At 35.9% G+C, this 144179-nt stretch overlaps 5 long non-coding RNA genes across 5 annotated transcripts in view; 1 reads left to right on the top strand and 4 right to left on the bottom strand.

The window, feature by feature from the left end:
• The window catches only part of LOC147840038 (uncharacterized), a 10966-nt gene extending 3223 nt beyond the window's left edge, over window positions 1–7743 (top strand). Inside the window, exons 2-4 of the long non-coding RNA XR_015513737.1 lie at window positions 3613–4917; window positions 6402–6776; window positions 7146–7743. This is a non-coding gene — a long non-coding RNA (uncharacterized LOC147840038). The remainder of the gene's footprint in view (window positions 1–3612; window positions 4918–6401; window positions 6777–7145) is intronic.
• A 60141-nt stretch (window positions 7744–67884) lies between these two features.
• On the bottom strand, window positions 67885–73669 carry LOC147833170 (uncharacterized). Its single transcript, XR_015945099.1, has 5 exons — window positions 72901–73669; window positions 71868–72342; window positions 70113–70564; window positions 69556–69926; window positions 67885–68812 (listed from the first exon to the last, which is right to left on the bottom strand). It is a non-coding gene; the product is annotated as an uncharacterized LOC147833170 (long non-coding RNA).
• Window positions 73670–74307: 638 nt separating this feature from the next.
• LOC148679568 (uncharacterized) lies at window positions 74308–77536 on the bottom strand. The gene is made up of 3 exons (XR_015945102.1): window positions 77112–77536; window positions 75768–76552; window positions 74308–75395 (listed from the first exon to the last, which is right to left on the bottom strand). It is a non-coding gene; the product is annotated as an uncharacterized LOC148679568 (long non-coding RNA).
• An 18709-nt stretch (window positions 77537–96245) lies between these two features.
• Window positions 96246–105699, bottom strand: LOC147833168 (uncharacterized). Its single transcript, XR_015945097.1, has 6 exons — window positions 104773–105699; window positions 104030–104400; window positions 101192–101613; window positions 99752–100260; window positions 97826–98078; window positions 96246–96898 (listed from the first exon to the last, which is right to left on the bottom strand). It is a non-coding gene; the product is annotated as an uncharacterized LOC147833168 (long non-coding RNA).
• A 25389-nt stretch (window positions 105700–131088) lies between these two features.
• LOC148679567 (uncharacterized) lies at window positions 131089–135889 on the bottom strand. Its single transcript, XR_015945103.1, has 4 exons — window positions 135072–135889; window positions 133026–133396; window positions 132221–132467; window positions 131089–132034 (listed from the first exon to the last, which is right to left on the bottom strand). It is a non-coding gene; the product is annotated as an uncharacterized LOC148679567 (long non-coding RNA).
• Between the last annotated feature and the right edge of the window lie 8290 nt (window positions 135890–144179).

Raw genomic sequence — 144179 nt, 5'->3', positions numbered from 1 at the left:
TGACTGAGTTTGCATTACTGTGATTTGACCTCTCTGCTGGCTGAGATAAGCTCATTTTCAACGTCCAATTCAGAATGTAATAAAACCAGATCCAGCCATAAAATGCATCATTCTTTTTTGTTTTAGACAACATTTCATGCACTGTTAAACATGTTAAAGCAAGTTGCAAGTGAAAATCTATGTCTCTGACTGAGTTTGCATTACTGTGATTTGACCTCTCTGCTGGCTGAGATAAGCTCATTTTCAACGTCCAATTCAGAATGTAATAAAACCAGATCCAGCCATAAAATGCATCATTCTTTTTTGTTTTAGACAACATTTCATGCACTGTTAAACATGTTAAAGCAAGTTGCAAGTGAAAATCTATGTCTCTGACTGAGTTTGCTTTACTTTGATTTGACCTCTCTGCTGGCTGAGATAAGCTCATTTTCAACGTCCAATTCAGAAAGTGATAAAAACAGATCCAGCCATAAAATGCATCATTCTTTTTTGTTTTAGACAACAATTCATGCACTGTTAAACATGTTAAAGCAAGTTGCAAGTGAAAATCTATGTCTCTGACTGAGTTTGCATTCCTGTGATTTGACCTCTCTGCTGGCTGAGATAAGCTCATTTTCAACGTCCAATTCAGAAAGTGATAAAAACAGATCCAGCCATAAAATGCATCATTCTTTTTTGTTTTAGACAACAATTCATGCACTGTTAAACATGTTAAAGCAAGTTGCAAGTGAAAATCTAAGTCGCTGACTGAGTTCATTACTGCTTATTTTGACCTCTGCTGGCTCTGAAAAGCTCATTTTCAACGTTCAATTCAGAATGTGATAAAACCAGATCCAGCCACTAAAATGCATCATTCTTTTTGTTTTAGACACCATTTCATGCACTGTTAAACATGTTAAAGCAAGTTGCAAGTGAAAATCTATGTCTCTGACTGAGTTTGCATTACTGCTTATATTGACCTCTGCTGGCTCTGAAAAGCTCATTTTCAACGTTCAATTCAGAATGTGATAAAACCAGATCCAGCTACTAAAATGCATCATTCTTTTTTGTTTTAGACAACATTTCATGCACTGTTAAACATGTTAAAGCAAGTTGCAAGTGAAAATCTATGTCTCTGACTGAGTTTGCATTACTGTGATTTGACCTCTCTGCTGGCTGAGATAAGCTCATTTTCAACGTCCAATTCAGAATGTAATAAAACCAGATCCAGCCATAAAATGCATCATTCTTTTTTGTTTTAGACAACATTTCATGCACTGTTAAACATGTTAAAGCAAGTTGCAAGTGAAAATCTATGTCTCTGACTGAGTTTGCATTACTGTGATTTGACCTCTCTGCTGGCTGAGATAAGCTCATTTTCAACGTCCAATTCAGAATGTAATAAAACCAGATCCAGCCATAAAATGCATCATTCTTTTTTTGTTTTAGACAACATTTCATGCACTGTTAAACATGTTAAAGCAAGTTGCAAGTGAAAATCTATGTCTCTGACTGAGTTTGCATTACTGTGATTTGACCTCTCTGCTGGCTGAGATAAGCTCATTTTCAACGTCCATTTCAGAAAGTGATAAAAACAGATCCAGCCATAAAATGCATCATTCTTTTTTGTTTTAGACAACATTTCATGCACTGTTAAACATGTTAAAGCAAGTTGCAAGTGAAAATCTATGTCTCTGACTGAGTTTGCATTACTGAGATTTGACCTCTCTGCTGGCTGAGATAAGCTCATTTTCAACGTCCAATTCAGAATGTAATAAAACCTGATCCAGCTATAAAATGCATCATTCTTTTTTGTTTTAGACAACATTTCATGCACTGTTAAACATGTTAAAGCAAGTTGCAAGTGAAAATCTATGTCTCTGACTGAGTTTGCATTACTGTGATTTGACCTCTCTGCTGGCTGAGATAAGCTCATTTTCAACGTCCAATTCAGAATGTAATTAAACCAGATCCAGCCATAAAATGCATCATTCTTTTTTGTTTTAGACAACATTTCATGCACTGTTAAACATGTTAAAGCAAGTTGCAAGTGAAAATCTATGTCTCTGACTGAGTTTGCATTACTGTGATTTGACCTCTCTGCTGGCTGAGATAAGCTCATTTTCAACGTCCAATTCAGAATGTAATAAAACCTGATCCAGCTATAAAATGCATCATTCTTTTTTGTTTTAGACAACATTTCATGCACTGTTAAACATGTTAAAGCAAGTTGCAAGTGAAAATCTATGTCTCTGACTGAGTTTGCATTACTGTGATTTGACCTCTCTGCTGGCTGAGATAAGCTCATTTTCAACGTCCAATTCGGAATGTAATAAAACCAGATCCAGCTATAAAATGCATCATTCTTTTTTGTTTTAGACAACATTTCATGCACTGTTAAACATGTTAAAGCAAGTTGCAAGTGAAAATCTATGTCTCTGACTGAGTTTGCATTACTGTGATTTGACCTCTCTGCTGGCTGAGATAAGCTCATTTTCAACGTCCAATTCAGAATGTAATAAAACCTGATCCAGCTATAAAATGCATCATTCTTTTTTGTTTTAGATAACATTTCATGCACTGTTAAACATGTTAAAGCAAGTTGCAAGTGAAAATCTATGTCTCTGACTGAGTTTGCATTACTGTGATTTGACCTCTCTGCTGGCTGAGATAAGCTCATTTTCAACGTCCAATTCAGAATGTAATAAAACCTGATCCAGCCATAAAATGCATCATTTTTTTTTGTTTTAGACAACATTTCATGCACTGTTAAACATGTTAAAGCAAGTTGCAAGTGAAAATCTATGTCTCTGACTGAGTTTGCATTACTGTGATTTGACCTCTCTGCTGGCTGAGATAAGCTCATTTTCAACGTCCAATTCAGAATGGGTCCCACTTTATATTAAGTGTCCTTGACTACTATGTACTTACATCAAAAAATAAATACAATGTACTTAATGTGTTTATAATGTATTTGAGAACACTTGTGATGATTTTGAGTTGGGATAGAGGTTGGGTTATAAACAGGTTTAGTGGTATGGGTAGGTTTAAGGATGGGTTAAGGTGTAAGGGATGGTCAACAGTGTATTTACAAATGTATTTACAAAAGTTAATTACAGATTTAATTACATACATGTATTTAATCAAGCATAAGTACTCAGTAAATACATGTATTTACACAATAAGTAAATTGTAACAAACTATTAACTCCTGTGTAAGTACATATTAGTTAAGGCCACTTAATATAAAGTGGGACCTCAGAATGTAATAAAACCTGATCCAGCCATAAAATGCATCATTCTTTTTTGTTTTAGACAACATTTCATGCACTGTTAAACATGTTAAAGCAAGTTGCAAGTGAAAATCTATGTCTCTGACTGAGTTTGCATTACTGTGATTTGACCTCTCTGCTGGCTGAGATAAGCTCATTTTCAACGTCCAATTCAGAATGTAATAAAACCTGATCCAGCTATAAAATGCATCATTCTTTTTTGTTTTAGACAACATTTCATGCACTGTTAAACATGTTAAAGCAAGTTGCAAGTGAAAATCTATGTCTCTGACTGAGTTTGCATTACTGTGATTTGACCTCTCTGCTGGCTGAGATAAGCTCATTTTCAACGTCCAATTCAGAAAGTGATAAAAACAGATCCAGCCATAAAATGGATCATTCTTTTTCGTTTTCGACAACATTTCATGCACTGTTAAACATGTTAAAGCAAGTTGCAAGTGAAAATCTATGTCTCTGACTGAGTTTGCATTACTGTGATTTGACCTCTCTGCTGGCTGAGATAAGCTCATTTTCAACGTCCAATTCAGAATGTAATAAAACCAGATCCAGCCATAAAATGCATCATTTTTTTTTGTTTTAGACAACATTTCATGCACTGTTAAACATGTTAAAGCAAGTTGCAAGTGAAAATCTATGTCTCTGACTGAGTTTGCATTGCTGTGATTTGACCTATCTGCTGGCTGAGATAAGCTCATTTTCAACGTCCAATTCAGAAAGTGATAAAAACAGATCCAGCCATAAAATGCATCATTCTTTTTAGTTTTAGACAAAATTTCATGCACTGTTAAACATGTTAAAGCAAGTTGCAAGTGAAAGTCTATGTCTCTGACTGAGTTTGCATTACTGTGATTTGACCTCTCTGCTGGCTGAGATAAGCTCATTTTCAACGTCCAATTCAGAATGTAATAAAACCAGATCCAGCTATAAAATACATCATTCTTTTTTGTTTTAGACAACATTTCATGCACTGTTAAACATGTTAAAGCAAGTTGCAAGTGAAAATCTATGTCTCTGATTGAGTTTGCATTACTGTGATTTGACCTCTCTGCTGGCTGAGATAAGCTCATTTTCAACGTCCAATTCAGAATGTAATAAAACCAGATCCAGCCATAAAATGGATCATTCTTTTTTGTTTTAGACAACATTTCATGCACTGTTAAACATGTTAAAGCAAGTTGCAAGTGAAAATCTATGTCTCTGACTGAGTTTGCATTACTGTGATTTGACCTCTCTGCTGGCTGAAATAAGCTCATTTTCAACGTCCAATTCAGAATGTAATAAAACCAGATCCAGCTATAAAATGCATCATTCTTTTTTGTTTTAGACAACATTTCATGCACTGTTAAACATGTTAAAGCAAGTTGCAAGTGAAAATCTATGTCTCTGACTGAGTTTGAATTACTGTGATTTGACCTCTCTGCTGGCTGAGATAAGCTCATTTTCAACGTCCAATTCAGAAAGTGATAAAAATAGATCCAGACATAAAATGCATCATTCTTTTTTGTTTTAGACAACATTTCATGCACTGTTAAACATGTTAAAGCAAGTTGCAAGAGAAAATCTATGTCCCTGACTGAGTTTGCATTACTGTGATTTGACCTCTCTGCTGGCTGAGATAAGCTCATTTTCAACGTCCAATTCAGAAAGTGATAAAAACAGATCCAGCCATAAAATGCATCATTCTTTTTTTTTAGACAACATTTCATGCACTGTTAAACATGTTAAAGCAAGTTGCAAGTGAAAATCTATGTCTCTGACTGAGTTTGCATTACTGTGGTTTGACCTCTCTGCTGGCTGAGATAAGCTCATTTTCAACGTCCAATTCAGAATGTAATAAAACCAGATCCAGCCATAAAATGCATCATTCTTTTTTGTTTTAGACAACATTTCATGCACTGTTAAACATGTTAAAGCAAGTTGCAAGTGAAAATCTATGTCTCTGACTGAGTTTGCATTACTGTGATTTGACCTCTCTGCTGGCTGAGATAAGCTCATTTTCAACGTCCATTTCAGAAAGTGATAAAAACAGATCCAGCCATAAAATGCATCATTCTTTTTTGTTTTAGACAACATTTCATGCACTGTTAAACATGTTAAAGCAAGTTGCAAGTGAAAATCTATGTCTCTGACTGAGTTTGCATTACTGTGATTTGACCTCTCTGCTGGCTGAGATAAGCTCATTTTCAACGTCCAATTCAGAATGTAATAAAACCAGATCCAGCCATAAAATGCATCATTCTTTTTTGTTTTAGACAACATTTCATGCACTGTTAAACATGTTAAAGCAAGTTGCAAGTGAAAATCTATGTCTCTGACTGAGTTTGCATTACTGTGATTTGACCTCTCTGCTGGCTGAGATAAGCTCTTTTTCAACGTCCAATTCAGAATGTAATAAAACCAGATCCAGCCATAAAATTGCATCATTCTTTTTTGTTTTAGACAACATTTCATGCACTGTTAAACATGTTAAAGCAAGTTGCAAGTGAAAATCTATGTCTCTGACTGAGTTTGCATTACTGTGATTTGACCTCTCTGCTGGCTGAGATAAGCTCATTTTCAACGTCCAATTCAGAATGTAATAAAACCAGATCCAGCCATAAAATGCATCATTCTTTTTTGTTTTAGACAACATTTCATGCACTGTTAAACATGTTAAAGCAAGTTGCAAGTGAAAATCTATGTATCTGACTGAGTTTGCATTACTGTGATTTGACCTCTCTGCTGGCTGAGATAAGCTCATTTTCAACGTCCAATTCAGAAAGTGATAAAAACAGATCCAGCCATAAAATGCATCATTCTTTTTTGTTTTAGACAACATTTCATGCACTGTTAAACATGTTAAAGCAAGTTGCAAGTGAAAATCTATGTCTCTGACTGAGTTTGCATTACTGTGATTTGACCTCTCTGCTGGCTGAGATAAGCTCATTTTCAACGTCCAATTCAGAATGTAATAAAAACTGATCCAGCTATAAAATGCATCATTCTTTTTTGTTTTAGACAACATTTCATGCACTGTTAAACATGTTAAAGCAAGTTGCAAGTGAAAATCTATGTCTCTGACTGATTTTGCATTACTGTGATTTGACCTCTCTGCTGGCTGAGATAAGCTCATTTTCAACGTCCGATTCAGAAAGTGATAAAAACAGATCCAGCCATAAAATGCATCATTCTTTTTTGTTTTAGACAACATTTCACGCACTGTTAAACATGTTAAAGCAAGTTGCAAGTGAAAATCTATGTCTCTGACTGAGTTTGAATTACTGTGATTTGACCTCTTTGCTGGCTGAGATAAGCTCATTTTCAACGTCCAATTCAGAAAGTGATAAAAACAGATCCAGCCATAAAATGCATCATTCTTTTTTGTTTTAGACAACATTTCATGCACTGTTAAACATGTTAAAGCAAGTTGCAAGTGAAAATCTATGTCTCTGACTGAGTTTGCATTACTGTGATTTGACCTCTCTGCTGGCTGAGATAAGCTCATTTTCAACGTCCAATTCAGAATGTAATAAAACCTGATCCAGCTATAAAATGCATCATTCTTTTTTGTTTTAGACAACATTTCATGCACTGTTAAACATGTTAAAGCAAGTTGCAAGTGAAAATCTATGTCTCTGACTGAGTTTGCATTACAGTGATTTGACCTCTCTGCTGGCTGAGATAAGCTCATTTTCAACGTCCAATTCAGAAAGTGATAAAAACAGATCCAGCCATAAAATGCATCATTCTTTTTTGTTTTAGACAACATTTCATGCACTGTTAAACATGTTAAAGCAAGTTGCAAGTGAAAATCTATGTCTCTGACTGAGTTTGCAATACTGTGATTTGACCTCTCTGCTGGCTGAGATAAGCTCATTTTCAACGTCCAATTCAGAATGTAATAAAACCAGATCCAGCTATAAAATGCATCATTCTTTTTTGTTTTAGACAACATTTCATGCACTGTTAAACATGTTAAAGCAAGTTGCAAGTAAAAATCTATGTCTCTGACTGAGTTTGCATTACTGTGATTTGACCTCTCTGCTGGCTGAGATAAGCTCATTTTCAACGTCCAATTCAGAATGTAATAAAACCTGATCTAGCTATAAAATGCATCATTCTTTTTTGTTTTAGACAACATTTCATGCACTGTTAAACATGTTAAAGCAAGTTGCAAGTGAAAATCTATGTCTCTGACTGAGTTTGCATTACTGTGATTTGACCTCTCTGCTGGCTGAGATAAGCTCATTTTCAACGTCCAATTCAGAATGTAATAAAACCAGATCCAGCCATAAAATGCATCATTCTTTTTTGTTTTAGACAACATTTCATGCACTGTTAAACATGTTAAAGCAAGTTGCAAGTGAAAATCTATGTCTCTGACTGAGTTTGCATTACTGTGATTTGACCTCTCTGCTGGCTGAGATAAGCTCTTTTTCAACGTCCAATTCAGAATGTAATAAAACCAGATCCAGCCATAAAATTGCATCATTCTTTTTTGTTTTAGACAACATTTCATGCACTGTTAAACATGTTAAAGCAAGTTGCAAGTGAAAATCTATGTCTCTGACTGAGTTTGCATTACTGTGATTTGACCTCTCTGCTGGCTGAGATAAGCTCATTTTCAACGTCCAATTCAGAATGTAATAAAACCTGATCCAGCTATAAAATGCATCATTCTTTTTTGTTTTAGACAACATTTCATGCACTGTTAAACATGTTAAAGCAAGTTGCAAGTGAAAATCTATGTCTCTGACTGAGTTTGCATTACTGTGATTTGACCTCTCTGCTGGCTGAGATAAGCTCATTTTCAACGTCCAATTCAGAATGTAATAAAACCAGATCCAGCCATAAAATGCATCATTCTTTTTTGTTTTAGACAACATTTCATGCACTGTTAAACATGTTAAAGCAAGTTGCAAGTGAAAATCTATGTCTCTGACTGAGTTTGCATTACTGTGATTTGACCTCTCTGCTGGCTGAGATAAGCTCATTTTCAACGTCCAATTCAGAAAGTGATAAAAACAGATCCAGCCATAAAATGCATCATTCTTTTTTGTTTTAGACAACATTTCATGCACTGTTAAACATGTTAAAGCAAGTTGCAAGTGAAAATCTATGTCTCTGACTGAGTTTGCATTACTGTGATTTGACCTCTCTGCTGGCTGAGATAAGCTCATTTTCAACGTCCAATTCGGAATGTAATAAAACCTGATCCAGCTATAAAATGCATCATTCTTTTTTGTTTTAGACAACATTTCATGCACTGTTAAACATGTTAAAGCAAGTTGCAAGTGAAAATCTATGTCTCTGACTGAGTTTGCATTACTGTGATTTGACCTCTCTGCTGGCTGAGATAAGCTCATTTTCAACGTCCAATTCAGAATGTAATAAAACCAGATCCAGCCATAAAATGCATCATTCTTTTTTGTTTTAGACAACATTTCATGCACTGTTAAACATGTTAAAGCAAGTTGCAAGTGAAAATCTATGTCTCTGACTGAGTTTGCATTACTGTGATTTGACCTCTCTGCTGGCTGAGATAAGCTCATTTTCAATGTCCGATTCAGAAAGTGATAAAAACAGATCCAGCCATAAAATGCATCATTCTTTTTTGTTTTAGACAACATTTCACGCACTGTTAAACATGTTAAAGCAAGTTGCAAGTGAAAATCTATGTCTCTGACTGAGTTTGCATTACTGTGATTTGACCTCTCTGCTGGCTGAGATAAGCTCATTTTCAACGTCCAATTCGGAATGTAATCAAATCTGATCCAGCTATAAAATGCATCATTCTTTTTTGTTTTAGACAACATTTCATGCACTGTTAAACATGTTAAAGCAAGTTGCAAGTGAAAATCTATGTCTCTGACTGAGTTTGCATTACTGTGATTTGACCTCTCTGCTGGCTGAGATAAGCTCATTTTCAACGTCCAATTCAGAATGTAATAAAACCAGATCCAGCCATAAAATGCATCATTCTTTTTTGTTTTAGACAACATTTCATGCACTGTTAAACATGTTAAAGCAAGTTGCAAGTGAAAATCTATGTCTCTGACTGAGTTTGCATTACTGTGATTTGACCTCTCTGCTGGCTGAGATAAGCTCATTTTCAACGTCCAATTCAGAATGTAATAAAACCTGATCCAGCTATAAAATGCATCATTCTTTTTTGTTTTAGACAACATTTCATGCACTGTTAAACATGTTAAAGCAAGTTGCAAGTGAAAATCTATGTCTCTGACTGAGTTTGCATTACTGTGATTTGACCTCTCTGCTGGCTGAGATAAGCTCATTTTCAACGTCCAATTCAGAATGTAATAAAACCTGATCCAGCTATAAAATGCATCATTCTTTTTTGTTTTAGACAACATTTTATGCACTGTTAAACATGTTAAAGCAAGTTGCAAGTGAAAATCTATGTCTCTGACTGAGTTTGCATTACTGTGATTTGACCTCTCTGCTGGCTGAGATAAGCTCATTTTCAACGTCCAATTCAGAATGTAATAAAACCTGATCCAGCTATAAAATGCATCATTCTTTTTTGTTTTAGACAACATTTCATGCACTGTTAAACATGTTAAAGCAAGTTGCAAGTGAAAATCTATGTCTCTGACTGAGTTTGCATTACTGTGATTTGACCTCTCTGCTGGCTGAGATAAGCTCATTTTCAACGTCCAATTCAGAATGTAATAAAACCTGATCCAGCCATAAAATGCATCATTCTTTTTTGTTTTAGACAACATTTCATGCACTGTTAAACATGTTAAAGCAAGTTGCAAGTGAAAATCTATGTCTCTGACTGAGTTTGCATTACTGTGATTTGACCTCTCTGCTGGCTGAGATAAGCTCATTTTCAACGTCCAATTCAGAATGTAATAAAACCTGATCCAGCTATAAAATGCATCATTCTTTTTTGTTTTAGATAACATTTCATGCACTGTTAAACATGTTAAAGCAAGTTGCAAGTGAAAATCTATGTCTCTGACTGAGTTTGCATTACTGTGATTTGACCTCTCTGCTGGCTGAGATAAGCTCATTTTCAACGTCCAATTCAGAATGTAATAAAACCTGATCCAGCCATAAAATGCATCATTTTTTGTTTTAGACAACATTTCATGCACTGTTAAACATGTTAAAGCAAGTTGCAAGTGAAAATCTATGTCTCTGACTGAGTTTGCATTACTGTGATTTGACCTCTCTGCTGGCTGAGATAAGCTCATTTTCAACGTCCAATTCAGAATGTAATAAAACCAGATCCAGCCATAAAATGCATCATTCTTTTTTGTTTTAGACAACATTTCATGCACTGTTAAACATGTTAAAGCAAGTTGCAAGTGAAAATCTATGTCTCTGACTGAGTTTGCATTACTGTGATTTGACCTCTCTGCTGGCTGAGATAAGCTCATTTTCAACGTCCAATTCAGAATGTAATAAAACCTGATCCAGCCATAAAATGCATCATTCTTTTTTGTTTTAGACAACATTTAATGCACTGTTAAACATGTTAAAGCAAGTTGGAAGTGAAAATCTATGTCTCTGACTGAGTTTGCATTACTGTGATTTGACCTCTCTGCTGGCTGAGATAAGCTCACTTTCAACGTCCAATTCAGAATGTAATAAAACCAGATCCAGCCATAAAATGCATCATTCTTTTTTGTTTTAGACAACATTTCATGCACTATTAAACATGTTAAAGCAAGTTGCAAGTGAAAATCTATGTCTCTGACTGAGTTTGCATTACTGTGATTTGACCTCTCTGCTGGCTGAGATAAGCTCATTTTCAACGTCCAATTCAGAATGTAATAAAACCTGATCCAGCTATAAAATGCATCATTCTTTTTTGTTTTAGACAACATTTCATGCACTGTTAAACATGTTAAAGCAAGTTGCAGGTGAAAATCTATGTCTCTGACTGAGTTTGCATTACTGTGATTTGACCTCTCTGCTGGCTGAGATAAGCTCATTTTCAACGTCCAATTCAGAAAGTGATAAAAACAGATCCAGCCATAAAATGCATCATTCTTTTTTGTTTTAGACAACATTTCATGCACTGTTAAACATGTTAAAGCAAGTTGCAAGTGAAAATCTATGTCTCTGACTGAGTTTGCAATACTGTGATTTGACCTCTCTGCTGGCTGAGATAAGCTCATTTTCAACGTCCAATTCAGAATGTAATAAAACTAGATCCAGCTATAAAATGCATCATTCTTTTTTGTTTTAGACAACATTTCATGCACTGTTAAACATGTTAAAGCAAGTTGCAAGTAAAAATCTATGTCTCTGACTGAGTTTGTATTACTGTGATTTGACCTCTCTGCTGGCTGAGATAAGCTCATTTTCAACGTCCAATTCAGAATGTAATAAAACCTGATCTAGCTATAAAATGCATCATTCTTTTTTGTTTTAGACAACAATTCATGCACTGTTAAACATGTTAAAGCAAGTTGCAAGTGAAAATCTATGTCTCTGACTGAGTTTGCATTCCTGTGATTTGACCTCTCTGCTGGCTGAGATAAGCTCATTTTCAACGTCCAATTCAGAAAGTGATAAAAACAGATCCAGCCATAAAATGCATCATTCTTTTTTGTTTTAGACAACAATTCATGCACTGTTAAACATGTTAAAGCAAGTTGCAAGTGAAAATCTAAGTCGCTGACTGAGTTCATTACTGCTTATTTTGACCTCTGCTGGCTCTGAAAAGCTCATTTTTAACGTTCAATTCAGAATGTGATAAAACCAGATCCAGCCACTAAAATGCATCATTCTTTTTGTTTTAGACACCATTTCATGCACTGTTAAACATGTTAAAGCAAGTTGCAAGTGAAAATCTATGTCTCTGACTGAGTTTGCATTACTGCTTATATTGACCTCTGCTGGCTCTGAAAAGCTCATTTTCAACGTTCAATTCAGAATGTGATAAAACCAGATCCAGCTACTAAAATGCATCATTCTTTTTTGTTTTAGACAACATTTCATGCACTGTTAAACATGTTAAAGCAAGTTGCAAGTGAAAATCTATGTCTCTGACTGAGTTTGCATTACTGTGATTTGACCTCTCTGCTGGCTGAGATAAGCTCATTTTCAACGTCCAAATCAGAAAGTGATAAAAATAGATCCAGCCATAAAATGCATCATTCTTTTTTGTTTTAGACAACATTTCATGCACTGTTAAACATGTTAAAGCAAGTTGCAAGTGAAAATCTATGTCTCTGACTAAGTTTGCATTACTGTGATTTGACCTCTCTGCTGGCTGAGATAAGCTCATTTTCAACGTCCAATTCAGAATGTAATAAAACCTGATCCAGCTAAAAAATGCATCATTCTTTTTTGTTTTAGATAACATTTCATGCACTGTTAAACATGTTAAAGCAAGTTGCAAGTGAAAATCTATGTCTCTGACTGAGTTTGCATTACTGTGATTTGACCTCTCTGCTGGCTGAGATAAGCTCATTTTCAACGTCCAATTCAGAATGTAATAAAACCTGATCCAGCCATAAAATGCATCATTCTTTTTTGTTTTAGACAACATTTCATGCACTGTTAAACATGTTAAAGCAAGTTGCAAGTGAAAATCTATGTCTCTGACTGAGTTTGCATTACTGTGATTTGACCTCTCTGCTGGCTGAGATAAGCTCATTTTCAACGTCCAATTCAGAATGTAATAAAACCTGATCCAGCCATAAAATGCATCATTCTTTTTTGTTTTAGACAACATTTCATGCACTGTTAAACATGTTAAAGCAAGTTGCAAGTGAAAATCTATGTCTCTGACTGAGTTTGCATTACTGTGATTTGACCTCTCTGCTGGCTGAGATAAGCTCATTTTCAACGTCCAATTCAGAATGTAATAAAACCTGATCCAGCTATAAAATGCATCATTCTTTTTTGTTTTAGACAACATTTCATGCACTGTTAAACATGTTAAAGCAAGTTGCAAGTGAAAATCTATGTCTCTGACTGAGTTTGCATTACTGTGATTTGACCTCTCTGCTGGCTGAGATAAGCTCATTTTCAACGTCCAATTCAGAAAGTGATAAAAACAGATCCAGCCATAAAATGGATCATTCTTTTTCGTTTTCGACAACATTTCATGCACTGTTAAACATGTTAAAGCAAGTTGCAAGTGAAAATCTATGTCTCTGACTGAGTTTGCATTACTGTGATTTGACCTCTCTGCTGGCTGAGATAAGCTCATTTTCAACGTCCAATTCAGAATATAATAAAACCAGATCCAGCCATAAAATGCATCATTTTTTTTTGTTTTAGACAACATTTCATGCACTGTTAAACATGTTAAAGCAAGTTGCAAGTGATAATCTATGTCTCTGACTGAGTTTGCATTGCTGTGATTTGACCTCTCTGCTGGCTGAGATAAGCTCATTTTCAACGTCCAATTCAGAAAGTGATAAAAACAGATCCAGCCATAAAATGCATCATTCTTTTTTGTTTTAGACAAAATTTCATGCACTGTTAAACATGTTAAAGCAAGTTGCAAGTGAAAGTCTATGTCTCTGACTGAGTTTGCATTACTGTGATTTGACCTCTCTGCTGGCTGAGATAAGCTCATTTTCAACGTCCAATTCAGAATGTAATAAAACCAGATCCAGCTATAAAATACATCATTCTTTTTTGTTTTAGACAACATTTCATGCACTGTTAAACATGTTAAAGCAAGTTGCAAGTGAAAATCTATGTCTCTGACTGAGTTTGCATTACTGTGATTTGACCTCTCTGCTGGCTGAGATAAGCTCATTTTCAACGTCCAACTCAGAATGTAATAAAACCAGATCCAGCCATAAAATGGATCATTCTTTTTTGTTTTAGACAACATTTCATGCACTGTTAAACATGTTAAAGCAAGTTGCAAGTGAAAATCTATGTCTCTGACTGAGTTTGCATTACTGTGATTTGACCTCTCTGCTGGCTGAAATGAGCTCATTTTCAACGTCCAATTCAGAATGTAATAAAACCAGATCCAGCTATAAAATGCATCATTCTTTTTTGTTTTAGACAACATTTCATGCACTGTTAAACATGTTAAAGCAAGTTGCAAGTGAAAATCTATGTCTCTGACTGAGTTTGCATTACTGTGGTTTGACCTCTCTGCTGGCTGAGATAAGCTCATTTTCAACGTCCAATTCAGAATGTAATAAAACCAGATCCAGCCATAAAATGCATCATTCTTTTTTGTTTTAGACAACATTTCATGCACTGTTAAACATGTTAAAGCAAGTTGCAAGAGAAAATCTATGTCCCTGACTGAGTTTGCATTACTGTGATTTGACCTCTCTGCTGGCTGAGATAAGCTCATTTTCAACGTCCAATTCAGAAAGTGATAAAAACAGATCCAGCCATAAAATGCATCATTCTTTTTTTTTTTAGACAACATTTCATGCACTGTTAAACATGTTAAAGCAAGTTGCAAGTGAAAATCTATGTCTCTGACTGAGTTTGCATTACTGTGATTTGACCTCTCTGCTGGCTGAGATAAGCTCATTTTCAACGTCCAATTCAGAAAGTGATAAAAACAGATCCAGCCATAAAATGCATCATTCTTTTTTGTTTTAGACAACATTTCATGCACTGTTAAACATGTTAAAGCAAGTTGCAAGTGAAAATCTATGTCTCTGACTGAGTTTGCATTACTGTGATTTGACCTCTCTGCTGGCTGAGATAAGCTCATTTTCAACGTCCAATTCGGAATGTAATAAAACCAGATCCAGCTATAAAATGCATCATTCTTTTTTGTTTTAGACAACATTTCATGCACTGTTAAACATGTTAAAGCAAGTTGCAAGTGAAAATCTATGTCTCTGACTGAGTTTGCATTACTGTGATTTGACCTCTCTGCTGGCTGAGATAAGCTCATTTTCAACGTCCAAATCAGAAAGTGATAAAAATAGATCCAGCCATAAAATGCATCATTCTTTTTTGTTTTAGACAACATTTCATGCACTGTTAAACATGTTAAAGCAAGTTGCAAGTGAAAATCTATGTCTCTGACTGAGTTTGCATTACTGTGATTTGACCTCTCTGCTGGCTGAGATAAGCTCATTTTCAACGTCCAAATCAGAAAGTGATAAAAATAGATCCAGCCATAAAATGCATCATTCTTTTTTGTTTTAGACAACATTTCATGCACTGTTAAACATGTTAAAGCAAGTTGCAAGTGAAAATCTATGTCTCTGACTAAGTTTGCATTACTGTGATTTGACCTCTCTGCTGGCTGAGATAAGCTCATTTTCAACGTCCAATTCAGAATGTAATAAAACCTGATCCAGCTAAAAAATGCATCATTCTTTTTTGTTTTAGATAACATTTCATGCACTGTTAAACATGTTAAAGCAAGTTGCAAGTGAAAATCTATGTCTCTGACTGAGTTTGCATTACTGTGATTTGACCTCTCTGCTGGCTGAGATAAGCTCATTTTCAACGTCCAATTCAGAATGTAATAAAACCTGATCCAGCTATAAAATGCATCATTCTTTTTTGTTTTAGACAACATTTCATGCACTGTTAAACATGTTAAAGCAAGTTGCAAGTGAAAATCTATGTCTCTGACTGAGTTTGCATTACTGTGATTTGACCTCTCTGCTGGCTGAGATAAGCTCATTTTCAACGTCCAATTCAGAAAGTGATAAAAACAGATCCAGCCATAAAATGGATCATTCTTTTTCGTTTTCGACAACATTTCATGCACTGTTAAACATGTTAAAGCAAGTTGCAAGTGAAAATCTATGTCTCTGACTGAGTTTGCATTACTGTGATTTGACCTCTCTGCTGGCTGAGATAAGCTCATTTTCAACGTCCAATTCAGAATGTAATAAAACCAGATCCAGCCATAAAATGCATCATTTTTTTTTGTTTTAGACAACATTTCATGCACTGTTAAACATGTTAAAGCAAGTTGCAAGTGAAAATCTATGTCTCTGACTGAGTTTGCATTGCTGTGATTTGACCTATCTGCTGGCTGAGATAAGCTCATTTTCAACGTCCAATTCAGAAAGTGATAAAAACAGATCCAGCCATAAAATGCATCATTCTTTTTTGTTTTAGACAAAATTTCATGCACTGTTAAACATGTTAAAGCAAGTTGCAACTGAAAGTCTATGTCTCTGACTGAGTTTGCATTACTGTGATTTGACCTCTCTGCTGGCTGAGATAAGCTCATTTTCAACGTCCAATTCAGAATGTAATAAAACCAGATCCAGCTATAAAATACATCATTCTTTTTTGTTTTAGACAACATTTCATGCACTGTTAAACATGTTAAAGCAAGTTGCAAGTGAAAATCTATGTCTCTGACTGAGTTTGCATTACTGTGATTTGACCTCTCTGCTGGCTGAGATAAGCTCATTTTCAACGTCCAACTCAGAATGTAATAAAACCAGATCCAGCCATAAAATGGATCATTCTTTTTTGTTTTAGACAACATTTCATGCACTGTTAAACATGTTAAAGCAAGTTGCAAGTGAAAATCTATGTCTCTGACTGAGTTTGCATTACTGTGGTTTGACCTCTCTGCTGGCTGAGATAAGCTCATTTTCAACGTCCAATTCAGATTGTAATAAAACCAGATCCAGCTATAAAATGCATCATTCTTTTTTGTTTTAGACAACATTTCATGCACTGTTAAACATGTTAAAGCAAGTTGCAAGTGAAAATCTATGTCTCTGACTGAGTTTGCATTACTGTGGTTTGACCTCTCTGCTGGCTGAGATAAGCTCATTTTCAACGTCCAATTCAGAATGTAATAAAACCAGATCCAGCCATAAAATGCATCATTCTTTTTTGTTTTAGACAACATTTCATGCACTGTTAAACATGTTAAAGCAAGTTGCAAGAGAAAATCTATGTCCCTGACTGAGTTTGCATTACTGTGATTTGACCTCTCTGCTGGCTGAGATAAGCTCATTTTCAACGTCCAATTCAGAAAGTGATAAAAACAGATCCAGCCATAAAATGCATCATTCTTTTTTTTTTAGACAACATTTCATGCACTGTTAAACATGTTAAAGCAAGTTGCAAGTGAAAATCTATGTCTCTGACTGAGTTTGCATTACTGTGATTTGACCTCTCTGCTGGCTGAGATAAGCTCATTTTCAACGTCCAATTCAGAAAGTGATAAAAACAGATCCAGCCATAAAATGCATCATTCTTTTTTGTTTTAGACAACATTTCATGCACTGTTAAACATGTTAAAGCAAGTTGCAAGTGAAAATCTATGTCTCTGACTGAGTTTGCATTACTGTGATTTGACCTCTCTGCTGGCTGAGATAAGCTCATTTTCAACGTCCAATTCGGAATGTAATAAAACCAGATCCAGCTATAAAATGCATCATTCTTTTTTGTTTTAGACAACATTTCATGCACTGTTAAACATGTTAAAGCAAGTTGCAAGTGAAAATCTATGTCTCTGACTGAGTTTGCATTACTGTGATTTGACCTCTCTGCTGGCTGAGATAAGCTCATTTTCAACGTCCAAATCAGAAAGTGATAAAAATAGATCCAGCCATAAAATGCATCATTCTTTTTTGTTTTAGACAACATTTCATGCACTGTTAAACATGTTAAAGCAAGTTGCAAGTGAAAATCTATGTCTCTGACTAAGTTTGCATTACTGTGATTTGACCTCTCTGCTGGCTGAGATAAGCTCATTTTCAACGTCCAATTCAGAATGTAATAAAACCTGATCCAGCTAAAAAATGCATCATTCTTTTTTGTTTTAGATAACATTTCATGCACTGTTAAACATGTTAAAGCAAGTTGCAAGTGAAAATCTATGTCTCTGACTGAGTTTGCATTACTGTGATTTGACCTCTCTGCTGGCTGAGATAAGCTCATTTTCAACGTCCAATTCAGAAAGTGATAAAAACAGATCCAGCCATAAAATGCATCATTCTTTTTTGTTTTAGACAAAATTTCATGCACTGTTAAACATGTTAAAGCAAGTTGCAAGTGAAAGTCTATGTCTCTGACTGAGTTTGCATTACTGTGATTTGACCTCTCTGCTGGCTGAGATAAGCTCATTTTCAACGTCCAATTCAGAATGTAATAAAACCAGATCCAGCTATAAAATACATCATTCTTTTTTGTTTTAGACAACATTTCATGCACTGTTAAACATGTTAAAGCAAGTTGCAAGTGAAAATCTATGTCTCTGACTGAGTTTGCATTACTGTGATTTGACCTCTCTGCTGGCTGAGATAAGCTCATTTTCAACGTCCAACTCAGAATGTAATAAAACCAGATCCAGCCATAAAATGGATCATTCTTTTTTGTTTTAGACAACATTTCATGCACTGTTAAACATGTTAAAGCAAGTTGCAAGTGAAAATCTATGTCTCTGACTGAGTTTGCATTTCTGTGATTTGACCTCTCTGCTGGCTGAAATGAGCTCATTTTCAACGTCCAATTCAGAATGTAATAAAACCAGATCCAGCTATAAAATGCATCATTCTTTTTTGTTTTAGACAACATTTCATGCACTGTTAAACATGTTAAAGCAAGTTGCAAGTGAAAATCTATGTCTCTGACTGAGTTTGCATTACTGTGGTTTGACCTCTCTGCTGGCTGAGATAAGCTCATTTTCAACGTCCAATTCAGAATGTAATAAAACCAGATCCAGCCATAAAATGCATCATTCTTTTTTGTTTTAGACAACATTTCATGCACTGTTAAACATGTTAAAGCAAGTTGCAAGAGAAAATCTATGTCCCTGACTGAGTTTGCATTACTGTGATTTGACCTCTCTGCTGGCTGAGATAAGCTCATTTTCAACGTCCAATTCAGAAAGTGATAAAAACAGATCCAGCCATAAAATGCATCATTCTTTTTTTTTTAGACAACATTTCATGCACTGTTAAACATGTTAAAGCAAGTTGCAAGTGAAAATCTATGTCTCTGACTGAGTTTGCATTACTGTGGTTTGACCTCTCTGCTGGCTGAGATAAGCTCATTTTCAACGTCCAATTCAGAATGTAATAAAACCAGATCCAGCCATAAAATGCATCATTCTTTTTTGTTTTAGACAACATTTCATGCACTGTTAAACATGTTAAAGCAAGTTGCAAGTGAAAATCTATGTCTCTGACTGAGTTTGCATTACTGAGATTTGACCTCTCTGCTGGCTGAGATAAGCTCATTTTCAACGTCCAATTCAGAATGTAATAAAACCTGATCCAGCTATAAAATGCATCATTCTTTTTTGTTTAAGACAACATTTCATGCACTATTAAACATGTTAAAGCAAGTTGCAAGTGAAAATCTATGTCTCTGACTGAGTTTGCATTACTGTGATTTGACCTCTCTGCTGGCTGAGATAAGCTCATTTTTAACGTCCAATTCAGAAAGTGATAAAAACAGATCCAGCCATAAAATGGATCATTCTTTTTTGTTTTAGACAACATTTCATGCACTGTTAAACATGTTAAAGCAAGTTGCAAGTGAAAATCTATGTCTCTGACTGAGTTTGCATTACTGTGATTTGACCTTTCTGCTGGCTGAGATAAGCTCATTTTCAACGTCCAATTTAGAATGTAATAAAACCAGATCCAGCTATAAAATACATCATTCTTTTTTGTTTTAGACAACATTTCATGCACTGTTAAACTTGTTAAAGCAAGTTGCAAGTGAAAATCTATGTCTCTGACTGAGTTTGCATTACTGTGATTTGACCTCTCTGCTGGCTGAGATAAGCTCATTTTCAACGTCCATTTCAGAAAGTGACAAAAACAGATCCAGCCATAAAATGCATCATTCTTTTTTAATTTAGACAACATTTCATGCACTGTTAAACATGTTAAAAGCAAGTTGCAAGTGAAAATCTATGTCTCTGACTAAGTTTGCATTACTGTGATTTGACCTCTCTGCTGGCTGAGATAAGCTCATTTTTAACGTCCAATTCAGAATGTAATAAAACCTGATCCAGCTATAAAATGCATCATTCTTTTTTGTTTTAGACAACATTTCATGCACTGTTAAACATGTTAAAGCAAGTTGCAAGTGAAAATCTATGTCTCTGACTGAGTTTGCATTACTGTGATTTGACCTCTCTGCTGGCTGAGATAAGCTCATTTTCAACGTCCAATTCAGAAAGTGATAAAAACAGATCCAGCCATAAAATGCATCATTCTTTTTTGTTTTAGACAAAATTTCATGCACTGTTAAACATGTTAAAGCAAGTTGCAAGTGAAAATCTATGTCTCTGACTGAGTTTGCATTACTGTGACTTGACCTCTCTGCTGGCTGAGATAAGCTCATTTTCAACGTCCAATTCAGAATGTAATAAAACCAGATCCAGCCATAAAATGCATCATTCTTTTTTGTTTTAGACAACATTTCATGCACTGTTAAACATGTTAAAGCAAGTTGCAAGTGAAAATCTATGTCTCTGACTGAGTTTGCATTACTGTGATTTGACCTCTCTGCTGGCTGAGATAAGCTCATTTTCAACGTCCATTTCAGAAAGTGATAAAAACAGATCCAGCCATAAAATGCATCATTCTTTTTTGTTTTAGACAACATTTCATGCACTGTTAAACATGTTAAAGCAAGTTGCAAGTGAAAATCTATGTCTCTGACTGAGTTTGCATTACTGAGATTTGACCTCTCTGCTGGCTGAGATAAGCTCATTTTCAACGTCCAATTCAGAATGTAATAAAACCTGATCCAGCTATAAAATGCATCATTCTTTTTTGTTTTAGACAACATTTCATGCACTGTTAAACATGTTAAAGCAAGTTGCAAGTGAAAATCTATGTCTCTGACTGAGTTTGCATTACTGTGATTTGACCTCTCTGCTGGCTGAGATAAGCTCATTTTCAACGTCCAATTCAGAATGTAATAAAACCAGATCCAGCCATAAAATGCATCATTCTTTTTTGTTTTAGACAACATTTCATGCACTGTTAAACATGTTAAAGCAAGTTGCAAGTGAAAATCTATGTCTCTGACTGAGTTTGCATTACTGTGATTTGACCTCTCTGCTGGCTGAGATAAGCTCATTTTCAACGTCCAATTCAGAATGTAATAAAACCTGATCCAGCTATAAAATGCATCATTCTTTTTTGTTTTAGACAACATTTCATGCACTGTTAAACATGTTAAAGCAAGTTGCAAGTGAAAATCTATGTCTCTGACTGAGTTTGCATTCCTGTGATTTGACCTCTCTGCTGGCTGAGATAAGCTCATTTTCAACGTCCAATTCAGAATGTAATAAAACCTGATCCAGCCATAAAATGCATCATTCTTTTTTGTTTTAGACAACATTTCATGCACTGTTAAACATGTTAAAGCAAGTTGCAAGTGAAAATCTATGTCTCTGACTGAGTTTGCATTACTGTGATTTGACCTCTCTGCTGGCTGAGATAAGCTCTTTTTCAACGTCCAATTCAGAATGTAATAAAACCAGATCCAGCCATAAAATTGCATCATTCTTTTTTGTTTTAGACAACATTTCATGCACTGTTAAACATGTTAAAGCAAGTTGCAAGTGAAAATCTATGTCTCTGACTGAGTTTGCATTACTGTGATTTGACCTCTCTGCTGGCTGAGATAAGCTCATTTTCAACGTCCAATTCAGAATGTAATAAAACCAGATCCAGCCATAAAATGCATCATTCTTTTTTGTTTTAGACAACATTTCATGCACTGTTAAACATGTTAAAGCAAGTTGCAAGTGAAAATCTATGTATCTGACTGAGTTTGCATTACTGTGATTTGACCTCTCTGCTGGCTGAGATAAGCTCATTTTCAACGTCCAATTCAGAAAGTGATAAAAACAGATCCAGCCATAAAATGCATCATTCTTTTTTGTTTTAGACAACATTTCATGCACTGTTAAACATGTTAAAGCAAGTTGCAAGTGAAAATCTATGTCTCTGACTGAGTTTGCATTACTGTGATTTGACCTCTCTGCTGGCTGAGATAAGCTCATTTTTAACGTCCAATTCAGAATGTAATAAAACCAGATCCAGCCATAAAATGCATCATTCTTTTTTGTTTTAGACAACATTTCATGCACTGTTAAACATGTTAAAGCAAGTTGCAAGAGAAAATCTATGTCCCTGACTGAGTTTGCATTACTGTGATTTGACCTCTCTGCTGGCTGAGATAAGCTCATTTTCAACGTCCAATTCAGAAAGTGATAAAAACAGATCCAGCCATAAAATGCATCATTCTTTTTTTTTTAGACAACATTTCATGCACTGTTAAACATGTTAAAGCAAGTTGCAAGTGAAAATCTATGTCTCTGACTGAGTTTGCATTACTGTGGTTTGACCTCTCTGCTGGCTGAGATAAGCTCATTTTCAACGTCCAATTCAGAATGTAATAAAACCAGATCCAGCCATAAAATGCATCATTCTTTTTTGTTTTAGACAACATTTCATGCACTGTTAAACATGTTAAAGCAAGTTGCAAGTGAAAATCTATGTCTCTGACTGAGTTTGCATTACTGAGATTTGACCTCTCTGCTGGCTGAGATAAGCTCATTTTCAACGTCCAATTCAGAATGTAATAAAACCTGATCCAGCTATAAAATGCATCATTCTTTTTTGTTTTAGACAACATTTCATGCACTGTTAAACATGTTAAAGCAAGTTGCAAGTGAAAATCTATGTCTCTGACTGAGTTTGCATTCCTGTGATTTGACCTCTCTGCTGGCTGAGATAAGCTCATTTTCAACGTCCAATTCAGAATGTAATAAAACCTGATCCAGCCATAAAATGCATCATTCTTTTTTGTTTTAGACAACATTTCATGCACTGTTAAACATGTTAAAGCAAGTTGCAAGTGAAAATCTATGTCTCTGACTGAGTTTGCATTACTGTGATTTGACCTCTCTGCTGGCTGAAATAAGCTCATTTTCAACGTCCAATTTAGAATGTAATAAAACCAGATCCAGCTATAAAATACATCATTCTTTTTTGTTTTAGACAACATTTCATGCACTGTTAAACATGTTAAAGCAAGTTGCAAGTGAAAATCTATGTCTCTGACTGAGTTTGCATTACTGTGATTTGACCTCTCTGCTGGCTGAGATAAGCTCTTTTTCAACGTCCAATTCAGAATGTAATAAAACCAGATCCAGCCATAAAATTGCATCATTCTTTTTTGTTTTAGACAACATTTCATGCACTGTTAAACATGTTAAAGCAAGTTGCAAGTGAAAATCTATGTCTCTGACTGAGTTTGCATTACTGTGATTTGACCTCTCTGCTGGCTGAGATAAGCTCATTTTCAACGTCCAATTCAGAATGTAATAAAACCAGATCCAGCCATAAAATGCATCATTCTTTTTTGTTTTAGACAACATTTCATGCACTGTTAAACATGTTAAAGCAAGTTGCAAGTGAAAATCTATGTATCTGACTGAGTTTGCATTACTGTGATTTGACCTCTCTGCTGGCTGAGATAAGCTCATTTTCAACGTCCAATTCAGAAAGTGATAAAAACAGATCCAGCCATAAAATGCATCATTCTTTTTTGTTTTAGACAACATTTCATGCACTGTTAAACATGTTAAAGCAAGTTGCAAGTGAAAATCTATGTCTCTGACTGAGTTTGCATTACTGTGATTTGACCTCTCTGCTGGCTGAGATAAGCTCATTTTCAACGTCCAATTCAGAATGTAATAAAAACTGATCCAGCTATAAAATGCATCATTCTTTTTTGTTTTAGACAACAATTCATGCACTGTTAAACATGTTAAAGCAAGTTGCAAGTGAAAATCTATGTCTCTAACTGAGTTTGCATTACTGTGATTTGACCTCTCTGCTGGCTGAGATAAGCTCATTTTCAACGTCCAATTCAAAATGTAATAAAACCTGATCCAGCTATAAAATGCATCATTCTTTTTTGTTTTAGACAACATTTCATGCACTGTTAAACATGTTAAAGCAAGTTGCAAGTGAAAATCTATGTCTCTGACTGAGTTTGCATTACTGTGATTTGACCTCTCTGCTGGCTGAGATAAGCTCATTTTCAACGTCCAATTCAGAATGTAATAAAACCTGATCCAGCTATAAAATGCATCATTCTTTTTTGTTTTAGACAACATTTCATGCACTGTTAAACATGTTAAAGCAAGTTGCAAGTGAAAATCTATGTCTCTGACTGAGTTTGAATTACTGTGATTTGACCTCTTTGCTGGCTGAGATAAGCTCATTTTCAACGTCCAATTCAGAAAGTGATAAAAACAGATCCAGCCATAAAATGCATCATACTTTTTTGTTTTAGACAACATTTCATGCACTGTTAAACATGTTAAAGCAAGTTGCAAGTGAAAATCTATGTCTCTGACTGAGTTTGCATTACTGTGATTTGACCTCTCTGCTGGCTGAGATAAGCTCATTTTCAACGTCCAATTCAGAATGTAATAAAACCTGATCCAGCTATAAAATGCATCATTCTTTTTTGTTTTAGACAACATTTCATGCACTGTTAAACATGTTAAAGCAAGTTGCAAGTGAAAATCTATGTCTCTGACTGAGTTTGAATTACTGTGATTTGACCTCTTTGCTGGCTGAGATAAGCTCATTTTCAACGTCCAATTCAGAAAGTGATAAAAACAGATCCAGCCATAAAATGCATCATTCTTTTTTGTTTTAGACAACATTTCATGCACTGTTAAACATGTTAAAGGAAGTTGCAAGTGAAAATCTATGTCTCTGACTGAGTTTGCATTACTGTGATTTGACCTCTCTGCTGGCTGAGATAAGCTCATTTTCAACGTCCAATTCAGAATGTAATAAAACCTGATCCAGCTATAAAATGCATCATTCTTTTTTGTTTTAGACAACATTTCATGCACTGTTAAACATGTTAAAGCAAGTTGCAAGTGAAAATCTATGTCTCTGACTGAGTTTGCATTACTGTGATTTGACCTCTCTGCTGGCTGAGATAAGCTCATTTTCAACGTCCAATTCAGAAAGTGATAAAAACAGATCCAGCCATAAAATGCATCATTCTTTTTTGTTTTAGACAACATTTCATGCACTGTTAAACATGATAAAGCAAGTTGCAAGTGAAAATCTATGTCTCTGACTAAGTTTGCAATACTGTGATTTGACCTCTCTGCTGGCTGAGATAAGCTCATTTTCAACGTCCAATTCAGAATGTAATAAAACCAGATCCAGCTATAAAATGCATCATTCTTTTTTGTTTTAGACAACATTTCATGCACTGTTAAACATGTTAAAGCAAGTTGCAAGTAAAAATCTATGTCTCTGACTGAGTTTGCATTACTGTGATTTGACCTCTCTGCTGGCTGAGATAAGCTCATTTTCAACGTCCAATTCAGAATGTAATAAAACCTGATCTAGCTATAAAATGCATCATTCTTTTTTGTTTTAGACAACATTTCATGCACTATTAAACATGTTAAAGCAAGTTGCAAGTGAAAATCTATGTCTCTGACTGAGTTTGCATTACTGTGATTTGACCTCTCTGCTGGCTGAGATAAGCTCATTTTCAACGTCCAATTCAGAATTTAATAAAACCAGATCCAGCCATAAAATGCATCATTCTTTTTTGTTTTAGACAACATTTCATGCACTGTTAAACATGTTAAAGCAAGTTGCAAGTGAAAATCTATGTCTCTGACTGAGTTTGCATTACTGTGATTTGACCTCTCTGCTGGCTGAGATAAGCTCATTTTCAACGTCCAATTCAGAATGTAATAAAACCTGATCCAGCTATAAAATGCATCATTCTTTTTTGTTTTAGACAACATTTCATGCACTGTTAAACATGTTAAAGCAAGTTGCAAGTGAAAATCTATGTCTCTGACTGAGTTTGAATTACTGTGATTTGACCTCTTTGCTGGCTGAGATAAGCTCATTTTCAACGTCCAATTCAGAAAGTGATAAAAACAGATCCAGCCATAAAATGCATCATACTTTTTTGTTTTAGACAACATTTCATGCACTGTTAAACATGTTAAAGCAAGTTGCAAGTGAAAATCTATGTCTCTGACTGAGTTTGCATTACTGTGATTTGACCTCTCTGCTGGCTGAGATAAGCTCATTTTCAACGTCCAATTCAGAATGTAATAAAACCTGATCCAGCTATAAAATGCATCATTCTTTTTTGTTTTAGACAACATTTCATGCACTGTTAAACATGTTAAAGCAAGTTGCAAGTGAAAATCTATGTCTCTGACTGAGTTTGAATTACTGTGATTTGACCTCTTTGCTGGCTGAGATAAGCTCATTTTCAACGTCCAATTCAGAAAGTGATAAAAACAGATCCAGCCATAAAATGCATCATTCTTTTTTGTTTTAGACAACATTTCATGCACTGTTAAACATGTTAAAGGAAGTTGCAAGTGAAAATCTATGTCTCTGACTGAGTTTGCATTACTGTGATTTGACCTCTCTGCTGGCTGAGATAAGCTCATTTTCAACGTCCAATTCAGAATGTAATAAAACCTGATCCAGCTATAAAATGCATCATTCTTTTTTGTTTTAGACAACATTTCATGCACTGTTAAACATGTTAAAGCAAGTTGCAAGTGAAAATCTATGTCTCTGACTGAGTTTGCATTACTGTGATTTGACCTCTCTGCTGGCTGAGATAAGCTCATTTTCAACGTCCAATTCAGAAAGTGATAAAAACAGATCCAGCCATAAAATGCATCATTCTTTTTTGTTTTAGACAACATTTCATGCACTGTTAAACATGATAAAGCAAGTTGCAAGTGAAAATCTATGTCTCTGACTAAGTTTGCAATACTGTGATTTGACCTCTCTGCTGGCTGAGATAAGCTCATTTTCAACGTCCAATTCAGAATGTAATAAAACCAGATCCAGCTATAAAATGCATCATTCTTTTTTGTTTTAGACAACATTTCATGCACTGTTAAACATGTTAAAGCAAGTTGCAAGTAAAAATCTATGTCTCTGACTGAGTTTGCATTACTGTGATTTGACCTCTCTGCTGGCTGAGATAAGCTCATTTTCAACGTCCAATTCAGAATGTAATAAAACCTGATCTAGCTATAAAATGCATCATTCTTTTTTGTTTTAGACAACATTTCATGCACTATTAAACATGTTAAAGCAAGTTGCAAGTGAAAATCTATGTCTCTGACTGAGTTTGCATTACTGTGATTTGACCTCTCTGCTGGCTGAGATAAGCTCATTTTTAACGTCCAATTCAGAATGTAATAAAACCAGATCCAGCCATAAAATGCATCATTCTTTTTTGTTTTAGACAACATTTCATGCACTGTTAAACATGTTAAAGCAAGTTGCAAGAGAAAATCTATGTCCCTGACTGAGTTTGCATTACTGTGATTTGACCTCTCTGCTGGCTGAGATAAGCTCATTTTCAACGTCCAATTCAGAAAGTGATAAAAACAGATCCAGCCATAAAATGCATCATTCTTTTTTTTTTAGACAACATTTCATGCACTGTTAAACATGTTAAAGCAAGTTGCAAGTGAAAATCTATGTCTCTGACTGAGTTTGCATTACTGTGGTTTGACCTCTCTGCTGGCTGAGATAAGCTCATTTTCAACGTCCAATTCAGAATGTAATAAAACCAGATCCAGCCATAAAATGCATCATTCTTTTTTGTTTTAGACAACATTTCATGCACTGTTAAACATGTTAAAGCAAGTTGCAAGTGAAAATCTATGTCTCTGACTGAGTTTGCATTACTGAGATTTGACCTCTCTGCTGGCTGAGATAAGCTCATTTTCAACGTCCAATTCAGAATGTAATAAAACCTGATCCAGCTATAAAATGCATCATTCTTTTTTGTTTTAGACAACATTTCATGCACTGTTAAACATGTTAAAGCAAGTTGCAAGTGAAAATCTATGTCTCTGACTGAGTTTGCATTCCTGTGATTTGACCTCTCTGCTGGCTGAGATAAGCTCATTTTCAACGTCCAATTCAGAATGTAATAAAACCTGATCCAGCCATAAAATGCATCATTCTTTTTTGTTTTAGACAACATTTCATGCACTGTTAAACATGTTAAAGCAAGTTGCAAGTGAAAATCTATGTCTCTGACTGAGTTTGCATTACTGTGATTTGACCTCTCTGCTGGCTGAAATAAGCTCATTTTCAACGTCCAATTTAGAATGTAATAAAACCAGATCCAGCTATAAAATACATCATTCTTTTTTGTTTTAGACAACATTTCATGCACTGTTAAACATGTTAAAGCAAGTTGCAAGTGAAAATCTATGTCTCTGACTGAGTTTGCATTACTGTGATTTGACCTCTCTGCTGGCTGAGATAAGCTCTTTTTCAACGTCCAATTCAGAATGTAATAAAACCAGATCCAGCCATAAAATTGCATCATTCTTTTTTGTTTTAGACAACATTTCATGCACTGTTAAACATGTTAAAGCAAGTTGCAAGTGAAAATCTATGTCTCTGACTGAGTTTGCATTACTGTGATTTGACCTCTCTGCTGGCTGAGATAAGCTCATTTTCAACGTCCAATTCAGAATGTAATAAAACCAGATCCAGCCATAAAATGCATCATTCTTTTTTGTTTTAGACAACATTTCATGCACTGTTAAACATGTTAAAGCAAGTTGCAAGTGAAAATCTATGTATCTGACTGAGTTTGCATTACTGTGATTTGACCTCTCTGCTGGCTGAGATAAGCTCATTTTCAACGTCCAATTCAGAAAGTGATAAAAACAGATCCAGCCATAAAATGCATCATTCTTTTTTGTTTTAGACAACATTTCATGCACTGTTAAACATGTTAAAGCAAGTTGCAAGTGAAAATCTATGTCTCTGACTGAGTTTGCATTACTGTGATTTGACCTCTCTGCTGGCTGAGATAAGCTCATTTTCAACGTCCAATTCAGAATGTAATAAAAACTGATCCAGCTATAAAATGCATCATTCTTTTTTGTTTTAGACAACAATTCATGCACTGTTAAACATGTTAAAGCAAGTTGCAAGTGAAAATCTATGTCTCTAACTGAGTTTGCATTACTGTGATTTGACCTCTCTGCTGGCTGAGATAAGCTCATTTTCAACGTCCAATTCAAAATGTAATAAAACCTGATCCAGCTATAAAATGCATCATTCTTTTTTGTTTTAGACAACATTTCATGCACTGTTAAACATGTTAAAGCAAGTTGCAAGTGAAAATCTATGTCTCTGACTGAGTTTGCATTACTGTGATTTGACCTCTCTGCTGGCTGAGATAAGCTCATTTTCAACGTCCAATTCAGAATGTAATAAAACCTGATCCAGCTATAAAATGCATCATTCTTTTTTGTTTTAGACAACATTTCATGCACTGTTAAACATGTTAAAGCAAGTTGCAAGTGAAAATCTATGTCTCTGACTGAGTTTGAATTACTGTGATTTGACCTCTTTGCTGGCTGAGATAAGCTCATTTTCAACGTCCAATTCAGAAAGTGATAAAAACAGATCCAGCCATAAAATGCATCATACTTTTTTGTTTTAGACAACATTTCATGCACTGTTAAACATGTTAAAGCAAGTTGCAAGTGAAAATCTATGTCTCTGACTGAGTTTGCATTACTGTGATTTGACCTCTCTGCTGGCTGAGATAAGCTCATTTTCAACGTCCAATTCAGAATGTAATAAAACCTGATCCAGCTATAAAATGCATCATTCTTTTTTGTTTTAGACAACATTTCATGCACTGTTAAACATGTTAAAGCAAGTTGCAAGTGAAAATCTATGTCTCTGACTGAGTTTGAATTACTGTGATTTGACCTCTTTGCTGGCTGAGATAAGCTCATTTTCAACGTCCAATTCAGAAAGTGATAAAAACAGATCCAGCCATAAAATGCATCATTCTTTTTTGTTTTAGACAACATTTCATGCACTGTTAAACATGTTAAAGGAAGTTGCAAGTGAAAATCTATGTCTCTGACTGAGTTTGCATTACTGTGATTTGACCTCTCTGCTGGCTGAGATAAGCTCATTTTCAACGTCCAATTCAGAATGTAATAAAACCTGATCCAGCTATAAAATGCATCATTCTTTTTTGTTTTAGACAACATTTCATGCACTGTTAAACATGTTAAAGCAAGTTGCAAGTGAAAATCTATGTCTCTGACTGAGTTTGCATTACTGTGATTTGACCTCTCTGCTGGCTGAGATAAGCTCATTTTCAACGTCCAATTCAGAAAGTGATAAAAACAGATCCAGCCATAAAATGCATCATTCTTTTTTGTTTTAGACAACATTTCATGCACTGTTAAACATGATAAAGCAAGTTGCAAGTGAAAATCTATGTCTCTGACTAAGTTTGCAATACTGTGATTTGACCTCTCTGCTGGCTGAGATAAGCTCATTTTCAACGTCCAATTCAGAATGTAATAAAACCAGATCCAGCTATAAAATGCATCATTCTTTTTTGTTTTAGACAACATTTCATGCACTGTTAAACATGTTAAAGCAAGTTGCAAGTAAAAATCTATGTCTCTGACTGAGTTTGCATTACTGTGATTTGACCTCTCTGCTGGCTGAGATAAGCTCATTTTCAACGTCCAATTCAGAATGTAATAAAACCTGATCTAGCTATAAAATGCATCATTCTTTTTTGTTTTAGACAACATTTCATGCACTATTAAACATGTTAAAGCAAGTTGCAAGTGAAAATCTATGTCTCTGACTGAGTTTGCATTACTGTGATTTGACCTCTCTGCTGGCTGAGATAAGCTCATTTTCAACGTCCAATTCAGAATTTAATAAAACCAGATCCAGCCATAAAATGCATCATTCTTTTTTGTTTTAGACAACATTTCATGCACTGTTAAACATGTTAAAGCAAGTTGCAAGTGAAAATCTATGTCTCTGACTGAGTTTGCATTACTGTGATTTGACCTCTCTGCTGGCTGAGATAAGCTCATTTTCAACGTCCAATTCAGAATGTAATAAAACCTGATCCAGCTATAAAATGCATCATTCTTTTTTGTTTTAGACAACATTTCATGCACTGTTAAACATGTTAAAGCAAGTTGCAAGTGAAAATCTATGTCTCTGACTGAGTTTGAATTACTGTGATTTGACCTCTTTGCTGGCTGAGATAAGCTCATTTTCAACGTCCAATTCAGAAAGTGATAAAAACAGATCCAGCCATAAAATGCATCATACTTTTTTGTTTTAGACAACATTTCATGCACTGTTAAACATGTTAAAGCAAGTTGCAAGTGAAAATCTATGTCTCTGACTGAGTTTGCATTACTGTGATTTGACCTCTCTGCTGGCTGAGATAAGCTCATTTTCAACGTCCAATTCAGAATGTAATAAAACCTGATCCAGCTATAAAATGCATCATTCTTTTTTGTTTTAGACAACATTTCATGCACTGTTAAACATGTTAAAGCAAGTTGCAAGTGAAAATCTATGTCTCTGACTGAGTTTGAATTACTGTGATTTGACCTCTTTGCTGGCTGAGATAAGCTCATTTTCAACGTCCAATTCAGAAAGTGATAAAAACAGATCCAGCCATAAAATGCATCATTCTTTTTTGTTTTAGACAACATTTCATGCACTGTTAAACATGTTAAAGGAAGTTGCAAGTGAAAATCTATGTCTCTGACTGAGTTTGCATTACTGTGATTTGACCTCTCTGCTGGCTGAGATAAGCTCATTTTCAACGTCCAATTCAGAATGTAATAAAACCTGATCCAGCTATAAAATGCATCATTCTTTTTTGTTTTAGACAACATTTCATGCACTGTTAAACATGTTAAAGCAAGTTGCAAGTGAAAATCTATGTCTCTGACTGAGTTTGCATTACTGTGATTTGACCTCTCTGCTGGCTGAGATAAGCTCATTTTCAACGTCCAATTCAGAAAGTGATAAAAACAGATCCAGCCATAAAATGCATCATTCTTTTTTGTTTTAGACAACATTTCATGCACTGTTAAACATGATAAAGCAAGTTGCAAGTGAAAATCTATGTCTCTGACTAAGTTTGCAATACTGTGATTTGACCTCTCTGCTGGCTGAGATAAGCTCATTTTCAACGTCCAATTCAGAATGTAATAAAACCAGATCCAGCTATAAAATGCATCATTCTTTTTTGTTTTAGACAACATTTCATGCACTGTTAAACATGTTAAAGCAAGTTGCAAGTAAAAATCTATGTCTCTGACTGAGTTTGCATTACTGTGATTTGACCTCTCTGCTGGCTGAGATAAGCTCATTTTCAACGTCCAATTCAGAATGTAATAAAACCTGATCTAGCTATAAAATGCATCATTCTTTTTTGTTTTAGACAACATTTCATGCACTATTAAACATGTTAAAGCAAGTTGCAAGTGAAAATCTATGTCTCTGACTGAGTTTGCATTAGTGTGATTTGACCTCTCTGCTGGCTGAGATAAGCTCATTTTCAACGTCCAATTCAGAATTTAATAAAACCAGATCCAGCCATAAAATGCATCATTCTTTTTTGTTTTAGACAACATTTCATGCACTGTTAAACATGTTAAAGCAAGTTGCAAGTGAAAATCTATGTCTCTGACTGAGTTTGCATTACTGTGATTTGACCTCTCTGCTGGCTGAGATAAGCTCTTTTTCAACGTCCAATTCAGAATGTAATAAAACCAGATCCAGCCATAAAATTGCATCATTCTTTTTTGTTTTAGACAACATTTCATGCACTGTTAAACATGTTAAAGCAAGTTGCAAGTGAAAATCTATGTCTCTGACTGAGTTTGCATTACTGTGATTTGACCTCTCTGCTGGCTGAGATAAGCTCATTTTCAACGTCCAATTCGGAATGTAATAAAACCAGATCCAGCTATAAAATGCATCATTCTTTTTTGTTTTAGACAACATTTCATGCACTGTTAAACATGTTAAAGCAAGTTGCAAGTGAAAATCTATGTCTCTGACTGAGTTTGCATTACTGTGATTTGACCTCTCTGCTGGCTCAGATAAGCTCATTTTCAACGTCCAATTCAGAATGTAATAAAACCTGATCCAGCTATAAAATGCATCATTCTTTTTTGTTTTAGACAACATTTCATGCACTGTTAAACATGTTCAAGCAAGTTGCAAGTGAAAATCTATGTCTCTGACTGAGTTTGCATTACTGTGATTTGACCTCTCTGCTGGCTGAGATAAGCTCATTTTCAACGTCCAATTCAGAAAGTCATAAAAACAGATCCAGCCATAAAATGCATCATTCTTTTTTGTTTTAGACAACATTTCATGCACTGTTAAACATGTTAAAGCAAGTTGCAAGTGAAAATCTATGTCTCTGACTGAGTTTGCAATACTGTGATTTGACCTCTCTGCTGGCTGAGATAAGCTCATTTTCAACGTCCAATTCAGAATGTAATAAAACCAGATCCAGCTATAAAATGCATCATTCTTTTTTGTTTTAGACAACATTTCATGCACTGTTAAACATGTTAAAGCAAGTTGCAAGTAAAAATCTATGTCTCTGACTGAGTTTGCATTACTGTGATTTGACCTCTCTGCTGGCTGAGATAAGCTCATTTTCAACGTCCAATTCAGAATGTAATAAAACCTGATCTAGCTATAATATGCATCATTCTTTTTTGTTTTAGACAACATTTCATGCACTGTTAAACATGTTAAAGCAAGTTTCAAGTGAAAATCTATGTCTCTGACTGAGTTTGCATTACTGTGATTTGACCTCTCTGCTGGCTGAGATAAGCTCATTTTCAACGTCCAATTCAGAATGTAATAAAACCAGATCCAGCCATAAAATGCATCATTCTTTTTTGTTTTAGACAACATTTCATGCACTGTTAAACATGTTAAAGCAAGTTGCAAGTGAAAATCTATGTCTCTGACTGAGTTTGCATTACTGTGATTTGACCTCTCTGCTGGCTGAGATAAGCTCTTTTTCAACGTCCAATTCAGAATGTAATAAAACCAGATCCAGCCATAAAATTGCATCATTCTTTTTTGTTTTAGACAACATTTCATGCACTGTTAAACATGTTAAAGCAAGTTGCAAGTGAAAATCTATGTCTCTGACTGAGTTTGCATTACTGTGATTTGACCTCTCTGCTGGCTGAGATAAGCTCATTTTCAACGTCCAATTCAGAATGTAATAAAACCTGATCCAGCTATAAAATGCATCATTCTTTTTTGTTTTAGACAACATTTCATGCACTGTTAAACATGTTAAAGCAAGTTGCAAGTGAAAATCTATGTCTCTGACTGAGTTTGCATTACTGTGATTTGACCTCTCTGCTGGCTGAGATAAGCTCATTTTCAACGTCCAATTCAGAATGTAATAAAACCAGATCCAGCCATAAAATGCATCATTCTTTTTTGTTTTAGACAACATTTCATGCACTGTTAAACATGTTAAAGCAAGTTGCAAGTGAAAATCTATGTCTCTGACTGAGTTTGCATTACTGTGATTTGACCTCTCTGCTGGCTGAGATAAGCTCATTTTCAACGTCCAATTCGGAATGTAATCAAATCTGATCCAGCTATAAAATGCATCATTCTTTTTTGTTTTAGACAACATTTCATGCACTGTTAAACATGTTAAAGCAAGTTGCAAGTGAAAATCTATGTCTCTGACTGAGTTTGCATTACTGTGATTTGACCTCTCTGCTGGCTGAGATAAGCTCATTTTCAACGTCCAATTCAGAATGTAATAAAACCAGATCCAGCCATAAAATGCATCATTCTTTTTTGTTTTAGACAACATTTCATGCACTGTTAAACATGTTAAAGCAAGTTGCAAGTGAAAATCTATGTCTCTGACTGAGTTTGCATTACTGTGATTTGACCTCTTTGCTGGCTGAGATAAGCTCATTTTCAACGTCCAATTCAGAAAGTGATAAAAACAGATCCAGCCATAAAATGCATCATACTTTTTTGTTTTAGACAACATTTCATGCACTGTTAAACATGTTAAAGCAAGTTGCAAGTGAAAATCTATGTCTCTGACTGAGTTTGCATTACTGTGATTTGACCTCTCTGCTGGCTGAGATAAGCTCATTTTCAACGTCCAATTCAGAATGTAATAAAACCTGATCCAGCTATAAAATGCATCATTCTTTTTTGTTTTAGACAACATTTCATGCACTGTTAAACATGTTAAAGCAAGTTGCAAGTGAAAATCTATGTCTCTGACTGAGTTTGAATTACTGTGATTTGACCTCTTTGCTGGCTGAGATAAGCTCATTTTCAACGTCCAATTCAGAAAGTGATAAAAACAGATCCAGCCATAAAATGCATCATTCTTTTTTGTTTTAGACAACATTTCATGCACTGTTAAACATGTTAAAGGAAGTTGCAAGTGAAAATCTATGTCTCTGACTGAGTTTGCATTACTGTGATTTGACCTCTCTGCTGGCTGAGATAAGCTCATTTTCAACGTCCAATTCAGAATGTAATAAAACCTGATCCAGCTATAAAATGCATCATTCTTTTTTGTTTTAGACAACATTTCATGCACTGTTAAACATGTTAAAGCAAGTTGCAAGTGAAAATCTATGTCTCTGACTGAGTTTGCATTACTGTGATTTGACCTCTCTGCTGGCTGAGATAAGCTCATTTTCAACGTCCAATTCAGAAAGTGATAAAAACAGATCCAGCCATAAAATGCATCATTCTTTTTTGTTTTAGACAACATTTCATGCACTGTTAAACATGATAAAGCAAGTTGCAAGTGAAAATCTATGTCTCTGACTAAGTTTGCAATACTGTGATTTGACCTCTCTGCTGGCTGAGATAAGCTCATTTTCAACGTCCAATTCAGAATGTAATAAAACCAGATCCAGCTATAAAATGCATCATTCTTTTTTGTTTTAGACAACATTTCATGCACTGTTAAACATGTTAAAGCAAGTTGCAAGTAAAAATCTATGTCTCTGACTGAGTTTGCATTACTGTGATTTGACCTCTCTGCTGGCTGAGATAAGCTCATTTTCAACGTCCAATTCAGAATGTAATAAAACCTGATCTAGCTATAAAATGCATCATTCTTTTTTGTTTTAGACAACATTTCATGCACTATTAAACATGTTAAAGCAAGTTGCAAGTGAAAATCTATGTCTCTGACTGAGTTTGCATTACTGTGATTTGACCTCTCTGCTGGCTGAGATAAGCTCATTTTCAACGTCCAATTCAGAATTTAATAAAACCAGATCCAGCCATAAAATGCATCATTCTTTTTTGTTTTAGACATCATTTCATGCACTGTTAAACATGTTAAAGCAAGTTGCAAGTGAAAATCTATGTCTCTGACTGAGTTTGCATTACTGTGATTTGACCTCTCTGCTGGCTGAGATAAGCTCTTTTTCAACGTCCAATTCAGAATGTAATAAAACCAGATCCAGCCATAAAATTGCATCATTCTTTTTTGTTTTAGACAACATTTCATGCACTGTTAAACATGTTAAAGCAAGTTGCAAGTGAAAATCTATGTCTCTGACTGAGTTTGCATTACTGTGATTTGACCTCTCTGCTGGCTGAGATAAGCTCATTTTCAACGTCCAATTCAGAATGTAATAAAACCTGATCCAGCTATAAAATGCATCATTCTTTTTTGTTTTAGACAACATTTCATGCACTGTTAAACATGTTAAGGCAAGTTGCAAGTGAAAATCTATGTCTCTGACTGAGTTTGCATTACTGTGATTTGACCTCTCTGCTGGCTGAGATAAGCTCATTTTCAACGTCCAATTCAGAATGTAATAAAACCAGATCCAGCTATAAAATGCATCATTCTTTTTTGTTTTAGACAACATTTCATGCACTGTTAAACATGTTAAAGCAAGTTGCAAGTGAAAATCTATGTCTCTGACTGAGTTTGCATTACTGTGATTTGACCTCTCTGCTGGCTGAGATAAGCTCATTTTCAACGTCCAATTCAGAAAGTGATAAAAACAGATCCAGCCATAAAATGCATCATTCCTTTTTGTTTTAGACAACATTTCATGCACTGTTAAACATGTTAAAGCAAGTTGCAAGTGAAAATCTATGTCTCTGACTGAGTTTGCATTACTGTGATTTGACCTCTCTGCAGGCTGAGATAAGCTCATTTTCAACGTCCAATTCGGAATGTAATAAAACCAGATCCAGCTATAAAATGCATCATTCTTTTTTGTTTTAGACAACATTTCATGCACTGTTAAACATGTTAAAGCAAGTTGCAAGTGAAAATCTATGTCTCTGACTGAGTTTGCATTACTGTGATTTGACCTCTCTGCTGGCTGAGATAAGCTCATTTTCAACGTCCAATTCAGAATGTAATAAAACCTGATCCAGCTATAAAATGCATCATTCTTTTTTGTTTTAGACAACATTTCATGCACTGTTAAACATGTTCAAGCAAGTTGCAAGTGAAAATCTATGTCTCTGACTGAGTTTGCATTACTGTGATTTGACCTCTCTGCTGGCTGAGATAAGCTCATTTTCAACGTCCAATTCAGAAAGTCATAAAAACAGATCCAGCCATAAAATGCATCATTCTTTTTTGTTTTAGACAACATTTCATGCACTGTTAAACATGTTAAAGCAAGTTGCAAGTGAAAATCTATGTCTCTGACTGAGTTTGCAATACTGTGATTTGACCTCTCTGCTGGCTGAGATAAGCTCATTTTCAACGTCCAATTCAGAATGTAATAAAACCAGATCCAGCTATAAAATGCATCATTCTTTTTTGTTTTAGACAACATTTCATGCACTGTTAAACATGTTAAAGCAAGTTGCAAGTAAAAATCTATGTCTCTGACTGAGTTTGCATTACTGTGATTTGACCTCTCTGCTGGCTGAGATAAGCTCATTTTCAACGTCCAATTCAGAATGTAATAAAACCTGATCTAGCTATAAAATGCATCATTCTTTTTTGTTTTAGACAACATTTCATGCACTGTTAAACATGTTAAAGCAAGTTTCAAGTGAAAATCTATGTCTCTGACTGAGTTTGCATTACTGTGATTTGACCTCTCTGCTGGCTGAGATAAGCTCATTTTCAACGTCCAATTCAGAATGTAATAAAACCAGATCCAGCCATAAAATGCATCATTCTTTTTTGTTTTAGACAACATTTCATGCACTGTTAAACATGTTAAAGCAAGTTGCAAGTGAAAATCTATGTCTCTGACTGAGTTTGCATTACTGTGATTTGACCTCTCTGCTGGCTGAGATAAGCTCTTTTTCAACGTCCAATTCAGAATGTAATAAAACCAGATCCAGCCATAAAATTGCATCATTCTTTTTTGTTTTAGACAACATTTCATGCACTGTTAAACATGTTAAAGCAAGTTGCAAGTGAAAATCTATGTCTCTGACTGAGTTTGCATTACTGTGATTTGACCTCTCTGCTGGCTGAGATAAGCTCATTTTCAACGTCCAATTCAGAATGTAATAAAACCTGATCCAGCTATAAAATGCATCATTCTTTTTTGTTTTAGACAACATTTCATGCACTGTTAAACATGTTAAAGCAAGTTGCAAGTGAAAATCTATGTCTCTGACTGAGTTTGCATTACTGTGATTTGACCTCTCTGCTGGCTGAGATAAGCTCATTTTCAACGTCCAATTCAGAATGTAATAAAACCAGATCCAGCCATAAAATGCATCATTCTTTTTTGTTTTAGACAACATTTCATGCACTGTTAAACATATTAAAGCAAGTTGCAAGTGAAAATCTATGTCTCTGACTGAGTTTGCATTACTGTGATTTGACCTCTCTGCTGGCTGAGATAAGCTCATTTTCAACGTCCAATTCGGAATGTAATCAAATCTGATCCAGCTATAAAATGCATCATTCTTTTTTGTTTTAGACAACATTTCATGCACTGTTAAACATGTTAAAGCAAGTTGCAAGTGAAAATCTATGTCTCTGACTGAGTTTGCATTACTGTGATTTGACCTCTCTGCTGGCTGAGATAAGCTCATTTTCAACGTCCAATTCAGAATGTAATAAAACCAGATCCAGCCATAAAATGCATCATTCTTTTTTGTTTTAGACAACATTTCATGCACTGTTAAACATGTTAAAGCAAGTTGCAAGTGAAAATCTATGTCTCTGACTGAGTTTGCATTACTGTGATTTGACCTCTCTGCTGGCTGAGATAAGCTCATTTTCAACGTCCAATTCAGAAAGTGATAAAAACAGATCCAGCTATAAAATGCATCATTCTTTTTTGTTTTAGACAACATTTCATGCACTGTTAAACATGTTAAAGCAAGTTGCAAGTGAAAATCTATGTCTTTGACTGAGTTTGCATTACTGTGATTTGACCTCTCTGCTGGCTGAGATAAGCTCATTTTCAACGTCCAATTCAGAATGTAATAAAACCAGATCCAGCCATAAAATGCATCATTCTTTTTTGTTTTAGACAACATTTCATGCACTGTTAAACATGTTAAAGCAAGTTGCAAGTGAAAATCTATGTCTCTGACTGAGTTTGCATTAGTGTGATTTGACCTCTCTGCTGGCTGAGATAAGCTCATTTTCAACGTCCAATTCAGAATGTAATAAAACCAGATCCAGCCATAAAATGCATCATTCTTTTTTGTTTTAGACAACATTTCATGCACTGTTAAACATGTTAAAGCAAGTTGCAAGTGAAAATCTATGTCTCTGACTGAGTTTGCATTACTGTGATTTGACCTCTCTGCTGGCTGAGATAAGCTCATTTTCAACGTCCAATTCAGAAAGTGATAAAAACAGATCCAGCCATAAAATGCATCATTCTTTTTTGTTTTAGACAACAATTCATGCACTGTTAAACATGTTAAAGCAAGTTGCAAGTGAAAATCTATGTCTCTGACTGAGTTTGCATTACTGTGATTTGACCTCTCTGCTGGCTGAGATAAGCTCATTTTCAACGTCCAATTCAGAAAGTGATAAAAACAGATCCAGCCATAAAATGCATCATTCTTTTTTGTTTTAGACAACATTTCATGCACTGTTAAACATGATAAAGCAAGTTGCAAGTGAAAATCTATGTCTCTGACTAAGTTTGCAATACTGTGATTTGACCTCTCTGCTGGCTGAGATAAGCTCATTTTCAACGTCCAATTCAGAATGTAATAAAACCAGATCCAGCTATAAAATGCATCATTCTTTTTTGTTTTAGACAACATTTCATGCACTGTTAAACATGTTAAAGCAAGTTGCAAGTAAAAATCTATGTCTCTGACTGAGTTTGCATTACTGTGATTTGACCTCTCTGCTGGCTGAGATAAGCTCATTTTCAACGTCCAATTCAGAATGTAATAAAACCTGATCTAGCTATAAAATGCATCATTCTTTTTTGTTTTAGACAACATTTCATGCACTATTAAACATGTTAAAGCAAGTTGCAAGTGAAAATCTATGTCTCTGACTGAGTTTGCATTACTGTGATTTGACCTCTCTGCTGGCTGAGATAAGCTCATTTTCAACGTCCAATTCAGAATTTAATAAAACCAGATCCAGCCATAAAATGCATCATTCTTTTTTGTTTTAGACATCATTTCATGCACTGTTAAACATGTTAAAGCAAGTTGCAAGTGAAAATCTATGTCTCTGACTGAGTTTGCATTACTGTGATTTGACCTCTCTGCTGGCTGAGATAAGCTCTTTTTCAACGTCCAATTCAGAATGTAATAAAACCAGATCCAGCCATAAAATTGCATCATTCTTTTTTGTTTTAGACAACATTTCATGCACTGTTAAACATGTTAAAGCAAGTTGCAAGTGAAAATCTATGTCTCTGACTGAGTTTGCATTACTGTGATTTGACCTCTCTGCTGGCTGAGATAAGCTCATTTTCAACGTCCAATTCAGAATGTAATAAAACCTGATCCAGCTATAAAATGCATCATTCTTTTTTGTTTTAGACAACATTTCATGCACTGTTAAACATGTTAAGGCAAGTTGCAAGTGAAAATCTATGTCTCTGACTGAGTTTGCATTACTGTGATTTGACCTCTCTGCTGGCTGAGATAAGCTCATTTTCAACGTCCAATTCAGAATGTAATAAAACCAGATCCAGCTATAAAATGCATCATTCTTTTTTGTTTTAGACAACATTTCATGCACTGTTAAACATGTTAAAGCAAGTTGCAAGTGAAAATCTATGTCTCTGACTGAGTTTGCATTACTGTGATTTGACCTCTCTGCTGGCTGAGATAAGCTCATTTTCAACGTCCAATTCAGAAAGTGATAAAAACAGATCCAGCCATAAAATGCATCATTCCTTTTTGTTTTAGACAACATTTCATGCACTGTTAAACATGTTAAAGCAAGTTGCAAGTGAAAATCTATGTCTCTGACTGAGTTTGCATTACTGTGATTTGACCTCTCTGCAGGCTGAGATAAGCTCATTTTCAACGTCCAATTCGGAATGTAATAAAACCAGATCCAGCTATAAAATGCATCATTCTTTTTTGTTTTAGACAACATTTCATGCACTGTTAAACATGTTAAAGCAAGTTGCAAGTGAAAATCTATGTCTCTGACTGAGTTTGCATTACTGTGATTTGACCTCTCTGCTGGCTGAGATAAGCTCATTTTCAACGTCCAATTCAGAATGTAATAAAACCTGATCCAGCTATAAAATGCATCATTCTTTTTTGTTTTAGACAACATTTCATGCACTGTTAAACATGTTCAAGCAAGTTGCAAGTGAAAATCTATGTCTCTGACTGAGTTTGCATTACTGTGATTTGACCTCTCTGCTGGCTGAGATAAGCTCATTTTCAACGTCCAATTCAGAAAGTCATAAAAACAGATCCAGCCATAAAATGCATCATTCTTTTTTGTTTTAGACAACATTTCATGCACTGTTAAACATGTTAAAGCAAGTTGCAAGTGAAAATCTATGTCTCTGACTGAGTTTGCAATACTGTGATTTGACCTCTCTGCTGGCTGAGATAAGCTCATTTTCAACGTCCAATTCAGAATGTAATAAAACCAGATCCAGCTATAAAATGCATCATTCTTTTTTGTTTTAGACAACATTTCATGCACTGTTAAACATGTTAAAGCAAGTTGCAAGTAAAAATCTATGTCTCTGACTGAGTTTGCATTACTGTGATTTGACCTCTCTGCTGGCTGAGATAAGCTCATTTTCAACGTCCAATTCAGAATGTAATAAAACCTGATCTAGCTATAAAATGCATCATTCTTTTTTGTTTTAGACAACATTTCATGCACTGTTAAACATGTTAAAGCAAGTTTCAAGTGAAAATCTATGTCTCTGACTGAGTTTGCATTACTGTGATTTGACCTCTCTGCTGGCTGAGATAAGCTCATTTTCAACGTCCAATTCAGAATGTAATAAAACCAGATCCAGCCATAAAATGCATCATTCTTTTTTGTTTTAGACAACATTTCATGCACTGTTAAACATGTTAAAGCAAGTTGCAAGTGAAAATCTATGTCTCTGACTGAGTTTGCATTACTGTGATTTGACCTCTCTGCTGGCTGAGATAAGCTCTTTTTCAACGTCCAATTCAGAATGTAATAAAACCAGATCCAGCCATAAAATTGCATCATTCTTTTTTGTTTTAGACAACATTTCATGCACTGTTAAACATGTTAAAGCAAGTTGCAAGTGAAAATCTATGTCTCTGACTGAGTTTGCATTACTGTGATTTGACCTCTCTGCTGGCTGAGATAAGCTCATTTTCAACGTCCAATTCAGAATGTAATAAAACCTGATCCAGCTATAAAATGCATCATTCTTTTTTGTTTTAGACAACATTTCATGCACTGTTAAACATGTTAAAGCAAGTTGCAAGTGAAAATCTATGTCTCTGACTGAGTTTGCATTACTGTGATTTGACCTCTCTGCTGGCTGAGATAAGCTCATTTTCAACGTCCAATTCAGAATGTAATAAAACCAGATCCAGCCATAAAATGCATCATTCTTTTTTGTTTTAGACAACATTTCATGCACTGTTAAACATATTAAAGCAAGTTGCAAGTGAAAATCTATGTCTCTGACTGAGTTTGCATTACTGTGATTTGACCTCTCTGCTGGCTGAGATAAGCTCATTTTCAACGTCCAATTCGGAATGTAATCAAATCTGATCCAGCTATAAAATGCATCATTCTTTTTTGTTTTAGACAACATTTCATGCACTGTTAAACATGTTAAAGCAAGTTGCAAGTGAAAATCTATGTCTCTGACTGAGTTTGCATTACTGTGATTTGACCTCTCTGCTGGCTGAGATAAGCTCATTTTCAACGTCCAATTCAGAATGTAATAAAACCAGATCCAGCCATAAAATGCATCATTCTTTTTTGTTTTAGACAACATTTCATGCACTGTTAAACATGTTAAAGCAAGTTGCAAGTGAAAATCTATGTCTCTGACTGAGTTTGCATTACTGTGATTTGACCTCTCTGCTGGCTGAGATAAGCTCATTTTCAACGTCCAATTCAGAAAGTGATAAAAACAGATCCAGCTATAAAATGCATCATTCTTTTTTGTTTTAGACAACATTTCATGCACTGTTAAACATGTTAAAGCAAGTTGCAAGTGAAAATCTATGTCTTTGACTGAGTTTGCATTACTGTGATTTGACCTCTCTGCTGGCTGAGATAAGCTCATTTTCAACGTCCAATTCAGAATGTAATAAAACCAGATCCAGCCATAAAATGCATCATTCTTTTTTGTTTTAGACAACATTTCATGCACTGTTAAACATGTTAAAGCAAGTTGCAAGTGAAAATCTATGTCTCTGACTGAGTTTGCATTAGTGTGATTTGACCTCTCTGCTGGCTGAGATAAGCTCATTTTCAACGTCCAATTCAGAATGTAATAAAACCAGATCCAGCCATAAAATGCATCATTCTTTTTTGTTTTAGACAACATTTCATGCACTGTTAAACATGTTAAAGCAAGTTGCAAGTGAAAATCTATGTCTCTGACTGAGTTTGCATTACTGTGATTTGACCTCTCTGCTGGCTGAGATAAGCTCATTTTCAACGTCCAATTCAGAAAGTGATAAAAACAGATCCAGCCATAAAATGCATCATTCTTTTTTGTTTTAGACAACAATTCATGCACTGTTAAACATGTTAAAGCAAGTTGCAAGTGAAAATCTATGTCTCTGACTGAGTTTGCATTACTGTGATTTGACCTCTCTGCTGGCTGAGATAAGCTCATTTTCAACGTCCAATTCAGAAAGTGATAAAAACAGATCCAGCCATTAAATGCATCATTCTTTTTTGTTTTAGACAACAATTCATGCACTGTTAAACATGTTAAAGCAAGTTGCAAGTGAAAATCTATGTCTCTGACTGAGTTTGCATTACTGTGATTTGACCTCTCTGCTGGCTGAGATAAGCTCATTTTCAACGTCCAATTCAGAAAGTGATAAAAACAGATCCAGCTATAAAATGCATCATTCTTTTTTGTTTTAGACAACAATTCATGCACTGTTAAACATGTTAAAGCAAGTTGCAAGTGAAAATCTAAGTCTCTGACTGAGTTCATTACTGCTTATTTTGACCTCTGCTGGCTCTGAAAAGCTCATTTTCAACGTTCAATTCAGAATGTGATAAAACCAGATCCAGCCACTAAAATGCATCATTCTTTTTGTTTTAGACACCATTTCATGCACTGTTAAACATGTTAAAGCAAGTTGCAAGTGAAAATCTATGTCTCTGACTGAGTTTGCATTACTGTGATTTGACCTCTCTGCTGGCTGAGATAAGCTCATTTTCAACGTCCAATTCAGAATGTAATAAAACCTGATCCAGCTATAAAATGCATCATTCTTTTTTGTTTTAGACAACATTTCATGCACTGTTAAACATGTTAAAGCAAGTTGCAAGTGAAAATCTATGTCTCTGACTGAGTTTGCATTACTGTGATTAGACCTCTCTGCTGGCTGAGATAAGCTCATTTTCAACGTCCAATTCAGAATGTAATAAAACCTGATCCAGCCATAAAATGCATCATTCTTTTTTGTTTTAGACAACATTTCATGCACTGTTAAACATGTTAAAGCAAGTTGCAAGTGAAAATCTATGTCTCTGACTGAGTTTGCATTACTGTGATTTGACCTCTCTGCTGGCTGAGATAAGCTCATTTTCAACGTCCAATTCAGAATGTAATAAAACCTGATCCAGCTATAAAATGCATCATTCTTTTTTGTTTAAGACAACATTTCATGCACTGTTAAACATGTTAAAGCAAGTTGCAAGTGAAAATCTATGTCTCTGACTGAGTTTGCAATACTGTGATTTGACCTCTCTGCTGGCTGAGATAAGCTCATTTTCAACGTCCAATTCAGAATGTAATAAAACTAGATCCAGCTATAAAATGCATCATTCTTTTTTGTTTTAGACAACATTTCATGCACTGTTAAACATGTTAAAGCAAGTTGCAAGTAAAAATCTATGTCTCTGACTGAGTTTGTATTACTGTGATTTGACCTCTCTGCTGGCTGAGATAAGCTCATTTTCAACGTCCAATTCAGAATGTAATAAAACCTGATCTAGCTATAAAATGCATCATTCTTTTTTGTTTTAGACAACATTTCATGCACTGTTAAACATGTTAAAGCAAGTTGCAAGTGAAAATCTATGTCTCTGACTGAGTTTGCATTACTGTGATTTGACCTCTCTGCTGGCTGAGATAAGCTCATTTTCAACGTCCAATTCAGAATGTAATAAAACCAGATCCAGCCATAAAATGCATCATTCTTTTTTGTTTTAGACAACATTTCATGCACTGTTAAACATGTTAAAGCAAGTTGCAAGTGAAAATCTATGTCTCTGACTGAGTTTGCATTACTGTGATTTGACCTCTCTGCTGGCTGAGATAAGCTCATTTTCAACGTCCAATTCAGAATGTAATAAAACCTGATCCAGCTATAAAATGCATCATTCTTTTTTGTTTTAGACAACATTTCATGCACTGTTAAACATGTTAAAGCAAGTTGCAAGTGAAAATCTAAGTCTCTGACTGAGTTTGCATTACTGTGATTTGACCTCTCTGCTGGCTGAGATAAGCTCATTTTCAACGTCCAATTCAGAATGTAATAAAACCTGATCCAGCCATAAAATGCATCATTCTTTTTTGTTTTAGACAACATTTCATGCACTGTTAAACATGTTAAAGCAAGTTGCAAGTGAAAATCTATGTCTCTGACTGAGTTTGCATTACTGTGATTTGACCTCTCTGCTGGCTGAGATAAGCTCATTTTCAACGTCCAATTCAGAATGTAATAAAACCTGATCCAGCTATAAAATGCATCATTCTTTTTTGTTTTAGACAATATTTCATGCACTGTTAAACATGTTAAAGCAAGTTGCAAGTGAAAATCTATGTCTCTGACTGAGTTTGCATTACTGTGATTTGACCTCTCTGCTGGCTGAGATAAGCTCATTTTCAACGTCCAATTCAGAATGTAATAAAACCTGATCCAGCCATAAAATGCATCATTCTTTTTTGTTTTAGACAACATTTCATGCACTGTTAAACATGTTAAAGCAAGTTGCAAGTAAAAATCTATGTCTCTGACTGAGTTTGTATTACTGTGATTTGACCTCTCTGCTGGCTGAGATAAGCTCATTTTCAACGTCCAATTCAGAATGTAATAAAACCTGATCTAGCTATAAAATGCATCATTCTTTTTTGTTTTAGACAACATTTCATGCACTGTTAAACATGTTAAAGCAAGTTGCAAGTGAAAATCTATGTCTCTGACTGAGTTTGCATTACTGTGATTTGACCTCTCTGCTGGCTGAGATAAGCTCATTTTCAACGTCCAATTCAGAATGTAATAAAACCAGATCCAGCCATAAAATGCATCATTCTTTTTTGTTTTAGACAACATTTCATGCACTGTTAAACATGTTAAAGCAAGTTGCAAGTGAAAATCTATGTCTCTGACTGAGTTTGCATTACTGTGATTTGACCTCTCTGCTGGCTGAGATAAGCTCATTTTCAACGTCCAATTCAGAATGTAATAAAACCTGATCCAGCTATAAAATGCATCATTCTTTTTTGTTTTAGACAACATTTCATGCACTGTTAAACATGTTAAAGCAAGTTGCAAGTGAAAATCTATGTCTCTGACTGAGTTTGCATTACTGTGATTTGACCTCTCTGCTGGCTGAGATAAGCTCATTTTCAACGTCCAATTCAGAATGTAATAAAACCTGATCCAGCCATAAAATGCATCATTCTTTTTTGTTTTAGACAACATTTCATGCACTGTTAAACATGTTAAAGCAAGTTGCAAGTGAAAATCTATGTCTCTGACTGAGTTTGCATTACTGTGATTTGACCTCTCTGCTGGCTGAGATAAGCTCATTTTCAACGTCCAATTCAGATGGTAATAAAACCTGATCCAGCTATAAAATGCATCATTCTTTTTTGTTTTAGACAACATTTCATGCACTGTTAAACATGTTAAAGCAAGTTGCAAGTGAAAATCTATGTCTCTGACTGAGTTTGCATTACTGTGATTTGACCTCTCTGCTGGCTGAGATAAGCTCATTTTCAACGTCCAATTCAGAAAGTGATAAAAACAGATCCAGCCATAAAATGCATCATTCTTTTTTGTTTTAGACAACATTTCATGCACTGTTAAACATGTTAAAGCAAGTTGCAAGTGAAAATCTATGTCTCTGACTGAGTTTGCAATACTGTGATTTGACCTCTCTGCTGGCTGAGATAAGCTCATTTTCAACGTCCAATTCAGAATGTAATAAAACCAGATCCAGCTATAAAATGCATCATTCTTTTTTGTTTTAGACAACATTTCATGCACTGTTAAACATGTTAAAGCAAGTTGCAAGTAAAAATCTATGTCTCTGACTGAGTTTGCATTACTGTGATTTGACCTCTCTGCTGGCTGAGATAAGCTCATTTTCAACGTCCAATTCAGAATGTAATAAAACCTGATCTAGCTATAAAATGCATCATTCTTTTTTGTTTTAGACAACATTTCATGCACTGTTAAACATGTTAAAGCAAGTTGCAAGTGAAAATCTATGTCTCTGACTGAGTTTGCATTACTGTGATTTGACCTCTCTGCTGGCTGAGATAAGCTCATTTTCAACGTCCAATTCAGAATGTAATAAAACCAGATCCAGCCATAAAATGCATCATTCTTTTTTGTTTTAGACAACATTTCATGCACTGTTAAACATGTTAAAGCAAGTTGCAAGTGAAAATCTATGTCTCTGACTGAGTTTGCATTACTGTGATTTGACTTCTCTGCTGGCTGAGATAAGCTCATTTTCAACGTCCAATTCAGAATGTAATAAAACCTGATCCAGCTATAAAATGCATCATTCTTTTTTGTTTTAGACAACATTTCATGCACTGTTAAACATGTTAAAGCAAGTTGCAAGTGAAAATCTATGTCTCTGACTGAGTTTGCAATACTTTGATTTGACCTCTCTGCTGGCTGAGATAAGCTCATTTTCAACGTCCATTTCAGAATGTAATAAAACCAGATCCAGCCATAAAATGCATCATTCTTTTTTGTTTTAGACAACATTTCATGCACTGTTAAACATGTTAAAGCAAGTTGCAAGTGAAAATCTATGTCTCTGACTGAGTTTGCATTACTGTGATTTGACCTCTCTGCTGGCTGAGATAAGCTCATTTTCAACGTCCAATTCAGAAAGTGATAAAAACAGATCCAGCCATAAAATGCATCATTCTTTTTTGTTTTAGACAACATTTCATGCACTGTTAAACATGTTAAAGCAAGTTGCAAGTGAAAATCTATGTCTCTGACTGAGTTTGCATTACTGTGATTTGACCTCTCTGCTGGCTGAGATAAGCTCATTTACAACGTCCAATTCGGAATGTAATAAAACCAGATCCAGCTATAAAATGCATCATTCTTTTTTGTTTTAGACAACATTTCATGCACTGTTAAACATGTTAAAGCAAGTTGCAAGTGAAAATCTATGTCTCTGACTGAGTTTGCATTACTGTGATTTGACCTCTCTGCTGGCTGAGATAAGCTCATTTTCAAAGTCCAAATCAGAAAGTGATAAAAATAGATCCAGCCATAAAATGCATCATTCTTTTTTGTTTTAGACAACATTTCATGCACTGTTAAACATGTTAAAGCAAGTTGCAAGTGAAAATCTATGTCTCTGACTGAGTTTGCATTACTGTGATTTGACCTCTCTGCTGGCTGAGATAAGCTCATTTTCAACGTCCAATTCAGAATGTAATAAAACCTGATCCAGCTATAAAATGCATCATTCTTTTTTGTTTTAGACAACATTTCATGCACTGTTAAACATGTTAAAGCAAGTTGCAAGTGAAAATCTATGTCTCTGACTGAGTTTGCATTGCTGTGATTTGACCTCTCTGCTGGCTGAGATAAGCTCATTTTCAACGTCCAATTCAGAATGTAATAAAACCTGATCCAGCTATAAAATGCATCATTCTTTTTTGTTTTAGACAACATTTCATGCACTGTTAAACATGTTAAAGCAAGTTGCAAGTGAAAATCTATGTCTCTGACTGAGTTTGCATTACTGTGATTTGACCTCTCTGCTGGCTGAGATAAGCTCATTTTCAACGTCCAATTCAGAATGTAATAAAACCTGATCCAGCCATAAAATGCATCATTCTTTTTTGTTTTAGACAACATTTCATGCACTGTTAAACATGTTAAAGCAAGTTGCAAGTGAAAATCTATGTCTCTGACTGAGTTTGCATTACTGTGATTTGACCTCTCTGCTGGCTGAGATAAGCTCATTTTCAACGTCCAATTCAGAATGTAATAAAACCTGATCCAGCTATAAAATGCATCATTCTTTTTTGTTTTAGACAACATTTCATGCACTGTTAAACATGTTAAAGCAAGTTGCAAGTGAAAATCTGTCTCTGACTGAGTTTGCATTACTGTGATTTGACCTCTTTGCTGGCTGAGATAAGCTCATTTTCAACGTCCAATTCAGAATGTAATAAAACCTGATCTAGCTATAAAATGCATCATTCTTTTTTGTTTTAGACAACATTTCATGCACTGTTAAACATGTTAAAGCAAGTTGCAAGTGAAAATCTATGTCTCTGACTGAGTTTGCATTACTGTGATTTGACCTCTCTGCTGGCTGAGATAAGCTCATTTTCAACGTCCAATTCAGAATGTAATAAAACCAGATCCAGCCATAAAATGCATAATTCTTTTTTGTTTTTGACAACATTTCATGCACTGTTAAACATGTTAAAGCAAGTTGCAAGTGAAAATCTATGTCTCTGACTGAGTTTGCATTACTGTGATTTGACCTCTCTGCTGGCTGAGATAAGCTCATTTTCAACGTCCAATTCAGAATGTAATAAAACCTGATCCAGCTATAAAATGCATCATTCTTTTTTGTTTTAGACAACATTTCATGCACTGTTAAACATGTTAAAGCAAGTTGCAAGTGAAAATCTATGTCTCTGACTGAGTTTGCATTACTGTGATTTGACCTCTCTGCTGGCTGAGATAAGCTCATTTTTAACGTCCAATTCAGAATGTAATAAAACCTGATCCAGCCATAAAATGCATCATTCTTTTTTGTTTTAGACAACATTTCATGCACTGTTAAACATGTTAAAGCAAGTTGCAAGTGAAAATCTATGTCTCTGACTGAGTTTGCATTACTGTGATTTGACCTCTCTGCTGGCTGAGATAAGCTCATTTTCAACGTCCAATTCAGAATGTAATAAAACCTGATCCAGCTATAAAATGCATCATTCTTTTTTGTTTTAGACAATATTTCATGCACTGTTAAACATGTTAAAGCAAGTTGCAAGTGAAAATCTATGTCTCTGACTGAGTTTGCATTACTGTGATTTGACCTCTCTGCTGGCTGAGATAAGCTCATTTTCAACGTCCAATTCAGAAAGTGATAAAAACAGATCCAGCCATAAAATGCATCATTCTTTTTTGTTTTAGACAACATTTCATGCACTGTTAAACATGTTAAAGCAAGTTGCAAGTGAAAATCTATGTCTCTGACTGAGTTTGCAATACTGTGATTTGACCTCTCTGCTGGCTGAGATAAGCTCATTTTCAACGTCCAATTCAGAATGTAATAAAACCAGATCCAGCTATAAAATGCATCATTCTTTTTTGTTTTAGACAACATTTCATGCACTGTTAAACATGTTAAAGCAAGTTGCAAGTAAAAATCTATGTCTCTGACTGAGTTTGCATTACTGTGATTTGACCTCTCTGCTGGCTGAGATAAGCTCATTTTCAACGTCCAATTCAGAATGTAATAAAACCTGATCTAGCTATAAAATGTATCATTCTTTTTTGTTTTAGACAACATTTCATGCACTGTTAAACATGTTAAAGCAAGTTGCAAGTGAAAATCTATGTCTCTGACTGAGTTTGCATTACTGTGATTTGACCTCTCTGCTGGCTGAGATAAGCTCATTTTCAACGTCCAATTCAGAATGTAATAAAACCAGATCCAGCCATAAAATGCATCATTCTTTTTTGTTTTAGACAACATTTCATGCACTGTTAAACATGTTAAAGCAAGTTGCAAGTGAAAATCTATGTCTCTGACTGAGTTTGCATTACTGTGATTTGACCTCTCTGCTGGCTGAGATAAGCTCTTTTTCAACGTCCAATTCAGAATGTAATAAAACCAGATCCAGCCATAAAATTGCATCATTCTTTTTTGTTTTAGACAACATTTCATGCACTGTTAAACATGTTAAAGCAAGTTGCAAGTGAAAATCTATGTCTCTGACTGAGTTTGCATTACTGTGATTTGACCTCTCTGCTGGCTGAGATAAGCTCATTTTCAACGTCCAATTCAGAATGTAATAAAACCTGATCCAGCTATAAAATGCATCATTTTTTTTTTGTTTTAGACAACATTTCATGCACTGTTAAACATGTTAAAGCAAGTAGCAAGTGAAAATCTATGTCTCTGACTGAGTTTGCATTACTGTGATTTGACCTCTCTGCTGGCTGAGATAAGCTCATTTTCAACGTCCAATTCAGAATGTAATAAAACCAGATCCAGCCATAAAATGCATCATTCTTTTTTGTTTTAGACAACATTTCATGCACTGTTAAACATGTTAAAGCAAGTTGCAAGTGAAAATCTATGTCTCTGACTGAGTTTGCATTACTGTGATTTGACCTCTCTGCTGGCTGAGATAAGCTCATTTTCAACGTCCAATTCAGAAAGTGATAAAAACAGATCCAGCCATAAAATGCATCATTCTTTTTTGTTTTAGACAACATTTCATGCACTGTTAAACATGTTAAAGCAAGTTGCAAGTGAAAATCTATGTCTCTGACTGAGTTTGCATTACTGTGATTTGACCTCTCTGCTGGCTGAGATAAGCTCATTTTCAACGTCCAATTCGGAATGTAATAAAACCAGATCCAGCTATAAAATGCATCATTCTTTTTTGTTTTAGACAACATTTCATGCACTGTTAAACATGTTAAAGCAAGTTGCAAGTGAAAATCTATGTCTCTGACTGAGTTTGCATTACTGTGATTTGACCTCTCTGCTGGCTGAGATAAGCTCATTTTCAACGTCCAAATCAGAAAGTGATAAAAATAGATCCAGCCATAAAATGCATTATTCTTTTTTGTTTTAGACAACATTTCATGCACTGTTAAACATGTTAAAGCAAGTTGCAAGTGAAAATCTATGTCTCTGACTGAGTTTGCATTACTGTGATTTGACCTCTCTGCTGGCTGAGATAAGCTCATTTTCAACGTCCAATTCAGAATGTAATAAAACCTGATCCAGCTATAAAATGCATCATTCTTTTTTGTTTTAGACAAAATTTCATGCACTGTTAAACATGTTAAAGCAAGTTGCAAGTGAAAATCTATGTCTCTGACTGAGTTTGCATTACTGTGATTTGACCTCTCTGCTGGCACAGATAAGCTCATTTTCAACGTCCAATTCAGAATGTAATAAAACCAGATCCAGCCATAAAATGCATCATTCTTTTTTGTTTTAGACAACATTTCATGCACTGTTAAACATGTTAAAGCAAGTTGCAAGTGAAAATCTATGTCTCTGACTGAGTTTGCATTACTGTGATTTGACCTCTCTGCTGGCTGAGATAAGCTCATTTTCAACGTCCAATTCAGAATGTAATAAAACCAGATCCAGCCATAAAATGCATCATTCTTTTTTGTTTTAGACATTTCATGCACTGTTAAACATGTTAAAGCAAGTGGCAAGTGAAAATCTATGTCTCTGACTAAGTTTGCATTACTGTGATTTGACCTCTCTGCTGGCTGAGATAAGCTCATTTTCAACGTCCATTTCAGATGTAATAAAACCTGATCCAGCTATAAAATGCATCATTCTTTTTTAATTTAGACAACATTTCATGCACTGTTAAACATGTTAAAGCAAGTTGCAAGTGAAAATCTATGTCTCTGACTGAGTTTGCATTACTGTGATTTGACCTTTCTGCTGGCTGAGATAAGCTCATTTTCAACGTCCAATTTAGAATGTAATAAAACCAGATCCAGCTATAAAATACATCATTCTTTTTTGTTTTAGACAAAAATTCATGCACTGTAAACATGTTAAAGCAAGTTGCAAGTGAAAATCTATGTCTCTGACTGAGTTTGCATTACTGTGATTTGACCTCTCTGCTGGCTGAGATAAGCTCATTTTCAACGTCCAATTCAGAAAGTGATAAAAACAGATCCAGCCATAAAATGCATCATTCTTTTTTGTTTTAGACAACAATTCATGCACTGTTAAACATGTTAAAGCAAGTTGCAAGTGAAAATCTATGTCTCTGACTGAGTTTGCATTACTGCTTATTTTGACCTCTGCTGGCTCTGAAAAGCTCATTTTCAACGTTCAATTTAGAATGTGATAAAACCAGATCCAGCCACTAAAATGCATCATTCTTTTTGTTTTAGACAACATTTCATGCACTGTTAAACATATTAAAGCAAGTTGCAAGTGAAAATCTATGTCTCTGACTGAGTTTGCATTACTGCTTATTTTGACCTCTGCTGGCTCTGAAAAGCTCATTTTCAACGTTCAATTCAGAATGTGATAAAACCAGATCCAGCTACTAAAATGCATCATTCTTTTTGTTTTAGACAACATTTCATGCACTGTTAAACATGTTAAAGCAAGTTGCAAGTGAAAATCTATGTCTCTGACTGAGTTTGCATTACTGTGATTTGACCTCTCTGCTGGCTGAGATGAGCTCATTTTCAACGTCCAATTCAGAAAGTGATAAAAACAGATCCAGCCATAAAATGCATCATTCTTTTTTGTTTTAGACAACAATTCATGCACTGTTAAACATGTTAAAGCAAGTTGCAAGTGAAAATCTATGTCTCTGACTGAGTTTGCATTACTGTGATTTGACCTCTCTGCTGGCTGAGATAAGCTCATTTTCAACGTCCAATTCAGAAAGTGATAAAAACAGATCCAGCCATAAAATGCATCATTCTTTTTTGTTTTAGACAAAATTTCATGCACTGTTAAACATGTTAAAGCAAGTTGCAAGTGAAAATCTATGTCTCTGACTGAGTTTGCATTACTGTGATTTGACCTCTCTGCTGGCTGAGATAAGCTCATTTTCAACGTCCAATTCAGAATGTAATAAAACCTGATCCAGCTATAAAATGCATCATTCTTTTTTGTTTTAGACAACATTTCATGCACTGTTAAACATGTTAAAGCAAGTTGCAAGTGAAAATCTATGTCTCTGACTGAGTTTGCATTACTGTGATTTGACCTCTCTGCTGGCTGAGATAAGCTCATTTTCAACGTCCAATTCAGAAAGTGATAAAAACAGATCCAGCCATAAAATGCATCATTCCTTTTTGTTTTAGACAACAATTCATGCACTGTTAAACATGTTAAAGCAAGTTGCAAGTGAAAATCTATGTCTCTGACTGAGTTTGCATTACTGTGATTTGACCTCTCTGCTGGCTGAGATAAGCTCATTTTCAACGTCCAATTCAGAAAGTGATAAAAACAGATCCAGCCATAAAATGCATCATTCTTTTTGGTTTTAGACAACAATTCATGCACTGTTAAACATGTTAAAGCAAGTTGCAAGTGAAAATCTATGTCTCTGACTGAGTTCATTACTGCTTATTTTGACCTCTGCTGGCTCTGAAAAGCTCATTTTCAACGTTCAATTCAGAATGTGATAAAACCAGATCCAGCCACTAAAATGCATCATTCTTTTTGTTTTAGACAACATTTCATGCACTGTTAAACATGTTAAAGCAAGTTGCAAGTGAAAATCTATGTTTCTGACTGAGTTTGCATTACTACTTATTTTGACCTCTGCTGGCTCTGAAAAGCTCATTTTCAACGTTCAATTCAGAATGTGATAAAACCAGATCCAGCTACTAAAATGCATCATTCTTTTTGTTTTAGACAACATTTCATGCACTGTTAAACATGTTAAAGCAAGTTGCAAGTGAAAATCTATGTCTCTGACTGAGTTTGCATTACTGTGATTTGACCTCTCTGCTGGCTGAGATAAGCTCATTTTCAACGTCCAATTCAGAAAGTGATAAAAACAGATCCAGCCATAAAATGCATCATTCTTTTTTGTTTTAGACAACAATTCATGCACTGTTAAACATGTTAAAGCAAGTTGCAAGTGAAAATCTATGTCTCTGACTGAGTTTGCATTACTGTGATTTGACCTCTCTGCTGGCTGAGATTAGCTCATTTTCAACGTCCAATTCAGAAAGTGATAAATACAGATCCAGCCATAAAATGCATCATTCTTTTTTGTTTTAGACAACAATTCATGCACTGTTAAACATGTTAAAGCAAGTTGCAGGTGAAAATCTATGTCTCTGACTGAGTTTGCATTACTGTGATTTGACCTCTCTGCTGGCTGAGATAAGCTCATTTTCAACGTCCAATTCAGAAAATGATAAAAACAGATCCAGCCATAAAATGCATCATTCTTTTTTGTTTTAGACAAAAATTCATGCACTGTAAACATGTTAAAGCAAGTTGCAAGTGAAAATCTATGTCTCTGACTGAGTTTGCATTACTGTGATTTGACCTCTCTGCTGGCTGAGATAAGCTCATTTTCAACGTCCAATTCAGAAAGTGATAAAAACAGATCCAGCCATAAAATGCATCATTCTTTTTTGTTTTAGACAACAATTCATGCACTGTTAAACATGTTAAAGCAAGTTGCAAGTGAAAATCTATGTCTCTGACTGAGTTTGCATTACTGCTTATTTTGACCTCTGCTGGCTCTGAAAAGCTCATTTTCAACGTTCAATTTAGAATGTGATAAAACCAGATCCAGCCACTAAAATGCATCATTCTTTTTGTTTTAGACAACATTTCATGCACTGTTAAACATATTAAAGCAAGTTGCAAGTGAAAATCTATGTCTCTGACTGAGTTTGCATTACTGCTTATTTTGACCTCTGCTGGCTCTGAAAAGCTCATTTTCAACGTTCAATTCAGAATGTGATAAAACCAGATCCAGCTACTAAAATGCATCATTCTTTTTGTTTTAGACAACATTTCATGCACTGTTAAACATGTTAAAGCAAGTTGCAAGTGAAAATCTATGTCTCTGACTGAGTTTGCATTACTGTGATTTGACCTCTCTGCTGGCTGAGATGAGCTCATTTTCAACGTCCAATTCAGAAAGTGATAAAAACAGATCCAGCCATAAAATGCATCATTCTTTTTTGTTTTAGACAACAATTCATGCACTGTTAAACATGTTAAAGCAAGTTGCAAGTGAAAATCTATGTCTCTGACTGAGTTTGCATTACTGTGATTTGACCTCTCTGCTGGCTGAGATAAGCTCATTTTCAACGTCCAATTCAGAAAGTGATAAAAACAGATCCAGCCATAAAATGCATCATTCTTTTTTGTTTTAGACAACAATTCATGCACTGTTAAACATGTTAAAGCAAGTTGCAAGTGAAAATCTATGTCTCTGACTGAGTTTGCATTGCTGTGATTTGACCTATCTGCTGGCTGAGATAAGCTCATTTTCAACGTCCAATTCAGAAAGTGATAAAAACAGATCCAGCCATAAAATGCATCATTCTTTTTTGTTTTAGACAAAATTTCATGCACTGTTAAACATGTTAAAGCAAGTTGCAAGTGAAAATCTATGTCTCTGACTGAGTTTGCATTACTGTGATTTGACCTCTCTGCTGGCTGAGATAAGCTCATTTTCAACGTCCAATTCAGAATGTAATAAAACCTGATCCAGCTATAAAATGCATCATTCTTTTTTGTTTTAGACAACATTTCATGCACTGTTAAACATGTTAAAGCAAGTTGCAAGTGAAAATCTATGTCTCTGACTGAGTTTGCATTACTGTGATTTGACCTCTCTGCTGGCTGAGATAAGCTCATTTTCAACGTCCAAATCAGAAAGTGATAAAAATAGATCCAGACATAAAATGCATCATTCTTTTTTGTTTTAGACAACATTTCATGCACTGTTAAACATGTTAAAGCAAGTTGCAAGAGAAAATCTATGTCCCTGACTGACTTTGCATTACTGTGATTTGACCTCTCTGCTGGCTGAGATAAGCTCATTTTCAACGTCCAATTCAGAAAGTGATAAAAACAGATCCAGCCATAAAATGCATCATTCTTTTTTGTTTTAGACAACATTTCATGCACTGTTAAACATGTTAAAGCAAGTTGCAAGTGAAAATCTATGTCTCTGACTGAGTTTGCATTACTGTGATTTGACCTCTCTGCTGGCTGAGATAAGCTCTTTTTCAACGTCCAATTCAGAATGTAATAAAACCTGATCCAGCTATAAAATGCATCATTCTTTTTTGTTTTAGACAACATTTCATGCACTGTTAAACATGTTAAAGCAAGTTGCAAGTGAAAATCTATGTCTCTGACTGAGTTTGCATTACTGTGATTTGACCTCTCTGCTGGCTGAGATAAGCTCATTTTCAACGTCCAATTCAGAAAGTGATAAAAACAGATCCAGCCATAAAATGCATCATTCTTTTTTGTTTTAGACAACAATTCATGCACTGTTAAACATGTTAAAGCAAGTTGCAAGTGAAAATCTATGTCTCTGACTGAGTTCATTACTGCTTATTTTGACCTCTGCTGGCTCTGAAAAGCTCATTTTCAACGTTCAATTCAGAATGTGATAAAACCAGATCCAGCCACTAAAATGCATCATTCTTTTTGTTTTAGACAACATTTCATGCATTGTTAAACATGTTAAAGCAAGTTGCAAGTGAAAATCTATGTCTCTGACTGAGTTTGCATTACTGTGATTTGACCTCTCTGCTGGCTGAGATAAGCTCATTTTCAACGTCCAATTCAGAATGTAATAAAACCTGATCCAGCTATAAAATGCATCATTCTTTTTTGTTTTAGACAACATTTCACGCACTGTTAAACATGTTAAAGCAAGTTGCAAGTGAAAATCTATGTCTCTGACTGAGTTTGCATTACTGTGATTTGACCTCTCTGCTGGCTGAGATAAGCTCATTTTCAACGTCCAATTCGGAATGTAATCAAACCTGATCCAGCTATAAAATGCATCATTCTTTTTTGTTTTAGACAACATTTCATGCACTGTTAAACATGTTAAAGCAAGTTGCAAGTGAAAATCTATGTCTCTGACTGAGTTTGCATTACTGTGATTTGACCTCTCTGCTGGCTGAGATAAGCTCATTTTCAACGTCCAATTCAGAATGTAATAAAACCAGATCCAGCCATAAAATGCATCATTCTTTTTTGTTTTAGACAACATTTCATGCACTGTTAAACATGTTAAAGCAAGTTGCAAGTGAAAATCTATGTCTCTGACTGAGTTTGCATTACTGTGATTTGACCTCTCTGCTGGCTGAGATAAGCTCATTTTCAACGTCCAATTCAGAATGTAATAAAACCAGATCCAGCCATAAAATGCATCATTCTTTTTTGTTTTAGACAACATTTCATGCACTGTTAAACATGTTAAAGCAAGTTGCAAGTGAAAATCTATGTCTCTGACTGAGTTTGCATTACTGTGATTTGACCTCTCTGCTGGCTGAGATAAGCTCATTTTCAACGTCCAATTCAGAATGTAATAAAACCAGATCCAGCCATAAAATGCATCATTCTTTTTTGTTTTAGACAACATTTCATGCACTGTTAAACATGTTAAAGCAAGTTGCAAGTGAAAATCTATGTCTCTGACTGAGTTTGCATTACTGTGATTTGACCTCTCTGCTGGCTGAGATAAGCTCATTTTCAACGTCCAATTCAGAAAGTGATAAAAACAGATCCAGCCATAAAATGCATCATTCTTTTTTGTTTTAGACAACAATTCATGCACTGTTAAACATGTTAAAGCAAGTTGCAAGTGAAAATCTATGTCTCTGACTGAGTTTGCATTACTGTGATTTGACCTCTCTGCTGGCTGAGATAAGCTCATTTTCAACGTCCAATTCAGAAAGTGATAAAAACAGATCCAGCCATAAAATGCATCATTCTTTTTGGTTTTAGACAACAATTCATGCACTGTTAAACATGTTAAAGCAAGTTGCAAGTGAAAATCTATGTCTCTGACTGAGTTCATTACTGCTTATTTTGACCTCTGCTGGCTCTGAAAAGCTCATTTTCAACGTTCAATTCAGAATGTGATAAAACCAGATCCAGCCACTAAAATGCATCATTCTTTTTGTTTTAGACAACATTTCATGCACTGTTAAACATGTTAAAGCAAGTTGCAAGTGAAAATCTATGTTTCTGACTGAGTTTGCATTACTGCTTATTTTGACCTCTGCTGGCTCTGAAAAGCTCATTTTCAACGTTCAATTCAGAATGTGATAAAACCAGATCCAGCAACTAAAATGCATCATTCTTTTTGTTTTAGACAACATTTCATGCACTGTTAAACATGTTAAAGCAAGTTGCAAGTGAAAATCTATGTCTCTGACTGAGTTTGCATTACTGTGATTTGACCTCTCTGCTGGCTGAGATAAGCTCATTTTCAACGTCCAATTCAGAAAGTGATAAAAACAGATCCAGCCATAAAATGCATCATTCTTTTTTGTTTTAGACAACAATTCATGCACTGTTAAACATGTTAAAGCAAGTTGCAAGTGAAAATCTATGTCTCTGACTGAGTTTGCATTACTGTGATTTGACCTCTCTGCTGGCTGAGATTAGCTCATTTTCAACGTCCAATTCAGAAAGTGATAAATACAGATCCAGCCATAAAATGCATCATTCTTTTTTGTTTTAGACAACAATTCATGCACTGTTAAACATGTTAAAGCAAGTTGCAGGTGAAAATCTATGTCTCTGACTGAGTTTGCATTACTGTGATTTGACCTCTCTGCTGGCTGAGATAAGCTCATTTTCAACGTCCAATTCAGAAAGTGATAAAAACAGATCCAGCCATAAAATGCATCATTCTTTTTTGTTTTAGACAAAAATTCATGCACTGTAAACATGTTAAAGCAAGTTGCAAGTGAAAATCTATGTCTCTGACTGAGTTTGCATTACTGTGATTTGACCTCTCTGCTGGCTGAGATAAGCTCATTTTCAACGTCCAATTCAGAAAGTGATAAAAACAGATCCAGCCATAAATTGCATCATTCTTTTTTGTTTTAGACAACAATTCATGCACTGTTAAACATGTTAAAGCAAGTTGCAAGTGAAAATCTATGTCTCTGACTGAGTTTGCATTACTGTGATTTGACCTCTCTGCTGGCTGAGATAAGCTCATTTTCAACGTCCAATTCAGAAAGTGATAAAAACAGATCCAGCCATAAAATGCATCATTCTTTTTTGTTTTAGACAACAATTCATGCACTGTTAAACATGTTAAAGCAAGTTGCAAGTGAAAATCTATGTCTCTGACTGAGTTTGCATTACTGTGATTTGACCTCTCTGCTGGCTGAGATAAGCTCATTTTCAACGACCAATTCAGAAAGTGATAAAAACAGATCCAGCCATAAAATGCATCATTCTTTTTTGTTTTAGACAACAATTCTTGCACTGTTAAACATGTTAAAGCAAGTTGCAAGTGAAAATCTATGTCTCTGACTGAGTTTGCATTACTGTGATTTGACCTCTCTGCTGGCTGAGATAAGCTCATTTTCAACGTCCAATTCAGAAAGTGATAAAAACAGATCCAGCCATAAAATGCATCATTCTTTTTTGTTTTAGACAACAATTCATGCACTGTTAAACATGTTAAAGCAAGTTGCAAGTGAAAATCTATGTCTCTGACTGAGTTTGCATTACTGCTTATTTTGACTCTCTGCTGGCTCTGAAAAGCTCATTTTCAACGTTCAATTCAGAATGTGATAAAACCAGATCCAGCCACTAAAAGCATCATTCTTTTTGTTTTAGACAACATTTCATGCACTGTTAAACATGTTAAAGCAAGTTGCAAGTGAAAATCTATGTCTCTGACTGAGTTTGCATTACTGCTTATTTTGACCTCTGCTGGCTGAGTAAAGCTCATTTTCAACGTCCAATACAGAATGTGATAAAACCAGATCCAGCTACTAAAATGCATCATTCTTTTTGTTTTAGACAACAATTCATGCACTGTTAAACATGTTAAAGCAAGTTGCAAGTGAAAATCTATGTCTCTGACTGAGTTTGCATTACTGTGATTTGACCTCTCTGCTGGCTGAGATAAGCTCATTTTCAACGACCAATTCAGAAAGTGACAAAAACAGATCCAGCCATAAAATGCATCATTCTTTTTTGTTTTAGACAACAATTCTTGCACTGTTAAACATGTTAAAGCAAGTTGCAAGTGAAAATCTATGTCTCTGACTGAGTTTGCATTACTGTGATTTGACCTCTCTGCTGGCTGAGATAAGCTCATTTTCAACATCCAATTCAGAAAGTGATAAAACAGATCCAGCCATAAAATGCATCATTCTTTTTTGTTTTAGACAACATTTCATGCACTGTTAAACATGTTAAAGCAAGTTGCAGGTGAAAATCTATGTCTCTGACTGAGTTTGCATTACTGTGATTTGACCTCTCTGCTGGCTGAGATAAGCTCATTTTCAACGTCCAATTCAGAAAGTGATAAAAACAGATCCAGCCATAAAATGCATCATTCTTTTTTGTTTTAGACAACAATTCATGCACTGTTAAACATGTTAAAGCAAGTTGCAAGTGAAAATCTATGTCTCTGACTGAGTTTGCATTACTGCTTATTTTGACCTCTGCTGGCTCTGAAAAGCTCATTTTCAACGTTCAATTCAGAATGGGATAAAACCAGATCCAGCTACTAAAATGCATCATTCATTTTGTTTTAGACAACATTTCATGCACTGTTAAACATGTTAAAGCAAGTTGCAAGTGAAAATCTATGTCTCTGACTGAGTTTGCATTACTGTGATTTGACCTCTCTGCTGGCTGAGATAAGCTCATTTTCAACGTCCAATTCAGAAAGTGATAAAAACAGATCCAGCCATAAAATGCATCATTCTTTTTTGTTTTAGACAACAATTCATGCACTGTTAAACATGTTAAAGCAAGTTGCAAGTGAAAATCTATGTCTCTGACTGAGTTTGCATTACTGTGATTTGACTTCTCTGCTGGCTGAGATAAGCTCATTTTCAACGTCCAATTCAGAAAGTGATAAAAACAGATCCAGCCATAAAATGCATAATTCTTTTTTGTTTTAGACAACAATTCATGCACTGTTAAACATGTTAAAGCAAGTTGCAAGTGAAAATCTATGTCTCTGACTGAGTTTGCATTACTGCTTATTTTGACCTCTGCTGGCTCTGAAAAGCTCATTTTCAACGTTCAATTCAGAATGTGATAAAACCAGATCCAGCCACTAAAAGCATCATTCTTTTTGTTTTAGACAACATTTCATGCACTGTTAAACATGTTAAAGCAAGTTGCAAGTGAAAATCTATGTCTCTGACTGAGTTTGCATTACTGCTTATTTTGACCTCTGCTGGCTGAGTAAAGCTCATTTTCAACGTCCAATACAGAATGTGATAAAACCAGATCCAGCTACTAAAATGCATCATTCTTTTTGTTTTAGACAACATTTCATGCACTGTTAAACATGTTAAAGCAAGTTGCAAGTGAAAATCTATGTCTCTGACTGAGTTTGCATTACTGTGATTTGACCTCTCTGCTGGCTGAGATAAGCTCATTTTCAACGACCAATTCAGAAAGTGACAAAAACAGATCCAGCCATAAAATGCATCATTCTTTTTTGTTTTAGACAACAATTCTTGCACTGTTAAACATGTCAAAGCAAGTTGCAAGTGAAAATCTATGTCTCTGACTGAGTTTGCATTACTGTGATTTGACCTCTCTGCTGGCTGAGATAAGCTCATTTTCAACGTCCAATTCAGAAAGTGATAAAACAGATCCAGCCATAAAATGCATCATTCTTTTTTGTTTTAGACAACATTTCATGCACTGTTAAACATGTTAAAGCAAGTTGCAGGTGAAAATCTATGTCTCTGACTGAGTTTGCATTACTGTGATTTGACCTCTCTGCTGGCTGAGATAAGCTCATTTTCAACGTCCAATTCAGAAAGTGATAAAAACAGATCCAGCCATAAAATGCATCATTCTTTTTTGTTTTAGACAACAATTCATGCACTGTTAAACATGTTAAAGCAAGTTGCAAGTGAAAATCTGTCTCTGACTGAGTTTGCATTACTGTGATTTGACCTCTCTGCTGGCTGAGATAAGCTCATTTTCAACGTCCAATTCAAAAAGTGATAAAAACAGATCCAGCCATAAAATGCATCATTCTTTTTTGTTTTAGACAACAATTCATGCACTGTTAAATATGTTAAAGCAAGTTGCAAGTGAAAATCTATGTCTCTGACTGAGTTTGCATTACTGTGATTTGACCTCTCTGCTGGCTGAGATAAGCTCATTTTCAACGTCCAATTCAGAAAGTGATAAAACAGATCCAGCCATAAAATGCATCATTCTTTTTTGTTTTAGACAACATTTCATGCACTGTTAAACATGTTAAAGCAAGTTGCAGGTGAAAATCTATGTCTCTGACTGAGTTTGCATTACTGTGATTTGACCTCTCTGCTGGCTGAGATAAGCTCATTTTCAACGTCCAATTCAGAAAGTGATAAAACAGATCCAGCCATAAAATGCATCATTCTTTTTTGTTTTAGACAACATTTCATGCACTGTTAAACATGTTAAAGCAAGTTGCAGGTGAAAATCTATGTCTCTGACTGAGTTTGCATTACTGTGATTTGACCTCTCTGCTGGCTGAGATAAGCTCATTTTCAACGTCCAATTCAGAAAGTGATAAAAACAGATCCAGCCATAAAATGCATCATTCTTTTTTGTTTTAGACAACAATTCATGCACTGTTAAACATGTTAAAGCAAGTTGCAAGTGAAAATCTATGTCTCTGACTGAGTTTGCATTACTGCTTATTTTGACCTCTGCTGGCTCTGAAAAGCTCATTTTCAACGTTCAATTTAGAATGTGATAAAACCAGATCCAGCCACTAAAATGCATCATTCTTTTTGTTTTAGACAACATTTCATGCACTGTTAAACATATTAAAGCAAGTTGCAAGTGAAAATCTATGTCTCTGACTGAGTTTGCATTACTGCTTATTTTGACCTCTGCTGGCTCTGAAAAGCTCATTTTCAACGTTCAATTCAGAATGTGATAAAACCAGATCCAGCTACTAAAATGCATCATTCTTTTTGTTTTAGACAACATTTCATGCACTGTTAAACATGTTAAAGCAAGTTGCAAGTGAAAATCTATGTCTCTGACTGAGTTTGCATTACTGTGATTTGACCTCTCTGCTGGCTGAGATGAGCTCATTTTCAACGTCCAATTCAGAAAGTGATAAAAACAGATCCAGCCATAAAATGCATCATTCTTTTTTGTTTTAGACAACAATTCATGCACTGTTAAACATGTTAAAGCAAGTTGCAAGTGAAAATCTATGTCTCTGACTGAGTTTGCATTACTGTGATTTGACCTCTCTGCTGGCTGAGATAAGCTCATTTTCAACGTCCAATTCAGAAAGTGATAAAAACAGATCCAGCCATAAAATGCATCATTCTTTTTTGTTTTAGACAACAATTCATGCACTGTTAAACATGTTAAAGCAAGTTGCAAGTGAAAATCTATGTCTCTGACTGAGTTTGCATTACTGTGATTTGACCTCTCTGCTGGCTGAGATAAGCTCATTTTCAACGTCCAATTCAGAAAGTGATAAAACAGATCCAGCCATAAAATGCATCATTCTTTTTTGTTTTAGACAACAATTCATGCACTGTTAAACATTTTAAAGCAAGTTGCAAGTGAAAATCTATGTCTCTGACTGAGTTTGCATTACTGCTTATTTTGACCTCTGCTGGCTCTGAAAAGCTCATTTTCAACGTTCAATTCAGAATGTGATAAAACCAGATCCAGCCACTAAAATGCATCATTCTTTTTGTTTTAGACAACATTTCATGCACTGTTAAACATGTTAAAGCAAGTTGCAAGTGAAAATCTAAGTCTCTGACTGAGTTCATTACTGCTTATTTTGACCTCTGCTGGCTCTGAAAAGCTCATTTTCAACGTTCAATTCAGAAAGTGATAAAACCAGATCCAGCCACTAAAATGCATCATTCTTTTTGTTTTAGACAACATTTCATGCACTGTTAAACATGTTAAAGCAAGTTGCAAGTGAAAATCTATGTCTCTGACTGAGTTTGCATTACTGCTTATTTTGACCTCTGCTGGCTCTGAAAAGCTCATTTTCAACGTTCAATTCAGAATGTGATAAAACCAGATCCAGCTACTAAAATGCATCATTCTTTTTGTTTTAGACAACATTTCATGCACTGTTAAACATGTTAAAGCAAGTTGCAAGTGAAAATCTATGTCTCTGACTGAGTTTGCATTACTGGAATTTGACCTCTCTGCTGGCTGAGATAAGCTCATTTTCAACGTCCAATTCAGAAAGTAATAAAACAGATCCAGCCATAAAATGCATCCTTCTTTTTTGTTTTAGACAACATTTCATGCACTGTTAAACATGTTAAAGCAAGTTGCAAGTGAAAAACTATGTCTCCGACTGAGTTTGCATTACTGTGATTTGACCTCTCTGCTGGCTGAGATAAGCTCATTTTCAACGTCCAATTCAAAAAGTGATAAAACAGATCCAGCCATAAAATGCATCATCCTTTTTTGTTTTAGACATCATTTCATGCACTGTTAAACATGTTAAAGCAAGTTGCAGGTGAAAATCTATGTCTCTGACTGAGTTTGCATTACTGTGATTTGACCTCTCTGCTGGCTGAGATAAGCTCATTTTCAACGTCCAATTCAGAAAGTTATAAAAACAGATCCAGCCATAAAATGCATCATTCTTTTTTGTTTTAGACAACAATTCATGCACTGTTGAACATGTTAAAGCAAGTTGCAAGTGAAAATCTATGTCTATGACTGAGTTTGCATTACTGCTTATTTTGACCTCTGCTGGCTGAGTAAAGCTCATTTTCAACGTTCAATTCAGAATGTGATAATACCAGATCCAGCCACTAAAAAGCATTTTCTGTTTGTTTTAGACAACATTTCATGCACTGTTAAATATGTTAAAGCAAGTTGCAAGTGAAAATCTATGTCTCTGACTAAGTTTGCATTACTGCTTATTTTGACCTCTGCTGGCTGAGTAAAGCTCATTTTCAACGTTCAATTCAGAATGTGATAAAACCAGATCCAGCCACTAAAATGCATCATTCTTTTTGTTTTAGACAACATTTCATGCACTGTTAAACATGTTAAAGCAAGTTGCAAGTGAAAATCTATGTCTATGACTGAGTTTGCATTACTGCTTATTTTGACCTCTGCTGGCTGAGTAAAGCTCATTTTCAACGTTCAATTCAGAATGTGATAAAACCAGATCCAGCCACTAAAATGCATCATTCTTTTTGTTTTAGACAACAATTCATGCACTGTTAAACATGTTAAAGCAAGTTGCAAGTGAAAATCTATGTCTCTGACTGAGTTTGCATCACTGCTTATTTTGACCTCTGCTGGCTCTGAAAAGCTCATTTTCAACGTTCAATTCAGAATGTGATAAAACCAGATCCAGCCACTAAAATGCATCATTCTTTTTGTTTTAGACAACAATTCATGCACTGTTAAACATGTTAAAGCAAGTTGCAAGTGAAAATCTATGTCTATGACTGAGTTTGCATCACTGCTTATTTTGACCTCTGCTGGCTCTGAAAAGCTCATTTTCAACGTCCAATTCAGAATGTGATAAAACCAGTTCCAGCCACTAAAAAGCATTTTCTTTTTGTTTTAGACAACATTTCATGCATTGTTAAATATGTTTAAGAAAGTTGCAAGTGAAAATCTATGTCTCTGACTGAGTTTGCATTACTGCTTATTTGGACCTCTGCTGGCTCTGAAAAGCTCATTTTCAACGTTCAATTCAGAATGTGATAAAACCAGATCCAGCCACTAAAAAGCATTTTCTTTTTGTTTTAGACAACATTTCATGCACTGTTAAACATGTTAAAGCAAGTTGCAAGTGAAAATCTATGTCTCTGACTGAGTTTGCATTACTGCTTATTTTGACCTCTGCTGGCTGAGTAAAGCTCATTTTCAACGTTCAATTCAGAATGTGATAAACCAGATCCAGACACTAAAATGCATCATTCTTTTTGTTTTAGACAACATTTCATGCACTGTTAAACATGTTAAAGCAAGTTGCAAGTGAAAATCTATGTCTATGACTGAGTTTGCATTACTGCTTATTTTGACCTCTGCTGGCTCTGAAAAGCTCATTTTCAACGTTCAATACAGAATGTGATAAAACCAGATCCAGCTACTAAAATGCATCATTCTTTTTGTTTTAGACAACATTTCATGCACTGTTAAACATGTTAAAGCAAGTTGCAAGTGAAAATCTATGTCTCTGACTGAGTTTGCATTACTGCCTATTTTGACCTCTGCTGGCTGAGAACAACTCATTTTCAACGTTCAATTCAGAATGTGATAAAACCAGATCCAGCCACTAAAATGCATCATTCTTTTTGTTTTAGACAACATTTCATGCACTGTTAAACATGTTAAAGCAAGTTGCAAGTGAAAATCTATGTCTCTGACTGAGTTTGCATTACTGCTTATTTTGACTTCTGCTGGCTGATAAAAGCTCATTTTTAACGTTCAGTTCAGAATGTGATAAAACCAGATCCAGCCACTAAAATGCATCATTCTTTTTGTTTTAGACAACAATTCATGCACTGTTAAACATGTTAAAGCAAGTTGCAAGTGAAAATCTATGTCTCTGACTGAGTTTTTATTACTGCTTATTTTGACCTCTGCTGGCTGAGTAAAGCTCATTTTCAACGTCCAATACAGAATGTGATAAAACCAGATCCAGCTACTAAAATGCATCATTCTTTTTATTTTGGACAACATTTCATGCACTGTTAAACATGTTAAAGCAAGTTGCAAGTGAAAATCTATGTCTATGACTGAGTTTGCATTACTGCTTATTTTGACCTCTGCTGGCTCTGAAAAGCTCATTTTCAACGTTCAATTCAGAATGTGATAAAACCAGATCCAGCCACTAAAAAGCATTTTCTTTTTGTTTTAGACAACATTTCATGCACTGTTAAATATGTTTAGGAAAGTTGCAAGTGAAAATCTATGTCTCTGACTGAGTTTGCATTACTGCTTATTTTGACCTCTGCTGGCTCTGAAAAGCTCATTTTCAACGTTCAATTCAGAATGTGATAAAACCAGATCCAGCCACTAAAATGCATCATTCTTTTTCTTTTAGACAACAATTCATGCACTGTTAACCATGTTAAAGCAAGTTGCAAGTGAAAATCTATGTCTCTGACTGAGTTTGCATCACTGCTTATTTTGACCTCTGCTGGCTCTGAAAAGCTCATTTTCAACGTTCAATTCAGAATGTGATAAAACCAGTTCCAGCAACTAAAAAGCATTTTCTTTTTGTTTTAGACAACATTTCATGCACTGTTAAATATGTTTAAGAAAGTTGCAAGTGAAAATCTATGTCTCTGACTGAGTTTGCATTACTGCTTATTTTGACCTCTGCTGGCTCTGAAAAGCTCATTTTCAACGTTCAATTCAGAATGTGATAAAACCAGATCCAGCCACTAAAAAGCATTTTCTGTTTGTTTTAGACAACATTTCATGCACTGTTAAATATGTTAAAGCAAGTTGCAAGTGAAAATCTATGTCTCTGACTGAGTTTGCATTACTGCTTATTTTGACCTCTGCTGGCTGAGTAAAGCTCATTTTCAACGTTCAATTCAGAATGTGATAAAACCAGATCCAGCCACTAAAATGCATCATTCTTTTTGTTTTAGACAACATTTCATGCACTGTTAAACATGTTAAAGCAAGTTGCAAGTGAAAATCTATGTCTCTGACTGAGTTTTTATTACTGCTTATTTTGACCTCTGCTGGCTGAGTAAAGCTCATTTTCAACGTCCAATACAGAATGTGATAAAACCAGATCCAGCTACTAAAATGCATCATTCTTTTTATTATAGACAACATTTCATGCACTGTTAAACATGTTAAAGCAAGTTGCAAGTGAAAATCTATGTCTCTGACTGAGTTTGCATTACTGCTTATTTTGACCTCTGCTGGCTGAGTAAAGCTCATTTTCAACGTTCAATTCAGAATGTGATAAAACCAGATCCAGCCACTAAAATGCATCATTCTTTTTGCTTTAGACAACATTTCATGCACTGTTAAACATGTTAAAGCAAGTTTCAAGTGAAAATCTATGTCTATGACTGAGTTTGCATTACTGCTTATTTTGACCTCTGCTGGCTCTGAAAAGCTCATTTTCAACATTCAATTCAGAATGTGATAAAACCAGATCCAGCCACTAAAAAGCATTTTCTTTTTGTTTTAGACAACATTTCATGCACTGTTAAATATGTTTAGGAAAGTTGCAAGTGAAAATCTATGTCTCTGACTGAGTTTGCATTACTGCTTATTTTGACCTCTGCTGGCTCTGAAAAGCTCATTTTCAACGTTCAATTCAGAATGTGATAAAACCAGATCCAGCCACTAAAATGCATCATTCTTTTTCTTTTAGACAACAATTCATGCACTGTTAAACATGTTAAAGCAAGTTGCAAGTGAAAATCTATGTCTCTGACTGAGTTTGCATTACTGCTTATTTTGACCTCTGCTGGCTGAGTAAAGCTCATTTTCAATGTCCAATACAGAATGTGATAAAACCAGATCCAGCTACTAAAATGCATCATTCTTTTTGTTTTAGACAACATTTCATGCACTGTTAAACATGTTAAAGCAAGTTGCAAGTGAAAATCTATGTCTCTGACTGAGTTTGCATTACTGCTTATTTTGACCTCTGCTGGCTGAGAACAGCTCATTTTCAACGTTCAATTCAGAATGTGATAAAACCAGATCCAGCCACTAAAATGCATCATTATTTTTGTTTTAGACAACATTTCATGTACTTTTAAACATGTTAAAGCAAGTTGCAAGTGAAAATCTATGTCTCTGACTGAGTTTGCATTACTGCTTATTTTGACTTCTGCTGGCTGATAAAAGCTCATTTTCAACGTTCAGTTCAGAATGTGATAAAACCAGATCCAGCCACTAAAATGCATCATTCTTTTTGTTTTAGACAACAATTCATGCACTGTTAAACATGTTAAAGCAAGTTGCAAGTGAAAATCTATGTCTCTGACTGAGTTTTTATTACTGCTTATTTTGACCTCTGCTGGCTGAGTAAAGCTCATTTTCAACGTCCAATACAGAATGTGATAAAACCAGATTCAGCTACTAAAATGCATCATTCTTTTTATTTTGGACAACATTTCATGCACTGTTAAACATGTTAAAGCAAGTTGCAAGTGAAAATCTATGTCTATGACTGAGTTTGCATTACTGTTTATTTTGACCTCTGCTGGCTCTGAAAAGCTCATTTTCAACGTTCAATTCAGAATGTGATAATACCAGATCCAGCCACTAAAATGCATCATTCTTTTTCTTTTAGACAACAATTCATGCACTGTTAAACATGTTAAAGCAAGTTGCAAGTGAAAATCTATGTCTCTGACTGAGTTTGCATTACTGCTTATTTTGACCTTTGCTGGCTGAGTAAAGCTCATTTTCAACGTCCAATACAGAATGTGATAAAACCAGATCCAGCTACTAAAATGCATCATTCTTTTTGTTTTAGACAACATTTCATGCACTGTTAAACATGTTAAAGCAAGTTGCAAGTGAAAATCTATGTCTCTGACTGAGTTTGCATTACTGCTTATTTTGACCTCTGCTGGCTGAGTAAAGCTCATTTTCAACGTCCAATACAGAATGTGATAAAACCAGATCCAGCTACTAAAATGCATCATTCTTTTTGTTTTAGACAACATTTCATGCACTGTTAAACATGTTAAAGCAAGTTGCAAGTGAAAATCTATGTCTCTGACTGAGTTTGCATTACTGCCTATTTTGACCTCTGCTGGCTGAGAACAGCTCATTTTCAACGTTCAATTCAGAATGTGATAAAACCAGATCCAGCCACTAAAATGCATCATTCTTTTTGTTTTAGACAACATTTCATGCACTGTTAAACATGTTAAAGCAAGTTGCAAGTGAAAATCTATGTCTCTGACTGAGTTTGCATTACTGCTTATTTTGACTTCTGCTGGCTGATAAAAGCTCATTTTTAACGTTCAGTTCAGAATGTGATAAAACCAAATCCAGCCACTAAAATGCATCATTCTTTTTGTTTTAGACAACAATTCATGCACTGTTAAACATGTTAAAGCAAGTTGCAAGTGAAAATCTATGTCTCTGACTGAGTTTTTATTACTGCTTATTTTGACCTCTGCTGGCTGAGTAAAGCTCATTTTCAACGTCCAATACAGAATGTGATAAAACCAGATCCAGCTACTAAAATGCATCATTCTTTTTATTTTGGACAACATTTCATGCACTGTTAAACATGTTAAAGCAAGTTGCAAGTGAAAATCTATGTCTATGACTGAGTTTGCATTACTGCTTATTTTGACCTCTGCTGGCTCTGAAAAGCTCATTTTCAACGTTCAATTCAGAATGTGATAAAACCAGATCCAGCCACTAAAAAGCATTTTCTTTTTGTTTTAGACAACATTTCATGCACTGTTAAATATGTTTAAGAAAGTTGCAAGTGAAAATCTATGTCTCTGACTGAGTTTGCATTACTGCTTATTTTGACCTCTGCTGGCTCTGAAAAGCTCATTTTCAACGTCCAATACAGAATGTGATAAAACCAGATCCAGCTACTAAAATGCATCATTCTTTTTATTATAGACAACATTTCATGCACTGTTAAACATGTTAAAGCAAGTTGCAAGTGAAAATCTATGTCTCTGACTGAGTTTGCATTACTGCTTATTTTGACCTCTGCTGGCTGAGTAAAGCTCATTTTCAACGTTCAATTCAGAATGTGATAAAACCAGATCCAGCCACTAAAATGCATCATTCTTTTTGCTTTAGACAACATTTCATGCACTGTTAAACATGTTAAAGCAAGTTTCAAGTGAAAATCTATGTCTATGACTGAGTTTGCATTACTGCTTATTTTGACCTCTGCTGGCTCTGAAAAGCTCATTTTCAACGTTCAATTCAGAATGTGATAAAACCAGATCCAGCCACTAAAAAGCATTTTCTTTTTGTTTTAGACAACATTTCATGCACTGTTAAATATGTTTAGGAAAGTTGCAAGTGAAAATCTATGTCTCTGACTGAGTTTGCATTACTGCTTATTTTGACCTCTGCTGGCTCTGAAAAGCTCATTTTCAACGTTCATTTCAGAATGTGATAAAACCAGATCCAGCCACTAAAATGCATCATTCTTTTTCTTTTAGACAACAATTCATGCACTGTTAAACATGTTAAAGCAAGTTGCAAGTGAAAATCTATGTCTCTGACTGAGTTTGCATTACTGCTTATTTTGACCTCTGCTGGCTGAGTAAAGCTCATTTTCAACGTCCAATACAGAATGTGATAAAACCAGATCCAGCTACTAAAATGCATCATTCTTTTTGTTTTAGACAACATTTCATGCACTGTTAAACATGTTAAAGCAAGTTGCAAGTGAAAATCTATGTCTCTGACTGAGTTTGCATTACTGCTTATTTTGACCTCTGCTGGCTGAGAACAGCTCATTTTCAACGTTCAATTCAGAATGTGATAAAACCAGATCCAGCCACTAAAATGCATCATTATTTTTGTTTTAGACAACATTTCATGTACTTTTAAACATGTTAAAGCAAGTTGCAAGTGAAAATCTATGTCTCTGACTGAGTTTGCATTACTGCTTATTTTGACTTCTGCTGGCTGATAAAAGCTCATTTTCAACGTTCAGTTCAGAATGTGATAAAACCAGATCCAGCCACTAAAATGCATCATTCTTTTTGTTTTAGACAACAATTCATGCACTGTTAAACATGTTAAAGCAAGTTGCAAGTGAAAATCTATGTCTCTGACTGAGTTTTTATTACTGCTTATTTTGACCTCTGCTGGCTGAGTAAAGCTCATTTTCAACGTCCAATACAGAATGTGATAAAACCAGATCCAGCTACTTAAATGCATCATTCTTTTTATTTTGGACAACATTTCATGCACTGTTAAACATGTTAAAGCAAGTTGCAAGTGAAAATCTATGTCTATGACTGAGTTTGCATTACTGCTTATTTTGACCTCTGCTGGCTCTGAAAAGCTCATTTTCAACGTTCAATTCAGAATGTGATAAAACCAGATCCAGCCCCTAAAAAGCATTTTCTTTTTGTTTTAGACAACATTTCATGCACTCTTAAATATGTTTAGGAAAGTTGCAAGTGAAAATCTATGTCTCTGACTGAGTTTGCATTACTGCTTATTTTGACCTCTGCTGGCTCTGAAAAGCTCATTTTCAACGTTCAATTCAGAATGTGATAAAACCAGATCCAGCCACTAAAATGCATCATTCTTTTTGTTTTAGACAACAATTCATGCACTGTTAACCATGTTAAAGCAAGTTGCAAGTGAAAATCTATGTCTCTGACTGAGTTTGCATCACTGCTTATTTTGACCTCTGCTGGCTCTGAAAAGCTCATTTTCAACGTTCAATTCAGAATGTGATAAAACCAGTTCCAGCAACTAAAAAGCATTTTCTTTTTGTTTTGGACAACATTTCATGCACTGTTAAATATGTTTAAGAAAGTTGCAAGTGAAAATCTATGTCTCTGACTGAGTTTGCATTACTGCTTATTTTGACCTCTGCTGGCTCTGAAAAGTTCATTTTCAACGTTCAATTCAGAATGTGATAAAACCAGATCCAGCCACTAAAAAGCATTTTCTGTTTGTTTTAGACAACATTTCATGCACTGTTAAATATGTTAAAGCAAGTTGCAAGTGAAAATCTATGTCTCTGACTGAGTTTGCATTACTGCTTATTTTGACCTCTGCTGGCTGAGTAAAGCTCATTTTCAACGTTCAATTCAGAATGTGATAAAACCAGATCCAGCCACTAAAATGCATCATTCTTTTTGTTTTAGACAACATTTCATGCACTGTTAAACATGTTAAAGCAAGTTGCAAGTGAAAATCTATGTCTCTGACTGAGTTTGCATTACTGCTTATTTTGACTTCTGCTGGCTGATAAAAGCTCATTTTCAACGTTCAGTTCAGAATGTGATAAAACCAGATCCAGCCACTAAAATGCATCATTCTTTTTGTTTTAGACAACAATTCATGCACTGTTAAACATGTTAAAGCAAGTTGCAAGTGAAAATCTATGTCTCTGACTGAGTTTTTATTACTGCTTATTTTGACCTCTGCTGGCTGAGTAAAGCTCATTTTCAACGTCCAATACAGAATGTGATAAAACCAGATCCAGCTACTAAAATGCATCATTCTTTTTATTATAGACAACATTTCATGCACTGTTAAACATGTTAAAGCAAGTTGCAAGTGAAAATCTATGTCTCTGACTGAGTTTGCATTACTGCTTATTTTGACCTCTGCTGGCTGAGTAAAGCTCATTTTCAACGTTCAATTCAGAATGTGATAAAACCAGATCCAGCCACTAAAATGCATCATTCTTTTTGCTTTAGACAACATTTCATGCACTGTTAAACATGTTAAAGCAAGTTTCAAGTGAAAATCTATGTCTATGACTGAGTTTGCATTACTGCTTATTTTGACCTCTGCTGGCTCTGAAAAGCTCATTTTCAACGTTCAATTCAGAATGTGATAAAACCAGATCCAGCCACTAAAAAGCATTTTCTTTTTGTTTTAGACAACATTTCATGCACTGTTAAATATGTTTAGGAAAGTTGCAAGTGAAAATCTATGTCTCTGACTGAGTTTGCATTACTGCTTATTTTGACCTCTGCTGGCTCTGAAAAGCTCATTTTCAACGTTCATTTCAGAATGTGATAAAACCAGATCCAGCCACTAAAATGCATCATTCTTTTTCTTTTAGACAACAATTCATGCACTGTTAAACATGTTAAAGCAAGTTGCAAGTGAAAATCTATGTCTCTGACTGAGTTTGCATTACTGCTTATTTTGACCTCTGCTGGCTGAGTAAAGCTCATTTTCAACGTCCAATACAGAATGTGATAAAACCAGATCCAGCTACTAAAATGCATCATTCTTTTTGTTTTAGACAACATTTCATGCACTGTTAAACATGTTAAAGCAAGTTGCAAGTGAAAATCTATGTCTCTGACTGAGTTTGCATTACTGCTTATTTTGACCTCTGCTGGCTGAGAACAGCTCATTTTCAACGTTCAATTCAGAATGTGATAAAACCAGATCCAGCCACTAAAATGCATCATTATTTTTGTTTTAGACAACATTTCATGTACTTTTAAACATGTTAAAGCAAGTTGCAAGTAAAAATCTATGTCTCTGACTGAGTTTGCATTACTGCTTATTTTGACTTCTGCTGGCTGATAAAAGCTCATTTTCAACGTTCAGTTCAGAATGTGATAAAACCAGATCCAGCCACTAAAATGCATCATTCTTTTTGTTTTAGACAACAATTCATGCACTGTTAAACATGTTAAAGCAAGTTGCAAGTGAAAATCTATGTCTCTGACTGAGTTTTTATTACTGCTTATTTTGACCTCTGCTGGCTGAGTAAAGCTCATTTTCAACGTCCAATACAGAATGTGATAAAACCAGATCCAGCTACTTAAATGCATCATTCTTTTTATTTTGGACAACATTTCATGCACTGTTAAACATGTTAAAGCAAGTTGCAAGTGAAAATCTATGTCTATGACTGAGTTTGCATTACTGCTTATTTTGACCTCTGCTGGCTCTGAAAAGCTCATTTTCAACGTTCAATTCAGAATGTGATAAAACCAGATCCAGCCACTAAAAAGCATTTTCTTTTTGTTTTAGACAACATTTCATGCACTGTTAAATATGTTTAGGAAAGTTGCAAGTGAAAATCTATGTCTCTGACTGAGTTTGCATTACTGCTTATTTTGACCTCTGCTGGCTCTGAAAAGCTCATTTTCAACGTTCAATTCAGAATGTGATAAAACCAGATCCAGCCACTAAAATGCATCATTCTTTTTATTTTGGACAACATTTCATGCACTGTTAAACATGTTAAAGCAAGTTGCAAGTGAAAATCTATGTCTATGACTGAGTTTGCATTACTGCTTATTTTGACCTCTGCTGGCTCTGAAAAGCTCATTTTCAACGTTCAATTCAGAATGTGATAATACCAGATCCAGCCACTAAAATGCATCATTCTTTTTCTTTTAGACAACAATTCATGCACTGTTAAACATGTTAAAGCAAGTTGCAAGTGAAAATCTATGTCTCTGACTGAGTTTGCATTACTGCTTATTTTGACCTTTGCTGGCTGAGTAAAGCTCATTTTCAACGTCCAATACAGAATGTGATAAAACCAGATCCAGCTACTAAAATGCATCATTCTTTTTGTTTTAGACAACATTTCATGCACTGTTAAACATGTTAAAGCAAGTTGCAAGTGAAAATCTATGTCTCTGACTGAGTTTGCATTACTGCTTATTTTGACCTCTGCTGGCTGAGTAAAGCTCATTTTCAACGTCCAATACAGAATGTGATAAAACCAGATCCAGCTACTAAAATGCATCATTCTTTTTGTTTTAGACAACATTTCATGCACTGTTAAACATGTTAAAGCAAGTTGCAAGTGAAAATCTATGTCTCTGACTGAGTTTGCATTACTGCCTATTTTGACCTCTGCTGGCTGAGAACAGCTCATTTTCAACGTTCAATTCAGAATGTGATAAAACCAGATCCAGCCACTAAAATGCATCATTCTTTTTGTTTTAGACAACATTTCATGCACTGTTAAACATGTTAAAGCAAGTTGCAAGTGAAAATCTATGTCTCTGACTGAGTTTGCATTACTGCTTATTTTGACTTCTGCTGGCTGATAAAAGCTCATTTTTAACGTTCAGTTCAGAATGTGATAAAACCAGATCCAGCCACTAAAATGCATCATTCTTTTTGTTTTAGACAACAATTCATGCACTGTTAAACATGTTAAAGCAAGTTGCAAGTGAAAATCTATGTCTCTGACTGAGTTTTTATTACTGCTTATTTTGACCTCTGCTGGCTGAGTAAAGCTCATTTTCAACGTCCAATACAGAATGTGATAAAACCAGATCCAGCTACTAAAATGCATCATTCTTTTTATTTTGGACAACATTTCATGCACTGTTAAACATGTTAAAGCAAGTTGCAAGTGAAAATCTATGTCTATGACTGAGTTTGCATTACTGCTTATTTTGACCTCTGCTGGCTCTGAAAAGCTCATTTTCAACGTTCAATTCAGAATGTGATAAAACCAGATCCAGCCACTAAAAAGCATTTTCTTTTTGTTTTAGACAACATTTCATGCACTGTTAAATATGTTTAGGAAAGTTGCAAGTGAAAATCTATGTCTCTGACTGAGTTTGCATTACTGCTTATTTTGACCTCTGCTGGCTCTGAAAAGCTCATTTTCAACGTTCAATTCAGAATGTGATAAAACCAGATCCAGCCACTAAAATGCATCATTCTTTTTCTTTTAGACAACAATTCATGCACTGTTAAACATGTTAAAGCAAGTTGCAAGTGAAAATCTATGTCTCTGACTGAGTTTGCATTACTGCTTATTTTGACCTCTGCTGGCTGAGTAAAGCTCATTTTCAACGTCCAATACAGAATGTCATAAAACCAGATCCAGCTACTAAAATGCATCATTCTTTTTGTTTTAGACAACATTTCATGCACTCTTAAATATGTTAAAGCAAGTTGCAAGTGAAAATCTATGTCTCTGACTGAGTTTGCATTACTGCTTATTTTGACCTCTGCTGGCTGAGAACAGCTCATTTTCAACGTTCAATTCAGAATGTGATAAAACCAGATCCAGCCACTAAAATGCATCATTATTTTTGTTTTAGACAACATTTCATGCACTGTTAAACATGTTAAAGCAAGTTGCAAGTGAAAATCTATGTCTCTGACTGAGTTTGCATTACTGCTTATTTTGACTTCTGCTGGCTGATAAAAGCTCATTTTCAACGTTCAGTTCAGAATGTGATAAAACCAGATCCAGCCACTAAAATGCATCATTCTTTTTGTTTTAGACAACAATTCATGCACTGTTAAACATGTTAAAGCAAGTTGCAAGTGAAAATCTATGTCTCTGACTGAGTTTTTATTACTGCTTATTTTGACCTCTGCTGGCTGAGTAAAGCTCATTTTCAACGTCCAATACAGAATGTGATAAAACCAGATCCAGCTACTAAAATGCATCATTCTTTTTATTTTGGACAACATTTCATGCACTGTTAAACATGTTAAAGCAAGTTCCAAGTGAAAATCTATGTCTATGACTGAGTTTGCATTACTGCTTATTTTGACCTCTGCTGGCTCTGAAAAGCTCATTTTCAACGTTCAATTCAGAATGTGATAAAACCAGATCCAGCCACTAAAAAGCATTTTCTTTTTGTTTTAGACAACATTTCATGCACTGTTAAATATGTTTAGGAAAGTTGCAAGTGAAAATCTATGTCTCTGACTGAGTTTTCATTACTGCTTATTTTGACCTCTGCTGGCTGAGTAAAGCTCATTTTCAACGTCCAATACAGAATGTGATAAAACCAGATCCAGCTACTAAAATGCATCATTCTTTTTGTTTTAGACAACATTTCATGCACTGTTAAACATGTTAAAGCAAGTTGCAAGTGAAAATCTATGTCTCTGACTGAGTTTGCATTACTGCTTATTTTGACCTCTGTTGGCTGAGAACAGCTCATTTTCAACGTTCAATTCAGAATGTGATAAAACCAGATCCAGCCACTAAAATGCATCATTATTTTTGTTTTAGACAACATTTCATGTACTTTTAAACATGTTAAAGCAAGTTGCAAGTGAAAATCTATGTCTATGACTGAGTTTGCATTACTGCTTATTTTGACCTCTGCTGGCTCTGAAAAGCTCATTTTCAACGTTCAATTCAGAATGTGATAAAACCAGATCCAGCCACTAAAATGCATCATTCTTTTTCTTTTAGACAACAATTCATGCACTGTTAAACATGTTAAAGCAAGTTGCAAGTGAAAATCTATGTCTCTGACTGAGTTTGCATTACTGCTTATTTTGACCTTTGCTGGCTGAGTAAAGCTCATTTTCAACGTCCAATACAGAATGTGATAAAACCAGATCCAGCTACTAAAATGCATCATTCTTTTTGTTTTAGACAACATTTCATGCACTGTTAAACATGTTAAAGCAAGTTGCAAGTGAAAATCTATGTCTCTGACTGAGTTTGCATTACTGCTTATTTTGACCTCTGCTGGCTGAGTAAAGCTCATTTTCAACGTCCAATACAGAATGTGATAAAACCAGATCCAGCTACTAAAATGCATCATTCTTTTTGTTTTAGACAACATTTCATGCACTGTTAAACATGTTAAAGCAAGTTGCAAGTGAAAATCTATGTCTCTGACTGAGTTTGCATTACTTCCTATTTTGACCTCTGCTGGCTGAGAACAGCTCATTTTCAACGTTCAATTCAGAATGTGATAAAACCAGATCCAGCCACTAAAATGCATCATTCTTTTTGTTTTAGACAACATTTCATGCACTGTTAAACATGTTAAAGCAAGTTGCAAGTGAAAATCTATGTCTCTGACTGAGTTTGCATTACTGCTTATTTTGACTTCTGCTGGCTGATAAAAGCTCATTTTTAACGTTCAGTTCAGAATGTGATAAAACCAGATCCAGCCACTAAAATGCATCATTCTTTTTGTTTTAGACAACAATTCATGCACTGTTAAACATGTTAAAGCAAGTTGCAAGTGAAAATCTATGTCTCTGACTGAGTTTTTATTACTGCTTATTTTGACCTCTGCTGGCTGAGTAAAGCTCATTTTCAACGTCCAATACAGAATGTGATAAAACCAGATCCAGCTACTAAAATGCATCATTCTTTTTTTTTTTTTGGACAACATTTCATGCACTGTTAAACATGTTAAAGCAAGTTGCAAGTGAAAATCTATGTCTATGACTGAGTTTGCATTACTGCTTATTTTGACCTCTGCTGGCTCTGAAAAGCTCATTTTCAACGTTCAATTCAGAATGTGATAAAACCTGATCCAGCCACAAAAAAGCATTTTCTTTTTGTTTTAGACAACATTTCATGCACTGTTAAATATGTTTAGGAAAGTTGCAAGTGAAAATCTATGTCTCTGACTGAGTTTGCATTACTGCTTATTTTGACCTCTGCTGGCTCTGAAAAGCTCATTTTCAACGTTCAATTCAGAATGTGATAAAACCAGATCCAGCCACTAAAATGCATCATTCTTTTCTTTTAGACAACAATTCATGCACTGTTAAACATGTTAAAGCAAGTTGCAAGTGAAAATCTATGTCTCTGACTGAGTTTGCATTACTGCTTATTTTGACCTCTGCTGGCTGAGTAAAGCTCATTTTCAACGTCCAATACAGAATGTGATAAAACCAGATCCAGCTACTAAAATGCATCATTCTTTTTGTTTTAGACAACATTTCATGCACTCTTAAACATGTTAAAGCAAGTTGCAAGTGAAAATCTATGTCTCTGACTGAGTTTGCATTACTGCTTATTTTGACCTCTGCTGGCTGAGAACAGCTCATTTTCAACGTTCAATTCAGAATGTGATAAAACCAGATCCAGCCACTAAAATGCATCATTATATTTGTTTTAGACAACATTTCATGTACTTTTAAACATGTTAAAGCAAGTTGCAAGTGAAAATCTATGTCTCTGACTGAGTTTGCATTACTGCTTATTTTGACTTCTGCTGGCTGATAAAAGCTCATTTTCAACGTTCAGTTCAGAATGTGATAAAACCAGATCCAGCCACTAAAATGCATCATTCTTTTTGTTTTAGACAACAATTCATGCACTGTTAAACATGTTAAAGCAAGTTGCAAGTGAAAATCTATGTCTCTGACTGAGTTTTTATTACTGCTTATTTTGACCTCTGCTGGCTGAGTAAAGCTCATTTTCAACGTCCAATACAGAATGTGATAAAACCAGATCCAGCTACTAAAATGCATCATTCTTTTTATTTTGGACAACATTTCATGCACTGTTAAACATGTTAAAGCAAGTTGCAAGTGAAAATCTATGTCTATGACTGAGTTTGCATTACTGCTTATTTTGACCTCTGCTGGCTCTGAAAAGCTCATTTTCAACGTTCAATTCAGAATGTGATAAAACCAGATCCAGCCACTAAAAAGCATTTTCTTTTTGTTTTAGACAACATTTCATGCACTGTTAAATATGTTTAGGAAAGTTGCAAGTGAAAATCTATGTCTCTGACTGAGTTTGCATTACTGCTTATTTTGACCTCTGCTGGCTCTGAAAAGCTCATTTTCAACGTTCAATTCAGAATGTGATAAAACCAGATCCAGCCACTAAAATGCATCATTCTTTTTATTTTGGACAACATTTCATGCACTGTTAAACATGTTAAAGCAAGTTGCAAGTGAAAATCTATGTCTATGACTGAGTTTGCATTACTGCTTATTTTGACCTCTGCTGGCTCTGAAAAGCTCATTTTCAACGTTCAATTCAGAATGTGATAATACCAGATCCAGCCACTAAAATGCATCATTCTTTTTCTTTTAGACAACAATTCATGCACTGTTAAACATGTTAAAGCAAGTTGCAAGTGAAAATCTATGTCTCTGACTGAGTTTGCATTACTGCTTATTTTGACCTTTGCTGGCTGAGTAAAGCTCATTTTCAACGTCCAATACAGAATGTGATAAAACCAGATCCAGCTACTAAAATGCATCATTCTTTTTGTTTTAGACAACATTTCATGCACTGTTAAACATGTTAAAGCAAGTTGCAAGTGAAAATCTATGTCTCTGACTGAGTTTGCATTACTGCTTATTTTGACCTCTGCTGGCTGAGTAAAGCTCATTTTCAACGTCCAATACAGAATGTGATAAAACCAGATCCAGCTACTAAAATGCATCATTCTTTTTGTTTTAGACAACATTTCATGCACTGTTAAACATGTTAAAGCAAGTTGCAAGTGAAAATCTATGTCTCTGACTGAGTTTGCATTACTGCCTATTTTGACCTCTGCTGGCTGAGAACAGCTCATTTTCAACGTTCAATTCAGAATGTGATAAAACCAGATCCAGCCACTAAAATGCATCATTCTTTTTGTTTTAGACAACATTTCATGCACTGTTAAACATGTTAAAGCAAGTTGCAAGTGAAAATCTATGTCTCTGACTGAGTTTGCATTACTGCTTATTTTGACTTCTGCTGGCTGATAAAAGCTCATTTTTAACGTTCAGTTCAGAATGTGATAAAACCAGATCCAGCCACTAAAATGCATCATTCTTTTTGTTTTAGACAACAATTCATGCACTGTTAAACATGTTAAAGCAAGTTGCAAGTGAAAATCTATGTCTCTGACTGAGTTTTTATTACTGCTTATTTTGACCTCTGCTGGCTGAGTAAAGCTCATTTTCAACGTCCAATACAGAATGTGATAAAACCAGATCCAGCTACTAAAATGCATCATTCTTTTTATTTTGGACAACATTTCATGCACTGTTAAACATGTTAAAGCAAGTTGCAAGTGAAAATCTATGTCTATGACTGAGTTTGCATTACTGCTTATTTTGACCTCTGCTGGCTCTGAAAAGCTCATTTTCAACGTTCAATTCAGAATGTGATAAAACCAGATCCAGCCACTAAAAAGCATTTTCTTTTTGTTTTAGACAACATTTCATGCACTGTTAAATATGTTTAGGAAAGTTGCAAGTGAAAATCTATGTCTCTGACTGAGTTTGCATTACTGCTTATTTTGACCTCTGCTGGCTCTGAAAAGCTCATTTTCAACGTTCAATTCAGAATGTGATAAAACCAGATCCAGCCACTAAAATGCATCATTCTTTTTCTTTTAGACAACAATTCATGCACTGTTAAACATGTTAAAGCAAGTTGCAAGTGAAAATCTATGTCTCTGACTGAGTTTGCATTACTGCTTATTTTGACCTCTGCTGGCTGAGTAAAGCTCATTTTCAACGTCCAATACAGAATGTCATAAAACCAGATCCAGCTACTAAAATGCATCATTCTTTTTGTTTTAGACAACATTTCATGCACTCTTAAATATGTTAAAGCAAGTTGCAAGTGAAAATCTATGTCTCTGACTGAGTTTGCATTACTGCTTATTTTGACCTCTGCTGGCTGAGAACAGCTCATTTTCAACGTTCAATTCAGAATGTGATAAAACCAGATCCAGCCACTAAAATGCATCATTATTTTTGTTTTAGACAACATTTCATGCACTGTTAAACATGTTAAAGCAAGTTGCAAGTGAAAATCTATGTCTCTGACTGAGTTTGCATTACTGCTTATTTTGACTTCTGCTGGCTGATAAAAGCTCATTTTCAACGTTCAGTTCAGAATGTGATAAAACCAGATCCAGCCACTAAAATGCATCATTCTTTTTGTTTTAGACAACAATTCATGCACTGTTAAACATGTTAAAGCAAGTTGCAAGTGAAAATCTATGTCTCTGACTGAGTTTTTATTACTGCTTATTTTGACCTCTGCTGGCTGAGTAAAGCTCATTTTCAACGTCCAATACAGAATGTGATAAAACCAGATCCAGCTACTAAAATGCATCATTCTTTTTATTTTGGACAACATTTCATGCACTGTTAAACATGTTAAAGCAAGTTCCAAGTGAAAATCTATGTCTATGACTGAGTTTGCATTACTGCTTATTTTGACCTCTGCTGGCTCTGAAAAGCTCATTTTCAACGTTCAATTCAGAATGTGATAAAACCAGATCCAGCCACTAAAAAGCATTTTCTTTTTGTTTTAGACAACATTTCATGCACTGTTAAATATGTTTAGGAAAGTTGCAAGTGAAAATCTATGTCTCTGACTGAGTTTTCATTACTGCTTATTTTGACCTCTGCTGGCTGAGTAAAGCTCATTTTCAACGTCCAATACAGAATGTGATAAAACCAGATCCAGCTACTAAAATGCATCATTCTTTTTGTTTTAGACAACATTTCATGCACTGTTAAACATGTTAAAGCAAGTTGCAAGTGAAAATCTATGTCTCTGACTGAGTTTGCATTACTGCTTATTTTGACCTCTGTTGGCTGAGAACAGCTCATTTTCAACGTTCAATTCAGAATGTGATAAAACCAGATCCAGCCACTAAAATGCATCATTATTTTTGTTTTAGACAACATTTCATGTACTTTTAAACATGTTAAAGCAAGTTGCAAGTGAAAATCTATGTCTATGACTGAGTTTGCATTACTGCTTATTTTGACCTCTGCTGGCTCTGAAAAGCTCATTTTCAACGTTCAATTCAGAATGTGATAAAACCAGATCCAGCCACTAAAATGCATCATTCTTTTTCTTTTAGACAACAATTCATGCACTGTTAAACATGTTAAAGCAAGTTGCAAGTGAAAATCTATGTCTCTGACTGAGTTTGCATTACTGCTTATTTTGACCTTTGCTGGCTGAGTAAAGCTCATTTTCAACGTCCAATACAGAATGTGATAAAACCAGATCCAGCTACTAAAATGCATCATTCTTTTTGTTTTAGACAACATTTCATGCACTGTTAAACATGTTAAAGCAAGTTGCAAGTGAAAATCTATGTCTCTGACTGAGTTTGCATTACTGCTTATTTTGACCTCTGCTGGCTGAGTAAAGCTCATTTTCAACGTCCAATACAGAATGTGATAAAACCAGATCCAGCTACTAAAATGCATCATTCTTTTTGTTTTAGACAACATTTCATGCACTGTTAAACATGTTAAAGCAAGTTGCAAGTGAAAATCTATGTCTCTGACTGAGTTTGCATTACTGCCTATTTTGACCTCTGCTGGCTGAGAACAGCTCATTTTCAACGTTCAATTCAGAATGTGATAAAACCAGATCCAGCCACTAAAATGCATCATTCTTTTTGTTTTAGACAACATTTCATGCACTGTTAAACATGTTAAAGCAAGTTGCAAGTGAAAATCTATGTCTCTGACTGAGTTTGCATTACTGCTTATTTTGACTTCTGCTGGCTGATAAAAGCTCATTTTTAACGTTCAGTTCAGAATGTGATAAAACCAGATCCAGCCACTAAAATGCATCATTCTTTTTGTTTTAGACAACAATTCATGCACTGTTAAACATGTTAAAGCAAGTTGCAAGTGAAAATCTATGTCTCTGACTGAGTTTTTATTACTGCTTATTTTGACCTCTGCTGGCTGAGTAAAGCTCATTTTCAACGTCCAATACAGAATGTGATAAAACCAGATCCAGCTACTAAAATGCATCATTCTTTTTTTTTTTTTGGACAACATTTCATGCACTGTTAAACATGTTAAAGCAAGTTGCAAGTGAAAATCTATGTCTATGACTGAGTTTGCATTACTGCTTATTTTGACCTCTGCTGGCTCTGAAAAGCTCATTTTCAACGTTCAATTCAGAATGTGATAAAACCTGATCCAGCCACAAAAAAGCATTTTCTTTTTGTTTTAGACAACATTTCATGCACTGTTAAATATGTTTAGGAAAGTTGCAAGTGAAAATCTATGTCTCTGACTGAGTTTGCATTACTGCTTATTTTGACCTCTGCTGGCTCTGAAAAGCTCATTTTCAACGTTCAATTCAGAATGTGATAAAACCAGATCCAGCCACTAAAATGCATCATTCTTTTCTTTTAGACAACAATTCATGCACTGTTAAACATGTTAAAGCAAGTTGCAAGTGAAAATCTATGTCTCTGACTGAGTTTGCATTACTGCTTATTTTGACCTCTGCTGGCTGAGTAAAGCTCATTTTCAACGTCCAATACAGAATGTGATAAAACCAGATCCAGCTACTAAAATGCATCATTCTTTTTGTTTTAGACAACATTTCATGCACTCTTAAACATGTTAAAGCAAGTTGCAAGTGAAAATCTATGTCTCTGACTGAGTTTGCATTACTGCTTATTTTGACCTCTGCTGGCTGAGAACAGCTCATTTTCAACGTTCAATTCAGAATGTGATAAAACCAGATCCAGCCACTAAAATGCATCATTATATTTGTTTTAGACAACATTTCATGTACTTTTAAACATGTTAAAGCAAGTTGCAAGTGAAAATCTATGTCTCTGACTGAGTTTGCATTACTGCTTATTTTGACTTCTGCTGGCTGATAAAAGCTCATTTTCAACGTTCAGTTCAGAATGTGATAAAACCAGATCCAGCCACTAAAATGCATCATTCTTTTTGTTTTAGACAACAATTCATGCACTGTTAAACATGTTAAAGCAAGTTGCAAGTGAAAATCTATGTCTCTGACTGAGTTTTTATTACTGCTTATTTTGACCTCTGCTGGCTGAGTAAAGCTCATTTTCAACGTCCAATACAGAATGTGATAAAACCAGATCCAGCTACTAAAATGCATCATTCTTTTTATTTTGGACAACATTTCATGCACTGTTAAACATGTTAAAGCAAGTTGCAAGTGAAAATCTATGTCTATGACTGAGTTTGCATTACTGCTTATTTTGACCTCTGCTGGCTCTGAAAAGCTCATTTTCAACGTTCAATTCAGAATGTGATAAAACCAGATCCAGCCACTAAAAAGCATTTTCTTTTTGTTTTAGACAACATTTCATGCACTGTTAAATATGTTTAGGAAAGTTGCAAGTGAAAATCTATGTCTCTGACTGAGTTTGCATTACTGCTTATTTTGACCTCTGCTGGCTCTGAAAAGCTCATTTTCAACGTTCAATTCAGAATGTGATAAAACCAGATCCAGCCAATAAAATGCATCATTCTTTTTCTTTTAGACAACAATTCATGCACTGTTAAACATGTTAAAGCAAGTTGCAAGTGAAAATCTATGTCTCTGACTGAGTTTGCATTACTGCTTATTTTGACCTCTGCTGGCTGAGTAAAGCTCATTTTCAACGTCCAATACAGAATGTCATAAAACCAGATCCAGCTACTAAAATGCATCATTCTTTTTGTTTTAGACAACATTTCATGCACTCTTAAACATGTTAAAGCAAGTTGCAAGTGAAAATCTATGTCTCTGACTGAGTTTGCATTACTGCTTATTTTGACCTCTGCTGGCTGAGAACAGCTCATTTTCAACGTTCAATTCAGAATGTGATAAAACCAGATCCAGCCACTAAAATGCATCATTATTTTTGTTTTAGACAACATTTCATGCACTGTTAAACATGTTAAAGCAAGTTGCAAGTGAAAATCTATGTCTCTGACTGAGTTTGCATTACTGCTTATTTTGACTTCTGCTGGCTGATAAAAGCTCATTTTCAACGTTCAGTTCAGAATGTGATAAAACCAGATCCAGCCACTAAAATGCATCATTCTTTTTGTTTTAGACAACAATTCATGCACTGTTAAACATGTTAAAGCAAGTTGCAAGTGAAAATCTATGTCTCTGACTGAGTTTTTATTACTGCTTATTTTGACCTCTGCTGGCTGAGTAAAGCTCATTTTCAACGTCCAATACAGAATGTGATAAAACCAGATCCAGCTACTAAAATGCATCATTCTTTTTATTTTGGACAACATTTCATGCACTGTTAAACATGTTAAAGCAAGTTCCAAGTGAAAATCTATGTCTATGACTGAGTTTGCATTACTGCTTATTTTGACCTCTGCTGGCTCTGAAAAGCTCATTTTCAACGTTCAATTCAGAATGTGATAAAACCAGATCCAGCCACTAAAAAGCATTTTCTTTTTGTTTTAGACAACATTTCATGCACTGTTAAATATGTTTAGGAAAGTTGCAAGTGAAAATCTATGTCTCTGACTGAGTTTGCATTACTGCTTATTTTGACCTCTGCTGGCTCTGAAAAGCTCATTTTCAACGTTCAATTCAGAATGTGATAAAACCAGATCCAGCCACTAAAATGCATCATTCTTTTTCTTTTAGACAACAATTCATGCACTGTTAAACATGTTAAAGCAAGTTGCAAGTGAAAATCTATGTCTCTGACTGAGTTTGCATTACTGCTTATTTTGACCTCTGCTGGCTGAGTAAAGCTCATTTTCAACGTCCAATACAGAATGTCATAAAACCAGATCCAGCTACTAAAATGCATCATTCTTTTTGTTTTAGACAACATTTCATGCACTCTTAAACATGTTAAAGCAAGTTGCAAGTGAAAATCTATGTCTCTGACTGAGTTTGCATTACTGCTTATTTTGACCTCTGCTGGCTGAGAACAGCTCATTTTCAACGTTCAATTCAGAATGTGATAAAACCAGATCCAGCCACTAAAATGCATCATTATTTTTGTTTTAGACAACATTTCATGCACTGTTAAACATGTTAAAGCAAGTTGCAAGTGAAAATCTATGTCTCTGACTGAGTTTGCATTACTGCTTATTTTGACTTCTGCTGGCTGATAAAAGCTCATTTTCAACGTTCAGTTCAGAATGTGATAAAACCAGATCCAGCCACTAAAATGCATCATTCTTTTTGTTTTAGACAACAATTCATGCACTGTTAAACATGTTAAAGCAAGTTGCAAGTGAAAATCTATGTCTCTGACTGAGTTTTTATTACTGCTTATTTTGACCTCTGCTGGCTGAGTAAAGCTCATTTTCAACGTCCAATACAGAATGTGATAAAACCAGATCCAGCTACTAAAATGCATCATTCTTTTTATTTTGGACAACATTTCATGCACTGTTAAACATGTTAAAGCAAGTTCCAAGTGAAAATCTATGTCTATGACTGAGTTTGCATTACTGCTTATTTTGACCTCTGCTGGCTCTGAAAAGCTCATTTTCAACGTTCAATTCAGAATGTGATAAAACCAGATCCAGCCACTAAAAAGCATTTTCTTTTTGTTTTAGACAACATTTCATGCACTGTTAAATATGTTTAGGAAAGTTGCAAGTGAAAATCAATGTCTCTGACTGAGTTTTCATTACTGCTTATTTTGACCTCTGCTGGCTGAGTAAAGCTCATTTTCAACGTCCAATACAGAATGTGATAAAACCAGATCCAGCTACTAAAATGCATCATTCTTTTTGTTTTAGACAACATTTCATGCACTGTTAAACATGTTAAAGCAAGTTGCAAGTGAAAATCTATGTCTCTGACTGAGTTTGCATTACTGCTTATTTTGACCTCTGCTGGCTGAGAACAGCTCATTTTCAACGTTCAATTCAGAATGTGATAAAACCAGATCCAGCCACTAAAATGCATCATTATTTTTGTTTTAGACAACATTTCATGTACTTTTAAACATGTTAAAGCAAGTTGCAAGTGAAAATCTATGTCTATGACTGAGTTTGCATTACTGCTTATTTTGACCTCTGCTGGCTCTGAAAAGCTCATTTTCAACGTTCAATTCAGAATGTGATAAAACCAGATCCAGCCACTAAAAAGCATTTTCTTTTTGTTTTAGACAACATTTCATGCACTGTTAAATATGTTTAGGAAAGTTGCAAGTGAAAATCTATGTCTCTGACTGAGTTTGCATTACTGCTTATTTTGACCTCTGCTGGCTCTGAAAAGCTCATTTTCAACGTTCAATTCAGAATGTGATAAAACCAGATCCAGCCACTAAAATGCATCATTCTTTTTATTTTGGACAACATTTCATGCACTGTTAAACATGTTAAAGCAAGTTGCAAGTGAAAATCTATGTCTAAGACTGAGTTTGCATTACTGCTTATTTTGACCTCTGCTGGCTCTGAAAAGCTCATTTTCAACGTTCAATTCAGAATGTGATAATACCAGATCCAGCCACTAAAATGCATCATTCTTTTTCTTTTAGACAACAATTCATGCACTGTTAAACATGTTAAAGCAAGTTGCAAGTGAAAATCTATGTCTCTGACTGAGTTTGCATTACTGCTTATTTTGACCTTTGCTGGCTGAGTAAAGCTCATTTTCAACGTCCAATACAGAATGTGATAAAACCAGATCCAGCTACTAAAATGCATCATTCTTTTTGTTTTAGACAACATTTCATGCACTGTTAAACATGTTAAAGCAAGTTGCAAGTGAAAATCTATGTCTCTGACTGAGTTTGCATTACTGCTTATTTTGACCTCTGCTGGCTGAGTAAAGCTCATTTTCAACGTCCAATACAGAATGTGATAAAACCAGATCCAGCTACTAAAATGCATCATTCTTTTTGTTTTAGACAACATTTCATGCAGTGTTAAACATGTTAAAGCAAGTTGCAAGTGAAAATCTATGTCTCTGACTGAGTTTGCATTACTGCTTATTTTGACCTCTGCTGGCTGAGTAAAGCTCATTTTCAACGTCCAATACAGAATGTGATAAAACCAGATCCAGCTACTAAAATGCATCATTCTTTTTGTTTTAGACAACATTTCATGCACTGTTAAACATGTTAAAGCAAGTTGCAAGTGAAAATCTATGTCTCTGACTGAGTTTGCATTACTGCTTATTTTGACCTCTGCTGGCTGAGTAAAGCTCATTTTCAACGTCCAATACAGAATGTGATAAAACCAGATCCAGCTACTAAAATGCATCATTCTTTTTGTTTTAGACAACATTTCATGCACTGTTAAACATGTTAAAGCAAGTTGCAAGTGAAAATCTATGTCTCTGACTGAGTTTGCATTACTGCCTATTTTGACCTCTGCTGGCTGAGAACAGCTCATTTTCAACGTTCAATTCAGAATGTGATAAAACCAGATCCAGCCACTAAAATGCATCATTCTTTTTGTTTTAGACAACATTTCATGCACTGTTAAACATGTTAAAGCAAGTTGCAAGTGAAAATCTATGTCTCTGACTGAGTTTGCATTACTGCTTATTTTGACTTCTGCTGGCTGATAAAAGCTCATTTTTAACTTTCAGTTCAGAATGTGATAAAACCAGATCCAGCCACTAAAATGCATCATTCTTTTTGTTTTAGACAACAATTCATGCACTGTTAAACATGTTAAAGCAAGTTGCAAGTGAAAATCTATGTCTCTGACTGAGTTTTTATTACTGCTTATTTTGACCTCTGCTGGCTGAGTAAAGCTCATTTTCAACGTCCAATACAGAATGTGATAAAACCAGATCCAGCTACTAAAATGCATCATTCTTTTTTTTTTTTTTGGACAACATTTCATGCACTGTTAAACATGTTAAAGCAAGTTGCAAGTGAAAATCTATGTCTATGACTGAGTTTGCATTACTGCTTATTTTGACCTCTGCTGGCTCTGAAAAGCTCATTTTCAACGTTCAATTCAGAATGTGATAAAACCAGATCCAGCCACAAAAAAGCATTTTCTTTTTGTTTTAGACAACATTTCATGCACTGTTAAATATGTTTAGGAAAGTTGCAAGTGAAAATCTATGTCTCTGACTGAGTTTGCATTACTGCTTATTTTGACCTCTGCTGGCTCTGAAAAGCTCATTTTCAACGTTCAATTCAGAATGTGATAAAACCAGATCCAGCCACTAAAATGCATCATTCTTTTTCTTTTAGACAACAATTCATGCACTGTTAAACATGTTAAAGCAAGTTGCAAGTGAAAATCTATGTCTCTGACTGAGTTTGCATTACTGCTTATTTTGACCTCTGCTGGCTGAGTAAAGCTCATTTTCAACGTCCAATACAGAATGTGATAAAACCAGATCCAGCTACTAAAATGCATCATTCTTTTTGTTTTAGACAACATTTCATGCACTGTTAAACATGTTAAAGCAAGTTGCAAGTGAAAATCTATGTCTCTGACTGAGTTTGCATTACTGCTTATTTTGACCTCTGCTGGCTGAGAACAGCTCATTTTCAACGTTCAATTCAGAATGTGATAAAACCAGATCCAGCCACTAAAATGCATCATTATTTTTGTTTTAGACAACATTTCATGCACTGTTAAACATGTTAAAGCAAGTTGCAAGTGAAAATCTATGTCTCTGACTGAGTTTGCATTACTGCTTATTTTGACTTCTGCTGGCTGATAAAAGCTCATTTTCAACGTTCAGTTCAGAATGTGATAAAACCAGATCCAGCCACTAAAATGCATCATTCTTTTTGTTTTAGACAACAATTCATGCACTGTTAAACATGTTAAAGCAAGTTGCAAGTGAAAATCTATGTCTCTGACTGAGTTTTTATTACTGCTTATTTTGACCTCTGCTGGCTGAGTAAAGCTCATTTTCAACGTCCAATACAGAATGTGATAAAACCAGATCCAGCTACTAAAATGCATCATTCTTTTTATTTTGGACAACATTTCATGCACTGTTAAACATGTTAAAGCAAGTTCCAAGTGAAAATCTATGTCTATGACTGAGTTTGCATTACTGCTTATTTTGACCTCTGCTGGCTCTGAAAAGCTCATTTTCAACGTTCAATTCAGAATGTGATAAAACCAGATCCAGCCACTAAAAAGCATTTTCTTTTTGTTTTAGACAACATTTCATGCACTGTTAAATATGTTTAGGAAAGTTGCAAGTGAAAATCTATGTCTCTGACTGAGTTTTCATTACTGCTTATTTTGACCTCTGCTGGCTGAGTAAAGCTCATTTTCAACGTCCAATACAGAATGTGATAAAACCAGATCCAGCTACTAAAATGCATCATTCTTTTTGTTTTAGACAACATTTCATGCACTGTTAAACATGTTAAAGCAAGTTGCAAGTGAAAATCTATGTCTCTGACTGAGTTTGCATTACTGCTTATTTTGACCTCTGCTGGCTGAGAACAGCTCATTTTCAACGTTCAATTCAGAATGTGATAAAACCAGATCCAGCCACTAAAATGCATCATTATATTTGTTTTAGACAACATTTCATGTACTTTTAAACATGTTAAAGCAAGTTGCAAGTGAAAATCTATGTCTCTGACTGAGTTTGCATTACTGCTTATTTTGACCTTTGCTGGCTGAGTAAAGCTCATTTTCAACGTCCAATACAGAATGTGATAAAACCAGATCCAGCTACTAAAATGCATCATTCTTTTTGTTTTAGACAACATTTCATGCACTGTTAAACATGTTAAAGCAAGTTGCAAGTGAAAATCTATGTCTATGACTGAGTTTGCATTACTGCTTATTTTGACCTCTGCTGGCTCTGAAAAGCTCATTTTCAACGTTCAATTCAGAATGTGATAAAACCAGATCCAGCCACTAAAAAGCATTTTCTTTTTGTTTTAGACAACATTTCATGCACTGTTAAATATGTTTAGGAAAGTTGCAAGTGAAAATCTATGTCTCTGACTGAGTTTGCATTACTGCTTATTTTGACCTCTGCTGGCTCTGAAAAGCTCATTTTCAACGTTCAATTCAGAATGTGATAAAACCAGATCCAGCCACTAAAATGCATCATTCTTTTTATTTTGGACAACATTTCATGCACTGTTAAACATGTTAAAGCAAGTTGCAAGTAAAAATCTATGTCTATGACTGAGTTTGCATTACTGCTTATTTTGACCTCTGCTGGCTCTGAAAAGCTCATTTTCAACGTTCAATTCAGAATGTGATAATACCAGATCCAGCCACTAAAATGCATCATTCTTTTTCTTTTAGACAACATTTCATGCACTGTTAAACATGTTAAAGCAAGTTGCAAGTGAAAATCTATGTCTCTGACTGAGTTTGCATTACTGCCTATTTTGACCTCTGCTGGCTGAGAACAGCTCATTTTCAACGTTCAATTCAGAATGTGATAAAACCAGATCCAGCCACTAAAATGCATCATTCTTTTTGTTTTAGACAACATTTCATGCACTGTTAAACATGTTAAAGCAAGTTGCAAGTGAAAATCTATGTCTCTGACTGAGTTTGCATTACTGCTTATTTTGACTTCTGCTGGCTGATAAAAGCTCATTTTTAACGTTCAGTTCAGAATGTGATAAAACCAGATCCAGCCACTAAAATGCATCATTCTTTTTGTTTTAGACAACAATTCATGCACTGTTAAACATGTTAAAGCAAGTTGCAAGTGAAAATCTATGTCTCTGACTGAGTTTTTATTACTGCTTATTTTGACCTCTGCTGGCTGAGTAAAGCTCATTTTCAACGTCCAATACAGAATGTGATAAAACCAGATCCAGCTACTAAAATGCATCATTCTTTTTTTTTTTTTGGACAACATTTCATGCACTGTTAAACATGTTAAAGCAAGTTGCAAGTGAAAATCTATGTCTATGACTGAGTTTGCATTACTGCTTATTTTGACCTCTGCTGGCTCTGAAAAGCTCATTTTCAACGTTCAATTCAGAATGTGATAAAACCTGATCCAGCCACAAAAAAGCATTTTCTTTTTGTTTTAGACAACATTTCATGCACTGTTAAATATGTTTAGGAAAGTTGCAAGTGAAAATCTATGTCTCTGACTGAGTTTGCATTACTGCTTATTTTGACCTCTGCTGGCTCTGAAAAGCTCATTTTCAACGTTCAATTCAGAATGTGATAAAACCAGATCCAGCCACTAAAATGCATCATTCTTTTCTTTTAGACAACAATTCATGCACTGTTAAACATGTTAAAGCAAGTTGCAAGTGAAAATCTATGTCTCTGACTGAGTTTGCATTACTGCTTATTTTGACCTCTGCTGGCTGAGTAAAGCTCATTTTCAACGTCCAATACAGAATGTGATAAAACCAGATCCAGCTACTAAAATGCATCATTCTTTTTGTTTTAGACAACATTTCATGCACTGTTAAACATGTTAAAGCAAGTTGCAAGTGAAAATCTATGTCTCTGACTGAGTTTGCATTACTGCTTATTTTGACCTCTGCTGGCTGAGAACAGCTCATTTTCAACGTTCAATTCAGAATGTGATAAAACCAGATCCAGCCACTAAAATGCATCATTATATTTGTTTTAGACAACATTTCATGTACTTTTAAACATGTTAAAGCAAGTTGCAAGTGAAAATCTATGTCTCTGACTGAGTTTGCATTACTGCTTATTTTGACTTCTGCTGGCTGATAAAAGCTCATTTTCAACGTTCAGTTCAGAATGTGATAAAACCAGATCCAGCCACTAAAATGCATCATTCTTTTTGTTTTAGACAACAATTCATGCACTGTTAAACATGTTAAAGCAAGTTGCAAGTGAAAATCTATGTCTCTGACTGAGTTTTTATTACTGCTTATTTTGACCTCTGCTGGCTGAGTAAAGCTCATTTTCAACGTCCAATACAGAATGTGATAAAACCAGATCCAGCTACTAAAATGCATCATTCTTTTTATTTTGGACAACATTTCATGCACTGTTAAACATGTTAAAGCAAGTTGCAAGTGAAAATCTATGTCTATGACTGAGTTTGCATTACTGCTTATTTTGACCTCTGCTGGCTCTGAAAAGCTCATTTTCAACGTTCAATTCAGAATGTGATAAAACCAGATCCAGCCGCTAAAAAGCATTTTCTTTTTGTTTTAGACAACATTTCATGCACTGTTAAATATGTTTAGGAAAGTTGCAAGTGAAAATCTATGTCTCTGACTGAGTTTGCATTACTGCTTATTTTGACCTCTGCTGGCTCTGAAAAGCTCATTTTCAACGTTCAATTCAGAATGTGATAAAACCAGATCCAGCCAATAAAATGCATCATTCTTTTTCTTTTAGACAACAATTCATGCACTGTTAAACATGTTAAAGCAAGTTGCAAGTGAAAATCTATGTCTCTGACTGAGTTTGCATTACTGCTTATTTTGACCTCTGCTGGCTGAGTAAAGCTCATTTTCAACGTCCAATACAGAATGTCATAAAACCAGATCCAGCTACTAAAATGCATCATTCTTTTTGTTTTAGACAACATTTCATGCACTCTTAAACATGTTAAAGCAAGTTGCAAGTGAAAATCTATGTCTCTGACTGAGTTTGCATTACTGCTTATTTTGACCTCTGCTGGCTGAGAACAGCTCATTTTCAACGTTCAATTCAGAATGTGATAAAACCAGATCCAGCCACTAAAATGCATCATTATTTTTGTTTTAGACAACATTTCATGCACTGTTAAACATGTTAAAGCAAGTTGCAAGTGAAAATCTATGTCTCTGACTGAGTTTGCATTACTGCTTATTTTGACTTCTGCTGGCTGATAAAAGCTCATTTTCAACGTTCAGTTCAGAATGTGATAAAACCAGATCCAGCCACTAAAATGCATCATTCTTTTTGTTTTAGACAACAATTCATGCACTGTTAAACATGTTAAAGCAAGTTGCAAGTGAAAATCTATGTCTCTGACTGAGTTTTTATTACTGCTTATTTTGACCTCTGCTGGCTGAGTAAAGCTCATTTTCAACGTCCAATACAGAATGTGATAAAACCAGATCCAGCTACTAAAATGCATCATTCTTTTTATTTTGGACAACATTTCATGCACTGTTAAACATGTTAAAGCAAGTTCCAAGTGAAAATCTATGTCTATGACTGAGTTTGCATTACTGCTTATTTTGACCTCTGCTGGCTCTGAAAAGCTCATTTTCAACGTTCAATTCAGAATGTGATAAAACCAGATCCAGCCACTAAAAAGCATTTTCTTTTTGTTTTAGACAACATTTCATGCACTGTTAAATATGTTTAGGAAAGTTGCAAGTGAAAATCTATGTCTCTGACTGAGTTTGCATTACTGCTTATTTTGACCTCTGCTGGCTCTGAAAAGCTCATTTTCAACGTTCAATTCAGAATGTGATAAAACCAGATCCAGCCACTAAAATGCATCATTCTTTTTCTTTTAGACAACAATTCATGCACTGTTAAACATGTTAAAGCAAGTTGCAAGTGAAAATCTATGTCTCTGACTGAGTTTGCATTACTGCTTATTTTGACCTCTGCTGGCTGAGTAAAGCTCATTTTCAACGTCCAATACAGAATGTCATAAAACCAGATCCAGCTACTAAAATGCATCATTCTTTTTGTTTTAGACAACATTTCATGCACTCTTAAACATGTTAAAGCAAGTTGCAAGTGAAAATCTATGTCTCTGACTGAGTTTGCATTACTGCTTATTTTGACCTCTGCTGGCTGAGAACAGCTCATTTTCAACGTTCAATTCAGAATGTGATAAAACCAGATCCAGCCACTAAAATGCATCATTATTTTTGTTTTAGACAACATTTCATGCACTGTTAAACATGTTAAAGCAAGTTGCAAGTGAAAATCTATGTCTCTGACTGAGTTTGCATTACTGCTTATTTTGACTTCTGCTGGCTGATAAAAGCTCATTTTCAACGTTCAGTTCAGAATGTGATAAAACCAGATCCAGCCACTAAAATGCATCATTCTTTTTGTTTTAGACAACAATTCATGCACTGTTAAACATGTTAAAGCAAGTTGCAAGTGAAAATCTATGTCTCTGACTGAGTTTTTATTACTGCTTATTTTGACCTCTGCTGGCTGAGTAAAGCTCATTTTCAACGTCCAATACAGAATGTGATAAAACCAGATCCAGCTACTAAAATGCATCATTCTTTTTATTTTGGACAACATTTCATGCACTGTTAAACATGTTAAAGCAAGTTCCAAGTGAAAATCTATGTCTATGACTGAGTTTGCATTACTGCTTATTTTGACCTCTGCTGGCTCTGAAAAGCTCATTTTCAACGTTCAATTCAGAATGTGATAAAACCAGATCCAGCCACTAAAAAGCATTTTCTTTTTGTTTTAGACAACATTTCATGCACTGTTAAATATGTTTAGGAAAGTTGCAAGTGAAAATCTATGTCTCTGACTGAGTTTTCATTACTGCTTATTTTGACCTCTGCTGGCTGAGTAAAGCTCATTTTCAACGTCCAATACAGAATGTGATAAAACCAGATCCAGCTACTAAAATGCATCATTCTTTTTGTTTTAGACAACATTTCATGCACTGTTAAACATGTTAAAGCAAGTTGCAAGTGAAAATCTATGTCTCTGACTGAGTTTGCATTACTGCTTATTTTGACCTCTGCTGGCTGAGAACAGCTCATTTTCAACGTTCAATTCAGAATGTGATAAAACCAGATCCAGCCACTAAAATGCATCATTATTTTTGTTTTAGACAACATTTCATGTACTTTTAAACATGTTAAAGCAAGTTGCAAGTGAAAATCTATGTCTATGACTGAGTTTGCATTACTGCTTATTTTGACCTCTGCTGGCTCTGAAAAGCTCATTTTCAACGTTCAATTCAGAATGTGATAAAACCAGATCCAGCCACTAAAAAGCATTTTCTTTTTGTTTTAGACAACATTTCATGCACTGTTAAATATGTTTAGGAAAGTTGCAAGTGAAAATCTATGTCTCTGACTGAGTTTGCATTACTGCTTATTTTGACCTCTGCTGGCTCTGAAAAGCTCATTTTCAACGTTCAATTCAGAATGTGATAAAACCAGATCCAGCCACTAAAATGCATCATTCTTTTTATTTTGGACAACATTTCATGCACTGTTAAACATGTTAAAGCAAGTTGCAAGTGAAAATCTATGTCTAAGACTGAGTTTGCATTACTGCTTATTTTGACCTCTGCTGGCTCTGAAAAGCTCATTTTCAACGTTCAATTCAGAATGTGATAATACCAGATCCAGCCACTAAAATGCATCATTCTTTTTCTTTTAGACAACAATTCATGCACTGTTAAACATGTTAAAGCAAGTTGCAAGTGAAAATCTATGTCTCTGACTGAGTTTGCATTACTGCTTATTTTGACCTTTGCTGGCTGAGTAAAGCTCATTTTCAACGTCCAATACAGAATGTGATAAAACCAGATCCAGCTACTAAAATGCATCATTCTTTTTGTTTTAGACAACATTTCATGCACTGTTAAACATGTTAAAGCAAGTTGCAAGTGAAAATCTATGTCTCTGACTGAGTTTGCATTACTGCTTATTTTGACCTCTGCTGGCTGAGTAAAGCTCATTTTCAACGTCCAATACAGAATGTGATAAAACCAGATCCAGCTACTAAAATGCATCATTCTTTTTGTTTTAGACAACATTTCATGCAGTGTTAAACATGTTAAAGCAAGTTGCAAGTGAAAATCTATGTCTCTGACTGAGTTTGCATTACTGCTTATTTTGACCTCTGCTGGCTGAGTAAAGCTCATTTTCAACGTCCAATACAGAATGTGATAAAACCAGATCCAGCTACTAAAATGCATCATTCTTTTTGTTTTAGACAACATTTCATGCACTGTTAAACATGTTAAAGCAAGTTGCAAGTGAAAATCTATGTCTCTGACTGAGTTTGCATTACTGCTTATTTTGACCTCTGCTGGCTGAGTAAAGCTCATTTTCAACGTCCAATACAGAATGTGATAAAACCAGATCCAGCTACTAAAATGCATCATTCTTTTTGTTTTAGACAACATTTCATGCACTGTTAAACATGTTAAAGCAAGTTGCAAGTGAAAATCTATGTCTCTGACTGAGTTTGCATTACTGCCTATTTTGACCTCTGCTGGCTGAGAACAGCTCATTTTCAACGTTCAATTCAGAATGTGATAAAACCAGATCCAGCCACTAAAATGCATCATTCTTTTTGTTTTAGACAACATTTCATGCACTGTTAAACATGTTAAAGCAAGTTGCAAGTGAAAATCTATGTCTCTGACTGAGTTTGCATTACTGCTTATTTTGACTTCTGCTGGCTGATAAAAGCTCATTTTTAACTTTCAGTTCAGAATGTGATAAAACCAGATCCAGCCACTAAAATGCATCATTCTTTTTGTTTTAGACAACAATTCATGCACTGTTAAACATGTTAAAGCAAGTTGCAAGTGAAAATCTATGTCTCTGACTGAGTTTTTATTACTGCTTATTTTGACCTCTGCTGGCTGAGTAAAGCTCATTTTCAACGTCCAATACAGAATGTGATAAAACCAGATCCAGCTACTAAAATGCATCATTCTTTTTTTTTTTTTTGGACAACATTTCATGCACTGTTAAACATGTTAAAGCAAGTTGCAAGTGAAAATCTATGTCTATGACTGAGTTTGCATTACTGCTTATTTTGACCTCTGCTGGCTCTGAAAAGCTCATTTTCAACGTTCAATTCAGAATGTGATAAAACCAGATCCAGCCACAAAAAAGCATTTTCTTTTTGTTTTAGACAACATTTCATGCACTGTTAAATATGTTTAGGAAAGTTGCAAGTGAAAATCTATGTCTCTGACTGAGTTTGCATTACTGCTTATTTTGACCTCTGCTGGCTCTGAAAAGCTCATTTTCAACGTTCAATTCAGAATGTGATAAAACCAGATCCAGCCACTAAAATGCATCATTCTTTTTCTTTTAGACAACAATTCATGCACTGTTAAACATGTTAAAGCAAGTTGCAAGTGAAAATCTATGTCTCTGACTGAGTTTGCATTACTGCTTATTTTGACCTCTGCTGGCTGAGTAAAGCTCATTTTCAACGTCCAATACAGAATGTGATAAAACCAGATCCAGCTACTAAAATGCATCATTCTTTTTGTTTTAGACAACATTTCATGCACTCTTAAACATGTTAAAGCAAGTTGCAAGTGAAAATCTATGTCTCTGACTGAGTTTGCATTACTGCTTATTTTGACCTCTGCTGGCTGAGAACAGCTCATTTTCAACGTTCAATTCAGAATGTGATAAAACCAGATCCAGCCACTAAAATGCATCATTATTTTTGTTTTAGACAACATTTCATGCACTGTTAAACATGTTAAAGCAAGTTGCAAGTGAAAATCTATGTCTCTGACTGAGTTTGCATTACTGCTTATTTTGACTTCTGCTGGCTGATAAAAGCTCATTTTCAACGTTCAGTTCAGAATGTGATAAAACAAGATCCAGCCACTAAAATGCATCATTCTTTTTGTTTTAGACAACAATTCATGCACTGTTAAACATGTTAAAGCAAGTTGCAAGTGAAAATCTATGTCTCTGACTGAGTTTTTATTACTGCTTATTTTGACCTCTGCTGGCTGAGTAAAGCTCATTTTCAACGTCCAATACAGAATGTGATAAAACCAGATCCAGCTACTAAAATGCATCATTCTTTTTATTTTGGACAACATTTCATGCACTGTTAAACATGTTAAAGCAAGTTCCAAGTGAAAATCTATGTCTATGACTGAGTTTGCATTACTGCTTATTTTGACCTCTGCTGGCTCTGAAAAGCTCATTTTCAACGTTCAATTCAGAATGTGATAAAACCAGATCCAGCCACTAAAAAGCATTTTCTTTTTGTTTTAGACAACATTTCATGCACTGTTAAATATGTTTAGGAAAGTTGCAAGTGAAAATCTATGTCTCTGACTGAGTTTTCATTACTGCTTATTTTGACCTCTGCTGGCTGAGTAAAGCTCATTTTCAACGTCCAATACAGAATGTGATAAAACCAGATCCAGCTACTAAAATGCATCATTCTTTTTGTTTTAGACAACATTTCATGCACTGTTAAACATGTTAAAGCAAGTTGCAAGTGAAAATCTATGTCTCTGACTGAGTTTGCATTACTGCTTATTTTGACCTCTGCTGGCTGAGAACAGCTCATTTTCAACGTTCAATTCAGAATGTGATAAAACCAGATCCAGCCACTAAAATGCATCATTATATTTGTTTTAGACAACATTTCATGTACTTTTAAACATGTTAAAGCAAGTTGCAAGTGAAAATCTATGTCTCTGACTGAGTTTGCATTACTGCTTATTTTGACCTTTGCTGGCTGAGTAAAGCTCATTTTCAACGTCCAATACAGAATGTGATAAAACCAGATCCAGCTACTAAAATGCATCATTCTTTTTGTTTTAGACAACATTTCATGCACTGTTAAACATGTTAAAGCAAGTTGCAAGTGAAAATCTATGTCTATGACTGAGTTTGCATTACTGCTTATTTTGACCTCTGCTGGCTCTGAAAAGCTCATTTTCAACGTTCAATTCAGAATGTGATAAAACCAGATCCAGCCACTAAAAAGCATTTTCTTTTTGTTTTAGACAACATTTCATGCACTGTTAAATATGTTTAGGAAAGTTGCAAGTGAAAATCTATGTCTCTGACTGAGTTTGCATTACTGCTTATTTTGACCTCTGCTGGCTCTGAAAAGCTCATTTTCAACGTTCAATTCAGAATGTGATAAAACCAGATCCAGCCACTAAAATGCATCATTCTTTTTATTTTGGACAACATTTCATGCACTGTTAAACATGTTAAAGCAAGTTGCAAGTAAAAATCTATGTCTATGACTGAGTTTGCATTACTGCTTATTTTGACCTCTGCTGGCTCTGAAAAGCTCATTTTCAACGTTCAATTCAGAATGTGATAATACCAGATCCAGCCACTAAAATGCATCATTCTTTTTCTTTTAGACAACAATTCATGCACTGTTAAACATGTTAAAGCAAGTTGCAAGTGAAAATCTATGTCTCTGACTGAGTTTGCATTACTGCTTATTTTGACCTTTGCTGGCTGAGTAAAGCTCATTTTCAACGTCCAATACAGAATGTGATAAAACCAGATCCAGCTACTAAAATGCATCATTCTTTTTGTTTTAGACAACATTTCATGCACTGTTAAACATGTTAAAGCAAGTTGCAAGTGAAAATCTATGTCTCTGACTGAGTTTGCATTACTGCTTATTTTGACCTCTGCTGGCTCTGAAAAGCTCATTTTCAACGTTCAATTCAGAATGTGATAAAACCAGATCCAGCCACTAAAATGCATCATTCTTTTTATTTTGGACAACATTTCATGCACTGTTACATATGTTAAAGCAAGTTGCAAGTGAAAATCTATGTCTATGACTGAGTTTGCATTACTGCTTATTTTGACCTCTGCTGGCTCTGAAAAGCTCATTTTCAATGTTCAATTCAGAATGTGATAATACCAGATCCAGCCACTAAAATGCATCATTCTTTTTCTTTTAGACAACAATTCATGCACTGTTAAACATGTTAAAGCAAGTTGCAAGTGAAAATCTATGTCTCTGACTGAGTTTGCATTACTGCTTATTTTGACCTCTGCTGGCTGAGAACAGCTCTTTTTTAACGTTCAATTCAGAAAGTGATAAAACCAGATCCAGCCACTAAAATGCATCATTCTTTTTAATTTGACAACATTTCATGCACTGTTAAACATGTTAAAGCAAGTTGCAAGTGAAAATCTATGTCTATGACTGAGTTTGCATTACTGCTTATTTTGACCTCTGCTGGCTCTGAAAAGCTCATTTTCAACGTTCAATTCAGAATGTGATAAAACCAGATCCAGCCACTAAAAAGCATTTTCTTTTTTGTTTTAGAAAACATTTCATGCACTGTTAAATATGTTTAGGAAAGTTGCAAGTGAAAATTTATGTCTCTGACTGAGTTTGCATTACTGCTTATTTTGACCTCTGCTGGCTGAGTAAAGCTCATTTTCAACGTCCAATACAGAATGTGATAAAACCAGATCCAGCTACTAAAATGCATCGTTCTTTTTGTTTTAGACAACATTTCATGCACTGTTAAACATGTTAAAGCAAGTTGCAAGTGAAAATCTATGTCTCTGACTGAGTTTGCATTACTGCTTATTTTGACCTCTGCTGGCTGAGTAAAGCTCATTTTCAACGTTCAATTCAGAATGTGATAAAACCAGATCCAGCCACTAAAATGCATCATTCTTTTTGCTTTAGACAACATTTCATGCACTGTTAAACATGTTAAAGCAAGTTGCAAGTGAAAATCTATGTCTCTGACTGAGTTTTTATTACTGCTTATTTTGACCTCTGCTGGCTGAGTAAAGCTCATTTTCAACGTCCAATACAGAATGTGATAAAACCAGATCCAGCTACTAAAATGCATCATTCTTTTTATTTTGGACAACATTTCATGCACTGTTAAACATGTTAAAGCAAGTTGCAAGTGAAAATCTATGTCTATGACTGAGTTTGCATTACTGCTTATTTTGACCTCTGCTGGCTCTGAAAAGCTCATTTTCAACGTTCAATTCAGAATGTGATAAAACCAGATCCAGCCACTAAAAAGCATTTTCTTTTTGTTTTAGACAACATTTCATGCACTGTTAAATATGTTTAGGAAAGTTGCAAGTGAAAATCTATGTCTCTGACTGAGTTTGCATTACTGCTTATTTTGACCTCTGCTGGCTCTGAAAAGCTCATTTTCAATGTTCAATTCAGAATGTGATAAAACCAGATCCAGCCACTAAAATGCATCATTCTTTTTCTTTTAGACAACAATTCATGCACTGTTAAACATGTTAAAGCAAGTTGCAAGTGAAAATCTATGTCTCTGACTGAGTTTGCATTACTGCTTATTTTGACCTCTGCTGGCTGAGTAAAGCTCATTTTCAACGTCCAATACAGAATGTGATAAAACCAGATCCAGCTACTAAAATGCATCATTCTTTTTGTTTTAGACAACATTTCATGCACTGTTAAACATGTTAAAGCAAGTTGCAAGTGAAAATCTATGTCTCTGACTGAGTTTGCATTACTACTTATTTTGACCTCTGCTGGCTGAGAACAGCTCATTTTCAACGTTCATTTCAGAATGTCATAAAACCAGATCAAGCCACTAAAATGCATCATTATTTTTGTTTTAGACAACATTTCATGCACTGTTAAACATGTTAAAGCAAGTTGCAAGTGAAAATCTATGTCTCTGACTGAGTTTGCATTACTGCTTATTTTGACTTCTGCTGGCTGATAAAAGCTCATTTTCAACGTTCAGTTCAGAATGTGATAAAACCAGATCCAGCCACTAAAATGCATCATTCTTTTTGTTTTAGACAACAATTCATGCACTGTTAAACATGTTAAAGCAAGTTGCAAGTGAAAATCTATGTCTCTGACTGAGTTTTTATTACTGCTTATTTTGACCTCTGCTGGCTGAGTAAAGCTCATTTTCAACGTCCAATACAGAATGTGATAAAACCAGATCCAGCTACTAAAATGCATCATTCTTTTTATTTTGGACAACATTTCATGCACTGTTAAACATGTTAAAGCAAGTTCCAAGTGAAAATCTATGTCTATGACTGAGTTTGCATTACTGCTTATTTTGACCTCTGCTGGCTCTGAAAAGCTCATTTTCAACGTTCAATTCAGAATGTGATAAAACCAGATCCAGCCACTAAAAAGCATTTTCTTTTTGTTTTAGACAACATTTCATGCACTGTTAAATATGTTTAGGAAAGTTGCAAGTGAAAATCTATGTCTCTGACTGAGTTTGCATTACTGCTTATTTTGACCTCTGCTGGCTGAGAACAGCTCATTTTCAACGTTCAATTCAGAATGTGATAAAACCAGATCCAGCCACTAAAATGCATCATTATTTTTGTTTTAGACAACATTTCATGCACTGTTAAACATGTTAAAGCAAGTTGCAAGTGAAAATCTATGTCTCTGACTGAGTTTGCATTACTGCTTATTTTGACTTCTGCTGGCTGATAAAAGCTCATTTTCAACGTTCAGTTCAGAATGTGATAAAACCAGATCCAGCCACTAAATTGCATCATTCTTTTTGTTTTAGACAACAATTCATGCACTGTTAAACATGTTAAAGCAAGTTCCAAGTGAAAATCTATGTCTCTGACTGAGTTTTTATTACTGCTTATTTTGACCTCTGCTGGCTGAGTAAAGCTCATTTTCAACGTCCAATACAGAATGTGATAAAACCAGATCCAGCTACTAAAATGCATCATTCTTTTTATTTTGGACAACATTTCATGCACTGTTAAACATGTTAAAGCAAGTTCCAAGTGAAAATCTATGTCTATGACTGAGTTTGCATTACTGCTTATTTTGACCTCTGCTGGCTCTGAAAAGCTCATTTTCAACGTTCAATTCAGAATGTGATAAAACCAGATCCAGCCACTAAAAAGCAATTTCTTTTTGTTTTAGACAACATTTCATGCACTGTTAAATATGTTTAGGAAAGTTGCAAGTGAAAATCTATGTCTCTGACTGAGTTTTCATTACTGCTTATTTTGACCTCTGCTGGCTCTGAAAAGCTCATTTTCAACGTTCAATTCAGAATGTGATAAAACCAGATCCAGCCACTAAAATGCATCATTCTTTTTATTTTGGACAACATTTCATGCACTGTTACATATGTTAAAGCAAGTTGCAAGTGAAAATCCATGTCTATGACTGAGTTTGCATTACTGCTTATTTTGACCTCTGCTGGCTCTGAAAAGCTCATTTTCAATGTTCAATTCAGAATGTGATAATACCAGATCCAGCCACTAAAATGCATCATTCTTTTTCTTTTAGACAACAATTCATGCACTGTTAAACATGTTAAAGCAAGTTGCAAGTGAAAATCTATGTCTCTGACTGAGTTTGCATTACTGCTTATTTTGACCTCTGCTGGCTGAGAACAGCTCTTTTTTAACGTTCAATTCAGAAAGTGATAAAACCAGATCCAGCCACTAAAATGCATCATTCTTTTTAATTTGACAACATTTCATGCACTGTTAAACATGTTAAAGCAAGTTGCAAGTGAAAATCTATGTCTCTGACTGAGTTTGCATTACTGCTTATTTTGACCTCTGCTGGCTGAGTAAAGCTCATTTTCAACGTTCAATTCAGAATGTGATAAAACCAGATCCAGCCACTAAAATGCATCATTATTTTTGTTTTAGACAACATTTCATGCACTGTTAAACATGTTAAAGCGAGTTGCAAGTGAAAATCTATGTCTCTGAATGAGTTTGCATTACTGTTTATTTTGACTTCTGCTGGCAGATAAAAGCTCATTTTTTAACATTCAGTTCAGAATGTGATAAAACCAGATCCAGCCACTAAAATGCATCATTCTTTTTGTTTTAGACAACAATTCATGCACTGTTAAACATGTTAAAGCAAGTTGCAAGTGAAAATCTATGTCTCTGACTGAGTTTTTATTACTGCTTATTTTGACCTCTGCTGGCTGAGTAAAGCTCATTTTCAACGTCCAATACAGAATGTGATAAAACCAGATCCAGCTACTAAAATGCATCATTCTTTTTATTTTGGACAACATTTCATGCACTGTTAAACATGTTAAAGCAAGTTGCAAGTGAAAATCTATGTCTATGACTGAGTTTGCATTACTGCTTATTTTGACCTCTGCTGGCTCTGAAAAGCTCATTTTCAACGTTCAATTCAGAATGTGATAAAACCAGATCCAGCCACTAAAAAGCATTTTCTTTTTGTTTTAGACAACATTTCATGCACTGTTAAATATGTTTAGGAAAGTTGCAAGTGAAAATTTATGTCTCTGACTGAGTTTGCATTACTGCTTATTTTGACCTCTGCTGGCTGAGTAAAGCTCATTTTCAACGTCCAATACAGAATGTGATAAAACCAGATCCAGCTACTAAAATGCATCGTTCTTTTTGTTTTAGACAACATTTCATGCACTGTTAAACATGTTAAAGCAAGTTGCAAGTGAAAATCTATGTCTCTGACTGAGTTTGCATTACTGCTTATTTTGACCTCTGCTGGCTCTGAAAAGCTCATTTTCAACGTTCAATTCAGAATGTGATAAAACCAGATCCAGCCACTAAAAAGCATTTTCTTTTTGTTTTAGACAACAATTCATGCACTGTTAAACATGTTAAAGCAAGTTGCAAGTGAAAATCTATGTCTCTGACTGAGTTTGCATTACTGCTTATTTTGACCTCTGCTGGCTGAGTAAAGCTCATTTTCAACGTTCAATTCAGAATGTGATAAAACCAGATCCAGCCACTAAAATGCATCATTCTTTTTGCTTTAGACAACATTTCATGCACTGTTAAACATGTTAAAGCAAGTTGCAAGTGAAAATCTATGTCTCTGACTGAGTTTGCATTACTGCTTATTTTGACCTTTGCTGGCTGAGTAAAGCTCATTTTCAACGTCCAATACAGAATGTGATAAAACCAGATCCAGCTACTAAAATGCATCATTCTTTTTGTTTTAGACAACATTTCATGCACTGTTAAACATGTTAAAGCAAGTTGCAAGTGAAAATCTATGTCTCTGACTGAGTTTGCATTACTGCTTATTTTGACCTCTGCTGGCTGAGAACAGCTCATTTTCAACGTTCAATTCAGAATATGATAAAACCAGATCCAGCCACTAAAATGCATCATTCTTTTTGTTTTAGACAACATTTCATGCACTGTTAAACATGTTAAAGCAAGTTGCAAGTGAAAATCTATGTCTCTGACTGAGTTTGCATTACTGCTTATTTTGACCTCTGCTGGCTCTGAAAAGCTCATTTTCAACGTTCAATTCAGAATGTGATAAAACCAGATCCAGCCACTAAAATGCATCATTCTTTTTATTTTGGACAACATTTCATGCACTGTTACATATGTTAAAGCAAGTTGCAAGTGAAAATCTATGTCTATGACTGAGTTTGCATTACTGCTTATTTTGACCTCTGCTGGCTCTGAAAAGCTCATTTTCAATGTTCAATTCAGAATGTGATAATACCAGATCCAGCCACTAAAATGCATCATTCTTTTTCTTTTAGACAACAATTCATGCACTGTTAAACATGTTAAAGCAAGTTGCAAGTGAAAATCTATGTCTCTGACTGAGTTTGCATTACTGCTTATTTTGACCTCTGCTGGCTGAGAACAGCTCTTTTTTAACGTTCAATTCAGAAAGTGATAAAACCAGATCCAGCCACTAAAATGCATCATTCTTTTTAATTTGACAACATTTCATGCACTGTTAAACATGTTAAAGCAAGTTGCAAGTGAAAATCTATGTCTATGACTGAGTTTGCATTACTGCTTATTTTGACCTCTGCTGGCTCTGAAAAGCTCATTTTCAACGTTCAATTCAGAATGTGATAAAACCAGATCCAGCCACTAAAAAGCATTTTCTTTTTTGTTTTAGAAAACATTTCATGCACTGTTAAATATGTTTAGGAAAGTTGCAAGTGAAAATTTATGTCTCTGACTGAGTTTGCATTACTGCTTATTTTGACCTCTGCTGGCTGAGTAAAGCTCATTTTCAACGTCCAATACAGAATGTGATAAAACCAGATCCAGCTACTAAAATGCATCGTTCTTTTTGTTTTAGACAACATTTCATGCACTGTTAAACATGTTAAAGCAAGTTGCAAGTGAAAATCTATGTCTCTGACTGAGTTTGCATTACTGCTTATTTTGACCTCTGCTGGCTGAGTAAAGCTCATTTTCAACGTTCAATTCAGAATGTGATAAAACCAGATCCAGCTACTAAAATGCATCATTCTTTTTATTTTGGACAACATTTCATGCACTGTTAAACATGTTAAAGCAAGTTGCAAGTGAAAATCTATGTCTATGACTGAGTTTGCATTACTGCTTATTTTGACCTCTGCTGGCTCTGAAAAGCTCATTTTCAACGTTCAATTCAGAATGTGATAAAACCAGATCCAGCCACTAAAAAGCATTTTCTTTTTGTTTTAGACAACATTTCATGCACTGTTAAATATGTTTAGGAAAGTTGCAAGTGAAAATCTATGTCTCTGACTGAGTTTGCATTACTGCTTATTTTGACCTCTGCTGGCTCTGAAAAGCTCATTTTCAACGTTCAATTCAGAATGTGATAAAACCAGATCCAGCCACTAAAATGCATCATTCTTTTTCTTTTAGACAACAATTCATGCACTGTTAAACATGTTAAAGCAAGTTGCAAGTGAAAATCTATGTCTCTGACTGAGTTTGCATTACTGCTTATTTTGACCTCTGCTGGCTGAGTAAAGCTCATTTTCAACGTCCAATACAGAATGTGATAAAACCAGATCCAGCTACTAAAATGCATCATTCTTTTTGTTTTAGACAACATTTCATGCACTGTTAAACATGTTAAAGCAAGTTGCAAGTGAAAATCTATGTCTCTGACTGAGTTTGCATTACTACTTATTTTGACCTCTGCTGGCTGAGAACAGCTCATTTTCAACGTTCAATTCAGAATGTCATAAAACCAGATCAAGCCACTAAAATGCATCATTATTTTTGTTTTAGACAACATTTCATGCACTGTTAAACATGTTAAAGCAAGTTGCAAGTGAAAATCTATGTCTCTGACTGAGTTTGCATTACTGCTTATTTTGACTTCTGCTGGCTGATAAAAGCTCATTTTCAACGTTCAGTTCAGAATGTGATAAAACCAGATCCAGCCACTAAAATGCATCATTCTTTTTGTTTTAGACAACAATTCATGCACTGTTAAACATGTTAAAGCAAGTTGCAAGTGAAAATCTATGTCTCTGACTGAGTTTTTATTACTGCTTATTTTGACCTCTGCTGGCTGAGTAAAGCTCATTTTCAACGTCCAATACAGAATGTGATAAAACCAGATCCAGCTACTAAAATGCATCATTCTTTTTATTTTGGACAACATTTCATGCACTGTTAAACATGTTAAAGCAAGTTCCAAGTGAAAATCTATGTCTATGACTGAGTTTGCATTACTGCTTATTTTGACCTCTGCTGGCTCTGAAAAGCTCATTTTCAACGTTCAATTCAGAATGTGATAAAACCAGATCCAGCCACTAAAAAGCATTTTCTTTTTGTTTTAGACAACATTTCATGCACTGTTAAATATGTTTAGGAAAGTTGCAAGTGAAAATCTATGTCTCTGACTGAGTTTGCATTACTGCTTATTTTGACCTCTGCTGGCTGAGAACAGCTCATTTTCAACGTTCAATTCAGAATGTGATAAAACCAGATCCAGCCACTAAAATGCATCATTATTTTTGTTTTAGACAACATTTCATGCACTGTTAAACATGTTAAAGCAAGTTGCAAGTGAAAATCTATGTCTCTGACTGAGTTTGCATTACTGCTTATTTTGACCTCTGCTGGCTGAGAACAGCTCTTTTTTAACGTTCAATTCAGAAAGTGATAAAACCAGATCCAGCCACTAAAATGCATCATTCTTTTTAATTTGACAACATTTCATGCACTGTTAAACATGTTAAAGCAAGTTGCAAGTGAAAATCTATGTCTATGACTGAGTTTGCATTACTGCTTATTTTGACCTCTGCTGGCTCTGAAAAGCTCATTTTCAACGTTCAATTCAGAATGTGATAAAACCAGATCCAGCCACTAAAAAGCATTTTCTTTTTTGTTTTAGAAAACATTTCATGCACTGTTAAATATGTTTAGGAAAGTTGCAAGTGAAAATTTATGTCTCTGACTGAGTTTGCATTACTGCTTATTTTGACCTCTGCTGGCTGAGTAAAGCTCATTTTCAACGTCCAATACAGAATGTGATAAAACCAGATCCAGCTACTAAAATGCATCGTTCTTTTTGTTTTAGACAACATTTCATGCACTGTTAAACATGTTAAAGCAAGTTGCAAGTGAAAATCTATGTCTCTGACTGAGTTTGCATTACTGCTTATTTTGACCTCTGCTGGCTGAGTAAAGCTCATTTTCAACGTTCAATTCAGAATGTGATAAAACCAGATCCAGCTACTAAAATGCATCATTCTTTTTATTTTGGACAACATTTCATGCACTGTTAAACATGTTAAAGCAAGTTGCAAGTGAAAATCTATGTCTATGACTGAGTTTGCATTACTGCTTATTTTGACCTCTGCTGGCTCTGAAAAGCTCATTTTCAACGTTCAATTCAGAATGTGATAAAACCAGATCCAGCCACTAAAAAGCATTTTCTTTTTGTTTTAGACAACATTTCATGCACTGTTAAATATGTTTAGGAAAGTTGCAAGTGAAAATCTATGTCTCTGACTGAGTTTGCATTACTGCTTATTTTGACCTCTGCTGGCTCTGAAAAGCTCATTTTCAACGTTCAATTCAGAATGTGATAAAACCAGATCCAGCCACTAAAATGCATCATTCTTTTTCTTTTAGACAACAATTCATGCACTGTTAAACATGTTAAAGCAAGTTGCAAGTGAAAATCTATGTCTCTGACTGAGTTTGCATTACTGCTTATTTTGACCTCTGCTGGCTGAGTAAAGCTCATTTTCAACGTCCAATACAGAATGTGATAAAACCAGATCCAGCTACTAAAATGCATCATTCTTTTTGTTTTAGACAACATTTCATGCACTGTTAAACATGTTAAAGCAAGTTGCAAGTGAAAATCTATGTCTCTGACTGAGTTTGCATTACTACTTATTTTGACCTCTGCTGGCTGAGAACAGCTCATTTTCAACGTTCAATTCAGAATGTCATAAAACCAGATCAAGCCACTAAAATGCATCATTATTTTTGTTTTAGACAACATTTCATGCACTGTTAAACATGTTAAAGCAAGTTGCAAGTGAAAATCTATGTCTCTGACTGAGTTTGCATTACTGCTTATTTTGACTTCTGCTGGCTGATAAAAGCTCATTTTCAACGTTCAGTTCAGAATGTGATAAAACCAGATCCAGCCACTAAAATGCATCATTCTTTTTGTTTTAGACAACAATTCATGCACTGTTAAACATGTTAAAGCAAGTTGCAAGTGAAAATCTATGTCTCTGACTGAGTTTTTATTACTGCTTATTTTGACCTCTGCTGGCTGAGTAAAGCTCATTTTCAACGTCCAATACAGAATGTGATAAAACCAGATCCAGCTACTAAAATGCATCATTCTTTTTATTTTGGACAACATTTCATGCACTGTTAAACATGTTAAAGCAAGTTCCAAGTGAAAATCTATGTCTATGACTGAGTTTGCATTACTGCTTATTTTGACCTCTGCTGGCTCTGAAAAGCTCATTTTCAACGTTCAATTCAGAATGTGATAAAACCAGATCCAGCCACTAAAAAGCATTTTCTTTTTGTTTTAGACAACATTTCATGCACTGTTAAATATGTTTAGGAAAGTTGCAAGTGAAAATCTATGTCTCTGACTGAGTTTGCATTACTGCTTATTTTGACCTCTGCTGGCTGAGAACAGCTCATTTTCAACGTTCAATTCAGAATGTGATAAAACCAGATCCAGCCACTAAAATGCATCATTATTTTTGTTTTAGACAACATTTCATGCACTGTTAAACATGTTAAAGCAAGTTGCAAGTGAAAATCTATGTCTCTGACTGAGTTTGCATTACTGCTTATTTTGACTTCTGCTGGCTGATAAAAGCTCATTTTCAACGTTCAGTTCAGAATGTGATAAAACCAGATCCAGCCACTAAATTGCATCATTCTTTTTGTTTTAGACAACAACTCATGCACTGTTCAACATGTTAAAGCAAGTTCCAAGTGAAAATCTATGTCTCTGACTGAGTTTTTATTACTGCTTATTTTGACCTCTGCTGGCTGAGTAAAGCTCATTTTCAACGTCCAATACAGAATGTGATAAAACCAGATCCAGCTACTAAAATGCATCATTCTTTTTATTTTGGACAACATTTCATGCACTGTTAAACATGTTAAAGCAAGTTCCAAGTGAAAATCTATGTCTATGACTGAGTTTGCATTACTGCTTATTTTGACCTCTGCTGGCTCTGAAAAGCTCATTTTCAACGTTCAATTCAGAATGTGATAAAACCAGATCCAGCCACTAAAAAGCAATTTCTTTTTGTTTTAGACAACATTTCATGCACTGTTAAATATGTTTAGGAAAGTTGCAAGTGAAAATCTATGTCTCTGACTGAGTTTTCATTACTGCTTATTTTGACCTCTGCTGGCTCTGAAAAGCTCATTTTCAACGTTCAATTCAGAATGTGATAAAACCAGATCCAGCCACTAAAATGCATCATTCTTTTTATTTTGGACAACATTTCATGCACTGTTACATATGTTAAAGCAAGTTGCAAGTGAAAATCTATGTCTATGACTGAATTTGCATTACTGCTTATTTTGACCTCTGCTGGCTCTGAAAAGCTCATTTTCAATGTTCAATTCAGAATGTGATAATACCAGATCCAGCCACTAAAATGCATCATTCTTTTTCTTTTAGACAACAATTCATGCACTGTTAAACATGTTAAAGCAAGTTGCAAGTGAAAATCTATGTCTCTGACTGAGTTTGCATTACTGCTTATTTTGACCTCTGCTGGCTGAGAACAGCTCTTTTTTAACGTTCAATTCAGAAAGTGATAAAACCAGATCCAGCCACTAAAATGCATCATTCTTTTTAATTTGACAACATTTCATGCACTGTTAAACATGTTAAAGCAAGTTGCAAGTGAAAATCTATGTCTCTGACTGAGTTTGCATTACTGCTTATTTTGACCTCTGCTGGCTGAGTAAAGCTCATTTTCAACGTTCAATTCAGAATGTGATAAAACCAGATCCAGCCACTAAAATGCATCATTATTTTTGTTTTAGACAACATTTCATGCACTGTTAAACATGTTAAAGCGAGTTGCAAGTGAAAATCTATGTCTCTGAATGAGTTTGCATTACTGTTTATTTTGACTTCTGCTGGCAGATAAAAGCTCATTTTTTAACATTCAGTTCAGAATGTGATAAAACCAGATCCAGCCACTAAAATGCATCATTCTTTTTGTTTTAGACAACATTTCATGCACTGTTAAACATGTTAAAGCAAGTTGCAAGTGAAAATCTATGTCTCTGACTGAGTTTTTATTACTGCTTATTTTGACCTCTGCTGGCTGAGTAAAGCTCATTTTCAACGTCCAATACAGAATGTGATAAAACCAGATCCAGCTACTAAAATGCATCATTCTTTTTATTTTGGACAACATTTCATGCACTGTTAAACATGTTAAAGCAAGTTGCAAGTGAAAATCTATGTCTATGACTGAGTTTGCATTACTGCTTATTTTGACCTCTGCTGGCTCTGAAAAGCTCATTTTCAACGTTCAATTCAGAATGTGATAAAACCAGATCCAGCCACTAAAAAGCATTTTCTTTTTGTTTTAGACAACATTTCATGCACTGTTAAATATGTTTAGGAAAGTTGCAAGTGAAAATTTATGTCTCTGACTGAGTTTGCATTACTGCTTATTTTGACCTCTGCTGGCTCTGAAAAGCTCATTTTCAACGTTCAATTCAGAATGTGATAAAACCAGATCCAGCCACTAAAAAGCATTTTCTTTTTGTTTTAGACAACAATTCATGCACTGTTAAACATGTTAAAGCAAGTTGCAAGTGAAAATCTATGTCTCTGACTGAGTTTGCATTACTGCTTATTTTGACCTCTGCTGGCTGAGTAAAGCTCATTTTCAACGTTCAATTCAGAATGTGATAAAACCAGATCCAGCCACTAAAATGCATCATTCTTTTTGCTTTAGACAACATTTCATGCACTGTTAAACATGTTAAAGCAAGTTGCAAGTGAAAATCTATGTCTATGACTGAGTTTGCATTACTGCTTATTTTGACCTCTGCTGGCTCTGAAAAGCTCATTTTCAACGTTCAATTCAGAATGTGATAAAACCAGATCCAGCCACTAAAATGCATCATTCTTTTTCTTTTAGACAACAATTCATGCACTGTTAAACATGTTAAAGCAAGTTGCAAGTGAAAATCTATGTCTCTGACTGAGTTTGCATTACTGCTTATTTTGACCTCTGCTGGCTGAGTAAAGCTCATTTTTTACGTCCAATACAGAAAGTGATAAAACCAGATCCAGCTACTAAAATGCATCATTCTTTTTGTTTTAGATAACATTTCATGCACTACTAAACATGTTAAAGCAAGTTGCAAGTGAAAATCTATGTCTCTGACTGAGTTTGCATTACTGCTTATTTTGACCTCTGCTGGCTGAGAACAGCTCATTTTCAACGTTCAATTCAGAATGTGATAAAACCAGATCCAGCCACTAAAATGCATCATTATTTTTGTTTTAGACAACATTTCATGCACTGTTAAACATGTTAAAGCAAGTTGCAAGTGAAAATCTATGTCTCTGACTGAGTTTGCTTTACTGCTTATTTTGACTTCTGCTGGCTGATAAAAGCTTATTTTCAACGTTCAGTTCAGAATGTGATAAAACCAGATCCAGCCACTAAAATGCATCATTCTTTTTGTTTTAGACAACAATTCATGCACTGTTAAACATGTTAAAGCAAGTTGCAAGTGAAAATCTATGTCTCTGACTGAGTTTTTATTACTGCTTATTTTGACCTCTGCTGGCTGAGTAAAGCTCATTTTCAACGTCCAATACAGAATGTGATAAAACCAGATCCAGCCACTAAAATGCATCATTCTTTTTATTTTGGACAACATTTCATGCACTGTTAAACATGTTAAAGCAAGTTGCAAGTGAAAATCTATGTCTCTGACTGAGTTTGCATTACTGCTTATTTTGATCTCTGCTGGCTGATAAAAGCTCATTTTCAACGTTCAGTTCAGAATGTGATAAAACCAGATCCAGCCACTAAAATGCATTTTCTTTTTATTTTAGACAACAATTCATGCACTGTTAAACATGTTAAAGCAAGTTGCAAGTGAAAATCTATGTCTCTGACTGAGTTTTAATTACTGCTTAATTTGACCTCTGCTGGCTGAGTAAAGCTCATTTTCAACGTTCAATTCAGAATGTGATAAAACCAGATCCAGCCACTAAAATGCATCATTCTTTTTATTTTGGACAACATTTCATGCACTGTTAAATATGTTTAGGAAAGTTGCAATTGAAAATCTATGTCTCTGACTGAGTTTGCATTACTGCTTATTTTGACCTCTGCTGGCTCTGAAAAGCTCATTTTCAACGTTCAATTCAGAATGTGATAAAACCAGATCCAGCCACTAAAATGCATCATTCTTTTTATTTTGGACAACATTTCATGCACTGTTAAACATGTTAAAGCAAGTTGCAAGTGAAAATCTATGTCTACGACTGAGTTTGCATTACTGCTTATTTTGACCTCTGCTGGCTCTGAAAAGCTCATTTTCAACGTTCAATTCAGAATGTGATAAAACCAGATCCAGCCACTAAAATGCATCATTCTTTTTCTTTTAGACAACAATTCATGCACTGTTAAACATGTTAAAGCAAGTTGCAAGTGAAAATCTATGTCTCTGACTGAGTTTGCATTACTGCTTATTTTGACCTCTGCTGGCTGAGTAAAGCTCATTTTCAACGTCCAATACAGAATGTGATAAAACCAGATCCAGCTACTAAAATGCATCATTCTTTTTGTTTTAGACAACATTTCATGCACTGTTAAACATGTTAAAGCAAGTTGCAAGTGAAAATCTATGTCTCTGACTGAGTTTGCATTACTGCTTATTTTGACCTCTGCTGGCTGAGAACAGCTCATTTTCAACGTTCAATTCAGAATGTGATAAAACCAGATCCAGCCACTAAAATGCATCATTATTTTTGTTTTAGACAACATTTCATGCACTGTTAAACATGTTAAAGCAAGTTGCAAGTGAAAATCTATGTCTCTGACTGAGTTTGCATTACTGCTTATTTTGACTTCTGCTGGCTCTGAAAAGCTTATTCAACGTTCAATTCAGAATGTGATAAAACCAGATCCAGCCAATAAAATGCATCATTCTTTTTATTTTGGACAACATTTCATGCACTGTTAAACATGTTAAAGCACGTTGCAAGTGAAAATCTATGTCTATGACTGAGTTTGCATTACTGCTTATTTTGACCTCTGCTGGCTCTGAAAAGCTCATTTTCAACATTCAATTCAGAATGTGATAAAACCAGATCCAGCCACTAAAATGCATCATTCTTTTTCTTTTAGACAACAATTCATGCACTGTTAAACATGTTAAAGCAAGTTGCAAGTGAAAATCTATGTCTCTGACTGAGTTTGCATTACTGCTTATTTTGACCTCTGCTGGCTGAGTAAAGCTCATTTTCAACGTCCAATACAGAATGTGATAAAACCATATCCAGCCACTAAAATGCATCATTCTTTTTGTTTTAGACAACATTTCATGCACTGTTAAACATGTTAAAGCAAGTTGCAAGTGAAAATCTATGTCTCTGACTGAGTTTGCATTACTGCTTATTTTGACCTCTGCTGGCTGAGTAAAGCTCATTCCCCTTCGGGGGGAACTTCAGCACTATAAGTGGATTTGATTTGTAAAATCCACGCATTGGGAGGTTCGGTTCAGAAGCTACTCGTCTGAAAGAGTATTGAACGGGCCAATTAAGAATGAATTGGCAGCGCAAGCCTGCGCAGGTGAGCGGCATAAGCAATCAACTGAGTATATAAGCTCACCTGGCGCCAGCAGACGCTATCCTTTTCGCTTCAGAGACTTTCTGATCGAGTCGATGAGGGTTCCTCCTGCTGTGACCAGCGATTCTGAGCGAACGAGAGCATTCTCCCGGTCCAGAGTGTGTACACGCAGTGGCAGACGGTCGAGCTGGGTTTCTCCCTTGCCTGGCGTTCTTTGGGTCCGGTCCTCCAGAGCGGTGCGTATAAAGTTGCAAACTTCACAGAAAGAGCAACACAGTCGTGCAGCACGTCCTTATCAGGACGGCGCTCCGACTGTGCGTTTCTGGATGCGGTGGTTTCCTGTCCTCGGATGATGGGCGCGGGCACTGCGTTACATGTCTGGGGGTCCAGCATGTTAATGCGCTGCTCGCGGGCAGTTCATGTCGTCATTGCGATGCCATGACTGTTGCGCAAGATCGCGGTTAGCCTTTGCAAAAGGGTGAACCACCCCAGTTGTCCCCTGCTCTGCAGCGGGCACTCGGGCAGATCTGAGGGTTTCAGCGAGAGATAATCCGTCGCCCACGGGCCCGCGGACCTCCCGCTCCTCTAAGCGCTCCATCCAAGCTTCGGGCGGGGGAAGCGATCCGTCTAACAGATGGTAGCCCTTACGCCCGATGACACCGGAGACCAGATGTCCACCGCGGCATCGGAGGGTGGGCTTTCATTGTCCGATGATGATCCAGACCCGCTCGCCCCCTTCGGGCTGGTGAGCGCTGTCACTACGGATCCTGAAACGGACATGTTAGCCGTGCTTTCCCGGGCTGCTTCGGCCGTGGGTTGGAGATGGTTTATCCCCCAGCTCCGCGGCCGGACCGACTAGAGGGGCGTTCCCTTCTTCCCGGAGGTGCACAGTAGGCTCACGCGGTCTTGTAAAGCACTTTTTTCTGCTCGTGCTGCGTGTTCCTCCACCCTAACCACTCTTGACGGTGAAACAGCCAGGGGGTATGTGGCGATTCCTCAGGTTGAGTGCGCGATGGCGGTAAATCCGCGCGGCGCCTCTTCTTGGCGGGGTCCGCCTCGTCTCCCATCCAAAGCCTGTAAGTTATCTACCTCCCTCGGAGCTAGAGCTTACATAGCTGCGGGCCAGGCTGCTTCCGCCTTGCATGCGATAGCCACCTACCAGCGCTACCAAGCGCAGGCGCTGGCCGAGCTGCACGAGGGTGGGTCCAACCCAGGCTTACGAGCTTCGCACCGCCGCCGACTTAGCTCTTCGGACTACTGAGTCCGCTGCGTGTGTGTTGGGGAGGACGATGTCCACATTAGTGGTCCAGGAGCGCCACCCCTGGCTGATATGCGCAAAGTCGACAAAGTCCGCTTTCTTGACTTCCCCATATCCCCAGCCAGGTTCGGCGACACTGTCTGTGAATTCACCCAGGAATTCAAGGCGGTGAGAGAGCAGTTGGTGGGTGATGTCTTATCGGCGGTCCGTAGCCCGCTCCGCCCGCCGTGCCATTCATACCTGCTCCTCGCCGAAGGCGCCCGCCTACGAGAGCTGCTCCGCCCCCGCACACGCCTCAGGCGAAGCGAGCGCGTCGGGCACCTCGGAAGCAGGCAGCCCCCCTGCCCAGAACGCCGCTAAGTCCGGCAACGGACCGCGAAGCGCCCCTGGGACAGGCCATCTGGAGAAGAGGGAACTTGCTCTTTCCCCGCTGGAGGGCGGGGCCCCATTTCCAACGGCACTTTTTACTACCATGAAAACATTATGAAAGGGCACTTTTCACTTCCCCAGATGTGACAGCCCGAAATCTGCCAGTCTGGGACGCTATGCTTTCTAGCTTGCAGATTCGGTGCGTTTCGCCAGTGGCTCACGAGCGCTGGGAGGACGGTCTCCTTTCTCCCACCCCTCGAGCCTCCCCTCCGGAGCTCGGGTTTGGAGTGAGAGCAAATATCTCACCTCCAGCTTTTCCGTGGGACCCGCGAGCTTCCCGGATCAGCACACCCACTCCGCGCTGCCCCACTGCTGGTACGTCAGCGATTGTAGCGATGAGTCCATTAGCGAGAGCTCTGCCTGCCTGGTTAGCGCGGGCCAGCTCTTCGCGGTGGCTCATACGCACAATCAGACTCGGCTATGCGATTCAGTTCGCGAAACGGCCCCCCAAGTCACGGGTGTGTATTCACCAGGGTCAGCCCCCTGTCCGCCCCTGTCTTGCAAGAGGAGATTGCTGTCCTCCTGGCGAAGGATGCAATCGAGCCGCTCCCTCCAGCCGAGATGGAGAGTGGGTTTTACAGCCCACGCTTCATCGTGCCCAAAAAGAGCGGTGGGTCACGGCCAATCCTAGATCTGCGCGTTTTGAACCGCTGCCTGCACAAGCTGCCGTTCAGAATGCTCACGCAGAAGCGCATCCTCCGGTGCGTTCGTCCTCTGGGTTGGTCTGCAGCATTAGACCTGATGGACGCGTATTTCCATGTCTCCACTCTTCCTCGCCACCGACAGTTTCTGCGGTTTGCGTTTGAAGGTCGAGCTTGGCAATACAAAGCCCTCCCCTTCGGGCTCTCTCTGTCTCCGCGGGTCCTCACCAAGCCCGCGGAGGGTGCCTCAGCGCCCCTTCGGCTCGCGGGCATCTGCATACTCAATTTCTTTACGACTGGCTGATTTTGCCCTCTCTCGGAGCAGTTGATTATGCACAGAGACAAAGTGCTCTGGCACTTCCACCTGTGGGGGTTTCAGGTCAACCGAGAAAAGAGCAAACTCGCCCCCGTGCAGAGGATCTCTTCTCTCGGGCTGGAGCTGGACTCGGTCACCATGGCAGCGCGCCTCTCCGGAGAGCGCGCTCAGCTGATGCTGTACTGTCTGAGAGAGCTCGACAGTAAAATAGTGGTCCCACTGAAACTATTTCAGAGGCTCCTGGGGCATATGGCATCCGCAGCCGCTTCATGCCGCTCGGATTATTCTATATGAGACCACTTCAGCACTGGCTTCACGATCGAGTCCCCAGACGCGCATGGCACGCGCGCGCACACCGAGTCTCTGTTACTGCGCTGTGTCGCCGCGCCCTCAGCCCTCGGAGCGACCCCTCGTTCCTACAGGCCTGGGTGTCTCTAGAACAGGCGTCCAGTCTTGTTGTCGTTTCAGCAGACACTTCCAACACGGGCTGGGGGGCTGTGCGTTGCGGGCATGCGGCTGCGGACCTGTGGAAAGGTACCCAGTTGCATTGGCATATCGCCTGGAGCTGTTGGCAGTGTTCCTCGCTCTCCACCGTTTTTTTCCGGTGCTGGAGCGGCAACACGTGCTGGTCAGGACGGACAGTACGGCGGCGGTGGCGTATATCAGCCGTATAGGGGGTATGCGCTCTCGCCGCATGTCTCAGCTCGCCCGCCGTCTGCTCCTCTGGAGTCATCCGCGGCTGAAATCGCTGCACGCCATTCATATTAAGGCAAGCTCAACCGTGCAGCCGATGCGCTCTCACGGCAGCCTTGCGTCCTGGAGAATGGAGACTCCACCCCGAGTCTGTTCAGCTGATATGGGCGCGATTCGGGGAAGCCCAGATCGATCTGTTGCTTCCCCCGAGATCGCTCATTGCTAGTTGTTCTTTCCCTGACCGAGTGCTCTCGGCACGGATGCACTGGCTTACAGCTGGCCTCGGGGCACGCGCAAATGCGCGTTTCCCCCAGTGAGCCTGCTCGCGCAGTTACTGTGCAAGGTCAGGAAGAGGACGAGGAACAGGTTGCTGGTTGCGCCCCTCTGGCTCAACCGGACCTGGATGTCAGAGCTCTCCCTCGCGATAGCCCTCCCCTGGCAGTCCCTTCGAGAGAGCACCTACTCTCTCAGGGACAGGGCACCACCTGGCACCCTCGCCGATCTTTGAAGAGATTTTAGACGCGAGGAAGACTTAGGTAACCTCCGATTGCGGTGGCTAATACCGTCACTCGGGCTAGTGCCCCCTCCCCGAGCGCGCCTATGCCCTGACGTGGAGTCTATTCACTGAATGGTGTGTCTCTCGCTGAGAAGACCCCCGTAATTTGCCAGATCAGCGTTGTGCTTTCTTTACGCCGAGAGAAGCTGGAGAGCAGGCTGTCGCCCTCCACACTCAAGGTTACGTGGCTGCCATCTCCGCTCTCATAACGCGGTGGCTGGCAGCACCGTGGGAACGCATAACCTCATCATCCGGTTCCTCAGGGGCGTTAAGCGAATTAATCCATCCCGCCCCCTCTCATGCCCTCTTAGGATCTCGCCCTCGCTACACAAGCAGATCCCTTCGATCCTCGACTCAGTATCTTTCTGTCCCTGAAGACAGCTCTGCTGGTCGCGTTGATATCGATTAGAGGGTCGGGGACCCGGGGGCATTTTTCGGTCAGTGACTCGTGCCTGTAATTGGGCTGGCTTCTCTCACGTCCTGAGACCCCGCCCGCGATATGTGCCCAAGGTTCCTACCACTCCGTTTTAATACGAGGTAGTGAGCCTGCAAGCGCTGCCCTCGGAGGAGGCAGACCCAGCCCTTCTTTATTGTCCAGTTCGCGTTTTGCGTATTATCCGGACCGCACTCAGAGTTTAGATCATCTGAGCAGCTCTTCGTCTGTTATAACGGTCGGCAGCAGGGAAGTGCCGTACCGAAATAAGTTCCCACTAGATTGTGGATGCCTTTCTTTCACTATCAGAGCCGAGATAAGCCGCGTCCCCCGAGAGCGCGTGCGCACTCCACTCGGAGTTTCGCATCCTCTCGAGCGCGCGCACGCGGCGCCCCTCTAACAGACTTCTGTAGAGCTGCGGGCTGGGTGACACCCAACACATTTGCAAGGTTTTACAATCTGCGAGTGGAGCCGGTTTCCTCAAGGGTATTAGGTAACCCTTGGTGATTGAGGAAACAATTCGGTAGGGTGTTGAAACACGCTTGCTGCGCCATTTTCCCTAACACGGAGATACGTGCGCCTTTTTATCTGTCAGTAAAGTTCCCCGTCAGGTGAGCCCTGCAGATTCCTCCGTGGCCCCCAGCACTGACTCAGCGGAGGAGTCACTTGCTGGCCCACTACGTTGTAGGTCTGCCCGCTGGTCAGCCCGCGTTTTGGGTAAAGGTGCCTGCTATGCGTGATCCCCACTAGGCGATCCCATATGCTTATTCCGCCACGGTTAAGTCCCCCCCCTGGGCGGACCCGTGTCTTCCCTCCCCGCTAACCACTCTTTTGCTATGCGTACTCCCCCTTTTTTAGGGCTAGTCCATATGTAAATTCTGCCATCTATCCCCCCTTGGGTAACGGATGGCCTCCGCAGCGTCCTCCCTATCGGGATTGCACGCTTCCCAACGTACTGTCGTATTTTCCTAGAATTATCTAGATGCTCACGACTTCCCAAAAAATATATCTAAATCCGTAAAACTTCTGTTGAAGTAGGATAAATTAGGGCCAGGGACACGTTGGAGGACCGCGCCCCCCATGATGCGGGTACGTCACGCTTGCTTGACTATCTCCTCATCGGGGGTGTTGGTAAGGTGCAGTCATTATGGCGCTTTCAATGGGCTCCCAATGCGTGGATTTTACAAATCAAATCCACTTATAGTGCTGAAGTTCCCCCCGAAGGGGAACGTTCGAGGTTACTAAAGTAACCCTTCGTTCCCCGAGGAGGGGAACGGAAGCACTATACTCCGTCGCCATAATGACTGTCCCTTAGCTGTTGAAAGTCTCTTCAGCTTAAAAAGGATAGCGTCTGCTGGCGCCAGGTGAGCTTATATACTCAGTTGATTGCTTATGCCGCTCACCTGCGCAGGCTTGCGCTGCCAATTCATTCTTAATTGGCCCGTTCAATACTCTTTCAGACGAGTAGCTTCTGAACCGAACCTCCCAATGCGTGGATTTTACAAATCAAATCCACTTATAGTGCTTCCGTTCCCCTCCTCGGGGAACGAAGGGTTACTTTAGTAACCTCGAACGTTTTCAACGTTCAATTCAGAATGTGATAAAACCAGATCCAGCCACTAAAATGCATCATTCTTTTTGTTTTAGACAACATTTTATGCACTGTTAAACATGTTAAAGCAAGTTGCAAGTGAAAATCTATCTCTATGACTGAGTTTGCATTACTGCTTATTTTGACCTCTGCTGGCTCTGAAAAGCTTATTCAACGTTCAATTCAGAATGTGATAAAACCAGATCCAGCCACTAAAATGCATCATTCTTTTTATTTTGGACAACATTTCATGCACTGTTAAACATGTTAAAGCACGTTGCAAGTGAAAATCTATGTCTATGACTGAGTTTGCATTACTGCTTATTTTGACCTCTGCTGGCTCTGAAAAGCTCATTTTCAACGTCCAATACAGAATGTGATAAAACCAGATCCAGCTACTAAAATGCATCATTCTTTTTATTTTGGACAACATTTCATGCACTGTTAAACATGTTAAAGCAAGTTGCAAGTGAAATTCTATGTCTCTGACTGAGTTTGCATTACTGCTTATTTTGACCTCTGCTGGCTGAGTAAAGCTCATTTTCAACGTTCAATTCAGAATGTGATAAAACCAGATCCAGCCACTAAAATGCATCATTCTTTTTATTTTGGACAACATTTCATGCACTGTTAAATATGTTTAGGAAAGTTGCAAGTGAAAATCTATGTCTCTGACTGAGTTTGCATTACTGCTTATTTTGACCTCTGCTGGCTCTGAAAAGCTCATTTTCAACGTTCAATTCAGAATGTGATAAAACCAGATCCAGCCACTAAAATGCATCATTCTTTTTATTTTGGACAACATTTCATGCACTGTTAAACATGTTAAAGCAAGTTGCAAGTGAAAATCAATGTCTATGACTGAGTTTGCATTACTGCTTATTTTGACCTCTGCTGGCTGAGAACAGCTCATTTTCAACGTTGAATTCAGAAAGTGATAAAACCAGATCCAGCCACTAAAATGCATCATTCTTTTTGATTTAGACAACATTTCATGCACTGATAAACATGTTAAAGCAAGTTGCAAGTGAAAATCTATGTCTCTGACTGAGTTTGCATTACTGCTTATTTTGACCTCTGCTGGCTGAGAACAGCTCATTTTCAACGTTCAATTCAGAATGTGATAAAACCAGATCCCGCCACTAAAATGCATCATTATTTTTGTTTTAGACAACATTTCATGCACTGTTAAACATGTTAAAGCAAGTTGCAAGTGAAAATCTATGTCTCTGACTGAGTTTGCATTACTGCTTATTTTGACTTCTGCTGGCTGATAAAAGCTCATTTTCAACGTTCAGTTCAGAATGTGATAAAACCAGATCCAGCCACTAAAATGCATCATTCTTTTTGTTTTAGACAACAATTCATGCACTGTTAAACATGTTAAAGCAAGTTGCAAGTGAAAATCTATGTCTCTGACTGAGTTTTTATTACTGCTTATTTTGACCTCTGCTGGCTGAGTAAAGCTCATTTTCAACGTCCAATACAGAATGTGATAAAACCAGATCCAGCTACTAAAATGCATCATTCTTTTTATTTTGGACAACATTTCATGCACTGTTAAACATGTTAAAGCAAGTTGCAAGTGAAAATCTATGTCTATGACTGAGTTTGCATTACTGCTTATTTTGACCTCTGCTGGCTGAGTAAAGCTCATTTTCAACGTCCAATACAGAATGTGATAAAACCAGATCCAGCCACTAAAATGCATCATTCTTTTTGTTTTAGACAACAATTCATGCACTGTTAAACATGTTAAAGCAAGTTGCAAGTGAAAATCTATGTCTCTGACTGAGTTTGCATTACTGCTTATTTTGACCTCTGCTAGCTGAGAACAGCTCATTTTCAACGTTGAATTCAGAAAGTGATAAAACCAGATCCAGCCACTAAAATGCATCATTCTTTTTCTTTTAGACAACATTTCATGCACTGTTAAACATGTTAAAGCAAGTTGCAAGTGAAAATCTATGTCTCTGACTGAGTTTGCATTACTGCTTATTTTGACCTCTGCTGGCTGAGTAAAGCTCATTTTCAACGTCCAATACAGAATGTGATAAAACCAGATCCAGCTACTAAAATGCATCATTCTTTTTGTTTTAGACAACATTTCATGCACTGTTAAACATGTTAAAGCAAGTTGCAAGTGAAAATCTATGTCTCTGACTGAGTTTGCATTACTGCTTATTTTGACCTCTGCTGGCTCTGAAAAGCTTATTCAACGTTCAATTCAGAATGTGATAAAACCAGATCCAGCCACTAAAATGCATCATTCTTTTTATTTTGGACAACATTTCATGCACTGTTAAACATGTTAAAGCACGTTGCAAGTGAAAATCTATGTCTATGACTGAGTTTGCATTACTGCTTATTTTGACCTCTGCTGGCTCTGAAAAGCTCATTTTCAACGTCCAATACAGAATGTGATAAAACCAGATCCAGCTACTAAAATGCATCATTCTTTTTATTTTGGACAACATTTCATGCACTGTTAAACATGTTAAAGCAAGTTGCAAGTGAAATTCTATGTCTCTGACTGAGTTTGCATTACTGCTTATTTTGACCTCTGCTGGCTGAGTAAAGCTCATTTTCAACGTTCAATTCAGAATGTGATAAAACCAGATCCAGCCACTAAAATGCATCATTCTTTTTATTTTGGACAACATTTCATGCACTGTTAAATATGTTTAGGAAAGTTGCAAGTGAAAATCTATGTCTCTGACTGAGTTTGCATTACTGCTTATTTTGACCTCTGCTGGCTCTGAAAAGCTCATTTTCAACGTTCAATTCAGAATGTGATAAAACCAGATCCAGCCACTAAAATGCATCATTCTTTTTATTTTGGACAACATTTCATGCACTGTTAAACATGTTAAAGCAAGTTGCAAGTGAAAATCTATGTCTATGACTGAGTTTGCATTACTGCTTATTTTGACCTCTGCTGGCTGAGAACAGCTCATTTTCAACGTTGAATTCAGAATGTGATAAAACCAGATCCAGCCACTAAAATGCATCATTATTTTTGTTTTAGACAACATTTCATGCACTGTTAAACATGTTAAAACAAGTTGCAAGTGAAAATCTATGTCTCTGACTGAGTTTGCATTACTGCTTATTTTGACTTCTGCTGGCTGATAAAAGCTCATTTTCAACGTTCAGTTCAGAATGTGATAAAACCAGATCCAGCCACTAAAATGCATCATTCTTTTTGTTTTAGACAACAATTCATGCACTGTTAAACATGTTAAAGCAAGTTGCAAGTGAAAATCTATGTCTCTGACTGAGTTTTTATTACTGCTTATTTTGACCTCTGCTGGCTGAGTAAAGCTCATTTTCAACGTCCAATACAGAATGTGATAAAACCAGATCCAGCTACTAAAATGCATCATTCTTTTTATTTTGGACAACATTTCATGCACTGTTAAACATGTTAAAGCAAGTTGCAAGTGAAAATCTATGTCTATGACTGAGTTTGCATTACTGCTTATTTTGACCTCTGCTGGCTCTGAAAAGCTCATTTTCAACGTTCAATACAGAATGTGATAAAACCAGATCCAGCCACTAAAAAGCATTTTCTTTTTGTTTTAGACAACATTTCATGCACTGTTAAATATGTTTAGGAAAGTTGCAAGTGAAAATCTATGTCTCTGACTGAGTTTGCATTACTGCTTATTTTGACCTCTGCTGGCTGAGAACAGCTCATTTTCAACGTTCAATTCAGAATGTGATAAAACAGATCCAGCCACTAAAATGCATCATTATTTTTGTTTTAGACAACATTTCATGCACTGTTAAACATGTTAAAGCAAGTTGCAAGTGAAAATCTATGTCTCTGACTGAGTTTGCATTACTGCTTATTTTGACTTCTGCTGGCTGATAAAAGCTCATTTTCAACGTTCAGTTCAGAATGTGATAAAACCAGATCCAGCCACTAAAATGCATCATTCTTTTTGTTTTAGACAACAATTCATGCACTGTTAAACATGTTAAAGCAAGTTGCAAGTGAAAATCTATGTCTCTGACTGAGTTTTTATTACTGCTTATTTTGACCTCTGCTGGCTGAGTAAAGCTCATTTTCAACGTCCAATACAGAATGTGATAAAACCAGATCCAGCTACTAAAATGCATCATTCTTTTTATTTTGGACAACATTTTATGCACTGTCAAACATGTTAAAGCAAGTTGCAAGTGAAAATCTATGTCTATGACCAATTTTGCATTACTGCTTATTTTGACCTCTGCTGGCTCTGAAAAGCTCATTTTCAACGTTCAATTCAGAATGTGATAAAACCAGATCCAGCCACTAAAAAGCATTTTCTTTTTGTTTTAGACAACATTTCATGCACTGTTAAATATGTTTAGGAAAGTTGCAAGTGAAAATCTATGTCTCTGACTGAGTTTGCATTACTGCTTATTTTGACCTCTGCTGGCTCTGAAAAGCTCATTTTCAACGTCCAATACAGAATGTGATAAAACCAGATCCAGCTACTAAAATGCATCATTCTTTTTATTTTGGACAACATTTCATGCACTGTTAAACATGTTAAAGCAAGTTGCAAGTGAAATTCTATGTCTCTGACTGAGTTTGCATTACTGCTTATTTTGACCTCTGCTGGCTGAGTAAAGCTCATTTTCAACGTTCAATTCAGAATGTGATAAAACCAGATCCAGCCACTAAAATGCATCATTCTTTTTATTTTGGACAACAATTCATGCACTGTTAAATATGTTTAGGAAAGTTGCAAGTGAAAATCTATGTCTCTGACTGAGTTTGCATTACTGCTTATTTTGACCTCTGCTGGCTCTGAAAAGCTCATTTTCAATGTTCAATTCAGAATGTGATAAAACCAGATCCAGCCACTAAAATGCATCATTCTTTTTATTTTGGACAACATTTCATGCACTGTTAAACATGTTAAAGCAAGTTGCAAGTGAAATTCTATGTCTCTGACTGAGTTTGCATTACTGCTTATTTTGACTTCTGCTGGCTGATAAAAGCTCATTTTCAACGTTCAGTTCAGAATGTGATAAAACCAGATCCAGCCACTAAAATGCATTTTCTTTTTGTTTTAGACAACATTTCATGCACTGTTAAACATGTTAAAGCAAGTTGCAAGTGAAAATCTATGTCTCTGACTGAGTTTGCATTACTGCTTATTTTGACCTCTGCTGGCTGAGAACAGCTCATTTTCAACGTTAAATTCAGAATGTGATAAAACCAGATCCAGCCACTAAAATGCATCATTATTTTTGTTTTAGACTACATTTCATGCACTGTTAAACATGTTAAAGCAAGTTGCAAGTGAAAATCTATGTCTCTGACTGAGTTTGCATTACTGCTTATTTTGACCTCTGCTGGCTCTGAAAAGCTCATTTTCAACGTTCAATTCAGAATGTGATAAAACCAGATCCAGCCACTAAAAAGCATTTTCTTTTTGTTTTAGACAACATTTCATGCACTGTTAAATATGTTTAGGAAAGTTGCAAGTGAAAATCTATGTCTCTGACTGAGTTTGCATTACTGCTTATTTTGACCTCTGCTGGCTCTGAAAAGCTCATTTTCAACGTTCAATTCAGAATGTGATAAAACCAGACCCAGCCACTAAAATGCATCATTCTTTTTATTTTGGACAACATTTCATGCACTGTTAAACATGTTAAAGCAAGTTGCAAGTGAAAATCTATGTCTCTGACTGAGTTTGCATTACTGCTTATTTTGACCTCTGCTGGCTGAGAACAGCTCATTTTCAACGTTCAATTCAGAATGTGATAAAACCAGATCCAGCCACTAAAATGCATCATTCTTTTTGCTTTAGACAACATTTCATGCACTGTTAAACATGTTAAAGCAAGTTGCAAGTGAAAATCTATGTCTCTGACTGAGTTTGCATTACTGCTTATTTTGACTTCTGCTGGCTGATAAAAGCTCATTTTCAACGTTCAGTTCAGAATGTGATAAAACCAGATCCAGCCACTAAAATGCATCATTCTTTTTGTTTTAGACAACAATTCATGCACTGTTAAACATGTTAAAGCAAGTTGCAAGTGAAAATCTATGTCTCTGACTGAGTTTGCATTACTGCTTATTTTGACCTCTGCTGGCTGAGTAAAGCTCGTTTTCAACGTCCAATACAGAATGTGATAAAACCAGATCCAGCTACTAAAATGCATCATTCTTTTTGTTTTAGACAACAATTCATGCACTGTTAAACATGTTAAAGCAAGTTGCAAGTGAAAATCTATGTCTCTGACTGAGTTTGCATTACTGCTTATTTTGACCTCTGCTGGCTCTGAAAAGCTCATTTTCAACGTCCAATTCAGAATGTGATAATACCAGATCCAGCCACTAAAATGCATCATTCTTTTTCTTTTAGACAACATTTCATGCACTGTTAAACATGTTAAAGCAAGTTGCAAGTGAAAATCTATGTCTCTGACTGAGTTTGCATTACTGCTTATTTTGACTTCTGCTGGCTGATAAAAGCTCATTTTCAACGTTCAGTTCAGAATGTGATAAAACCAGATCCAGCCACTAAAATGCATCATTCTTTTTGTTTTAGACAACAATTCATGCACTGTTAAACATGTTAAAGCAAGTTGCAAGTGAAAATCTATGTCTCTGACTGATTTTTTATTACTGCTTATTTTGACCTCTGCTGGCTGAGTAAAGCTCATTTTCAACGTCCAATACAGAATGTGATAAAACCAGATCCAGCTACTAAAATGCATCATTCTTTTTATTTTGGACAACATTTTATGCACTGTCAAACATGTTAAAGCAAGTTGCAAGTGAAAATCTATGTCTATGACCAATTTTGCATTACTGCTTATTTTGACCTCTGCTGGCTCTGAAAAGCTCATTTTCAACGTTCAATTCAGAATGTGATAAAACCAGATCCAGCCACTAAAAAGCATTTTCTTTTTGTTTTAGACAACATTTCATGCACTGTTAAATATGTTTAGGAAAGTTGCAAGTGAAAATCTATGTCTCTGACTGAGTTTGCATTACTGCTTATTTTGACCTCTGCTGGCTCTGAAAAGCTCATTTTCAACGTCCAATACAGAATGTGATAAAACCAGATCCAGCTACTAAAATGCATCATTCTTTTTATTTTGGACAACATTTCATGCACTGTTAAACATGTTAAAGCAAGTTGCAAGTGAAATTCTATGTCTCTGACTGAGTTTGCATTACTGCTTATTTTGACCTCTGCTGGCTGAGTAAAGCTCATTTTCAACGTTCAATTCAGAATGTGATAAAACCAGATCCAGCCACTAAAATGCATCATTCTTTTTATTTTGGACAACAATTCATGCACTGTTAAATATGTTTAGGAAAGTTGCAAGTGAAAATCTATGTCTCTGACTGAGTTTGCATTACTGCTTATTTTGACCTCTGCTGGCTCTGAAAAGCTCATTTTCAACGTTCAATTCAGAATGTGATAAAACCAGATCCAGCCACTAAAATGCATCATTCTTTTTATTTTGGACAACATTTCATGCACTGTTAAACATGTTAAAGCAAGTTGCAAGTGAAATTCTATGTCTCTGACTGAGTTTGCATTACTGCTTATTTTGACTTCTGCTGGCTGATAAAAGCTCATTTTCAACGTTCAGTTCAGAATGTGATAAAACCAGATCCAGCCACTAAAATGCATTTTCTTTTTGTTTTAGACAACATTTCATGCACTGTTAAACATGTTAAAGCAAGTTGCAAGTGAAAATCTATGTCTCTGACTGAGTTTGCATTACTGCTTATTTTGACCTCTGCTGGCTGAGAACAGCTCATTTTCAACGTTAAATTCAGAATGTGATAAAACCAGATCCAGCCACTAAAATGCATCATTATTTTTGTTTTAGACTACATTTCATGCACTGTTAAACATGTTAAAGCAAGTTGCAAGTGAAAATCTATGTCTCTGACTGAGTTTGCATTACTGCTTATTTTGACCTCTGCTGGCTCTGAAAAGCTCATTTTCAACGTTCAATTCAGAATGTGATAAAACCAGATCCAGCCACTAAAAAGCATTTTCTTTTTGTTTTAGACAACATTTCATGCACTGTTAAATATGTTTAGGAAAGTTGCAAGTGAAAATCTATGTCTCTGACTGAGTTTGCATTACTGCTTATTTTGACCTCTGCTGGCTCTGAAAAGCTCATTTTCAACGTTCAATTCAGAATGTGATAAAACCAGACCCAGCCACTAAAATGCATCATTCTTTTTATTTTGGACAACATTTCATGCACTGTTAAACATGTTAAAGCAAGTTGCAAGTGAAAATCTATGTCTCTGACTGAGTTTGCATTACTGCTTATTTTGACCTCTGCTGGCTGAGAACAGCTCATTTTCAACGTTCAATTCAGAATGTGATAAAACCAGATCCAGCCACTAAAATGCATCATTCTTTTTGCTTTAGACAACATTTCATGCACTGTTAAACATGTTAAAGCAAGTTGCAAGTGAAAATCTATGTCTCTGACTGAGTTTGCATTACTGCTTATTTTGACTTCTGCTGGCTGATAAAAGCTCATTTTCAACGTTCAGTTCAGAATGTGATAAAACCAGATCCAGCCACTAAAATGCATCATTCTTTTTGTTTTAGACAACAATTCATGCACTGTTAAACATGTTAAAGCAAGTTGCAAGTGAAAATCTATGTCTCTGACTGAGTTTTTATTACTGCTTATTTTGACCTCTGCTGGCTGAGTAAAGCTCGTTTTCAACGTCCAATACAGAATGTGATAAAACCAGATCCAGCTACTAAAATGCATCATTCTTTTTGTTTTAGACAACATTTCATGCACTGTTAAACATGTTAAAGCAAGTTGCAAGTGAAAATCTATGTCTCTGACTGAGTTTGCATTACTGCTTATTTTGACCTCTGCTGGCTGAGAAGCGCTCATTTTCAACGTTGAATTCAGAAAGTGATAAAACCAGATCCAGCCACTAAAATGCATCATTCTTTTTGATTTAGACAACATTTCATGCACTGATAAACATGTTAAAGCAAGTTGCAAGTGAAAATCTATGTCTCTGACTGAGTTTGCATTACTGCTTATTTTGACCTCTGCTGGCTGAGAACAGCTCATTTTCAACGTTCAATTCAGAATGTGATAAAACCAGATCCGGCCACTAAAATGCATCATTATTTTTGTTTTAGACAACATTTCATGCACTGATAAACATGTTAAAGCAAGTTGCAAGTGAAAATCTATGTCTCTGACTGAGTTTGCATTACTGCTTATTTTGACTTCTGCTGGCTGATAAAAGCTCATTTTCAACGTTCAGTTCAGAATGTGATAAAACCAGATCCAGCCACTAAAATGCATCATTCTTTTTGTTTTAGACAACAATTCATGCACTGTTAAACATGTTAAAGCAAGTTGCAAGTGAAAATCTATGTCTCTGACTGAGTTTTTATTACTGCTTATTTTGACCTCTGCTGGCTGAGTAAAGCTCATTTTCAACGTCCAATACAGAATGTGATAAAACCAGATCCAGCTACTAAAATGCATCATTCTTTTTATTTTGGACAACATTTCATGCACTGTTAAACATGTTAAAGCAAGTTGCAAGTGAAAATCTATGTCTATGACTGAGTTTGCATTACTGCTTATTTTGACCTCTGCTGGCTGAGTAAAGCTCATTTTCAACGTCCAATACAGAATGTGATAAAACCAGATCCAGCCACTAAAATGCATCATTCTTTTTGTTTTAGACAACAATTCATGCACTGTTAAACATGTTAAAGCAAGTTGCAAGTGAAAATCTATGTCTCTGACTGAGTTTGCATTACTGCTTATTTTGACCTCTGCTAGCTGAGAACAGCTCATTTTCAACGTTGAATTCAGAAAGTGATAAAACCAGATCCAGCCAGTAAAATGCATCATTCTTTTTCTTTTAGACAACATTTCATGCACTGTTAAACATGTTAAAGCAAGTTGCAAGTGAAAATCTATGTCTCTGACTGAGTTTGCATTACTGCTTATTTTGACCTCTGCTGGCTGAGTAAAGCTCATTTTCAACGTCCAATACAGAATGTGATAAAACCAGATCCAGCTACTAAAATGCATCATTCTTTTTGTTTTAGACAACATTTCATGCACTGTTAAACATGTTAAAGCAAGTTGCAAGTGAAAATCTATGTCTCTGACTGAGTTTGCATTACTGCTTATTTTGACCTCTGCTGGCTCTGAAAAGCTCATTTTCAACGTCCAATACAGAATGTGATAAAACCAGATCCAGCTACTAAAATGCATCATTCTTTTTATTTTGGACAACATTTCATGCACTGTTAAACATGTTTAAGCACGTTGCAAGTGAAAATCTATGTCTATGACTGAGTTTGCATTACTGCTTATTTTGACCTCTGCTGGCTCTGAAAAGCTCATTTTCAACGTCCAATACAGAATGTGATAAAACCAGATCCAGCTACTAAAATGCATCATTCTTTTTATTTTGGACAACATTTCATGCACTGTTAAACATGTTAAAGCAAGTTGCAAGTGAAATTCTATGTCTCTGACTGAGTTTGCATTACTGCTTATTTTGACCTCTGCTGGCTGAGTAAAGCTCATTTTCAACGTTCAATTCAGAATGTGATAAAACCAGATCCAGCCACTAAAATGCATCATTCTTTTTATTTTGGACAACATTTCATGCACTGTTAAATATGTTTAGGAAAGTTGCAAGTGAAAATCTATGTCTCTGACTGAGTTTGCATTACTGCTTATTTTGACCTCTGCTGGCTCTGAAAAGCTCATTTTCAACGTTCAATTCAGAATGTGATAAAACCAGATCCAGCCACTAAAATGCATCATTCTTTTTATTTTGGACAACATTTCATGCACTGTTAAACATGTTAAAGCAAGTTGCAAGTGAAAATCTATGTCTATGACTGAGTTTGCATTACTGCTTATTTTGACCTCTGCTGGCTGAGAACAGCTCATTTTCAACGTTGAATTCAGAATGTGATAAAACCAGATCCAGCCACTAAAATGCATCATTATTTTTGTTTTAGACAACATTTCATGCACTGTTAAACATGTTAAAACAAGTTGCAAGTGAAAATCTATGTCTCTGACTGAGTTTGCATTACTGCTTATTTTGACTTCTGCTGGCTGATAAAAGCTCATTTTCAACGTTCAGTTCAGAATGTGATAAAACCAGATCCAGCCACTAAAATGCATCATTCTTTTTGTTTTAGACAACAATTCATGCACTGTTAAACATGTTAAAGCAAGTTGCAAGTGAAAATCTATGTCTCTGACTGAGTTTTTATTACTGCTTATTTTGACCTCTGCTGGCTGAGTAAAGCTCATTTTCAACGTCCAATACAGAATGTGATAAAACCAGATCCAGCTACTAAAATGCATCATTCTTTTTATTTTGGACAACATTTCATGCACTGTTAAACATGTTAAAGCAAGTTGCAAGTGAAAATCTATGTCTATGACTGAATTTGCATTACTGCTTATTTTGACCTCTGCTGGCTCTGAAAAGCTCATTTTCAACGTTCAATACAGAATGGGATAAAACCAGATCCAGCCACTAAAAAGCATTTTCTTTTTGTTTTAGACAACATTTCATGCACTGTTAAATATGTTTAGGAAAGTTGCAAGTGAAAATCTATGTCTCTGACTGAGTTTGCATTACTGCTTATTTTGACCTCTGCTGGCTGAGAACAGCTCATTTTCAACGTTCAATTCAGAATGTGATAAAACCAGACCCAGCCACTAAAATGCATCATTATTTTTGTTTTAGACAACATTTCATGCACTGTTAAACATGTTAAAGCAAGTTGCAAGTGAAAATCTATGTCTCTGACTGAGTTTGCATTACTGCTTATTTTGACTTCTGCTGGCTGATAAAAGCTCATTTTCAACGTTCAGTTCAGAATGTGATAAAACCAGATCCAGCCACTAAAATGCATCATTCTTTTTGCTTTAGACAACATTTCATGCACTGTTAAACATGTTAAAGCAAGTTGCAAGTGAAAATCTATGTCTCTGACTGAGTTTGCATTACTGCTTATTTTGACTTCTGCTGGCTGATAAAAGCTCATTTTCAACGTTCAGTTCAGAATGTGATAAAACCAGATCCAGCCACTAAAATGCATCATTCTTTTTGTTTTAGACAACAATTCATGCACTGTTAAACATGTTAAAGCAAGTTGCAAGTGAAAATCTATGTCTCTGACTGAGTTTTTATTACTGCTTATTTTGACCTCTGCTGGCTGAGTAAAGCTCGTTTTCAACGTCCAATACAGAATGTGATAAAACCAGATCCAGCTACTAAAATGCATCATTCTTTTTGTTTTAGACAACATTTCATGCACTGTTAAACATGTTAAAGCAAGTTGCAAGTGAAAATCTATGTCTCTGACTGAGTTTGCATTACTGCTTATTTTGACCTCTGCTGGCTCTGAAAAGCTCATTTTCAACGTTCAATTCAGAATGTGATAATACCAGATCCAGCCACTAAAATGCATCATTCTTTTTCTTTTAGACAACATTTCATGCACTGTTAAACATGTTAAAGCAAGTTGCAAGTGAAAATCTATGTCTCTGACTGAGTTTGCATTACTGCTTATTTTGACTTCTGCTGGCTGATAAAAGCTCATTTTCAACGTTCAGTTCAGAATGTGATAAAACCAGATCCAGCCACTAAAATGCATCATTCTTTTTGTTTTAGACAACAATTCATGCACTGTTAAACATGTTAAAGCAAGTTGCAAGTGAAAATCTATGTCTCTGACTGAGTTTTTATTACTGCTTATTTTGACCTCTGCTGGCTGAGTAAAGCTCATTTTCAACGTCCAATACAGAATGTGATAAAACCAGATCCAGCTACTAAAATGCATCATTCTTTTTATTTTGGACAACATTTTATGCACTGTCAAACATGTTAAAGCAAGTTGCAAGTGAAAATCTATGTCTATGACCAATTTTGCATTACTGCTTATTTTGACCTCTGCTGGCTCTGAAAAGCTCATTTTCAACGTTCAATTCAGAATGTGATAAAACCAGATCCAGCCACTAAAAAGCATTTTCTTTTTGTTTTAGACAACATTTCATGCACTGTTAAATATGTTTAGGAAAGTTGCAAGTGAAAATCTATGTCTCTGACTGAGTTTGCATTACTGCTTATTTTGACCTCTGCTGGCTCTGAAAAGCTCATTTTCAACGTCCAATACAGAATGTGATAAAACCAGATCCAGCTACTAAAATGCATCATTCTTTTTATTTTGGACAACATTTCATGCACTGTTAAACATGTTAAAGCAAGTTGCAAGTGAAATTCTATGTCTCTGACTGAGTTTGCATTACTGCTTATTTTGACCTCTGCTGGCTGAGTAAAGCTCATTTTCAACGTTCAATTCAGAATGTGATAAAACCAGATCCAGCCACTAAAATGCATCATTCTTTTTATTTTGGACAACAATTCATGCACTGTTAAATATGTTTAGGAAAGTTGCAAGTGAAAATCTATGTCTCTGACTGAGTTTGCATTACTGCTTATTTTGACCTCTGCTGGCTCTGAAAAGCTCATTTTCAACGTTCAATTCAGAATGTGATAAAACCAGATCCAGCCACTAAAATGCATCATTCTTTTTATTTTGGACAACATTTCATGCACTGTTAAACATGTTAAAGCAAGTTGCAAGTGAAATTCTATGTCTCTGACTGAGTTTGCATTACTGCTTATTTTGACTTCTGCTGGCTGATAAAAGCTCATTTTCAACGTTCAGTTCAGAATGTGATAAAACCAGATCCAGCCACTAAAATGCATTTTCTTTTTGTTTTAGACAACATTTCATGCACTGTTAAACATGTTAAAGCAAGTTGCAAGTGAAAATCTATGTCTCTGACTGAGTTTGCATTACTGCTTATTTTGACCTCTGCTGGCTGAGAACAGCTCATTTTCAACGTTAAATTCAGAATGTGATAAAACCAGATCCAGCCACTAAAATGCATCATTATTTTTGTTTTAGACTACATTTCATGCACTGTTAAACATGTTAAAGCAAGTTGCAAGTGAAAATCTATGTCTCTGACTGAGTTTGCATTACTGCTTATTTTGACCTCTGCTGGCTCTGAAAAGCTCATTTTCAACGTTCAATTCAGAATGTGATAAAACCAGATCCAGCCACTAAAAAGCATTTTCTTTTTGTTTTAGACAACATTTCATGCACTGTTAAATATGTTTAGGAAAGTTGCAAGTGAAAATCTATGTCTCTGACTGAGTTTGCATTACTGCTTATTTTGACCTCTGCTGGCTCTGAAAAGCTCATTTTCAACGTTCAATTCAGAATGTGATAAAACCAGACCCAGCCACTAAAATGCATCATTCTTTTTATTTTGGACAACATTTCATGCACTGTTAACCATGTTAAAGCAAGTTGCAAGTGAAAATCTATGTCTCTGACTGAGTTTGCATTACTGCTTATTTTGACCTCTGCTGGCTGAGAACAGCTCATTTTCAACGTTCAATTCAGAATGTGATAAAACCAGATCCAGCCACTAAAATGCATCATTCTTTTTGCTTTAGACAACATTTCATGCACTGTTAAACATGTTAAAGCAAGTTGCAAGTGAAAATCTATGTCTCTGACTGAGTTTGCATTACTGCTTATTTTGACTTCTGCTGGCTGATAAAAGCTCATTTTCAACGTTCAGTTCAGAATGTGATAAAACCAGATCCAGCCACTAAAATGCATCATTCTTTTTGTTTTAGACAACAATTCATGCACTGTTAAACATGTTAAAGCAAGTTGCAAGTGAAAATCTATGTCTCTGACTGAGTTTTTATTACTGCTTATTTTGACCTCTGCTGGCTGAGTAAAGCTCGTTTTCAACGTCCAATACAGAATGTGATAAAACCAGATCCAGCTACTAAAATGCATCATTCTTTTTGTTTTAGACAACATTTCATGCACTGTTAAACATGTTAAAGCAAGTTGCAAGTGAAAATCTATGTCTCTGACTGAGTTTGCATTACTGCTTATTTTGACCTCTGCTGGCTCTGAAAAGCTCATTTTCAACGTTCAATTCAGAATGTGATAATACCAGATCCAGCCACTAAAATGCATCATTCTTTTTCTTTTAGACAACATTTCATGCACTGTTAAACATGTTAAAGCAAGTTGCAAGTGAAAATCTATGTCTCTGACTGAGTTTGCATTACTGCTTATTTTGACTTCTGCTGGCTGATAAAAGCTCATTTTCAACGTTCAGTTCAGAATGTGATAAAACCAGATCCAGCCACTAAAATGCATCATTCTTTTTGTTTTAGACAACAATTCATGCACTGTTAAACATGTTAAAGCAAGTTGCAAGTGAAAATCTATGTCTCTGACTGAGTTTTTATTACTGCTTATTTTGACCTCTGCTGGCTGAGTAAAGCTCATTTTCAACGTCCAATACAGAATGTGATAAAACCAGATCCAGCTACTAAAATGCATCATTCTTTTTATTTTGGACAACATTTCATGCACTGTTAAACATGTTAAAGCAAGTTGCAAGTGAAAATCTATGTCTATGACTGAGTTTGCATTACTGCTTATTTTGACCTCTGCTGGCTGAGTAAAGCTCATTTTCAACGTCCAATACAGAATGTGATAAATCAAGATCCAGCCACTAAAATGCATCATTCTTTTTGTTTTAGACAACAATTCATGCACTGTTAAACATGTTAAAGCAAGTTGCAAGTGAAAATCTATGTCTCTGACTGAGTTTGCATTACTGCTTATTTTGACCTCTGCTAGCTGAGAACAGCTCATTTTCAACGTTGAATTCAGAAAGTGATAAAACCAGATCCAGCCACTAAAATGCATCATTCTTTTTCTTTTAGACAACATTTCATGCACTGTTAAACATGTTAAAGCAAGTTGCAAGTGAAAATCTATGTCTCTGACTGAGTTTGCATTACTGCTTATTTTGACCTCTGCTGGCTGAGTAAAGCTCATTTTCAACGTCCAATACAGAATGTGATAAAACCAGATCCAGCTACTAAAATGCATCATTCTTTTTGTTTTAGACAACATTTCATGCACTGTTAAACATGTTAAAGCAAGTTGCAAGTGAAAATCTATGTCTCTGACTGAGTTTGCATTACTGCTTATTTTGACCTCTGCTGGCTCTGAAAAGCTTATTCAACGTTCAATTCAGAATGTGATAAAACCAGATCCAGCCACTAAAATGCATCATTCTTTTTATTTTGGACAACATTTCATGCACTGTTAAACATGTTAAAGCACGTTGCAAGTGAAAATCTATGTCTATGACTGAGTTTGCATTACTGCTTATTTTGACCTCTGCTGGCTCTGAAAAGCTCATTTTCAACGTCCAATACAGAATGTGATAAAACCAGATCCAGCTACTAAAATGCATCATTCTTTTTATTTTGGACAACATTTCATGCACTGTTAAACATGTTAAAGCAAGTTGCAAGTGAAATTCTATGTCTCTGACTGAGTTTGCATTACTGCTTATTTTGACCTCTGCTGGCTGAGTAAAGCTCATTTTCAACGTTCAATTCAGAATGTGATAAAACCAGATCCAGCCACTAAAATGCATCATTCTTTTTATTTTGGACAACATTTCATGCACTGTTAAATATGTTTAGGAAAGTTGCAAGTGAAAATCTATGTCTCTGACTGAGTTTGCATTACTGCTTATTTTGACCTCTGCTGGCTCTGAAAAGCTCATTTTCAACGTTCAATTCAGAATGTGATAAAACCAGATCCAGCCACTAAAATGCATCATTCTTTTTATTTTGGACAACATTTCATGCACTGTTAAACATGTTAAAGCAAGTTGCAAGTGAAAATCTATGTCTATGACTGAGTTTGCATTACTGCTTATTTTGACCTCTGCTGGCTGAGAACAGCTCATTTTCAACGTTGAATTCAGAATGTGATAAAACCAGATCCAGCCACTAAAATGCATCATTATTTTTGTTTTAGACAACATTTCATGCACTGTTAAACATGTTAAAACAAGTTGCAAGTGAAAATCTATGTCTCTGACTGAGTTTGCATTACTGCTTATTTTGACTTCTGCTGGCTGATAAAAGCTCATTTTCAACGTTCAGTTCAGAATGTGATAAAACCAGATCCAGCCACTAAAATGCATCATTCTTTTTGTTTTAGACAACAATTCATGCACTGTTAAACATGTTAAAGCAAGTTGCAAGTGAAAATCTATGTCTCTGACTGAGTTTTTATTACTGCTTATTTTGACCTCTGCTGGCTGAGTAAAGCTCATTTTCAACGTCCAATACAGAATGTGATAAAACCAGATCCAGCTACTAAAATGCATCATTCTTTTTATTTTGGACAACATTTCATGCACTGTTAAACATGTTAAAGCAAGTTGCAAGTGAAAATCTATGTCTATGACTGAGTTTGCATTACTGCTTATTTTGACCTCTGCTGGCTCTGAAAAGCTCATTTTCAACGTTCAATACAGAATGTGATAAAACCAGATCCAGCCACTAAAAAGCATTTTCTTTTTGTTTTAGACAACATTTCATGCACTGTTAAATATGTTTAGGAAAGTTGCAAGTGAAAATCTATGTCTCTGACTGAGTTTGCATTACTGCTTATTTTGACCTCTGCTGGCTGAGAACAGCTCATTTTCAACGTTCAATTCAGAATGTGATAAAACCAGATCCAGCCACTAAAATGCATCATTATTTTTGTTTTAGACAACATTTCATGCACTGTTAAACATGTTAAAGCAAGTTGCAAGTGAAAATCTATGTCTCTGACTGAGTTTGCATTACTGCTTATTTTGACTTCTGCTGGCTGATAAAAGCTCATTTTCAACGTTCAATTCAGAATGTGATAAAACCAGATCCAGCCACTAAAAAGCATTTTCTTTTTGTTTTAGACAACATTTCATGCACTGTTAAATATGTTTAGGAAAGTTGCAAGTGAAAATCTATGTCTCTGACTGAGTTTGCATTACTGCTTATTTTGACCTCTGCTGGCTCTGAAAAGCTCATTTTCAACGTCCAATACAGAATGTGATAAAACCAGATCCAGCTACTAAAATGCATCATTCTTTTTATTTTGGACAACATTTCATGCACTGTTAAACATGTTAAAGCAAGTTGCAAGTGAAATTCTATGTCTCTGACTGAGTTTGCATTACTGCTTATTTTGACCTCTGCTGGCTGAGTAAAGCTCATTTTCAACGTTCAATTCAGAATGTGATAAAACCAGATCCAGCCACTAAAATGCATCATTCTTTTTATTTTGGACAACAATTCATGCACTGTTAAATATGTTTAGGAAAGTTGCAAGTGAAAATCTATGTCTCTGACTGAGTTTGCATTACTGCTTATTTTGACCTCTGCTGGCTCTGAAAAGCTCATTTTCAATGTTCAATTCAGAATGTGATAAAACCAGATCCAGCCACTAAAATGCATCATTCTTTTTATTTTGGACAACATTTCATGCACTGTTAAACATGTTAAAGCAAGTTGCAAGTGAAATTCTATGTCTCTGACTGAGTTTGCATTACTGCTTATTTTGACTTCTGCTGGCTGATAAAAGCTCATTTTCAACGTTCAGTTCAGAATGTGATAAAACCAGATCCAGCCACTAAAATGCATTTTCTTTTTGTTTTAGACAACATTTCATGCACTGTTAAACATGTTAAAGCAAGTTGCAAGTGAAAATCTATGTCTCTGACTGAGTTTGCATTACTGCTTATTTTGACCTCTGCTGGCTGAGAACAGCTCATTTTCAACGTTAAATTCAGAATGTGATAAAACCAGATCCAGCCACTAAAATGCATCATTATTTTTGTTTTAGACTACATTTCATGCACTGTTAAACATGTTAAAGCAAGTTGCAAGTGAAAATCTATGTCTCTGACTGAGTTTGCATTACTGCTTATTTTGACCTCTGCTGGCTCTGAAAAGCTCATTTTCAACGTTCAATTCAGAATGTGATAAAACCAGATCCAGCCACTAAAAAGCATTTTCTTTTTGTTTTAGACAACATTTCATGCACTGTTAAATATGTTTAGGAAAGTTGCAAGTGAAAATCTATGTCTCTGACTGAGTTTGCATTACTGCTTATTTTGACCTCTGCTGGCTCTGAAAAGCTCATTTTCAACGTTCAATTCAGAATGTGATAAAACCAGACCCAGCCACTAAAATGCATCATTCTTTTTATTTTGGACAACATTTCATGCACTGTTAAACATGTTAAAGCAAGTTGCAAGTGAAAATCTATGTCTCTGACTGAGTTTGCATTACTGCTTATTTTGACCTCTGCTGGCTGAGAACAGCTCATTTTCAACGTTCAATTCAGAATGTGATAAAACCAGATCCAGCCACTAAAATGCATCATTCTTTTTGCTTTAGACAACATTTCATGCACTGTTAAACATGTTAAAGCAAGTTGCAAGTGAAAATCTATGTCTCTGACTGAGTTTGCATTACTGCTTATTTTGACTTCTGCTGGCTGATAAAAGCTCATTTTCAACGTTCAGTTCAGAATGTGATAAAACCAGATCCAGCCACTAAAATGCATCATTCTTTTTGTTTTAGACAACAATTCATGCACTGTTAAACATGTTAAAGCAAGTTGCAAGTGAAAATCTATGTCTCTGACTGAGTTTTTATTACTGCT

This window comes from Danio rerio, chromosome 17 (assembly GCF_052040795.2).
Source record: "Danio rerio strain M-AB ecotype USA chromosome 17, GRCz13ab, whole genome shotgun sequence".
NCBI classification, from domain to species: Eukaryota; Metazoa; Chordata; class Actinopteri; order Cypriniformes; family Danionidae; genus Danio; species Danio rerio.
Note: the sequence above shows the minus strand (reverse complement) of the source record. Positions and strands in the feature narration are given on the sequence as shown.